The sequence below is a fragment of the Hemitrygon akajei genome, unplaced genomic scaffold (genome assembly GCF_048418815.1).
Source record: "Hemitrygon akajei unplaced genomic scaffold, sHemAka1.3 Scf000113, whole genome shotgun sequence".
Classification (NCBI taxonomy): Eukaryota; Metazoa; Chordata; class Chondrichthyes; order Myliobatiformes; family Dasyatidae; genus Hemitrygon; species Hemitrygon akajei.
Window position 1 is genome coordinate 1857742 of NW_027331999.1, and position 144179 is coordinate 2001920.

Here is a 144179-nt window from a genome sequence, read left to right on the forward strand (position 1 = left end):
ACAGCAGCTGATTTCCGGTTACGTTAGTATTTGTTTACTTTTGGGGGGGTTTGTTTTCAGTGTTTAATAAACGTGTTACTTGTTATAAAAACACTTGCCTAACTCATCTGTTCATTGTTGCCTGAATACGTAACACCTTGACTAGACTAATGACTGACATGACTGATTATTTATCACTACTGACTAATAAATAAGAACTATGAACTGCCACACTTGCGAAAATAAAAATAAAAAAAGAAAAAGAAGGTAAGTTGTTTGGTCATTGAATGGAATCCGGTTAAAACCTTCGGGTAGGCGTATTCAGTCCCTTTCAAGTGGGGAAGCTGCACATGGGAGCAAGAACTCCGACCTTACAGTGAAAAACTGGTTGACAGTGAAAATACTGCTTGACAAAACTGTTTGACTAGGAAACAGAAATCTGGGAGCTTTGAGCTGGAACAGCAAGAGCAATAACCTGGAGTCCTGAAAAAGGAAGGAAATCAAGTTTAGATAAAACAACATCAAAGCATCAGTAAAAAGTTGTACTCTCGCCTGTGAACAGCCTGCAGAGGGAATCAAACATGGCTGATCAAGCTATTGGGAAATCAGTTGAGCAATTCAACCTAGAGAGAATAACAGCAAAAAGATCGTTTTCTCGTCTGGCCAACAGTATTACCAGGACCTATGAAGACATGTCTGAAGAGGAGCTCAGAGTGAGTTTCAATAAACTCACAATAGAAGCCGAGAGAGTCATGGAAGCCAATGATGATGCGGAGGCCGGACTCACTGCAGAACGGGAGGTGGAGCTGAACACAGAGAAAGTAACTGTGTCAACTGAACAGCAAAAAGCCGAGCTGGCAAAGACGGCAAATGAGTGTGAGTTGAAACTAAAGGAAATCAGAAGGCTAATCCAGGAGACTCTTTGGACCAACTGGAATTCCACGCTGGAATTAAGGACATTAAGAGGGGATCTCATTGCAACATAGAAGATTATTAAGGGATTGGACAAGATAGAGGCAGGAAATATGTTCCAGATGCTGCGAGAGTCCAGTACCAGAGGGCATGGTTTGAGAATAAGGGGTAGGTCATTTAGGACAGAGTTAAGGAAAAACCTCGAGAGAGTTGTGGGGGTCTGGAATGCACTGCCTCGGAAGGCAGTGGAGGCCAATTCTCTGGATGCTTTCAAGAAGGAGCTAGATAGGTATCTTATGGATAGGGGAATCAAGGGATATGGGGACAAGGCAGGAACCGGGTATTGATAGTGGATGATCAGCCATGATCTCAAAATAGTGGTGCAGGCTCGAAGGGCCAAATGGTCTACTTCTGCACCTATTGTCTATAACTTTGGAAATGTTGAATTGCTCACAGTATTACAAGCAGCAGAGGATGAATGTGAAGACGACGCTGCTGTACAACCCGATGGCCACCAGGAGGCGTATGGCTTCATGCTTAACCACCTGCAAGGACTGGTAAAGACAGCGAAGGAGGTGCATGGTAGGTGGGAATGATGGATCCCGCCAGGGGATCAGAAGCACCTTCAGAGTCACCTAAAGGGGCTGGAACTCCACATCCCCAAGCTGGTTTCCAAGAAGGCCCACTTCATACAGGCAAGGAGAAAGGAGGATGCTGAAAGACTAACACCGACGGCGTTGGGCTTTTCCTCCAATTTTCCCACGCCAGCCATCAGACTGAAACCGACGTCCCTTCCCAAGTTTCGTAGCAGCAGACGTGATTTTCACAGGTGGAGAAAGGACTGGGAAGCACTCCAGAGGCAGGGAGAGCCGACCGGTTCAAGAGAGGTGAAAAAGGTTCAACTGCTGGACAGTCTTGACGACAAAGTCAGAAGAGACATTCGCCTCAAAACTTATAAAACTGCAGATGACATCTTCCGTGTTCTAGAAAACCGCTATGGAAATCGAACGTGCATTGCTAATGCAACAGTGGAAGAGTTACAGAAAATGCCAGCTGTCAGAAATCATCAGCCACGGAAAATAGTGGAATTAATTCAAACTGTGGAGAAGGCACTTCAAGACTTGAGTGACCTTGGAGACACGGGTGCGATCAAAAATCCGCTGGTGACGAGATCAATTGAAAGTAAACTTCCAGAACTCTCAAAAAGGAATGGCCGGTCTATGTCGCTGACAGGGGGAAATGCTGTGGCAGCAGATAATCGGATTGACAGTCTCTTGGGATTCCTCAAAGAGCAAGAGAACATAGATGAGCAGCTCGAGCAACTGAGGGATGAAGAGCCGAGTAGAAGAGAAACCAGGGCTGAGCCAAAACATGACAGAACCAAGTCTACCAAGTCGGGCGACGACCATGCAGGGTGTGTAGTCTGCGCTAGTTGGCGTTGGGGTTCTATGCCACTGTGTTGAATTGACTCATGTGGAGTTGGGAACGATGGCGACTGCTGAGTACATCTTGTTGGGAGTTGGAGCTAATCGATGTTGAACAAGAGTTACTATTATTGAAATTACTGCAGCGCAGAAAAGAGAGAAGCTTTTCCATTTCTTTGTGCAGTCCGTGACGTCCAAACTGATGTTTGTGGAAATTTATTTGCACGAATTTCGTGCCATTTGCACGTCTTTATAGTATACCAATGAAGAGTCGTACAAATGTACATATTTTCTGACTTCCTGACTTAACCTCTCCTCGATTTGGTCCATTTTCCAACATCGAAGCAACAGGGAATCCCTAGGACGAATGTGCTGCTACCAAGCTGACCGATCACAGTTCTCGCGGTCTGTGACGCACAGTTACATTTTCGTAAGGTGCGCATTAGGCTACGGCGTACGGTATGGCCTAGGGTGCCGCGTAAGGTATGCGGCTACGCGGAGCGTACGGCGTAGCTTCCATGGTGAAGCATAATTCAGGCTTCAGTGTGTGGGAAGGGATTCACTCGGACATCTCAACTGCAGAGACACCAGCGAGTTCACACTGGGGAGAGGCCGATCTCATGCTCAGACTTTGGGAAGAGATTCTCTCAGCGAAATCAACCTAATGTGCATGACTGAGTTCACACTGGGGAGAGACCGTTCACGTGCTGTGTATTTTGGAAGCGATTCACTCAGTAATCTAACCCTATGCAACTCTTTCTTCGGCTAACAGCTTAATACAGGGGGTGATATCCCCCCAGCCCGGCCAAACTTAAGAAATCTTGTTTGGGTGGATGCTGTGTGATGTGTCCCCTGTTACAATTCAGTACCTTGAAATAACAAACAGTACACAATATGTGATTAAATGACTGAGATGTATAATTCTTACTTTGACTATATGGTTAGTGAAGTAATCAAAAAGAAAGAAAAAGGGCCCACTCTCTCTTCTTCTCATCTCTCCCCGGCAAAAGACCACGGAAATCTCTCTTCCAGACTCACAAGAAAGAACATTTCTGTCATTGGATAGTCCCACACTCCAAAACCCTGTTATCTCTAGTCGTACCCTAAACATTGCTGCAACAGGGAAGCAAATAACTCAGCAGTGAAACATTGCCGAGAGTCCATTACATCAGCAGTGAAACCTTACAGCATGTTGCACTTACGAACACTACCGGGTTCAAACTGGGGAGAAAGTTTCAATGAGCTGGATGCTGGATATTTGTCCACCACTGTTGCTGAATGCAATTTCGAGAGTGACTGTCGGTGCTGAACTCTGCAGTTATTGCTGCTGCTCACCACACCCAAGTCTGCACCCTGGTCACTGGGCATGGGAGGAGTTCTTCTGCTGCATATTCACCTTTAATGGGACTAGCTCTGTGACAAATAAATCAGCTCTATTTTAATCACTGTCTCTGGTACTTAGTGAATTTATAACACACCTAGTGTACAGTAGAGTGTCAACTCAGGCCGGCTGGACCTGATTCTCTTCCACAACAGATCTTTCAAATCCTCACCTGTTGTTCACCTCTCGCTCTCCCTGTGGTGATGGGTTCCAAATTGCCATCAATCTGGGTGAAGAGGTTTCCCTTGAATTTCCTGCAGACTGAAGAAGTCGAGCTGACTGCAGTTCAGTCTGAGATGTTCTTCGCCCCTCAGATCTCTGGCTGAGGAAGAATGACATTGGGAGTTAACGTCCTTATTCAGGGCTCATTTGTCACCATCTCGTCTGCTCAGATTGTTGGGATGTCTCCCATGGAGGGTCATACTCATTCCACTTGTTCATGTTTTCTTCCAGAGTGGTGATTCATTTTTCTGAGCTGGCCTCTCATTTACGTTTTCTGTTCTGTATTTCTTATCACGATTGCATGTACACACATGGAGTGCTGAATCCTCTTCATTTTGGATGAAAATTTATATGAGGGGTGATTGATATATTCGTGGCCTCAGGTGGAAGGGGTCAATTTCGGAAAACCTAGCACATTTATTTTTCAACGTGGTCCCGTCCTACATTTACACACTTCGTCCAGCAGTGGCTTGCAAAGGTTTGGGCACCCCTGGTCAAAATTTCTGTTACTGTTGTTACGTATTCGGGCAACAATAATATAGATGAGTTAGGCAAGGGGTTTTATAACGAATAACACGTTTATTAAACACTGATAACAAACCCCCTTCAAATGTAAACAAACCCAAACAATGATCCGAGCTCAGCTGCTCAAACAGTCCTTAATAGCGTTGCAGTCCCAAACAGTCTTTAAAGCGGTATTGAAAAGAACTCAGTTCTTAAAAGTGATATGCCGAAAGAAAACAGCATTTTAAAACGACATGCCGACAGTTCAAAAGCTCACGGTACTTTTAAAAGGAGAGACTTTTTAAAACGATGTAGATTCTCTTCCACGTCGATGTCCTTCGATTCCCAGCGTCGAACTCCCACGTCGAATTTTATTAAATATAACAACTTAAAGTGACTGACCTTCCTTCCACAATATTCTCAATCTCCCGCTTTTCCAGCGGAGACTATCGTGAGAATAGTAAACGAAATCCTTCCGAATGAGGATCACACAAGGTCGAAGTCAATCCATCGTCGAAAATCGGTTCTTCTCGATGTCCATCTTCCAAACTTCACTCTCCATCAGCAAAGAAACCGTTGGCTCTGACCTTTTAAACTTTAGGCATTATATAAAACTTCATTTTTAACTAAACTGCGTCATCACATTAAATCACACAGTAACATGAAGTCATCTTGGCAAATCCTGCCACGAACTGCCCCACCTGACAGGGTGGGTCTCCCTTTTATACCATGTAGAAAAAACCTGTCACATGACCTCTACTGGCGGGAAAATGACATCACTCCACCATTACCTCATGTCCAGTATAACTTCAACCCCAGTCACGTGACAAGGGTACCACTGTCACGTGTCACGGGTACGTAACACTGTGAATAGCTCAGCGAGTAAAAGATGACCTGATTTCGAAAAGGCATAAAGTCAAAGATGACACATTTCTTTAATATTTTAAGCAAGATTACATTTTAATTTCCATCTTTTACAGTTTCAAAATAACAAAAAAGGAAAAGGGCCCGAAGCAAAAGTTTGGGCGCCCTGCATGGTCGGTACTTAGTAACAACCCATTTGGCAAGAAACACAGCTTGTAAACGCCTTTTGTAGCCAGCCAAGAGTCTTACAATTCTTGTTTGGGTAAATGTCTGGGTTCAGTCATAAACAGCAAAGTACTGATGTGGAAGTTACAAATCACTATATTACTGGAGTCAAAGAGAGCAGCAGCAATGTAACAGGCCCTTCGGCCCTTGCAGTCAATGTCGACCTGTTTTTGTTTTTACTGCCTAGTTCCAGCTACCTGCACAAGAGCCTCCATACACCTCCCATCCACATCCTCACCCAAATTCCTCTTCAGTGTCTAAATCAAACCCACATCCTCCACTTCCACTGGCAGCTCATTCCACACTCTCACCAACCTCTGAGTGAAGAATTCCCCTTCAGATTCCCCGAAAATAATTCACTTTCACTCTGAACGTATGTCCAATGTCAGGGTGAGAGGGAGGACGGGGCAGAGAGGGAAGACAGTAAGGGGAGGGGGTGGTCTAATGCAGAGAGGGAAACAGAGCAGAGAGATTATACTGAATATCTTTCAGAAAAAGTAATTGTTTGAATTTGCTGCAAACCTACTCTCCATACCCTGTACATTCTTAATCAAATTATTGATCTAGATGACAAGTAGCAATGCGTGATGTTCAAAGTAAATTTTATTATCAGAGTACATATATGTCACCACATACAACCCTGAGATTGTTTTTCCTACAGGAACACTTAGCAAATCTATAGAATAGTAACAGGATCAATGAAAGATCAAGTGGAGCATAGAATTCAACAAACTGTGCAAATGGAAATATCATTAAACATCAATGAATAATGAGAGCAATGGGGTGTAACCCTGGGGAACCTCAATAGGTCCGGGCCTCGAGTCCAATAAACAGCCTCCCGCCATCACTCTCTGCTTCCTACCATCAAGACAACTGTGCATCCAGTGAGCCAGCTCTCCCTGGATCCCGTGTGATCTGACTTTCCACAGCAACTTACCATGTGAACCTTATCAAAGGCCTCACTGATGCCCATATCGGCCCCGATCCTGGGACAGAGGTGTCACCGATCAGAGGGCATAGATTCAAGCAGAGGATGAAGAGGTTTAGAGGGATCTGAGGAAGAGACTTTTCACTCAGAGGGTAGCTGAAATCTGGAACACACTGCCCGAGGTGGTGGTGGAGGCAGGTCCCTTCACAACATTTACGAAGAGGATAAGCATTGAAACTGCCGATATACAGTCGGGTATGATCCAAGTGCTGATAAATGGGACCAGTGTAGACAGTGAGTGGATGGTCAGAACAGGTATGGCTGGCCAAAGGCCTGTTTCCGTGCTGTGTGATCCACCACTCCGGACATGCTAAATTAATGATGCTGGCACTGCAAGACATTGATTTCAAAACTCCACACCCCTCTCTAACCTGAAATAAACAAGACTGCACCCCTTTGTCACCACTGGGAATATCTGTTTCTGTCAAGGTAACATACAAATTGTTCACTTTTGCTAAACAACTGACAATTGGTGAAATTCCTGTGTCTTCTTCCATTAATGTTGCTGCCTTACAGCAAAACTAACCCTCTCACTGTGTCAGAATCAGTGATTAAATCAGACCCCAAACACTGTGCTTTCATCCCTGCACGTTATAACTGGAACCATCTCACTGAGTGTCTGACGGAGACATGGGATCACATCTCCCCTGCTTCTGACATTTCAAATACCCTCAGAATGGTTTTCTGATTCAGTCTGAAGGTTATGGTACATTCAGCTCGTCGTCAGACCTGACAAACCATGTCTTCCCGCAGCTGGTTCCACCTGTTGGTGTGTCCTCTTTCCTCCACCTCCAGGGAAGCTGCATCTCCACACAAACTCCTCACTTGAGACGACTGTCTGTACCCGTGACACAGGAAATCACATCACTGTCACTCTCCTGATACCGTGTCTGACCTGCTCACCCCCGGGTATCCTCCCTCAACAAGCTTCTCCCTCAGTCACTATCTGTGAGATTATATAAAAATACAATAACTGTAAAACGATCTATCAGACAGCTCCTGTACCCCTCCATCCCGGACGATGGTTTGCTGATTAAAACTCTCTCTCCTCAGCCCCTTCCCTATTCCCTTTCCCTTTGCAAACTCCAGATATGCCAGCTGATCCGAACCCACTGTGAGGACATTTATATCTCACAGGAGGATGTAGAAACCCGTGTTGTTCTCCGATACAGAGGTCACTGACACCCCACCGCCATCCCAATCTGCACCAACAGCCCATGACGCTGACAGCTCTTCCAGACACTGGGGCTTTGTAACAAACACCATGTTAACAGCAAGATTAAACAGCAATTCATTTGAAGAGAGAATTGCTGTTTCCTGAAAGGACACGCGAGCATCCGATACAACGGAGCAGATCCTCCCCCGTTTACAACTTTATTTGACCCGGGTCACGGAACGTCCGATCATCCAACTTTCTCACAACAGCAACCCCACCCACACCTCCCCCCCCCCCCGACTACGGTTCCACACCTTCCTTCCCTTCACCCCACACCCAGAGTCCACCCATAACCTCTACCCACACACACAGATAGATCCTCTTCACCCCAAACCCCTCCCAGCCTGGGAACCACAACTAACTGATCCCACAGCCCGGGCTCGGGCGCAAAGCTAAAACCGGGGCTGCGGGACCGGAGAGCCCGGAGCCTCCAGCCGTCCGGCAGAGCTCGTTCCCGGCACTTTTCATAGAAACATAGAAAACCTACAGCACGATACAGGCCCTTCGGCCCACAAAGTTGTGCTTCCACGGCAGCCGGCCCCTGATTTCCACCAAACCCGTGATCAGACCCTTCTTCACGGACGCCTGAACAGAATAATAGCTACGGTCGCCGCTGCGCCTGCGTTTAGCAGGAGATTCTGGGCTGCACCAGCCGTGGCCGGAGGTCCCTACAGAGGGACCAGTGACCGGAGGCGGGAGGGACAACGGAGAGGTAAATCACAAACACCACAAAGTCTGCAGATGCTGGAAATCCAAAGCAACACAAACAAAACGCTGGCGGAACTCAGCAGGCCGGGCAGCATCTATCAGAGAGAAAAATCACACTCCCACCCCACCTCCCGCATAAAACTATGCAATCAGAGGTTTATGATCATTTTCAACATCAAAAGATTGCCCTGACACAAACTGATGAAATGCCTCACAAGGAAACAGAATGCTGAGCAATTCTTTTTAAATCTGGGCATAACGTGTTTCTGGATCAGATAATGAACGAGCTGCATGTGCCACTTGTAGCCATTCCTTATCATGTTATGATCATTTTCAACATCAATAGATTCCCCAGAGGGAATCGGAATGAAACTGTTTGGACACCAGGAAGTCCCGCTCGGAGCGGATAGTTCAAAGGTTAATTTATTATCAAAGCAGGTATCCGTAAACAATTCTTGAGCTTTTTTTCTTCTCCAGAAAACCAGGAAACAAAGAAAGAGCATGAAAGTTGTTCAGAGAACAAAATCAAACTCCCACCTCAACCCCCGCATCAAAAAGATGGCATCCCGATCATCAAACCCCCAAAACCCACCCCTCCCGCACAAAAGGGAATAATATCATCGACCGCCCCCGCCCCCCCCAGAAAAAACACTCCTACCCCGCACAACTGCGGAGGAGCCGGTGTCACCAGTGTAGAGGCGGCCGCATCGGGAGCAGCGGACACAACGGGCGACCCCAGAAGATTCACAGGTGAAGTGTTGCCTCACCTGGAAGGATGTTTGGACAACGGAGAGAGTTCGGCAGTCCGCCCCTTTCACTGTGACACCCCGAACTCCACATCAAATCCGTCCAAACGAATCTGGGCGAACTTTAATGACCAATAAATATAATTCCTCTCAGCGATCAGCTGTCTGAGTGATTCCCAAACTGTCAGGGTGTTGAGTTTACCAGGAGACAAAGACAGCAGTGACGAGAGGTTTTCTGTTGACTAATACTCTGTGTGTGGACCCCGCTGGCAATTCTGGTGTTGTGACCCGAATCGAGACAAACACCACGCTGCCCACTCCACCAACAACACGGCACAGCCGGACACATAACGGGGGACTTTACATCCCACAACACTGGATTCAGTGATGAAACCCGTGATTAATGTTGTCCCACCGAAAAATCCATTAAGGTGCTTTTAAATACGAGCTCTCCCCCACAGGTGACGTCACACAGCTCCCCCCCCCACTCGCCTGACGTCACACATGGGCTCCCCACACCGGGATCTGCCCTGACGGGCGTGGTGTGTTACGTCACCCACGTGCTGCTGTGCTCGAGCTTTATCGGTTTAACGGCTGGGCTAATAATTAAGTGTTTATAAACATAGACTGATTTAACTGAAACCCGCACATTTCCAGTGTGGGTCTGAATTGTGTGTCGGGATGGGATGGGATGGGAATCGAAATTATAACCCTGAGAACTCTGTGACCTGGGGCTGGAGGGAAAGGGATCGGGGAAGATATGGAGGGAAAAACTAAATACGTGTCTGGTGTAAATATGGAAATAATATAGGGAAATAATGAAATAATTTGGGAAATGCGGCGGTGGGTCGGGCAATATGTGAAGGGGGAGGAACAGTCACCGAGTCACGTGATCCTGTTCTACCTCAGATCGTCAGCATTTTCCGAGGCTCCGCCCACCGCCCGTGACGCAATAAGCACATTGCGCATGCTCACATTCCCGGGAAAGGCAGTGTTGTTTTTTCGTTCTTTGTGAAGGCGGGACGGCTGTGAGATCGGGATCGGGAGGGGGTTCTCGCCCCCTTGGACAGGGAGCCGGAGGCGGTTTATTCTCTGCGGGGCAACACCAACAATTTCCCTTCGGTGAGTATTGAAGCCGGTCCCGAGCGGGGAGGTCTGACGTTGGGTAGTGAGTTAACTTTCCCGAACTCAAACAAGAGAAAATCTGCAGATGTTGGAAATGCGAGCAACGCGCACAAAATGCTGGAGGAACTCAGCAGTCCGGGCAGCATCTAGGGGAAGAATACAGTCGACATTACCGGCCGAAACCCTTCGGCAGGACTGGAGAATAAAAGGTGGGGGTGGGGAAGGGAGAGAGAAACACAAGGTGTTCAGTGAAACCTGAAGGGGGAGGGGATGAACTTTCCCGAACTGGCGGCCTCGCCTCGCTTCCTTCACAGAATCTGCCGGGGTCGGTCCGGGTTGTGAGACCTTCACACCGAACCATCTGAGATGAGCCGCCGCTCAGCCCTTGTTGTTCTGATCCTATTAGCAGGATGACGTAAACATGTTTCTATATTGTTACTGACGGAAAATTGTACAATTTGTGTTCCGTGTGTTATCTGAATGTACTTGCCTGTGATGCTGCCACAAGTCAGTGTTTCTCTGTCCCTGTACCTTCCCGTACTTGTGCACTTGGCAATAAATTCAACAGGACCTGAGAAATCTCAATGAAATTTGATTAGTGATGATCATCTTGGCAGCTCGGTAGGTCGAATGTATGAGACAGTACACTGTTAAATGCAAAACCCTGAACAGTGTTGATGATCAGAGGGATCTTAGACTCCAAGTTCATCGCTCCCTGAAAGAGACTGTACAGATTGATCGGGTGGTTAAGAAGGCAAATGGCGTGGTTGTCTTTATTAGTTGAAGCATTGAGTTCAAAAGTCGGGAAGTTGTGTTGCAGCTTTGTAAAACTTGTTAGCCCACATCTGGAGTGTTTCATACAGTTCTGGTCTCCCCCATTCTCGGAAAGATGTCGGGGCTTTGGAGATGGTGCAGAAGAAGTTTACCAGGACACTGCCTGGATTAGAGGGCATGAGCTATAACGGGAGGTTGGACAAACGTGTTGTTTTCTCTGGGGTGAGACTGGATAGATGTTTATAAGATTACCAGAGGATTAGAAGCAGTGTCTCAGAAGACAGCGTCCATTGTTCAGGAACTCCGGCACCCAGGGCTGCCCTTTTCTCAATGTTACCATCAGATAGCGAGGTACAGAAGCGTGAAGGCACACACTCAGTGATTCAGAAACAGTTTCTTCCCCTCTGCCATCTGATTTCCAAATGGACATTGAACCCTTGAACACGACCTATGCCTCTCATAATCTTATACACCTCTATCAGGTCACCTCTTATCCTCCGTCACTCCAAGGAGAAAAGGCCGAGTTCACTTCACCTTTTCTCATGAGGCATGCTCCCCAATCCAGGCAACATCCTTGTAAACCTCCTCTGCACTCTTTCTAAGGTTTCCACATTCTTCCTGTAGTGAGGTGACCAGAATTGAGCACAGTGGAGTGTGACCAGGGTCCTGTATAGCTGCAACATTACCTCTCAGCTTCTAAACGCATTCCCACGATTAATAAAGGTCAATGCACCATACGTTGTCTTAACCATAGAGTCAACCTGCGTAGCAGCTTTGAGTGTCCTATGGACTTGGGCCCCAAGATCTCGCTGATCCTCCACACTGCCATGAGTCTTATCATTAATGCTATATTCTGCCATCATGTTTGACCAAACAAAATGAACAACTTCAAACTTATCCGGGTTGAACTCCAATTGCGACCTCTCAGCCCAGTTTTGCATCCTTTCGGTGTCCCGCTGTAACCTCTAACACCCTCCACACTATCCACAACACCCCCAAGCTTTGTGTCATCAGCAAATTTACTAACACATCCCTTCACTTCCTCATCCAGGTCATTTTATAAAAATCACGACGAGCAATGGTCCCAGATATATGTATACTGTAATTGATTTAGTTATTTATTTTTATTATTTTATTTTTTTCTTCTATATTATGTATTGCATTGAACTGCTGCTGCAATGTTAACAAATTTCATGACGCACGCCAGTGATAATAAACCTGAATCTGAGTGGACAGATGATATATCTTTTCTGGTGGTTGAAATGTCTAATACATTTAAGGTGAGAGGAGATGTAAGTGGCAAGGTTGTCTCTTTCCACAGAGTGGTGGGTAGCTAGACTCTCTGCCTGGGGTGGGAGATCCCACCAGTCACGTGATCCCGTTTGCCCCTCCCATTTAACCGCCGATGTAACAATCCCTTCGCTCATGCTCACAGACTCCGGCTGGGCGGTGTTTTCCTTTCCGCTCAGTGCTGAAGTGGATTGTCTGTGGGATCGGGGAAGGTGTCCTCGCCTCCTGGGTGGGGGAGCCAGGGGTCGGATCACAGTCTGTGGGCCAAAGATATCGCTTTCCCATCGGTGAGTATTGAGACCGATCCCGAGCGGGGAGATCTGATGTTGGCCGTGAGCCCCAAACTGAGGACCAATTACTCATTTATTTTCTGATTATTTGGGCTGGTCAGAAATGTGTCGACTTCACTTAATCTGCATTGAACGATCCAGAACTGGAGCCCAGGCTGTCTATTTCTGCAGAGTTGAAATGGGTGACCCACGGACAGGTCACATAAGGCTTTTTCCTGCAGAACTCTCCCGCCCTCCGGTTTGTGATGCAGGATCACATGTTGTGTTGGGGAAATCTGATGTTGGCCACTGAGTCCCGTTAACTTCCCCCAACTCGCCTCGTTTCCTGAGGCTCCTCACATTTGTCCTGGAGCTTTCTGGCTGTTGTGTCTTCTCCTGGACTAGGGTGGGTGAGAAAGGAGAACGTCCCATGTTGTGGGGATCTTTGATTTAAATGCCTGCTTTACCAAGGGACTGGGAAGTCTAGGGGGGAGAATGGTTTCTGTGATGTGCTGATCTGGATCCAAAGGTCTCTGCAGTTCCTCACAGTCATGGGCAGAGTAGTTACCATAAAAAGCATGAAGTGTCCGGATGGAAAGCTTGTTGATAAAAATACGGTGAGGATCAAAGTATATCTGGCAAAGTTCTTACTGTTTGTTCTAACTTTGTCATTTTAGAATCCTTTATACAGTAGTATGTACCATTAATTCAGTATCTGCATATTGCTGGAGAACCATCAGTGATTGTCCTTGATCTCTTCTCCCATCTGGTTCCATCTGCTCATTCCCTGCCCATCTTGTTGAACCTCTGTCCAGTCTCTCTCCCCCCAGCTTCAGTGATATGCATCAACTATCTGGGTCAACCTTGGTCCACTCTGTATCTCACCTTTTCAGTGATATATATCAGCAATCCTTCTAACCATTGTCTTCATTGTGAACTATTCTTGTACACCTTCGACCTCACTGAGTTATTTCCAAAATCACTTTTTGTTATCTGGAATGGCAGAGGGTCATGAGGTCCCAGTTCTGTTGTGCATTGGTGTGGAGGTGCTAGTTTTTGAACTGTGATGGGCTGACATACTTCATCGTGTTACAGTCAGCAAAGAGTACTGAGAGAGTTGGTGCTTGGACTCTAGTCCTGTGATGGCTTTGACTTCGTTTAGTGCTTCTACAGAAGGGGCTGGATGGTCATCCTTCTGCAATGAAGCAGAAATTTCGAGCAGCTGCACATTGGTGGTGGGGAAATCCCGGACTGCACTACCCAGTGTGAGATTCAGGGATGATGTGTAAAACTCTCAGGGTCAGTGAGTAGCAGATTCAGCGGTGTGACTCTGAGGTTTGTTCCTGGGATAGCACAGTTTTTGATCCAGGTAAAATGGACCCGGGATCGAGCTGCTTGGGCTTATGAGGTGTTAAGTGTGTACTTCTGATGTAGGATCAGATGTTTGTTTCTGGAGTTCCTTTGGAAGCATTGACTACTAATCTGAGGAGTGGCTATGAGTAAATGGGCTTTTCTGTGTTTACAGCAGTAAAAATAAACCTGCAAGTTTGGTGTTCAAACTGTGTTTAGAAATCCCCCCTCTCACTGTCACCTGTTAGCCACTCGGTGCAAGTCAAGCAGAATCTCAAGTTGCGGGAGATCTGCACTAAAAACTGAAAATGTTTGAAGTCATTCTGACAAAACGTTATTAACCTGAATTGTAATGTTTGTTCCTCTCCCCACAGCTGTTCCTTACCTGCCGAGCATTTCTGGTAATTGCAGCTTCTTTTTATTACATTCACCCTGGACTGGTTATAATTTCCTGAAACGGACCTGATTTAACCTGGGAATGGAAATGGCTCATTCTGTGCTGCTTTCTCCCGGATTGGGGTGGGTGAGGAAGGAGAATGTCTCGGGTTGTGGGCATCTTTGATTTCACTGCCTGCTTTACCGAGGGACTGGGAAGTCCAGGGGGAGAATGGTTTCTGTGATGTGCTGTTCTGGATCCAAACGTCTCTGCCGTTCCTCGCAGTCACGGGCGGAGCAGTTACCGTGCAAAGCGTGAAGTGTCTGGATGGGAAACTTTCTGTGGTGCGTTTATATAAAAATTGGTGAGGGTCGAAGTATATATGGCAAAGTTCTTATTGTTTTTTCTAACTTTGTCATTTTAGAATCTCTTATGCAGTGGTGTGTACTATTAATTCAGTGTCAGTGTGTTGCTGGAGGACCATCAGTGATTGTCCTTGATCCCTTCTCCCATCTGGTTCCACGTGCTCATCCCTGCCCATCTTGTTCAACCTCGGTCCAGTCTCTTAACCATCACCCCCCGCCCCGCTTCAGTGAGGTACATCAACCATCTGGGTCAACCTCGGTCCACCCTGTATCCCACACCTCAATGTTATACATCAGCAATCTTTCCTCCAACACTTGTCTTCATTGTGAAGTGTTCTTTTGAACCTCACTGAGTCATTTCCAGAATCGGTTATTGTTAGCTGGAATGCCAGAGTAACATCAGGTACCAGTTTTGTTGCGTATTGGTGTGGAAGTGCCAGTTTATGAACAGTGACGGGCTGACACACTGCAGCATTTTACTGGCAGCAAAGAGTTCTGGGAGAGTCGGTGCTTGGGCTATAATTCTGTATTCGGCATTCCAGGCATATGGAACTATTGTTGCTTTGGCTTTAACATTGGTTAGTGCTTCTACAGATGGGGCTGGATAGTCGTCCTTCTACAGCGAAGCAGAAAGTTCGAGCAGCTGGACATGTTGTGGGGAAATCCTGGATTGCACTACCCAGTGTGAGATGCGGGGTCGGTGTGTGAGACTCTCAGGGTCAGTGAGTGGCAGATTCAGCTATGTGACTCTGTGAGGTTGGGTCCTGGAGCATTCCAGCTTTTCATCCAAGTAAAATGGACTCGGGGATCGAGCTGCTTGGGCTTATGAGGTGTTGAGCGAGTATCTCTGTTGTAGGATCAGATTTTTGTTTCTGGAGTTCCTTTGGTAGCAAAGACTGCTAACTGAGGGGAGGATGGGTTACCATACCATCCTCACAGGGAGAGGCTGTGAGTAAATGGGCTGTTCCGTGTTTACAACAGTAGAAATAGACCAGTGACTTTGGTGTTCAAACTGTGTTTAGAAATCCCCCCTCACTGTCACCTGTCTGTCACTCGGTGGAAATCAGTCAGAATCTCAAGTTGCTGGAGATCTGCACTGAAAACTGAAATTTTTTTAAGTCATTCAGACGAAACGTTCTTCATCTGAATTGTAAAGTTTGTTCCCCTCCTTGCAGCTGTTCCTTACCTGCTGAGTGTTTCTAGTAATTCCAGTTTCCTTTCATTACATTCACCATGGACTGGTTAAAATTTCCTGAAATTGACCTGATCTAACCTGGAAATGGAAATGGCTCATTGTGTTATAGCAGAACAGTAAAGAAAGCACAACTTTCCCTGTAAATTATCCTGGTACCAATTTGTCTGTTATTCCTGGAAATGTGTTAAGTACAGTTGTTGCTAACAACGTTCACATGAATAATCTCAGGAGTGATCAGCTTTATGTGTGAGGAGCATTTGATGGTTCTGGACCTGTGGTCAATGGAGTTCAGAGGGACGGTGGGGGTGGTGGAGGGATGTATGGTTAAGTAAAACTACGGAATGCTGAAAAGCTGGGTTACAGTGGACATGGAGAGGATGTTTCCATTAGACAGAGAGTCTGTGATATGAGAGCACAATCTCAGAATAAAGATGCTTCCCTTTAAAACTGAGAAAAACGTTTTGTCCAAAAGATGTCTGATCTGTGGAATTTATTGCTGAAGAGGTTGGTTGAGGCTGCCATTTGGGTATATTTATGACAGAGATTAATATATTCCAAATTGCTAAGTAGCTGCAGGGTTACAGGAGGAAGGCAGGAATATTGTGTTGGAATAAAAATCAACCATGGTTGAATGGTGGGGCAGACCAGATGGATTGAATCATCTAATTACGTTCCTGACTGAATGATGGCTCCTTATCCCATATCATTTTGTGACGTGTGAGGGACAATAAAAGATTGTTTACTGAGATCATTATATCTGCATTCAACTTTTAACTTTCAGTGAGTTTTGTTCTTAGTAACATTAAGCAGAAATGTTTGGTTCTCCTTTTTATTGTTAATGTGCTTTATTATCTCTCTGGTTAAAGTTAGACCTGCGGTGAGAGGTCTATTGGAAGAAATACCCCAACTGGAAGCAAACCACAGCTGAAGACAGGGGAACAGCAACAAGTGAACCAGCCCGAGGACTGAGAGCATCAACTAGAGAGAATGCTTCTGACTCAGAGTTTCCATTGATTCAGTCAGGAGAAAGTTTGGTGAGTCTCATTTAGTCAAACATTGAAGTCATGGTTGAGCATGGTGCGATGAATGTGCTGAGCTGTGTATATCACATTACAAGAAGCATCGTAGGAAAGCCAGATGAGCTCAGGACAGGGAATTATGATATTGTAGCCATTATAGGGGCTTGTTTACACCCAACAGTCTGAGGGATTTAGAGAAACACATTTGTAGAGAGATTGCAGACCATGCCAAGAAACAAAAGTTGATTCAGTAAGTGATTTTAACTTTCCATATGCAGGCAGTCCCCAGGTTACATATGAGTTCTGATCCTGAGTCTGTCTTTAAGACAGATTTGTACGTATGTAGGAACAAGTACATCTGGTATTATTTAGCGTCAGTTAGTCAAACGTTTGTCTTAGTATATAGTATGTATTTTACTTTTCTATGTATATAAAACTATGTATGTATTCCAATAATTAAACTATTGTGTTGCTTAGTAATAATTGTAGCTTTCATCAGGGCAGGGACTTTCACATGCTCTATTATTCTCACTTTATCGATTATCATTTAAAATTGTTACGATAGTTGACCGACTGTAGCCTAATGCTTTTCCAATGACAGATGGCATTTCACCTCTTTCCAAACGCTTTATTATTCACACTTAATTTTCAAATGCGATCACTTCCTGTCAATGGAACAGAAACACTGCAGGTGGTGGGTGCCGACCTGCGCCAGCTCCCGAGGTCCACTGGGTCCTAAGAACTGCAGCACTAAATTCCCCAGGTCCTGAACTGCACCACACTGAGACAGGTTAAATGGGACTGGGGGTTGTGCTGGGTTTGGGTATTTGATCTTCCACAATATTCTGTGTGGGAATTTAAACTGGAGGTGGCAGTGTTTTTTTTACGAGGTCGAGTTGCAAGCTCGACAGCAACCCTGTATGGAGGGTACGGGAGTCACTGGATCGACATCAACCCGGCACGGGAGCAGTCTGTCACTAAAACAAACTCGGGAACCTCCGTTCTCTAGCCCGGTGCTGAGCTGACTGCGCCACCAGCTGACAGGAATGGCGGGAGGGGGGTGTGAGGTCAGGGTAAATCTTACTAAGAAAAATTTAAGCCCAATACAAAGTTAAACACTCAACACAGTGTCAATGGCAACGACTTAAAATGGCAGACTGCGTTCTCCTTCCTCGGTTCGTAAGTACAAGTTGTCCGTAAGTCGGACGTTCGTAACTCAGGGACTACCTGCTTTGACTGGGACTCGAATAGTGTAAAAGGGGTAGATGGGGTAGAGTTTCTCAAATGTGCCCTTAATCAGTATGTAACATTCCTGACATAGAAGTGTGCAATAAGCTGTTAGGAAATGATTGGGGCTGGTGACAGAAATTAGTGATCATAATGCCATGAAATTCAAAATAAAGATGGAAAAAGAGAGGTCTGGACCACTGGTTGAGATTCTAAATTGGAGAAAGGTCAATTTTGATGGTATCAGGAAGGATCTGACAAGTGTGGTTTGGGACAGGCTGTTTCCTGGCAAAGGAGTACTTGGTAAGTGGGAGGCCTTGAAAAGTGAAATTTTGAGGTTGTAGAGTTTGTATGTCCCTAACAACGTAAAAGTTGAAACGTAACCAGTGCAGAAACCTTGACTTTCAGGAAATATTGAGGCCCCGGATATTTTGTTCCTCTAAATGCCTCAGCTGCCAAGACTCATTAATGACTACAATATCATAATTCCATGTCCTGCATTCATCTGAGTTATTTTTAGTTGTCTTCTGTTAGGTTCTAAAAGCTTCAAAATAGTGCTTGCTCTTTTGTTTCCCCTCTCTTTGGCTTTTATGTTGTCTTTGGCTTCTCATTTCAGCCACGGTTGTGTCCTCCTGCCTTTCCAATGCTTCCACTTTTTTGGGATGCATCGATCACTCAGCGTCCGAATTGCTCCCAGAAAGTCCAGCCATTACTGCTCCATTGTCACTCCTACCTTTTCCCTTCCAAACAAGTTTGGCCAGCTTCTCTGACATAGAAACATGGAGAAGTTCAGTACAGAAAGAGGCTATTTGGCCCATCTAGTCAATGCTGAAAAAACCCCATTTAAGCTGTGCAACTACCTGCACCAAGACCATCACCCTCCATACCCCTACCATCCAGGCTCCCATCCAAACTTCTCTTAATTAGTGAAACTGAGCTCATATTCACCACTTGTGCTGACATCTCATTCCACACTCTCACAACCATTTCAGTAAAGAGCTTTTCCAAATGTTCCCATTAAATTTTCTCCTTCTCCACTTACCCATGACCTCTGGTTGTCATCGCACCCATCCTCAGTGGAAAATCCTCCTTCCCTTTACCCTATCCTTACCCTCATAATGTTGTATACTTCTGACAAATACTCAAAGCAATGTACAATTTCATTCTTTATGTTTAGAGCATTTTTAGGTGTATAAGATGATGAAGGGTATTGATCGTGTGGATAGACAGAGGTTTATTCCCAGGGCTGAAATGTCTAACACGAGGGGACATAGTTTTAAGGTGCTTGGAAATAGATACTGAGGGGATGTCAGAGGTAAGTATTTTACACAGAGAGTGGTGGGTGCGTGCAATACACTGCCGGCTATTTGTGTGAGAGTGTTTCAGTTACTGTGGGGCCAGGGACCCATGCAGCTCAGTGGGAACAGGGAATAATACCAATGGAGAGAGTCAAACTGAGCTAGGTCACAGATTGGAGATGGCAGAGATGACCCATTCTTATAGAGATAGGAAGAGCATCAGAGAGTTTGATGGTCATTCCAGATACCAGCACTGTGCCCAGTTAGAAGGTGATTTCTCTCTCCAAATTGCGTTGAACTTCACTGTAACAGTGTGATGTCAGAACACACCTTGACAACTCAAGTGATCTCAGCTGAAATATTGTTCTAAACCAATTGATGGATTTTGTAAATCTTTTTACAGTTTAAAAATGACAAGGAATTCGTCTACGGGAATGTCTAACACAACACACACGTTTTGCTGTCTCTTTTGATATTTAAGAAGTGGAGCAAGGGATTCATTAGATTATCCTTCCTGCTCAGACTGTGGGGAGGGATTCACTCGTTCATTTCAACTGAAGGTACATCAGCAAGTTCACACTGGGACAAGGCCATTCACCTGTTCTGTTTGTGAGAAGGGATTCAGTCGTCTTCCCACCTGTGACACACTAGTCAGATCACACTGGGCAGAAGCTGGTTATCTGCTGAATTTGTGGGGAAAGCTTCATTTTGTCATCTAACCTAATGGCTCACCAGCGAGTTCACACCGGGGAGCGGCCATTCACCTGCTCAGACTGTGGGAAGAGATTCACTCGGTCATCCCAACTGAAGGTACATCAGAGAGTTCACACTGGAGACAGACCATTCACTTGCTCAGACTGTGGGAAGGGATTCACTCAGTCATCCGACCTACTCACACACCAGTCAGTTCACACTGGCGAAAGGCCATTCAGCTGCTCAGACTGTGGGAAGGGATTCACTCAGTCATCCGCCCTAATGGCACACCGACGAGTTCACACCGGGGAGCGGCCGTTCACCTGCTCGAACTGTGGGAAGAGATTCACTCGGTCATCCCAACTGAAGGTACATCAGCGAGTTCACACCGGGGAGAGGCCATTCACCTGCTCAGACTGTGGGAAGGGATTCACTCGGTCATCTAACCTAATGGCACACCAGCGAATTCACACCGGGGAGCGGCCGTTCACCTGCTCAGACTGTGGGAAGGGATTCACTTGCTCACCCCAACTGAAGGTACATCAGCGAGTTCACACCGGGGAGAGGCCATTCACCTGTTCAGACTGTGGGAAGAGATTCACTTGGTCATCCCAAATGAAGGTACATCAGCGAATTCACACTGGAGAGAGGCCGTTCATCTGCTCAGACTGTGGGAAGGGATTCATTTGCTCTTCCCAGCTGAAGGTACACCAGTCAGTTCACACTGGGGAGAGGCTGTACACTTGCTCAGTCTGTGGGAAGGGATTCACCCGGTCATCTCAGTTACTGAGACACCAGTCAGTTCACACTGGTGAGTGGCTGTTCACCTGCTTGGACTGTGGGAAGGGATTCACTGAATCATCTCAACTGAAGGTACATCAGAGAGTTCACACTGTGGAGAGGCCATTCACCTGCTCAGACTGTGGGAAGGGATTCACTCGGTCATCCGACCTACTGGCACACCAACGAGTTCACACCGGGGAGCGGCCATTCATCTGCTCAGACTGTGGGAAGGGATTCACTCGGTCATCCGACCTACTGGCACACCAGCGAAGTCATACCGGGGAGCGGCCATTCACCTGCTCAGACTGTGGGAAGGGATTCACTCGGTCATCTAAACTGAAGGTACATCAGCGAGTTCACACTGGGTAGAGGCTGATCACCTGCTCAGACTTCGGGAAAAGATTTTCTCAGCCAAATCAACCAAGTGTGCATCATTGAGTTCTTACCGGGGAGTGTCCGTTCACCTGCTGTGAATGTGGTAAGCAATTCACTCAGTAATCAGACACAGACATACTTTATTGTTCCCGAGGGAAATTGGGTTTTGTTACAGTCGCACCAACCAAGAATAGGAAATATAGCAATATGAAACCATAAATAATTAAATAATACTAAGTAAGTTATGCTGTTACGTACCCCGTAACTGGGTTAACAGACCAGCAGAAATGGAAGGATACGTTGGAGTCTGGTGGTATTTTAACTAAAGGTGTTTTTTTAGTAAAATAAGCAAAACAGTATCAATAATGCAAATATACATATAAAACAGGTTAGCAATAATAAACACAGAAGTGTAGGAATAATAATCAATAATAATAAACAAGCTCTATGAATGTCTAGGGGTAAATGACTAGTCATAAGAGAATATAAAGTTCAGTTCGTCCATACTGAGGTACCGTTGCTGTGCTGCAATTGTTGGAGAGGGAGAGAGGGAGTGAGAGAGAGCGAGCATGAGATTGAGCAGCTGCAGCAGGCAAACCTTCTGTTGTCTTCTTGTGCCATTGTACCATTGTGGTCATTCGGTTATGACCCCTCCGTTCTCAGCTGGACTGTTCTTCTGTTGAGGACTCGTCACTCTGGCATGAGTGGACACACACACAAGTCCCCACCGGCCCTGCTGTAACACTGTGAGCTTTTGTGACCGATCTCCTGATTCGGTCCTCTAAGCCCCCACCTTCCTGTGGGTGCACAACACTCGGTCAGTGTCCACTGGTGTGTCTGAGGAGTGTCTCCCCAGACTCGTCTTTTGTCCCCACTGACGGGGTATCAGCCATCCATCAACTCAATGTGTCTAGGTCCATCAAACTAGGCCACTCCTGCTGTCTCCTCAGGAATGTTAACGAGGAAAGAAGTGTCCCTGCAGCAAAAGGTTTTGTTTCCCTTTCCATCAGTGAAGAAGCCATAATACATAAATCAGTCGTCTCTCTCTCTCTAATCTGTAGCAGATGTCTCTACCTCTGTTCTTCATCTCTCTCTCTCTCTCATTAGCAGCATAGTCCTCAGGGGGGAAGGGTCAGCTCTGGACCCCATTTCCATCTGGTCTGTTCAGCACACATAACACCCCCACCCTTCAAAAAATTTTCACCAGGGTGAAGATTAACTAGTAAAGCACAGTACAGAGTCTAATCTAATACGGAAGTGGTCTTTAACTACAAGGATAACACAGGTATATTTTCAAATTAACACCTGGATAAACAATCAGCAATTACATTGTCATTTCCCTTTACATTTCGTATTTTAATATCAAACTCTTGAACAACAGACTCCAACTTAATAACCGTCTATTTTTATTCTTCATTTTTGTCAAAAATACTAAGGGGTTGTGATCAGTATAAACTATCACTGGTTTCTGTGCTGGACAAATGTAGACCTCAAAATGCTGTAATGCCAGGGTAAGTGACAGTAATTCTTTTTCTACAGTGGAGTTAATTCTTAGCTTATGTGTATATCACAAAGAGTGAACCAATACATGTGTGATTATAATGTAGTACATTACAGAAGTTTGTGCAAATAGTAATCTCTATTTTACTTCTAAACTTAACTTTCAGTCAACCTACTATGATATCATCTTTAACTTTCACAAGCTTCGTCCAGAAAAACAAAGCTTATCACCAATGTTTTCTAAACTGAGCCCATTTTCTGAACTTCCACACCACTCATTAATTTTAAGCAGGTCATTAATTTTATCTTCAGGATCTTTAATTTGATTAGTTTCCTTAATGACACTAGCAGATGGTCTCTCTGAGCCAAAACAACACTTGAAGTTCTGCCTCTCCAAATCACATACTTGTGCAACATCACCAAGTTGTTTATCCTTAAATTTCAAAACAAACACCTTGTTAACAAACCACTGTTTAGTTAACAGTCCCTTCCCTTTGCATAACAGTCCTGGAACCAAACCTGACTTTACATTTACTTTATTCAAAAGTCCAGTAACACTTTTTCCCTCAGTATCTTCAATAACATCCATCTCACCAGCTTTTATCTCATCACTAACTTTTAACACAAGTGACTGAGAATCCTCACTTTCTACTGGTGCCAAGTTTAACCCTTTCTTCACTGAACCAAGTCCATCTGACCCAAAAGGATTGCATTGCTTTTTAACCAAATCAGATACCTCAGACCTTTCCTGAGTCTCCACACAAGGTTCAGTACCCTGTGAATCCACAGGTACCTTCACAACCCGAACACAGGCAAATGGGACATCTGCCTCTTCTAGGCTTTCAATACCAGTCCCAGTTTCAAATTCCAAGTTCCCCTGATCCTCCCAGTTACTCTCTCGGCATCTGGAGTAAACTCAACCTTGCGGGTTAAAACAACCTCGTCTGCTAACCCAGCAGACTCCCTCAAGGTAGCGGCATCCTTTACATCTCGGAAAGCCTTTGCATTATCGGGAACACACTTAAATTCTTCAACTACAACCAGCTCTGTCAAGCCGGACAGATCATCCGTGTCCAACCCTGGACCTTCGAACTGCCACATCTGTTCCTCATCTTGGCTCTGTGCCTCCATAAATTCCTTCCTCACTCCAAAATGTCCACCCAGGGGTATCTTACGGGCCAATTTCAAAATTCTGTTCCTTGACAACACTAACTCGGCTTTGTTTCCCTTACTTCCCTTAGCCCCACTATTCTCCATTTTGCCATCCCCCAACCTCTCCTGGTACAAGGCTGATAAAAACGTCTCTGCTAAATCAAGGTTGGACTCAGCTAAATCAGCAGTTTTCTTAACAGCTTTCCTCGACATCCTTCTGGTGACTGCACTTGCAGGATTAAATTCAGAAACTATGGGCGGGTCCTCAGTCCTGGCAGGCTTACTCGTGAGCTGAACTGCAGAGAACACCCCCCTCCCCACTCCGGCCAGGTCATTCCCGAGTAAGACATCTACATCGGGTATCGGGAGTGCAGACCGTATCCCTATCGTGACTGGTCCAGATATCAGGTCACTTTTCAGAAATACTTCATGTAACGGTATGGCCTCAGTTCCTTTTCCAATCCCCTCTATCACGTTCTCGTCACCAGTATCTGTCTCACTACTGAATTCCAATGCTCTGCTTAGGATTAAGGACTAAAAAGCCCCAGTGTCTCTCCAGATTCTTACTGGCACTGGGGGTGACCCCTCCCTCACAGATACCAACCCAGTTGAAGAGAATTTCTACATCCCTCCTGAGCTCTGTTTAGCTCCTCCTCTTATAACGGCATTTCAACCGGCTTAACACAGCCCGTCGGCGCGGCCGCCTTTCCTTTCCCCGTCTCCTTCTTCGGAGCAAAGCACTTAGATGCTATGTGGCCAGATTTCCCACTTTTATAACACACAAAACTAGGAGACCTCCTGCCAGACTGCTTTTCCTTCTTGTCTTTTCCGGTAGACCCCGGCTTAGTCTCAGACTTACCCAGTAGGCTTTCTCTACCATCCCTACTCCTCCTGTGGTAGCAGTTATTTGGGGAAAATTTCATTTTATGGGTTAAGGCGTATTCATCTGCTAGCTTGGCAGATTCTGATATGGACTTATTCTTCTTCTCGTTCAGGTATGTCCGGACATTATCCGGAACACAACCTTTTATTTCTTCGATCAGGATCAACTTTCGTAGGTGGTAGAAATCCTTCTCAACCCCTTCTGCAGCGCACCAGCGGTCAAAGTACACACACTTCTCGTAGGCAAACTCTGTGAACGTCTGGTTCCACTGCTTCCTTAAGTCCCTGAACTTTTGTCTATACGCTTTGGGTACCAGCTCATAGGCCTGAAGGATAGCCAGTTTTGCTTCCTCATAATCCTCTGCAGCCTCCACAGACAACGCAGCATATGCTCCTTAAGCCTTCCCTTTAAGTACACTTTGTAACAACACCACCCACTTATCTCTAGGCCACTTCTGGTTCGCGGCCACTTTTTCCCTTCAGGAAAGTGTTCCAACAACTCTGCCTTGAATATCTGCATCGTGACATAATGTTCAGCTATCTTACGTTGTATCTCTGCCATCGTCATCCCTTTCTTAACCTCCTTGAATTCCAAGGACTCCACCATTTCCCACAACTCAGACTTTTTAGCCTTCTTTAAACCCACAGGGTCCGGATTTAACAGAAACTCATCAACATCCATTTCTGCTGCCTGTATTTCTGGTTTCTCACACAACCAGATCAGATAAGGGAAATCTATCACTTTAGCTAAAGGTGTTTATTAGTAAAATAAGCAAAACAGTATCAATCATGCAAATACATATATAAAACAGGTTAGCAATAATAAACATAGAAGTGTAGGAATAATAATCAATAATAAGAAACAAGCTCTATCAATGTCTAGGGGTAAGTGGAAACCAGTCCAGGACCAGCCTATTGGCTCAGGGTGTCTGACACTCCGAGGGAGGAGTTGTAAAGTTTGATGGCCACAGGCAGGAATGACTTCCTATGACGCTCAGTGTTACATCTCGGTGGAATGAGTCTAACCAGTACTTTATGGAGTGGATGGGAGACATTGTCCAAGATGGCATGCAACCTGGACAGCATCCTCTTTTCAGACACCACCATCAGAGAGTCCAGTTCCACCCCTACAACATCACTGGCCTTACAAATGAGTTTGTTGTTTCTGTTGGTGTCTGCTACCCTCAGCCTGCTGCCCCAGCACACAACAGCAAACATGATAGCACTGGCCACCACATCCTCAGCATCATCCGGCAGATATTAAAGGACCTCAGTCTCCTCAGGAAATAGAGACAGCTCTGACCCTTCTTGTAGACAGCCTCAGTGTCCTTTAATCTAACCTTATGTAACTCTCGCTTTGGCTCTCAGTTTAATATAGGGGGTGATAGACCCGCAGCCCAGCCAAACTTAAGAGATCTTGTTTGGGGGGGTGCTGTGTGTTGTGTCCCCTGTAACAAATCAGTACCCTGAAATACAAAACAGTACACAATATGTAATTAAGTGATTGAGCTTTATAATTCTTACTTTGACTATAGGGTTAGTAAAGAAAACAAAAAAAAAGAAAAAGGGCCCACTCTCTCCATTCACATCTTCTCATCTCTCCCCTGCAAAAGAGCACAAAATCTCTCTTCCAAACTCACAAGAAAGAACATTTCTCTCATTGGATAGCCCCACACTCCAAAACCCTGTCATCTCTAGTTGTAACCTAAACATTGTTATACTTGTGACAGAATACCGGCTTCACACTGGGGAGAAAGTATCAATGAGCTGCATGCTGGATATTTGTCCATCACCATTGCTGAATGCAATTTTGAGAGTGACTGTCGGTGCTGAACTCTGCAACTATTGCTGCTGCTCACCACACCCAGTTCTGCACCCTGGTCACTGGGCATGGGAGTAGTTTCTTCTGCTGCACATTCACCTTTAATGGGACTGGAGTTTAATATTCTGGATCTGAGACAAATAAATCAGTTCTATTTTAAACTCTGTCTTGGTGAATTTACAACACACCTAGTGTACAGTAGAGAGTCAACTCAGGCCAGCTGGACCCAGTGATTCTGTTCCACAACAGTCCTTTTAAATCCTCCCATTTTCCTCCTCACTCTCTCCTTGTGGTGATGGGTTTCAAACAGTCACCACTCTGTGGGTGAAGAGGTTTCCCTTTAATTTTCTACTGACTGAAGAAGTCGAGCTGACTGAAGTTCTGTCTGAGATGTTCTTCACCCCTCTAATCTCTGGATGAGGAAGAATGACATCGGGAGTTAAACTCCTTAATCACGACTCATTTCCACATTATAGGTCACTTTCCCTGCTTCTAAAGTGTTGTTAGAGAATGCCACTGTTCTCTAAAGACTGAAAGCAGAATGGGAAATGATTAGTTGAATTTTCAATGAAGCAGGGTCAGAAACCAGAGGCAGGTCTGCACAGGGCAGAGATTGGGGCTCTGGACGATGGTCGAGGTAAGAACGTATGATGAGGAGAAGGGAATCAGCAGCGGGGCGTGGCAACAAATGACAGAGTAGCAACATTTGGAAGCTGATTGATGGAGAAAATAATTTGGTTGACTGATGACACAAACAACACCTGGGGTGCGGTGCTCCACTGGTCGAGGAACACGCGTGTGTTGAGAATGGTTTTATCTGTTGGGGGAGTTGTTCCTGTTTGTTTATCCTGTAATATTATATCTGGATGGTTTTTATGGATTGTACTATCTGAAATAATGTATTGATTATCATCTAAATTGTAAGATTTTGACTCTAAAACTGTATCGGGCTTGAATTTATGGTACCTTTATGAAGTGATGGAGGGCATTCATGAGTTTGTATTTTAAAGCAAGATTTTGGTGAATGATATTTGCCATTTGTTTGTACCTTTGTAAGTAATGTGATTGAGTTACTGCTGCAGGATCCTGGAACGTGTTGGATTGTGTCTGGTTTCTCTGGCATTTTCTGCACTAACTGCCTCGTTTGTTAATATTTCATGTATTTTTGATGTTTCCCCCCTTTTGTCAAACATCTTGTCCTGTATTTCTGCAGGGAACCCCTTTGTTTTTTGGGGAGAGGTCTCCAACTCTCAGTCATGTGCTCAAGGCTTCCTTGTTCCCATCGAGTCTGCTCAGATCGTTGGGATGTCTCGCATGGAGGGTCATACTCATTCCACTGGTTAATGTTTTCTTCCAGAGTGATGATTTATTATTCTGAGTTGGCCTCTCATGTACGTGTTCTGGTCTGTATTTCTTATCACGATTGCAAATACACACATGGAGTGCTGAATCCTCTTCATTTTTGATGAAAATATATACTTAAAAGTTTTATCTGACTGTTTTTTCTTGTTTTTTTTATTGAAGTTCATCATCAAACATTTCCAGAAGATGTATTTCAGACATTGTAGATATATATCATATAATCATATATGCCACAAATCTCCGCATGGAATTTATCTGAGGTATACACTTATAGAAAAGAGTTAAAGAAAAAACAAGCAAAAGGAAAAAAAAACTATGTACATGTAGGGAGTGATCTTTTTTTTTTTTACAACATATTCATTGATTTGTGAGAATAAAATCAGGCCTATGAGGCATTACGTAGTTAAACCATTTTTCCCAGTGTGAATCAATTTGTTCCAGATTATGATTATCTTCTCCATTTTGTAAATGTCCATTGTAATTTCCATCCATGCATTTAAACTTGGGCTCTCCTGTGATAACCATTTCCCAGTAACAGTCTTGTTACCAGCCGCCAACAATATATTCATTAAATATTTATCTTTTTTCAACCATTCTTGAGGTATATATCCAAAATATATGGTCTTACTCCCCAAGGGTATTTCACATTTAAAGATGGCATGTCAGGCATTGTGTATCCCCCTCCAATAGTCTTTGATAACAGGGCAGTCACAAAAAATATAATAATGATTTGCATTTCTATTTCCAGTTTCTCCAGCAAACAGCGAGATTACTATCATAATGGGATTTCTGGGAGGGTGTAATGAAATATCTTTTCAAGTTTTTCCATCCAAACTCCTTCCATTTCTAAGAACTGGTACACTTCCATTGATACCTCCATATTATTGTCCATTCTTCCTCAGATATAATTATCCCTCCTTGCTTCTCCCATTTTGTTTTAATGTATGAAGTCAAATATGTTTTAAGATTTGACAAACCCTTATGCATGCTTGAAATAATTCTACTACCGTTATCTGAATTATATGCTTTTCTAACTAGCTCTATCATGCATGTACTTGCCTTGGTTACAATTTTAAGCATCCTATTTACATACTGTCGCATCTATAAGTACTGATAAAAATCTTGTTTTTCTAAATGTTTCTCTTTCAGCATTTCAAAGCTGAACAGTGTTCCTTCTTTCATTATGTTGCAAAGAACTGTTATTCCTTTAGCTGTCCAGTCCTTAAATCTAGCGTCCAATTTATTTGGTGTAAAATCCGAGTCATATGCACACCATTGAAGAATTGCAGTATCTCCCTCGAGATTATATTCTTTTATAGTAGTTTGCCATATTTTAAGAGTCAATTTCACCCATGGATTATCAATAGTATTTATGTACCTTTGCAAGTTATTATCCGCCAAAATTGCTTGCATGGGGATGGGAAGTACCCGCTCCTCAATGTTTTTCTATTGAGCGTCATATGATGGGTTGCACCAACATACCACAGCTCTCAGCTGTGCTGCAAAATAATAACCTCGAAGAGAAGTTAGGCCGCATCCACCCTTTTCCTTTGCTAATTGCAAAGTTTTGAGATGAATTCTAGGCCTTTTACCTTGCCAAATATACCTTGATAACATCTTGTTCCAATCATTGAATTGATTTTGATTAATCTCTATTGGTAGGGGCTGAAAGAGCTATAACAGTCTGGGCAGTATATTAATTATAATAGACTCAATCCTTGAACTGAAACTAAAAGAAAGGAATCAGGTTCCATCTTGCTATATATTCCTTAATTTTTTTTTATATATAAAGGCTAATAATTACATTCTGATAATGTTACCTAATCTTTTGGCATAATGATGCCCAAATATTTGAAAGACTCTGTTTGCCATGCTGAGGGATATCTACTTTCAATTTCTCTTGGTGGGCTATAGTAATATGAAAGTAATTGGGTTTTATCTATGTTGATCTTGTATTCTGGTAATTGACCATATTGTTCAAAGGATTGCATCAATCAGGTAAAGAGTATGTTGGTTGCCCTAGATAGATCAAAATGTCATCCGCGTAACATGCCAATTTATGCTCTGTCCCTTTAATAGTAATTCCCCATTTTGTCTGATGTATTGAGCTAATGGTTCCAGATATAATGCGAAGAGTAGTGGTGACCATGCACAACCCTGTCTTGTGCCCCTTCCTAGGGTAAGACTATTTGATAAATATCCATTGATTTTAATCCTAGCAGTAGGGTTGTCATATAGTGCCTGTATAGTTTTAATAATTGTTATGGAAACCAAATCTATGTAAAACTCTGTAAAGAAAATTCCAATTAACCGAATCAAATGCCTTTTCAGCGTCCACGCTTATCACTATTGCTTTGATTTTATTTTTTTGTATATATGATCCATAATGTGAAGTATCCTTCGTATATTGTGCAAACACGAGGAAATCTGCAGATGCTGGAAATTCAAACAACACACACACAATGCTGGTGGAACACAGCAGGCCAGGCAGCATCTATAGGGAGAAGCACTGTCGACGTCTCAGGCCGAGACCCTTCGTCAGAACTAACAGGAAGGAAAGATACTAAGAGATTTGAAAGTAGGAGGGGGAGGGGGAAATGCGAAATGATAGGAGAGGACCGGAGCGGGTGGAGTGAAGCTGAAAGCTGGAAAGGTGATTGGCAAAAGTGATACAGAGCTGGAGAAGGGAAAGGATCATGGGACAGGAGGCCCACGGAGGAAGAAAGGGGGAGGGGAGCACCAGAGGGAGATGAAGAACAGGCAGAGTGATGGGCAACTAAATATGTCAGGGTTGGGGTAAGAAGGGGAGGAGGGGCATTAATGAGAGAAGTCAACGTTCATGCCTTTCTTTCTCCCTTATCAGTATTGCTTTGATTTTATTTTTTTTGTATATGAATTTGTATAAGTTCCCTCTCTTCAGCAAGAGTCATTCCTTTGCCGCCCAGCTGGCAATTTCTGCAGCCGCAACCCCCGCATTTTGGCTCGCATGCTGTGCCAATACTATCCCACTTCTGATTTCCATGCTCCATTTCCATAGCAGTTTTCCAGAACACAGAAGATGTCATCTGCAGTTTTATAAGTTTTGAGGCAAAGGTCTCTTCTGACTTTGTCGTCAAGACTGTCCAGCAGTCGAACCTTTTTCACCTCTCTTGAACCGGTCGGCTCTCCCTGCCTCTGGAGTGCTTCCCAGTCCTTTCTCCACCTGTGAAAATCACGTCTGCTGCCAGGAAACTTGGGAAGGGCCGTCGGTTTCAGTCTGATGGCTGGCGTGGGAAAATTGGAGGAAAAGCCCAACGCCGTCGGTGTTAGTCTTTCAGCATCCTCCTCTCTCCTTGCCTGTATGAAGTGGGCCTTCTTGGAAACCAACTTGGGGACGTCGAGTTCGAGCCCCTTTAGGTGACTCTGAAGGTGCTTCGGATCCCCTGGCGGGATCCATCGTTCCCACCTCCTTCGCTGTCTTTACCAGTCCTTGCAGGTGGTTAAGCATGAAGCCATACGCCTCCTGGTGGCCATCGGGTTGTACAGCAGCGATGTCTTCACATTCATCCTCTGCTGCTTGTAGTACTGTGAGCAACTCAACATTTCCAGAGTTGGTCCAAAGAGTCTCCTGGATCAGCCTTCTGATTTCCTTTAGTTTCAACTCACACTCATTTGCCGTCTTTGCCAGCTCGGCTTTTTGCTGTTCAGTTGACACAGCTACTTTCTCTGTGTTCAGCTACGCCTCCCGTTCTGCAGTGAGTCCGGCCTCCGCATCATCATTGGCTTCCATGACTCTCTCGGCTTCCATTGTGAGTTTATTGAAACTCACTCTGAGCTCCTCTTCAGACGTGTCTTCATAGGTCCTGGTAATGCTGTTGGCCAGACGAGAAAACAATCTTTTTGTTGTCATTCTCTCCAGCTTGAGTTGCTCAACTGATTTCCCAATAGCTTGATCAGCCATGTTTGATTCCCTCTGCAGGCTGTTCACAGGTGAAAGTACAACTTTTTAGTGATGCTTCGATGTTGTTTTATCTGAACTTGATTTCCTTCCTTCTTCAGGACTCCAGGTTATTGCTCTTGCTGTTCCAGCTCAAAGCTCCCAGATTTCTGTTTCCGGGTCAGTTTTGTCAAGCAGTATTTTCACTGTCAACCAGTTTTTCACTGTCAATTCGGAGTTCTTGCTCCCATGTGCAGCTTCCCCACTTGAAAGGGACTGAATACGCCTACCCGAAGGTTTTAACGATTCCACTCAATGACCAAACAACTTTCCTTCTTTTTCCTTTTTTATTTTTATTTTTGCAAGTGTGGCAGTTGGTAATTATTAGTCTGTAGTCATAAATAATCAGCGGTAAGTCAGTCATTAGTCTAGTCAAGGATAGTCATAAGGCATTAGTCAGAAGGCAGTGGCAGTAGCATTAGCATTAGGATCAGGTGAAAAACTGGCTGCCTCTCGGACTTCGGAGACGATTTCGGACCTGCACTTCCGTTTCTCTACTGGACCGTTATGGTTCCAAACTGGGTGAACTCTCTCGAACGTTTGCGAGCTCTTCTTAAGCCTCGCGCCGTTTTCAAAAAGTGCCTGCATGCGATGATCCCGATGGCGGAGTTAACCCAAACGCAGTGACAGCTGTGCTCCTTTCCCTGAAACAGTCTCAACAATTATTTAAAGTTCGGCATCTCACCGCGGGTTGTGACGCTGCTCCTGGCTGGCGATGTGACGCTGCTCTCGGACTGTCACTGTGACGCTGCGGGTTCTGCCCAAATGTTCTGGGCAGAAACCACCCTCAGGCAGTAGGTTCCGTCCTCTCTGCCAGTGAACTCTTGCTCTTCCTTAATACCTTCCTGAAACTCAAGTTTGACTTGACAATCATGCACAGTTGGTGGAGATAGCCGAGAGAATCTCTGCCCAAAGACTGAGCAGGTGATCGGCCTCTACCCAGTGTGAACTCGTTGGTGTGCCAGGAGTTTGGACGACTGAGTGAATCCTTTGCCACATTCTGAGCAGGTGAACGGCCTCTCCCCAGTGTGAACTCGCTGGTGATTCCGTAGGGTGGATAACTGTGTGAATCCCTTTCCACAGTCTGAGCAGGTGAATGGCCTCTCCCCAGTGTGAACTAATCTGTGTGCCAATAGGGTGGATGACCGTGTGAATCTCTTCCCACAGACTGAGCAGGTGAACGGCCTCTCCCCAGTGTGAACTCGCTGGTGACTGTGTAGGGCGGATGAATCACTGAATCCCCTCCCACATTCTGAGCAGGTGAATGGCTTCTCCCCAGTGTGAATTCGTTGGTGACTGTGTAGGCTGGATAACTGTGTGAATCCCTTTCCACAGACTGAGCAGGTGAATGGCTTCTCCCCAGTGTGAACTCGTTGGTGACTGCGTAGGGCGGATGAATCACTGAATCCCTTCCCACAGTCTGAACAGATGAATGGCCTCTCCCCAGTGTGAATTCGTTGGTGACTGTGTAGGCTGGATAACTGAGTGAATCCCTTCCCACAGTTCGAGCAGGTGAACGGCCTCTCCCCAGTGTGAACTCGCTGGTGATTTTGTAGATCAGATAATTGAGTGAATCCCTTCCCACAGTTCGAGCAGGTGAATGGTTTCTCCCCAGTGTGAACTCGCAGATGTCTCTGTAGGCTGGATGAATTACTGAATCCCTTGCCACAGTCTGAGCAGGTGAACGGCCTCTCCCCAGTGTGAACATGTTGGTGACTCTGTAGGTTGGATGACTGAGTGAATCCCTTCCCACATTCTGAGCAGGTGAACGGCCACACCCCAGTGTGAACTCGCTGATGTATCTTCAGTTCAGATGACCGAGTGAATCCCTCCGCACAGTCTGAGCAGGTGAACGGCCTCTCCCCAGTGTGAACTCGCTGATGTACCTTCAGTTCAGATGACCGAGTGAATCTTTTCCCACAGTCTGAGCAGGTGAACGGCTTCTCCCCAGTGTGAACTCGCTGGTGACTCTGTAGGTTGTATAACTGAGTAAATCTCTTCCCACAATCTGAGCAGGTGAATGGCCTCTCCCCAGTGTGAACTGACTGGTGTGCTTGTAGGTGGGATGACTGAGTAAATCCCATCCCACAGTCTGAGCAGGTGAATGGCCTCTCTCCAGTGTGAACTCGCTGATGTACCTTCAGTGCAGATAACTGACTGAACCCCTTCCCACAGTCTGAGCAGTTGAATGGCCTCTCTCCAGTGTGAACACGTTGGTGTGTCCGTAGGTCAGATGACTGAGTGAATCCCTTCCCACAGTCTGAGCAGGTGAATGGCCTCTCTCCAGTGTGAACACGTTGGTGAACCAGTAGATGAGATGACTGAGTGAATCCCTTCCCACAGTCTGAGCAGGTGAATGGCTTCTCCCCATTGTGAACTGACTGGTGTCTCAGTAGGTGAGATGACCGAGTGAATCCCTTCCCACAGTCCGAGCAGGTGAATGGGCGCTCCTCGGTGTGAACTCGCTGGTGAGCCATTAGATCAGATGACCGAGTGAATGCTTCCCCACAAATACAGCAGACGACCAGCCTCTGCCCAGTTTGAACTGACTGGTGTGTCCACAGGTGGGAAGACTGACTGAATCCCTTCCCACACACAGTACAGGTGAATGGCCTTGCCCAGTGTGAACTTGCTGATGTACCTTCAGTTGAGATGACCGAGTGAATCCATTCCCACTGTCTGAGCAGGAAGGATGGTTGATTGAATCCCTTGCTCCTTAAATATCTAGACTGAGACAGCACAACTGGTGTGTTGTGTTTGAATTCCCATAGACAAATTCCTTGGCGATTAACCTGTAAAAAGATTTAAAAATCTATCAGTGGGTGAAGGACAACATTTGAGATGAGATCACTTGAGTTGCCAAGGTGTGATCCGACATCACACTGTTACAATGAAGTTCAACGCAAGTTGGAGAGGGAAATCACCTTCTAACTGGGCACAGTGCTGGTATCTGGAACGACCCTCAAACTCTCTGATGTTCTATAAGAATGGGGCACTTATGCCATCTCCAATCTGTGACTTGGCTCTGTTTGACTCTGTCCATTTGAATTAGTCCCTCTTCCCACTGAGCTGAAAGGGTGTCTGGCCCCACGGTAACTAGATCCTCACACGTAAATAGCCTTTGTTGATGTGCAGCTGGGGTTTTCCTTTATGTAATGTTAATTTAAAGTGCCACAGTTTCAATGCCATGTCAATATCTCCTGACCTGGCTGGTGGCGTAGTGGCATCAGTGCCAGACTTCGGGACGAAAGGTCCTGAGTTCGAATCCAGCCAGCTCCCCAGCACGCTTTCCATCCGTGCTGGGTTACGAGCTGGTGATCTCTTTGGAAACTCACCCGGCAGAAGTTTCCCCTCATGTTCCCCTGAACGTTTCACCTTTCACCCTTAACCCATGGCCTCTGGTTATAGTCACACCCCATCTCAGTGGTAAAAGCCAGCTTGCTTTTACCCTATCTCTAACCCCCATAATTGTAGTATACCTCCTTCAAATCTCCCCTCAATCTTCCACATTCCAAGTAATAAAGTCCTGGCCTGTTCAATCTCTCCTTATAACCCAAGTCCTCCAGACCTGGCAACATCATTGTGAATTTTCTCCTAACGCTTTCAAAGTCTTTACATCTTTCCTGTAGGTTGGTGACCAAAACTGCACTCAATACTCCAGATTAGGCCTCACCAATGTCTTGTACAAAGTCAACATAACATAGCATTCAGTACTTCGGTTTATGAAGGCGAATGTGCCAAAATCTTTCTTTCCGTCCCTATCAAACTGTGACACCAGTTTCAGTGAAATATAGACCTGTATTCCCAGATCCCATTCTTCAACAACACTCCTCCATGTCCGACCAGTCACTGTGTAAGACCCACCCTGGTAGGTCTCACCAACATGCAACACCTCGCACTTGTCTGCATTGAATTCCATTTTCCATTTCTCAAGCCATATTTCCACCTGGTCCCATTCGCACAGCAAGCCATGATAGTCGTCTCGCAGTCCGCTGAATCTCCAGACTCGGTTTCATCCACAAGTTTGCTGATCCAGTTAACCACACTATTATCCAGATTACTGATATAGATGACAAACAACAACAGATCCAGCACTGATCCCTGTGGCAACCACTAGTCACAGGTTCCAGTCAGAGAGGCAACCATCTGCTACCACATTCTGGCTTCTCCCAAAGACAGTGTCTCATCCGATTTACTGTCTAATCTTGAATGCTGAGTGACTGAACCTTCTTGACCAGCTTCCCATATGAGACTTTGTCAAGTGCCTTGCTAAAGTCCATGTAGACAACATCCACTGCCTTGTCTTCATCCACTTCCCTGATAACTTCCTCAAGAGACTCTGTGAGACTGGTTAGACATGACCTACCATGCACAAAGCCATGCTGTCTATCCTTAATCAGTCCACATCTATCCAATTACTTATATATCTGGTTCCTGCACATATGTTCTAATAACTTTCCCACTACTGATGTCAAGCTCACTAACGTAACATTTTCTCGTTTCTCCTTAGAGCCCTTCTCGAACAGTGGAACAACATTGGCTGTCCGCCAATCCTCCAATACCTCACCTGTCACTAAGGATTATTTCAATATCTCTGCTTGGACCCCGACAATTTCTGCACTTGTCTTCCGCAGTGTCCTGCGGAACAACTTGTCAGGCCCTGGGGATTTATCCACGCTAATTTGCCTTAAGACAGCCAACAGCTCCACCCCTGTAATCTGTCCAGAGTCTCTGAAGTTGATGCTGCTTTGCCTCACCTCTATAGACTCTGTGTCCATCTCCTGAGTAAATGCGGATGCAACACTACTATTTAAAACCTCCCCCATCTATTTTGTCTCCCGTATAGATTACCATCCTGATCGTCCAGAGTGGGCATGTTTGTGTTCTGACCTTCTCCATGTTTCTGTGACAGAGAAGCTGGCCAAACTTGACTGGAAGGGGAATCTGGTAGGAGTGACGACAGAGCAGCAATGGCTGGAGTTTCTGGGAGCAATTCGGGAGCTGAGTGATAGACACATCCCAAAGAAGTGGAAGCATTGGAAAGGCAGGAGGACACAACTGTGAAATGAGAAGCCAAAGCCAACACAAAAGCCAAAGGGAGGGCAAATAATAGAGCAAAAAACATTGGGAAGCTTTTAGAAACCAACAGAAGACAACTAAAGAAAGTCAGATGAGCTCAGGGTGTGGGAGTATGATATTGTAGTCATTAATGCATCTTGGTAGCACCCAACAGCCTGAGGAATTTAGAGGAACAAAATATCTGGGGCCTCGATATCGCTTGAAAACAGACGTTCCCTGCACCAGTTACCTTTCAACTTTTATTTTGGCAGGCACGTACAAACTCTACACCCTCAAAATTTCACTTCTGAAGAACCCCCACTCACCAAGTACTCCTTTGCCATAAAACATCCTGTTCCAATCTGCACTTGTCAAATCCTTGCAAATACCATAAAAATTGATCTTTCTCCAATTTAGAATCTCAAGAGAGGTCCAGGCCTCTGTTTTTCGGTACTTACTTGGAATCTCATGGCATTATGATCACTAGACACGAAGTGTTCCCATACACTAATTTCTGTCACCAGCCCTGGATCGTTTCCCAACAGCTTATTGCACACTTCTACGCCGGATGTTTTACGTACTGATTAAGGCTCATTTGACAAACTCTACCCCATCTAGTCCTTTTACAGTATGGGAGTCCCAGTCAATATATGGAAAGTTAAAATCACTTACTATATCAACTTTTGTTTCTTGGTATAGTCTGTGAACTCTCTACAAATTTGTTCCTCTAAATCCCTCAGAATGTTGGGTGCAACCAATTCCCAGTAATGCCTACGATATCATAATTCCATGCCCTGGGCTCATCTAGTTTTCCTATGATGCTTCTTGCATCGTGATTTCCACAGCTCAACACATTCATCGCACCATTCTCAAGCATTTAATTGCTGACTCTATCTGAGGTCTGAACAACATCTGTCTGGTGTCAAGAAAACAACCTCTCCCTCAAAGTCAGAAAAACCTCTGACGCTGATTTTGTGGTGGGGATGCAGGAAAGGTTTTCTTCTGATGACTCTTCCATGAAGGTCATATTTGTGCAGGTGTCGCTACACAGTAGAACAGTGCACCACCACTCCAGAGGCTGCTAAATCTTCCTGAATGTTTTTTTTTACAGTCAAACGGGGGTTTCGATTTGCCTTTCCAGCAATCCTACGAGCAGTTCTCTCGGAAAGTTTCCTTGGTCTTCCAGACATCAACTTAACCTCCGTCGTTCCTGTTAACTGCCATTTCTTAATTACATTGCAAACTGAGGAAACGTTGCTATCTTCTTATAGCCTTCTGCTGCTTTGAGGGCGTCATTTATTTTAACTTTCAGAGTGCTAGGCAGCTGCTTAGAGGAGCCCATGGCTGCTGATTGTTGGGACAAGGTTTGAGGAGTCAGGGTATTTATAAAGCTTTGCGATTTGCATAACCTGGCCTGTCCTAACGATGACTGTGAACAAGCCATTGTCCCAACAAGCTAATTCAGGTCTAAGACTTTTTTTCATTCTAAAATTGTACAAAACAGAAATAATACACTAAACTCCTGATGAAGGGTTTCGGCCCGAAACGTTGTCACTACCTCCTCCCATAGATGCTGTCTGGCCTGCTGAGTTCTGCCAGCATTTTGTGTTTTTAATAATACACTAATCTTGCTTAAAATGTTGAAAAGAATGTTTTGTCTTTAATTTTATTACTTTTGGAGACCAGTTCACCTTCTACTCACTTAACTATTCACAGTAACAGGAAGTTTGACCAGTGGTGCCCAGCCGTTTGCATACCACTGTATGGGATGGGGTGGAGAGCGCGGGGTGTGACGGGAGAGAGGGGGAGGAGTGGGACTGACAGGGAGCGAAGAGGGAGAACGCGTGGGGTGGGTGGTAGATTTAGAGGGTGAGAAAGAGGGGAAGACAATGTGGGATACGGGAGCCAGCAGGGAGAGTGTTTGAGAGAGGGGGAAGGGTGGGATGTAGGGAGAGAGATAGAGAGGTTGAGAGCTGGAAATGGGGGAGGTTACAGAGTGGCGGAGGTGAGTGAGTGAGAGAGACAAGTTTGTGAGAGAGGAGGAGATGGAGAGGGGAAGACAGAGGGTGACAGAGATTGAGAGTGAGGTGGCAGGTGATAGGGGTAGGGATAGGGATTGTGGGATGGGAGAGAGAATGGAAGAGTAAGAGAAACAGATGGATAGAGGGGAGAGTGTGTGAGAGAAATGAAGAGAGGTATGAGAGAGTGAGGAGGAAGAGAGACGAGAGAGGAGTACGATTTGTTACTAGAGGAGTAGAGAGAGTGGCAAAGAAGGAGAGCGCGAGGAAAGATAGATAGATAGGTAGATAGATAGATAGACAGATAGATAGATAGATAGATACTTTATTCATCCCCATGGGGAAATTCAACTTTTTTTTCCAATGTCCCATACACTTGTTGTAGCAAAACTAATTACATACAATACTTAACTCAGTAAAAAAAAATATGATATGCATCTAAACCACTATCTCAAAAAGCATTAATAATAGCTTTTAAAAAGTTCTTAAGTCCTGGCGGTTGAATTGTAAAGCCTAATGGCATTGGGGAGTATTGACCTCTTCATCCTGTCTGAGGAGCATTGCATCGATAGTAACCTGTCGCTGAAACTGCTTCTCTGTCTCTGGATGGTGCTATGTAGAGGATGTTCAGAGTTTTCCATAATTGACCGTAGCCTACTCAGCGCCCTTCGCTCAGCTACCGATGTTAAACTCTCCAGTACTTTGCCCACGACAGAGCCCGCCTTCCTTACCAGCTTATTAAGACGTGAGGCGTCCCTCTTCTTAATGCTTCCTCCCCAACACGCCACCACAAAGAAGAGGGCGCTCTCCACAACTGACCTATAGAACATCTTCAGCATCTCACTACAGACATTGAATGACGCCAACCTTCTAAGGAAGTACAGTTGACTCTGTGCCTTCCTGCACAAGGCATCTGTGTTGGCAGTCCAGTCTAGCTTCTCGTCTAACTGTACTCCCAGATACATGTAGGTCTTAACCTGCTCCACACATTCTCCATTAATGATCACTGGCTCCATATGAGGCCTAGATCTCCTAAAGTCCACCACCATCTCCTTGGTCTTGGTGATATTGAGACGCAGGTAGTTTGAGTTGCACCATATCACAAAGTCCTGTATCAGTTTCCTATACTCCTCCTCCTGTCCATTCCTGACACACCCCACTATGGCCGTGTCATCAGCGAACTTCTGCACAAGGCAGGACTCCAAGTTATATTGGAAGTCTGATGTGTTGGTTCAGAGGTTGGCATTGAGCTTTGGAGAATGCATGAAGAATTTCACGTTACAGAGAAGCACTTCAGAAAGGTCCTTCAACATGCTGAACACAGGCATTCGGGACTGCCTCATTTTCCTTTTTCTTCTTCAGGACAGAACAATTAGCCATCATATGACCAGCTTTCTTACAATAGTAACAAGTGAGACCAGAATATTTCTCCTTCAACTGCTTCCCTTCATCCTTACTCTTGTCACTAGTCCCAGCTTTAATTTCTGGTTTACCCTGGTGATCCCTGGCACTCTTTTGGAAGCTCTTATTCTGGGTAAACTTAACCTTGGGAGTCAGAGCAAACTCATCTGCTAATCTAGCAGACTCCTGCAAAGTGGCAGCATCCTTTACATCTAAATACGTCTTTATGTCGTCCAGAGCAGACCTTTTGAATTCTTCAATTAAAACTAACTCTTTCAAGCTATTAAAATCATCATATATTTATCATCATCATATATGTGCACCAGCGATCAAAACACACAGATCTCTCATAAGCAAATTACATATGTCCGGTTCACAGATTTCCTCAAATTTCTGAACTTTTGCCTGTATGATTCTGGGACCAACTTGTAAGCTTTGAGCACAGCCTGTTTCACTATGACATAATCATCTGCTTCATCAACTGTCAAAGCAGAATAGGCTTGCTAAGCCTCCCCCTTAATCACACTTTGTAAGAGAATAGGCCAACCCTCTTTTGGCCACTTTAAATTCTAAGCAACCTTCTCAAAATGCTGGAAGTATTTATCAACCTCTGTCTCATCAAACGGAGGTACCAATTTAATTTCCTGACTGGCCTCAAACTTATCACCAGAGTCTAACGCTAGACTCCTGAACTGCAACCACTCTATCTTTTCCAGCTCAAATAGCCTCTGTCTTTCTGCTTCCTCCCTCTGTTTTTCTGCCTCCTCTCTGATTTTCTGCCTCTATAGCCTCAAACTGCCTCTGCCTTTCCGCAGCCTCCATCTTTAATTTTTCTCACTCGTACTGGAGCTCAAGCTCACTAGGTTTACTTTCAGGAAACACCTCCAACTCCTCCACTTTAAACACACCCTCAGATATATAATGTTCAGCTGTTATCCTCTGCAACTGTGCCCTCCTCATTGTCAATTTCAACATAGCAAGTTTTAACCTTCTAGCAAGACTCAACAACTCAATCCGTCTGGCATCCTCTAATGCCTCAGAGGTTGCCGCTTCCAAACAATCAGCATCCGCTGCTGATTTTCCACACACAAATAAATCAAAAGGGACTTCCCCAATGAAATCGATAATTAATGACTACGCCCCCATAGCTGTTCATATCCCGGATGCAGGCCCCAATTTTGTTATGAATCGTAAAACTTTAGAAACAAATCAGCACCAATAGACTACACCTGGAACAACACACACAAAATGCTGGTGGAACACAGCAGGCCAGGCAGCATCTATAAGGAGAAGCACTGTCGACTTTTCAGGCCGAGACCCTTCGTCAGGACTGCCTGAGACTGCCTGATGAGGGGTCTCGGCCTGAAACATTGACAGTGCTTCTCCTTATAGATGCTGCCTGGCTTGCTGTGTTCCACCAGCATTATGTGTGTGTTTGAATTTCCAGCATCTGCACATTTCCTCGTGGAGTCTACACCTGGAGTCTGCTATTGATGTTAAAACTATCTTTATTAGAATCTACTTGTAATATAGTAACTTAAGCAAGATAAACAAAAGTTAACAGTGTTATGTGTATATATGTGTGTAAATATAAATCCAAAACTATTGAGCTCGGGGGAAACAACGTCTGGAGTCTTGAGATGGTAAATTATGAAAGTTCAGTTCAACCACAGAATAGGTGATGAGAGAGATATTTGTAATCCAGGGTAAATGTCAAGGAAAGGCAATTATGTCAAATTCCACATGTTCCATGGTGGTAAAACAAGAGAACAGTCACTGTAGATTTTATCTGTCATCCTTCCAAATCCACATACTAATTATCACCCAAAGTGAATTGTCACAAGGCGTATTGTCTTCAAATAAATTACCACACCACACCCAGGCAAGGGTTAACACATCAGTGGTCTTCATAGGATACCCCAAATCAGATCCACTCCTATCGATTAAACGAGGTGACAACCACACATTCGATGTACGCTGAATCGATAATTAACCCACACTTGTGGGCATAGGAAAATTCCAAACAGTGACCCTTGGCACCTATTTCCCTTGTTTCGATCCTTCCATTTTTCCTCATTCATCTCCGTCTGACTCTGAGTGTCTGTGTCCTCAGTTAAAACTAAACAAGCTGGGAGTGATGTAAACAAGCTGCAAGTCAGACTGATTCACCTTCTTAATCTCTCTCTCTCTCTCTTAAAATGACAGTCCACAGCAAACAAAACCTAGGGATTCATAACAGCTGACTGGTGTGCCAGTAGTTGGGATGACTGAGTGAATCCTTTCCCACATTCTCAGCAGGTAAATGGCTCCTCTCCAGTGTGAACTCGCTGATGTCTCTGTAGTGTGGAAGACCGAGTGAATCTCTTCCCACATTCTGAGCAGGTGAATGGCCTCTCTCCAGTGTGAACTCGCTGGTGTTGCAGAAGGTGGGATGACAGAGTGAACCGTTTCCCACATTCTGTGCAATTGAACAACTTCTCACCGGAGTGAACATGCTCATGTCTCAGTAGGGTGGAAGACTGAGTAAATCCCTTCCCACATTCTGAGCAGGTGAAAGGCCTCTCCCCATTGTGAACTCGCTGATGTCTCTGTAGCTGGGATGACTGAGTAAATCTCTTCCCACATTCTGAACAGGTGAATGGCTTCTCCCCAGTGTGAACTCGCTGGTGTTTCTGTAGGGTGGATGGATCAGTGAATCCGTTCCCACAGACTGTGCAGGTGAACGGCGTCTCCCCATTGTGAATTCGCTAATGACTCTGTAGTTGGGATGACTGAGTAAATTTCTTCCCACATTCTGAACAGGTGAATGGCTTCTCCCCAGTGTGAACTCGCTGGTGTTTCTGTAGGGTGGATGGATCAGTGAATCTCTTCCCACAGAATGAGCAGGTGAACGGCTTCTCCCCAGTGTGAACTCGCTGATGACTCAGTAGTTGGCATGACTCAGTGAATCTCTTCCCACATTCTGAGCAGATGAAAGGCTTCTCCCCAGTGTGAGCTCGCTGGTGTCTCTGTAGGGTGGATGAATGAGCGAATCTCTCCCCACAGATTGAGCAGGTGAACGGCCTCTCCCCAGTGTGAATTCGCTGATGACTCTGTAGTTGGGATGACTGAGTAAATCTCTTCCCACATTCTGAACAGGTGAACGGCTTCTCCCCAGTGTGAACTCGCTGATGACTCTGTAGTTGGGATGACTCAGTGAATCCCTTCCCACAGACTGAGCAGGTGAATGGCTTCTCCCCAGTGTGAACTCGCTGATGTCTCTGTAGGGTGGATAACCGAGTGAATCCCTTCCCACAGTCTGAGCAGATGAATGGCCTCTCCCCAGTGTGAACTCGCAGATGACACTGTACTTGGGATAACTGAGTAAATCCCTTCCCACATTCTGAACAGCTGAACGGCTTCTCCCCAGTGTGAACTCGCTGATGACTCTGTAGGGTGGATGAATCAGTAAATCCTTTCCCACATTCTGAGCAGGTGAACGGCTTTTCCCCAGTGTGAACTCGCTGATGTCTCAGTAATTGGGATGACTGAGTGAATCCTTTCCCACATTCTGAGCAGGTGAACGGCTTCTCCCCAGTGTGAAGTCGCTGATGTCTCAGTAGGCTGGATAAGTCACTGAATCCTTTCCCACATTCTGAGCAGGTGAACGGCTTCTCCCCAGTGTGAACTCGCTGATGTACCAGTAGGTTGGATGACTGAGTGAATCCCTTCCCACAGACTGAGCAGGTGAACGGCCTCTCCCCAGTGTGAACTCGCTGGTGATTCTGTAGTTGGGATAAATGAGTGAATCTCTTCCCACAGACTGAACAGGTGAATGGCTTCTCCCCAGTGTGAACTCGCTGGTGAGCCATTAGGTCAAATGACTGAGTGAATCCTTTCTCAGAAATTAAACAGATGACCAGCCTCTGCCCGGTGTGATGTGAACTGACTGGTGTGTCCACAGGTGGGAAGACCGACTGAACCCCTTCTCACACACAGAACAGATGAATGGCCTTGCCCAGTGTGAACTTGCTGATGTACCTTCAATTGTGATAACCGAGTGAATCCATTCCCACTGTCTGAGCAGGTGAACAGCCTTTCTCCTGTGTAAAATGACAGGCTTGCTATTTGGTCAAATGACCAATTAAATCCCTCTCCACAGTCTGAGTAGGAAGGATGGTCGATTGAATCTCTTGCTCCGCTTCTTAAATATCCAGACAGAGACAGCAAAACTGGTGTGCCGTGTTTGAGATTCCCGGCGACAAAATCCTTCTCATTTTTATCCTGTGAAAAGATTTACAAAATCCATCAATGGGTTTAGGACAACATTTCAGATGAGATTACTTGAGTTGCCAAGGTTTGATCTGGTATCACACTGTTACAGTGAGGTTCAACGAAAGTTGGACAGAGAAAGCATCTCCTGACTGGGCAGAGTGCTGGTATCTGGAATGACCAACAATTCTCTGATGCTCTTCCTGTCTCTATAAGAATGGGGCATTTCTGCCGTCTCCGATTTGTGACCTGGCTCAGTTTGACTCTCTCCATTGGTATTATTCCCTGTTCCTGCTGAGCTGCAAGGGTGCCTGGCCCCATAGTAACTGAAACAGTCTCACGCAAATTGTCTTTGTGGATGTGCATCTAGGATTTTCTTTTATGTATTATTAACTGAAAGTGCTACAGTTTTAACACCATATAAAAAAATTCCTGCTGAGATGAATGGTTGGTCCGCACAGCTGCTAAAAGGGGTTAGAGTGAATTTTTGTAATATTTCAGGTTCTTGTAGAAAAGTACAACACAGAAACAGGTCCTTTGGGTCATCTAGTCTTGTGCTGAACTATTTAAACTGCCACTCCCACACCCCTACCATCCAGGTACCTACACGAGCCTCTTAAATGTTGAAATCGAACTCGCATGCACCACTCGGGATGGCTGCTCATTCCAAACCTAGATGACCATCTGTGTGAAGAAGTTTCCCCTCATGTTCCCCTTAACATTTCACCTTTCACCCTTAACCCCTAGCCACTGGTTGAAGTCCCACCCCCATCTCAGTGGAGAACGCCAGCTTGCATTTACACTATCTATGCCCCTCTACCACAATCAAATCTCACCTCAATCTTCTACATTCCAATTAATAAAGTCCTGACCTGTTCAATCTTTCCTTATAACCCAAGTCCTCCAAACTTGGCAACATCCTTGTGAATTTTCTCTGAAATCTCTGAATCTCTTTTAAATCATTCCTGTAGGTAGGTGACCAAAACATCACACAATACTCCAAATTAGGCCTCTTTTACAAGTCAACATAATATCCATCTATTGTCAGTATTTGGTTCATGAAAGCCAATGGGCTAAAATCTTTTTATCCTTCACAATCTAACTGTGATACCACTTTCAGTGAATTAAGGACTTGTATTCCCAGGTCCCTTTCTTCTAAAACACTCCTCCGTGCCCGACCAGTCACTGTGAAAGACCTCCCTTGGTAGGTCATACCAAAGTGCAACAACTCACACTTGTCTGCATTAAATTCCAATTTCCATTTCTCAAACCATTTTTCCCAGGGGGTCCAGATTGCACTGCAAGCCATGATAGTCTTCCTCGCTGTCCACTACACCGCCAGTCTTGGTGGTCATGAATCTGCTAATCCAGTTAACCACACTATCATCCAGATTACTGATACAGATGACAAACCACAACAGATCCAGAACTGATCCCCGTGGCACACCACTAGACACAGGCCTCCAGTCAGAGAGGCAACCATCTGCTACCACACTCTGGCTTCTCCCAAAGACAGTGTCTCATCCAATTTACTGTCTCATCTTTAATGCTGAGTAACTGAAACTTCTTGACCAACCTCCCATATGACTTTGTCAAGTGCCTTGCTAAAGTCCATGTAGACAACATCCACTGCCTTGCCTTCATCCACTTCCCTGATAACTTCCTCGAGAGACTCTATAAGATTGGTTAGACATGGCCTATCATGCACAAAGCCATGCTGTCTATCTTTAATCAGTCCACATCTATCCAAATACTTATATTTCCGGTTCCTGCATATACGTTCCAGTAACTTTCCCACTATTCACTACTAGTCACCACTCCGTGGGTTTGGAGATTTCCCTTGAATGTCATAGAATCATAGAAATCTATAGCACGTTACAGACCCTTTGGCCCACAGTGCTGTGCCGACTTTTAACATACTCTAGAAACTGCCTGGAGTTTCCCTAGCGCATAGCCCTCTATTTTTCTGAGCTCCATGTAACTATCTAAGAGAGTGTTAAAGTTCCCTGTTGTATCCGCCTCAACAACCGCTGCTGGCAGTGCATGCGACACATCCAACACTCTCTGTGTAAAAAACCTACCCCCTGACATCCCCTCGGCATATATTTCGAAGCACCTTAAAACTATGCCCCCTGCTGTTAGCCATTTTAACGCTGGGAAAAAATCCTCTGGCTATCCACACGCTCAATGCCCCTCATCATCTTATACACCTAAAAAAGGCTCTAAGCATAAACAAGGAAATTGTACATTGCTTTGAGGATTTGTTAGAAGTAAACAAAATTATCAGGGTATAGATAGGGTAAATGCAAGCAGCTTTTCCCACTGAGGTTGGGTGGGACGACAACCAGAGGTCATGGGTAAGTGGGGAAGGTGAAAATTTAATGGGAACATTTGGAAAAGTTCTTTGCTGAAATGGTCGTGAGAGTGCAGAATGAGATGTCAGCACTAGTGGTGAATATGAGCTCGATTTCACCATTAAGAGAAGTTTGACAGGTACCTGGATGGTACGGGTATGGAGGGTGATGATCCCGGTGCAGGTAGTTGCATTAGAGAGCTTAAATGATTTTGTGGCATTGACTAAATGGGCCAAACAGCCTGTTTCTCCACTGAACTTCTCCATGTTTCTGTGACAGAGAAGCTGGCCAAACGTGTTTGGAAGGGAAAAGGGAGGACTGACAACGGAGCAGCAATGGCTGGAGTTTCTGGGAGCAATTCGAGAGCTGAGTGATCGATACATCCCAAAGATGTGGAAGCATTGGAAAGGCAGCAGGGCACAACCGTGGGTTAAATGAGAATCCAAAACCAACATAAAAACAGAGAGGGCAAACAAAAGAGCAAAAGACCATTAGGAAGCTTTTAGAATCCAACAGAAGACAACTAAAGGAAAGTCAGATGAGTTCGGGAGTGGAATTATGAAATGGTTGTCATTAATGAGTTTTGGTTGCACCCAACAGTCCCAGGGCCTCAATATCTCTTGAAAACCAAGATTCCCTGCACTAGTTACCATTCAACTTTTATTTTGTCAGACACATACAAACTCTACACTCTTAAAATTTCACTTCTGAAGAACTCCCACTTACCAAGTACTCCTTTGTTAAAAAACATCCTGTCCCAATTAACGCTTGTCAAATCCTTGCAAATATCATAAAAATTGGACTTTCTCCAATTTAGAATCTCAAGAGAGGTCCAGGCCTCTGTTTCTCTGTATTTACTTGGAATCTCATGATCAGTAGATACAAAGTGTTCCCATACACTAATTTCTGTCACTAGCCCTAGATCACTTCCCAATAGCTTATTGCACACTTCTACATCGGGAATTTTACGTACTGATTAAGGTAGATTTGATAAGCTCTACCCCATCTAGTCCTTTTACAGCCTAGGAGTCCAGTCAATAAATGGAAAGTTAAAATCACTCACTTTATCAACCTTTGTTTCTTGGCATAGTCCGCAATCTCCCTACAGATTTGTTCCTTGAAATCCCTCAGACTGTTGGGCTAAGGACAAGTCCAAGTAATGGCTACAATATCATAACTTCATGCCCTGAGGTCTGAACGACATCTGTTTGGTGTCAAAAAAACAACCTTGCCCTCAATGTCACTGAAAGAAAGGAGCTGGCTGTAGACTACAGGAGAAATGGAGACAGGCTGACCCAGGATCTGGGGTTGAGAGGGTGAACAGCTTTAAGTTCCCTGGCATACACAACACCGAGGATCTCACCTGGTCTGTACATACTGGCTGTGTGGTGAAAAAGGCACAAAAGTGCCACTTTCACTGCAGGCGGTTCAGGAAGTTTGGGATGGGGCCCCAAATACTAACAACTTTCTACAGGGGCACAATTGAGAGCATCCTGACTGGCTGCATCACTGTCTGGTATGGGTGCTGTACTTCACTCAGTCACAGGACTCTGCAGAGAGTGGTGCGGACAGCCCAGCACAAATGTAGATGTGAACTTCTCACTATTCAGGACATTGACAAAAACAGGTGTGTAAAAAGGGCCACTGTGTAAAAAGGATCATTGGGGACCAGAGTCACCCCAACCACAAACTGTTCCAGCTGCTACCATCTGGGAAACGGTACCACAGCCTGAAAGCCCGGATGAACAGGCCCAGGGACAGCTTCTTCCACCAGGCCCTCTGATAGATTAATTTATGCTGATACAATTGTACTTTTATTTATCCTGACTGTCCTGTTGTACATACTATTTATTATAAACTATTATAAATTTCACATTGCACATTTAGACAGAGACGTAACATAAAGATTTCTACAACTCGTGTATATGAAGGATGTATGTAATAAAGTCAATTCAATTCAATTCACCCTCTCCACTATCTGTTCTGTCACTCTGGCTCCAATCCTTCCTGCAACTTTAGTTTAACCACCCACCCCACAGGGAAGCACTAGCAAGCCTTGCCACTCGGATATTAGTCCCTTTCTAGTTCTGTTCCCCTAACTAACAAATCCCCCATCTCCCCTTTGACTTTCCTCTGCCAGGTAATCCCTCCCAACAGTTTGTAAAGTGTCCACCTGTTGTTGTATGAGATGGCAACAGGAGTACCCTGCGGTGGCTATTTAACTTCATTCTCCTTCCTGACTCTCACCCAGTTTCCTGTGTCCTGCACCTTGGGTGTAACCCACCATGTCATATCTATCACCCCCTCCAACTCTCGGATGATGCGGAATTCATCCATTTCCAGCTCCAACTCCTTAAAGTGCAGCTGGATATACAACTTCTACGTGAGGGCGTCAGGGACACTGGAGGTCTCCCCGCCTTCCCACCAGTGTCCCCTCTAATTTGTAATGACCAGTGTGTGCAAAAATCTTGTGCTGTACAATTTTTACCCAGTGAGAACAACATGTGCAAACTGAATTTTATATAGAGAGGTATTCATTTCAACAGCGAGCAAATCACTGTCAGTAAGAACTTTGATCTCCTCTAGATTTGATCGAGTTCATCTGCACTCTCACACAACCTACATAACAGGTCTGCAATGGTTAATGACGGATTTACTTGCCACAGCTTTTGCAAACCACCTACTGTGATTTTCTTGCTAAATGATGCTTTAAAAATTCAGATTTCCAAATATCAACTCACTTCTTCCAATTTGAAAATTTCCCACCAACTCTTGCATCACCACAATACACCGAGGTAAAAGTACTATACTTAAATATTCCCCCTGAACCCTCCCCCAGGTGACTGACAGTGTTGAACTCAGTGAATGCAATGCCACTGAATATGAAGGGAAGGGCAGTAGTGTGTCTCACTGGAGTCTGGCACATTTGTGATGTGAAAGCTACTTGTTGTCCAGGGCAAAGGTGTTTGATATCATTATGTACCCGGAGAGAATGGGACAAAACATGTTCTCACCGGTAGAAAAGTCCAGACCAAGAGGAGGTAGAACAAGCAACGCACACAAAATGCTGGAGGAACTCAGCAGGCCGGGCAGCATCTATGGAAAAGAGTACTAATGCTGAATTCCTCCAGCAATCTGTGTGTGTTGCTTGGGTTTCCAGCATCTGCAGATTTCCTCTTTGTGACTGGAGGTAGAACAAAGATGATTTTCTCAACTGGTGATGAAAAAGATTTTAGAGCCATAGAATAGAACACTACAGCACAGTACAGGCCCTTCAGCCCTCCATGTTGTGCCGACCCATATAAACCTTAAAAAAAGTACTAAACCCACACTACCCCATAACGCTCCATTTTTCTTTCATCCATGTGCCTGTCCAAGAGGCTGTTAAATACCCCTAATGTTTTAGCCTCCACCACCACCCCTGGCAAGTCATTCCAGGCACTCACAACCCTCTGTGTAAAAAAAAAACTTACCCCTGATGTCTCCACTAAACTTCCCTCCCTTAATTTTATACATATGCCCTCTGGTGTTTGCTATTGGTGCCTTGGGAAACAGGTACTGACTATCCACCCTGTCTATGCCTCTCATAATCTTTTAGACCAGTGACCTTTCAGATTATTTCACGTTTCATAAAGATTGAAACAGAATAGGCTGAAACACACCGTTCAAAAGTGCTGGCATTCAATCCACGGTGCATTGACTCATAACATTTTTTGGGTGTATGTTTGTCAGAAACACATGCAACAGATTTCCCATCAGAAGTGCAGGTAAATTCTGGACCTGATTTCAAATGAACCGCTGAGCGCTCTAAAAAAAAGCTGCTGCAGAGGCCGATTTCTCCCTTGTGCTTTTATTTTTAGTGTGAACTATGTAACATTGATGGTGATTAATGATCATTACTTTCAGGCGACAGCCCTCCAATCATGTGACTAACCACAGTAAAACTTAGTTAACTTGCCATGATTGGGTCTTGGGTGTCGGACTAGCAGATTTTCTGTATTATTAGATGTTCTCATATTAATACATCATACCTCACTTCCAAATCACTGTTTTTAGACATCACATTATAGAATGATGTGTTCCACATAACCTGCAATTTTAAAAGAAGCACAGAAAATAAGGTCAAAGTAAGTTTCAAAGGCATCTGGGAAACAGAAACGTGCAAGTTTAAAGGGAGCAGAGATACCTGACTGACCTGCATGAGGTGTTGAGCTACCTAAAATCCATTCTTGAACATATAATGTAGATTTAAAGCAATAATTGGATTTAAATTATTTTATTAAATTAACATTATCTTGGATCTCTTAACTGTAATTCACATTTAATGTAGGATTAACCTTTCTGCATTTGGATAACTACAATTTTTGTTCTTTTCTTTCGAAAAATGCAGTCACATCATAATACTATTCAAACTTCAGACCAAAAGTCTTCTTTTTCCCCCCTTTTATTTCTTCCCAGGAAAAAAATACTATAAACTTTTTGCTATTTAAAATTAGTAACATGTATCAATTCTTGCTGTTGTTTAAAATTAAATTGCTTAACTCCCTGAAGCAAACTTGTAAGTTCACTAGCTAATAAAGAATTGAACAAAGAGGATTGTATATCTTACGCACAAAGCAGCATAATATCAATGCTCCTACATCAGAAATTGGGAGACGAATATACACATCCCAAGCTTATTAGGTATTTGGACTCAATTTTTCCCACAGATGGCTAACTGCGAATCTTGGCTGGTTCATCAGGCACAGAACGGAATAGATCTGAAGGGAGGTGGGGTGGTTTGTGTATTTGCGGCAGTGCTGGGAGGAAAAATCAGCATGAATGATGAATGTCTTTAATGTCCATCTCACTACAGACATTGAATGACGCCAACCTTCTTAGGAAGTACAGTCGACTCTGTGCCTTCCTGCACAAGGCATCTGTGTTGGCAGTCCAGTCTAGCTTCTCGTCTAACTGTACTCCCAGATACTTGTAGGTCTTAACCTGCTCCACACATTCTCCATTAATGATCACTGGCTCCATATGAGGCCTAGATCTCCTAAAGTCCACCACCATCTCCTTGGTCTTGGTGATATTGAGACGCAGGTAGTTTGAGTTGCACCATATCACAAAGTCCTGTATCAGTTTCCTATACTCCTCCTCCTGTCCATTCCTGACACACCCCACTATGGCCGTGTCATCAGCGAACTTCTGCACATGGCAGGACTCACAATTATGGATAACTCTGAACATCCTCTACATAGCACCATCCAGAGACAGAGAAGCAGTTTCAGCGACAGGTTACTATCGATGCAATGCTCCTCAGACAGGATGAAGAGGTCAATACTCCCCAATGCCATTAGGCTTTACAATTCTACCGCCAGGACTTAAGAACTTTTTAAAAGCTATTATTAATGCTTTTTGAGATAGTGATTTAGATGAATATCATATTTTTTTACTGAGTTAAGTATTGTATGTAATTAGTTTTGCTACAACAAGTGTATGGGACATTGGAAAAAAAGTTGAATTTCCCCATGGGGATGAATAAAGTATCTATCTATCTATCTATCTATCTAAAATGCTCTACAAATGTTTCACACTTATTTGACCTTGAGCTTTTTTTTAAAACCATTATTACACTTTAGTCAGGATTACTTAGAATTTCAACATCTATTTTCCAGCGAAAATAATAAGTGGGAAGGGGTATAATTTAAAGATCCTATATATTCAGTTTAATCCACCCCATTCTAATGAAATGTTTATTCAGTTATTCATGCTATTGACAAGGCTCTGAATAAAGCAAATGAGGACCAATAGGTGTGGTCCATTCTTACAACCAGTTCAATGGCATAATTTTAAACTCACTTCTCCATGTCTTCACATTTAGGAGCAGAATCACAAGAAGAGGTGGCAAATGACCAGGTGGTAAAAGCTCTCATTTCCTTTCCAATTCTATTTGAAAGTACTGTCTTAGTCTTCGCCAGTACTGTCCTGTGGATATCCAGTAAGTGTGCTCTGGAAGTCCAACCCAAAGTAGAATCCTTGCTAATCTACAATGCTAGTACTGTACCTCACCATACTTTATGTCAGGTAATTTAGCCAAGATTCCTGTTTTCTAATCACAGGAAAGACTAAGTGCTAATTTAAAACAAAGGCTAAGATTTAAACTTTCATCTTATGGTGATGATCATCTAATGTTATACTGCTTTTCCCTATATATATATATATAAAAATAAAAGGGGTGATAGATAAGTTTGTGGCCTAAGGTAGAAGGAGTCAATTTTAGAAAATCTAGCACATCTATTTTTCAACATAGTCCCCTCGTACATTTACACACTTAGTCCAGCGGTCGTGGAACATACGTATCTTGGACCTCCAGAAAGTGTCCACAGATGGGTTTTGTTCCCTTTCTCCCAGTTCCTAATCCTTGTATTTGGATAGCTGGAGCTCAGCTCTGTCTGAGAGATCCATCAGTTCCCATTCCCTCATCAGCCGGAAGCTCCCCGGGGCCCGTGTACGGATCGTGGGGCTGAGAGAGAGGGAAGAGAGCAGGACTGTCCCGGGATTGCGGGTCACGGTGTCCGAAATTCAGAAGAGTTATCCCGAAGTCGGTGTTTAAGATAAAAACACGGAGAAGCGATCTTACCTGCATGCGACATTTTCCAGGCCTTGTGTACTGCGCGCATGCGTGCTACTTGGGGACGTCATCAGCCTGACGCCTGCGCAGTTCTTCAGTGCTTCAGCGACTAACAAAAATTATTCGCGCAGTGCCTTATGGGTAATGACAGTGCCATTAAACATTTCTTGAAACACTGGTTCAATGTCCATATCTCATTTTTTTTCGGGTGTATAGAAAAAATCTGCAGCTGTTTTAACGCAGGAAGCGGCTCACATAAACAATATACTCAATATCAACGTGTATCTAATGCCAAAGTAAAATGCAGATATAAAACACAGGAGATTCTGCAGTTGCTGGGAATACACACAATGCTGGAGGAGCTGTGCAGTTCAGGCAGCAACTAAGCAGCGGAGTACACAGTCTAGACATGCTGAAGAGGCTCGGTCTAAACGTTGTCTATTTATTCCTCTCCACAATTGCTGCCTGATCTTTTGATTTCCACCAGTATTTTGCAGAAACTAACCATCTTTTTTTTTTAGGTCAACTAGTTTCCAAATTGTTCTGATCTTCCTTTTGTAGCCATATCCTGCTGGTCTGTTTCTTCCTCCTCGTAAACTCTAGACCCATTCTCTCTCTGGAGCCCCAAAGCCTGACTCAGGCTGGCAACTCTTTGGTTTCTGACTCTGCACCATCGAAGTTTCACTCGCTAGTCTGCTGTCAGACTTTAGAGGTGCATTGTGTTGCGAGATCGCAGATTCGTTTACTGTGAGTGTCGCTTTAAGTGCCTGAAGGAGGCGGGGCTGTGACGTCACACACGCGCTGCAGCGGAGACAGAGAGACAGAGGAGAGGGGAGGGGAGACAGGGAGGAGAGGGAGGGGGGAGAGAGGGAGAGAGGGAGAGGGAGAAGATGAGAGGGAGAGTGAGAGAGACTTCAGCTTGTCACTGCTATGCCCTAAAGATTGGGTTGATCATCGGCACTCAGTCCACAACGGATGTGTGACTGTCACTTCGTATAATCCATATGTGTGGATTTGCTGGAATATCCTGTGGTATCACTTTTGTTGGCCCTTACCCGAAATCGGGGTGTTCTATGGTAACCACTTGAAGACGATATTCCTGTAACTGTCACCTGGTGATATTTCTAAGCGGATTTCGGAACTAATCGACGGATAAGATCTTCGGCGACTGTTATTTCGTTTACCCAGCGTGGAATGTGTGTGGAATTCTTCGTAATTGCCTTCTCTCTACATGTTCGTGTGGATTTACAAATCTCCCCTCTCACTCACTTATTCCGTGGATTACTGAACATTTCCACTTTACCATCTGAAGACTTTAAACATTGTTTCCCAAGCTTGATAGTTTGGGAGCTGTGTATACGCATAATACTGTTAAATTCTGTTTATTTTGTTTAATCTTTTATATTTGTAGCAGATACTAATGAAGAGAGTGGTTTTAACATCGAAACCAGACTCCATTAGTGATCTGTTGCTGCTGGTACGTAACAATTGCAACAACCCAGCTGTCTGAGGCACAGTCCTTTAAAATTGGTGAAAATGACCCAAAACGTTGAAAAGAGCGGGGAAGAAGGAGTTTAACCAACTTCGTCCAGAGCCCTGAAGAATATCAAAAGCACAGTGAGCTCATCGTCTTATTCAGCCCGGGGAAAACCATGCAGGGAATTCATGCAGGTGTATAAGATGATGAGAGGCATTGGTCGTGTGGATAGTCAGAGGCTTTTTCCCAGGGCTGAAACGGCGAACACGAGGGGGAATAGGTTTAAGCTGCTTGGAAGTAGGTACAGAGGAGATGTCAGAGCTAAGATTTTTAAGCAAAGAGTGGTGTGTGTGTGGAATGCACTGCCAGCGACAGTGGTAGAGGCGGATACAATAGGGTCTTTTAACAGACTCTTAGATAGGTACATGGAGCTTAGGAAAATAGGTGGCTATGCGGTAGGGTAATTCTAAGCAGTTTCTAGAGTAAGTTACATGGTCGGCACAACATTGTGGGCCAAAGCGTCTGTAATGTGTTGTAGATTTCTATGATTCTATGAAATTTAAGAGAAATCTCCTATCCCACGGAATGGAGACTAGTTGCAACCTGTCATCTCAGGGAGGGTGAGAGGGGAACGGCAGGGATAGATTTTCATAAACTGATATGGAACAGAAATATGGGCAGGGACCAGATGGGCCTAGTGGCCTCCCTAGTTTGCATCGTGAGTGTGGTAGAGACAGTAAGTACCTGAGACACGGGATTTGATACAGAACTGATTTATCTTTCACAGATCCACAATATTAAACACCAGTCTAGTTTAAGGCTAACATCAGCAGAACAGACTCCTCCAATGCTCAGTGACCAGGGTTCAGTCCTGGGGGCGATGAGCAGCCACAAGAACTGCAGAATCTGACAGTAACAGTCCCTCATGAACCTGCAGCTGCCTTCAGTCACCGTGATGGTTAAACATTTAACACGGAGCTGATTTGAACTTCCTCCCTGATGTGAAGTTGCTGGTGTTGCAGCAGCTGGGATGATTGAGTAAAACTCTTTGCTCACTCCGGACAGAAATGTGGCCTCTATTTATTGTGAACTCACCGGAGCATCACAAAGTGGGTTCACTGAATGAGTCTCTTCGCACACACGGAGCAGGTGAACGGCCACTTCCCAGTGTGAAGCTGTTGTGTTTGTGATTCCCATACACAAATCCTTTGACTTTCCTACACTGCTAAACGTTTACAAAGCAAGTCAGTGGGTGAAGGACATTTCAACTGAAATAATTTTAGTCTCCATGGTGCCTTCTGATTAAAACACTGTCACATCTCAAAACAATTTAGAGGAACAAGATTTCATCTTCTAACTGGCCACAGTTCCGGCATCAGGCACAATATCAAACTCTCTGCTTCCCTCTCTGTATCAAAATGGATCATTCCTCCCCTTCATCAGTCTGTGACTTGGCTCAGTTTGTCTGTCTCCTTCGCATTCTGAGCATGCGCCACACACCTGCTGAGATCACATTTTATTTACACGGCTGTGACTGGAGACGTTCTGATTATTATGTCCCTCCCGGCATTTGACGGTGGTAAACTCAGAGTCAACAATGGTATTGAAGCTCAGGAGTAGGTGATTAGGCTTTTTCGTTGGAGATCGATAAACTGCCGGTAGTGTGTGTCTGGATGAGTGGGTCGTTTTCAGACTGGAAGGAGGTAGCGTTTGGAGTACCCCAGAGATCAGTCCCTGACAACAGTTGTTCACAGTTTAATGTCCTGGCGGAGGCAGCGAGATGTGAGATGCCCCAGTCTGCTGGTGACGCAGAAAGAGTGGAGTTGGGGGAGGGGAGGCTATTCACATGCAAGTTCGTAGCTTTGCAATCAGTACATAGTGCACTGTGGGGCTGCAGTGACGGGTTCCAATCTGCTAATTAGATTTGCTGACGACATTACATTGATCCGCTGGATCCCAAATAATTACGAGGCCTCATGACACAATATTGATCATGACACAATGTATTTTATATACTGTTAATGACATAAAACATATTTATAGATTGTTACTGACAGAGAATCGTACAATTTGTGTTCCGTGTGTTATCTGAATGTACTTGCCTGTGATGCTGCCACAAGTCAGTGTTTCTCTGTACCTGTACCTTCCCATACTTGTGCACTTGGCAATAAATTCAACAGGACCTGAGAAATCTCAGTGAGATTTGATTAGTGATGATCATCTTGGCTGCTCGGTAGGTCGAATGTATGAGACAGTACACTGTTAAATGCAAAACCCTGAACAGTGTTGATGATCAGAGGGATCTTAGACTCCCTGAAAAAGACTGCACAGACTGATCGGGTAGTTAAGAAGGCAAATGACATGGTTGTCTTTATTAGTTGAAGCATTGAGTTCAAAAGTCGGGAAGTTATGTTGCAGCTGTTCCGAGCCTGCGGTCGTACTGTGACTGTCTCTTTAAGAGCGCCGGCGTGATGAGGCGGGACTATGACGTCAGTCACAGGCTGACAGCGCTAACTGTGGACTGAACCATAAGTGAGAGAGAACGATCTGCAGACAGGCAGTCGGCCAGTCTAAGAGAGAGAGAGAGAGAGAGAGAGAGAGAGAGAGAGAGAGAGAGAGAGAGAGAGAGAGAGAGAGAGAGAGACTGGAAAAGCTGATTGCTTCAGTTAGTCGCAGCTGAGGCTTGGAAATCTCCTATGCCCACAAGAGTGGGTTGATCATCAGTACACAGAACCACAACGAACGTGTGTGGCTGTCACTTCGTATAATCCATAGGAGTGGAATTTGGAATATCTTGTATTAACCCTTGCCTGGGTATGTTGTGTGGTAACCCCTGGAAGACGGTATTCCTGTGACAGGTCACTTTCGCTGATAACTCGTCTGTGGACGGATTCGACGGATAAGAACTTCGTCGACGGTTATTTTGAAGTAACGGCCTTTTCTCTACGTTTCACCCTGGATTACAAATATCTCTCTACCGTCATTTATTCCGTGGATTACTGAACTTTCCTACTTTACCATCTCAAGACTCTAAACTTTGTTCCCTCAGGCTCGATAGTCTGGGAATTACATTTACACATATATACACTTAATACTGTTAACTTTATTTCGTTAAGTTACTATATTATAAGTAGATACTAATAAACAGAGTGTTTTTACCATCAAAACCAGACTCCAGTGTGAACTCTATTGCTGCTGGTTCGTTTCTAAAACGCTTCAGTTCGTAACACGGTTTTATAAAACTAGTTAGACCACATCTGGAGTGTTTCATACAGTTCTGGTCGCCCCCATTCTGGGAAGGATGCCGGGGCTTTGGAGAGGGCGCAGAAGAGGTTTACCAGGATACTGCCTGGATTAGAGAGCACGAGCTATAACGAGAGGCTGGACAACATTCCAGTTCATTTCAGAAATGACAACAGTTCAGTTTCCTTCTGTGGCTCCAGAGCAGAAGCTCAGCCTGTCTAATATTTCCGCACAGTTAAAATGGGGAATTTGTTTACTATCATCACGTACTGAACTTCCAATGAAAATCTTGCCTGACGTACCATCCACACAGATCGATACATTACAACAGTACATTGAGCTGATATACGACAGAACAATCACTGTAACAAAGCATTATGGCTGCAGAGAAAGTGCAGTGCAGATAGACATATGGTGCAGGTTCACGTCGAGTTACATTGTGAGGCCGAGTCCATTTTATCATTCATTTGGCTTCTAACCACAGACAGGAAGCCGCCCTTGAGCTTGTCATTACTAATAACTGCAGGTCTTCTTTTTTTCTCTCACTTTCTCGTGGAACTAGACAGGGATGTCCATTAAGCCCTTTATTATTTAATCTTGTATTGGAGACTTTTGCTATAACACTACGTGAAGCTAAAAATATTCATGGCATCTCTATGAATGGAACCATACATAAGATTTCTCTTTAAGCAGATGATCTTTTGGTTTTTATTTCAAATCTTGAGCAATCAATTCCTAATCTTTTGGAAACACTTAAAGATTTCGGTAAATTTTCTGGATATAAACTTAACTTGAGTAACACTGAATTGTTTCCATTAAATGTCCCTGTTAGTATATATAATGATATTCCTTTTAGAATAGTTAATATATTTAGATATTTAGGTATTATTATTTAGGTATTATTATTTTCCAAAATATACCTATCTTTTTAACTAAAACAAATTTCGATCAAATTGACTCTCTTATTTCTTCCTTTATTTGGAACAATAAGAGACCAAGAATTAATAAGTATCATTTACAAAATTCTAAAAAAAGATGGTGGACTTGAACTTCCTAATTTAAGACTGTATTATTGGGCTGTGAATATTAGACAATTATATATTTGGTTATATTGGCTTGATAAGAACCAAAAATCATTATGGGTTGATTTGGAATTAAAAGCTGTTAAACAATTTTATTTAACTTTAGTTTTAGGAGCTCCATTACCTTTACAGCTCTCTAAAATTCCAAATTTAAATCTTTACCCGGTTATTAAACTATCCCTACGGATTTGGGTTCAGTTTCGTAATTATTTTTTAAAATTTTAAACAATTTACGTTGTATAGTTTTTATATCGAAACTTTCCATTTAAGCCTTCAAGAACTGACCCCATTTTTCCCCTATGGAAAAATAAAGGGATCCATTCTTTTACAGATTTATTTTGTAATGGTCGATTGATGACCTTTGAAGAGTTAATTAACAAATTTCCTCTCGCTCGCACACATTTTTTGCAATATGTTCAGGTGAAACATTTTTTACAACAATGTTTACCTAAGTTTCCATATTTACAAGAATCTGATTTGTTGGATACCATTTTGAAATTGAATCCCTTAGTGAAAGGTTCCGTTAGCAGAATTTATAATTTATTTTTGTTACAAAAAGGGAACCTATCACTAAAGATTAAACAAGATTGGGAGAGAGAACTTAATATGACCCTTGTTAATGAAGATTAGCTTCGAGTTTTGAAAAACGTAAATTCTTCTTCTGTATGTGCCAACCATTGTTTTTTCAATTTAAAACTGTTCACCGTTATTATTTTGCAAAGGAGAGACTATCTAAAATATTTCCTACTACAGACAAATGCTGTGATAATGTGAAACTGAAGTAGCTACTTTGTCACATATGTTCTGGTCATATTCTTCATTAAAATTATTTTGACAATCTTTATTTTCTACAATTTCTAAAGCTCTGAAAATTAATTTACAACCTAATAGATTGACTGTTCTATTTGGAATACCTCCACATCATATTCAGGGTGTTTCATCTTCAGATCAACATGTAATTGCATTTGTTACACTACTGACAAGAAGGGCTATTTTATTAAAATGGAAAGATATTTCTTCCACTACATTAATTGAATGGTTTTCTCAAGGAATGTTATGTCTCAGTTTGGAAAAAATAGTAGAACTTTTGATACTCGATTCGATTTTGAGAGAAGATGGGGTTCTTTAGCCAAATATTATCATTTAATTTGAATTATGCTATATGATTTCCGTCCAATTTTATTTTTTTATAAATATGAAATGACGGTTGATGATTCTTTTTTTAAAAAATTTAGATGATGGTCAAACGTATTGCTCCGGAGGGTTCATTCCTAATGGATTTTTCCCCTTTTTTTGTGGTTACTGGGCTTTTTTCCGAGGGAGATGGGGGTACTTTTTTCCCTTATTTTTCGATATATATATTTTCCATTTTTATATTTTACGATCAGTTCTTTTAGCTTTATTAATTGAATACATATTAATCTATTGACACTTTGTATCATTTTATAGCTGTAGAAGATTATGTGTCAATAAAGAAATTCTAAAAATGGAAAATGAAACTGGCAAAACAATCACTAGACATATGGTGCAGGGTCACGTCGAGTTACATTGTGAGGCCGAGTCCATTTTATCATTCATTTGACTTATAACCACAGACAGGAAACCGTCCTTGAGCCGGATGGTTCGCGCTTTAAGGCTTTTGTATCTCTTCCCCGATGGGGGAGCGGGTTTGCAGGAAGAATGTCCAGGTTGTGAGGATCTTTGAGTACATGGCCTGCTTTTCCGAGGCAGGGGAATTGTAGGAAGAGTCCATGGAGTGGAGGCTTGTTTCTCTGATGTTCTCTGCTCTCCAAAGTTCTCTGCAGTTCCTTGCAGTCATGGGCAGAGCAGTAGCCATACGAAGGAGTGAAGTATCGACAAGAAGCTCAGAGACCTCGGCCTTCACCCTGCCTTGTGCAGCTGGATCCTGGACTTCCTGTCCGATCGCCGGCAGGTGGTAAGAGTGGGCTCCCTCACCTCTGTCTTTCTGACCCTCAGCACACATACCTCACAGGGTTGTCTCCTTGGCCCCCGCCTTTACTCTCGAAGCACCCATGACTTGTGTCGCCACCCACAGTTCCAATCTGTTAAGTAAATTTGCTGACGACACTACACTGACTGGCGTAATCTCAAATAATAACGAGGCAGCCTACAGAGAAGAAGTCATCACCCCGACACAGTGGTGTCAAGAAAACAACCTCTCCCTCATTGTGACAAAAACACAGGAGCTGGTTGTGGATTTCAGGAGGAATGGAGACAGGGACCAAAATCATCATTTCCAAGTCTGTTATTGATACAAAATGCACATTATAATATTGATCATGACACAATGTATTTTAGATACTGTTAATGACATAAAACATGTTTATAGATTGTTACTGACAGAGAATCGTACAATTTATGTTCCGTGTGTTATCTGAATGTACTTGCCTGTGATGCTGCCACAAGTCAGTGTTTCTCTGTTCCTGTACCTTCCCGTACTTGTGCACTTGGCAATAAATTCAACAGGCCCTGAGAAATCTCAGTGAGATTTGATTAGTGATGATTATCTTGGCAGCTCGGTAGGTCGAATGCATGAGACAGTACACTGTTAAATGCAAAACCCTGAACAGTGTTGATGATCAGAGGGATCTTAGACTCCATCATCGCTCCCTGAAAGAGACTGCACAGATTGATTAGGTGGTTAAGAAGGCAAGTGGCATGGTTGTCTTTATTAGTTGAAGCATTGAGTTCTAAAGTCGAGAAGTTATGTTGCGGCTGTTACGAGCCTGCGGTCGTACTGTGACTGTTTCTTTAAGAGCGCCGGCGTGAGGAGGCGGGGCTATGACGTCAGTCACAGGCTGACAGCGCTGACTGTGGACTGAAACATAAGAGAGACAGAGAGCAGACAGGCAGTCGGCCAATCTAAAGAGAGAGAGAGACTGGAAAAGCTGATCGCTTCAGTTAGTCACAGCTGAGGCTTGGAACTCTCCTCTGCCCAACTCTCCACAGGAGTGGGTTGATCATCGGTGCACGGAACCACAACGAATGTTTGTGGCTGTTACTTCGTATAAACCATAGGAGTGGATTTTGGAATATCTTGTGTTAACCCTTGCCTGGGTACGTTGTGTGGCAACCCCTGGAAGACGGTATTCCTGTGACAGGTCACTTTCGCTGATAACTCGTATGTGGACGGATTCAACGGATAAGAACTTCGTCGACGGTTATTTTGAAGTAACGGCCTTTTCTCTACGTTTCACCCTGGATTACAAATATCTCTTTCCCATCATTTATTCCGTGGATTACTGAACTTTCCTACTTTACCATCTCAAGACTCTGAGCTTTGTTCCCTCACGTTCGATAGTCTAGGAATTATATTTACACATATATACACTTAACACTGGTAACTTCCCTTTATTTCATTAAGTTACTACATCATAAGTAGAAACTAATAAAGAGAATGGCTTCAACATCAAAACCAGACTCCAGTGTGAACTCTATTGCTGCTGGTTCGTTTCTAAAACGTCACACTTCGTAACAACAATTTTATAAAACTAGTTAGACCACATCTGGAGTGTTTCATACTGTTCTGGTCGCCCCCATCCTCGGAAGGATATCAGGATATCGGAGAGGGCGCAGAAGAGGTTTACCAGGGCACTGCTTGGATTAGAGGGCATGAGCTATAACGAGAGGCTGGACAAACTTGTGTTGTTTTCTCCAGAGCGGCGCAGGCTGGGGTGAGACTGGATGGACGTTTGTAAGATAACGAGAGGAATAGATAGAGTGGACAGACGATATATTTTTCCTGGGGGTTGAAATGACTAATACATTTAAGGTGAGTGGAGATGTGAGCGGCAAGTTTATTTCTGTCCACAGAGTAGTGGGTAGCTGGTTCTCAGTCTGGGGGGGGGGGGGGGGGAGAGAGAGAGAGAGAGAGAGAGAGAGAGAGAGAGAGAGAGAGAGAGAGAGAGAGAGAGAGAGAGAGAGAGAGAGAGAGAGAGAGAGAGAGAGAGAGAGAGAGAGAGAGAGAGAGAGAGAGAGAGAGAGAGAGACCAAAGCCGTCACGTCATTCCTTTGCCCCTCCCATTTAACCGTAGATGGGCAGCATCTGTGCATCTGTTTCCGAGGCCCCGCCCTCCGGACACTGAAACGATCGCTTCGCGCATGCCCAGCTTCTCCGGGCGGACGGTGTTTTCTTCTCCGCTCATTGCTGAAGTGGGTCGTCTGTGTGATCGGGGAAGGCTTTTCGTCTCCACGGTCAGCATCCCTGTCTGCTGAGCGAAGATATCACTTTCCCATCGGTGAGTATTGAGACCGATCCCGAGCGGGGAGATCCAATGTTGGCCGTGAGCCCCGAACTGAGGGCCAGTTACTCATTTATTTTCCAGTTATCTGGGCTCGTCAGAAATGTGTCCCCTTCACATAATCTGCATTGAACGATCCAAACCAGGAGTACAGGGTGTCTATTTCCTCAGAATTGAAATGGAAGTCCCGCCAACAGGTCACGTGAGGCTGTGTATCGCAGATTCACCCCGCCCTCCGCTTTGTGACGCAAGATCACGTGGTGTGTTTTTGGCCACTTAGTCAGATTAACATTCCCAATTCGGCTCGCTTCCTGAGGCTCCTCGCATTTGTCCTGGAGCGTTATGGCTGTTGTCTTCTCCCGGACTGGGGTGGGTGAGAAAGGAGAACGTCCCAGGTTGTGGGGATCTTTGATTTCACTGACTGCTTTACCGAGGGACTGGGAAGTCTAGGGGGGAGAATGGTTTCTGTGATGTGCTGATCTGGATCCAAAGGTCTCTGCCGTTCCTCGCAGTCACGGGCGGAGCAGTTACCATGCAAAGCGTGAAGTGTCCGGATGGGAAACTTTCTATGGTGTGTTGATAAAAATTTGGTGATGGTCAAAGTATATCTGGCAAAGTTCTTGTTGTTTCTTCTAACTCTGTCATTTTCGAATCTTTTATACAGTAGTATGTATCATTAATTCAGTAGCTGTGGTGTGTTCTGACATCTCCTTACCGGCTTTTCCATGTTTACAACAGTAGGACTAGACCCGTGAGTCTGGCGTTCAAACTGGGTTTCGAAATTCCCCCACCCCTCACTGTCACTCGGTGGAAATCAGGCAGAATCTCAAGTTGCTGGAGATCTGCACTAAAAACTAAATGTTTGAAGTCATTCTGACGAAACGTCATTAACCTGAATTGTAAAGTTTGTTCCCCTCCCCGCAGCTGTTCCTTACCTGCTGAGTGTTTCTGGTAATTCCACTTTCTTTTTATTACATTTAACCTGGAAATGGAAATGACTCGATCTGTGATAGTACATCAGTAAAGGAAGCACAATTTTTCCCTGTCAATTATCCTGGTACCAGTTTGTCTGTTATTGCTGGAAATGTGTTCAGTGCAGTTGTTGCTAACGAGGTTCACATGAATAATCTCAGGAGTGATCGGCTTTATGTATGAGGAGCATTTGATTGTTTTGGACTTGTGCTCAATGGAGTTCAGAGGGACGGTGGGGGTAGTGGGGGGATGTATGGTTAAGTGAACCTACCAAATGTTGAAAAGCCTAAATACAGTCTCTATTTATGACAGAGATTAATATACTGATGATTGCTGAGTAGCTTCAGGGTTACAGGAGGAAGGCAGGAATATGGTGTTGGAATGAAAATCAGCCCTGGTTGAATGGTGGAGCAGATCAGATGAATCAAATCACCTAATTCTGTTCCTTATGTCTTACCATGACTGAATGATGGCTCCTTCTTATCCCATATTCTTTTGTGTCATGTGAGGGACAATAAAAGATTGTTCACTGAGATCATTATATCTGCCTTCAACGTTTAAATTTCAGTGAGTTTTGTTCTTAGTAACATTAAGCTTTTTATTGTTAATGTGCTTCATTATCTTTCATGTTAAAGTTAGACCTGCAGTGAGAGATTTATTGGAAGAAAACCCACGACTGAAGATGAGGGAACAGCAATAAGTGAAGCAGCCTGAGGATTGAGAGCATCAACTGGAGAGGACCCATCTGACTCGGAGATTCCAGTGATTCAGTCGGGAGAAAGTTTGGTGAGTCTCATTTACTCAAACACTGGTCCTTTAGACATTACATATCTATACAAAGGAAGGTAGGAAATAGTTGGAGTGAGACTGAATGTGCCCTGAAGAACCAGTTATGCCTCTGTCAGACCCAGTTGCAATCACTCCAGGTCTGGTAATGTGCTTCCAGCAGCCCAGCCCTTTAAAACCACTCCCATTCTGTGGAAGTCGAATCCGGAGAGAGTCTCTCAGAGACTGTATAAGTACAAACTCTTTATACCAAGTATCTGGGGCTTACTCAGTTAGTCACTCAAACAGGAACAGTCAATGACTGTTCCCGCCCAATCCACTGACTAACAATTCCGCTTCACCACAGATATATCCGTCCAGATACTCCCCACACAAGACAGGCTGGAACCAAAGTTATTTACTACATGACAGGGTGGAGCCCCTAAAGACAAATTACAAAATAGTCATAATGGCTTACACACACAGAACAGACTGAAGCTGTCCTATCTCTACACATGAGTGCACAAGGAGATAAGCATTCTGAAACCCTAGCTAGCTACCCTCAAGAAGAAATATGGCTCAGCATGGCTTAGTACATCTGTTGTTCATCAGCAGTTTCTTTCAGAAAAACAGGCTGCTATTTTTTAATGAAGTATTAAACCATACTTCATCATTCCCTGCTTTTTGATCATTACATGAGCAACAAAACAGTAATTTTTTTACAGAGAAAGCAACCGAGTACAGCTTTGACTTCTCAGTGGGTAAAAACGGCATACAACAGTAACTATAACAATGATATGTACAAATATTAGGCCATAATGCAATATTGTGCCTCACATATTACCAAACAGGCCTTCGAAGATCACCATTTCGACCCTTCGGTGAACCCGGGTAAATCCTGCCCTACTCTCTAGATGCTGTCAGTCTCCTTTGCAGTGTGCTCGGAGAGGAATGTAATGTTATTCGACTCATCAGGGATATAGGTGCAGCATTCTGTATCAATAATAGCACCGGTTCCCCCTTTCTCAGCTGGGATAAAATCTAAAGCCGTACGATTCTGTACGACTGTTTGCCAGATTGCATTCATTTCAGTGGATATTTCTGTTACTTGGGCCTGTGTTTCTGTCAGGGCCCCTGCAGTATTGTGGCCAGCTCCTCAAGTGCTTGTAGCCAAATTGATTATCTCTCATGAATTCCTGGTTACTCCATAGGAGAGAAAAACTATCATCAAAGATCGCTCAGTCTCAGTTATTCCTCTCCGCTGCTGGGCACCTGCAAGTATGGCCACGATGCATGTTTCCCAGTGTAGGAAGTTCCGTTTGGTGGGGGCCTGAGATACATCTGTCAAAACACTGTGTCTGTCAGGGCCCCTAGTTCTACCCATTTGGCATAAGTGTGACAGAGACAGAAAGATTGTAACTGGATGCTGGGGTGAGCCCTCTCAAAGACATAAACACAAACACCACTGTTACGCACTCGTAACGGTTTAAATGAACCAGCAGCAATAGACCACACCTGGAGTCTGGCTTTGATGTTAAAAGCACTGTCTTTATTAGTATCTATATCTACTTGTATAACAACTTAAGCAAAATAATCTAAAGTTAAAGGTGTTATGAATACACATATGTGTAAATATAACTCCCAAACCACTGAGCTCAGGGAATAACAAGCTCAAAGTCTTGAGATGGTGAAGCATGAAAGTTCAGTTCAGCCATGGAATAAATGACGAGAGAGAGATATTTGTAATCCAAGGTGAATGTCGAGAGAAGGCAATTATGTTGAATTCCACAAATTCCTTGGTGGTAAAACGGGATAACAGTCGCCGTAGGTCTTATCCATCGTTGTTCTAAATCCACATACAAATTATCACCAGAAGCAGCTTATCAGAGGAGTACTGTCTTCAGAAGGATCTGCCACCCAAGCAAGGGTTAATACACAGGTAGATTCTGCAAGGTACTCCCAATCCAGATCCAACACAAAGTATTACCGACAGTGATTTCCACAGAATATCCCTTCTCACAAGTGGTTACCACATAACACACCCAAATCTGGCTAAGGGTTAACAAAAGTGGTATTCCCATATGGATTATACGAATTATCACCAACAGTGATTGGTCACAGGGGTAGCTCTTCAAGTGAATTACCACCCCCAGGCAAGGGTTAGCACAAGATTCACTCCAGTGGATCAAACAAAGTGACAATCACACATTCGGTATACAATGGATCAATAATCAACCCACCCTTGTGGGCATAGGAGAGTCCAAACAGTGACCTTTGGCCACTAGGTCCTTTGTTTCGAACTTTCCATCTTCTTTCTTTCTCTCTGGCTGACTGTGTGTCCTTGCTTAAACAAAACAAACTTTGAGCTATGTGAACACAAGCTGCCAGCAAGTGTAAACACGCTCCATGGTCAAATAGTTCCAGCCCCCTCTCTCTCTTGTAAGATTCAAACAGGAGCCGAGAAAGCTGGCGGCTGACATTACTCAGGCAATATCTCTCAAAATGACAGTCCACGGCAAGAAACCGAGAGGTTCATCACTCTCTACTATCAACCAATACAATTTCCTTTAGTCCGAGAGAGTCCTTCTACTCAGTAACACGTTTGTAGTCTGTTCGATGTATCCACCGAGATTGCCCTTTCAGTTTCACCGCTGTCGGAGTGGTCAGTAACACTTGATATGGTCCTCTCCACCGAGGTCTGAGTTTCCCTCGATCCCAGTTCCTGATCAGAATAAATTCCCAGGTTCTATGGTGGGATAGTCACTCCTCTCTGCGGGGTAGTTCTCTTCCTTGTAAGCCTGTCATACCTATGAATGTAACGCTTGGAAAATTTTGGTTAGTTGGCATATTTATTTCCCCATCTCTTCCAATATCTAATTTTGCTGGTAGGCTTTCTGGGAGCAATGGTGCACAAGGTCTTGGTCCCCAGGATATTCTCATGGGCCATCCATAAATGTTTTAAACTGGTGACAACCCCGCTTTCCCCTATGGGGTAACCTTCGTGGAATAGGTCTAACGGTAGGACCTTCAACCAAGTGAGTCCAGTCTCCGCTGCTGGTCTGGCCAGTTTACTCTTCAGAGTGCCATTGGCTCTTTCCACTCTGCAAGCGGCCCGTGGGTGGTGTACACAGTGGAATTGTTGCTGGATAGCTAGTTCGTTACATACCCCTTCGTTTACTTTCACCACAAAGTGTGGGCCATTGTCAGAGCTCAGCATCTCTGGCAGGCCGTACCTGGGAATTATATCCCATAACAATACCTTCACAACAGTCATAGCGGTATTAATGGTAGTTGGAATAACTTCAATCCATCTACTAAACACATCTATAATAACTAAGCAGTATCTATAGCAATGTACTCTAGGCAATTCAATAAAATCAACTTGTAGACACAGAAAAGGGTCCACCTGTCAAGGGAGTCGTACCCGGTGTGCAGGGTACAGGTTACCAACCATTCCCTCCTTTCCCAGGTGTGTACAATTATGTATATTGTTATGCCGTTGGCCCCCTCCTTTGTGAAAATCGCAAGAACTCTAGTTAAGGGGGGGTCAACTGACCCAAGAGAGAGAGACGTGCGGAAGACCACGTTCTCCCAAGAAGCAGAATAAAGGTGACTTTGACTATTGTCTCATGGAGACCACGTGAAAAGCCCTCGGGCAAAGTGGGCTGGTTGAGAGAGAGATCGCATTACCTGCAACTTGATTGACACCTGCGATCCCGTGAAGAAGTATAAAGGCGGGTCTGAGGGAAGGACCCTCAGACGCACCCAGGAGACACGAGATCGATTCCCGTGGGAGCGGGACGCCATTTTGAAGGAAGCCACGTGCGCTAGATTCCGAATTTGAATCTGTGGCTAAAACCAACGAAAGACTGCTTTTAAATAACAACGGGGAAGTCTGCTCCCCTGATTCCAAGGATTTGCTCTGCCAAGACGACGGGCAAGTGTGCATCTTTTCTAAATTATAAAGGAAAAAGCCTGCAATCTTCTGAGTGACTCTTTAGACTTCCGTTGGACTCAGTATTACCCCCTAGACAACTGTAGAGCTTATTTCTGATTGATTATGGTTACACCGGTGTTTTAGATTGAGTTTTGACGATCTGAATGTTTTGTATTAACCATACGTTTGTGCCCTTGTTGAATAAAACGTTTGAAAATAGTAGCATCCGACTCAGCTGATCCATCTATCTTTGCTGGTAAGTTACCTGGTTACGGGGTTTACGTAACAATATAATCGACCAATATTCGTAAAAACTGTGTAGGAACACAAACCTGTCCCGCTGGGGTGATCCAAAAACCTAGGTCAGGGTCTTTCTGGCACCCCATTTGGGACCACAGTTTGTGCTCCTCCTCAGAGGTGTCCCCCTGAAAATTACGTACCTCCCACATGTCCAGCAAACCCGTTCTGCTTTAGTCATGGAGGGTTGCTTGATGGGAACCCGAGGAGGCTACGACTACTGAGGATTGAGCCGCACTTTTCACTGTCTGATCTGTTAGAGCATTGTGTTTAGTGACACAGTCGGACATGCGTATGTGGGCAGCACATTTCATAATAGCCAAAACTCGAGGTAGCTGTAGAGTGGTGAGTAAGTTGTTTACAAAGGTGGCATTACTAATGGGGTGGCCAGAGGAAGTCAGGAATCCCCACGTTCCCAGAGAGCCCCGTAGTCATGTACAATTCCAAATGCATAATGGGAGTCTGTGTAAACGTTCCCACTTCAGTCTGTTTCTGGGATACAGGCACGAGTCAGAGCAAACAGCTCAGCCTTCTGGGCAGAGACAGCTGCTTCAAAAGAAGCTTGCTGAACAATTTCACTGTCTGTCACTATCGCATTGTTTCCCTGCTGCATCCACAAAAGAGCTTCCATCCTCATAAAATTGCTTCGGGCTAGAGGGGGATATTGCAGAATGGATGGGAGAGTCTGTCCTTCCTTCACGGTGATCCGGACAGGGGGACAGTTGGTGCGACCGACTTCATGGCCTGAATTTGCTCAGAGATGGGGTACAGCATCTTGGGATTGGTCAATATTAAAAGTGTGTCTCACCAAATGTCCCGCCTTCACCTCAAACTCCTTCCAGTATCGGAGTTGGACCGCAGCCAAGGCTTGCCAGTCTCCCTCGGTGCTGGAGGCTTGTTTCAGCAAGGTGTAGGCAATGAACTCCGGGCTCTTTGGCTTGAGCCCAGGGCAAACACTAACAGTGGTACGGGGAACCACCAGTTCTGTCTGTCGCCGAAGGAAATCCGGAAATTCGGCCAGTAATGCACTGCCCACTTTTCCTTTAACCTCTGCAATCACCATGACTGGGAACTTCTGTCCCTCGAGGGGTGCATAATATTGACTTTCCTCAGCTGAGCACCCCGTAATGTCACAGCAGAGAGTCACGTGGGGGTCGACCACTGGCAGAAGGGGTTCAAACGCAGTGGAGTCCAGAGTAAGTGCCCACCACTGGGAGGTCGGAAATTGGGAAAGCTATCAGTTGTTCACCTGTCACAGGGTGACACCATTGCCTGTTCAGAGAATCTCGACTTCCAACAGACAGAGCAAGTCTCTCCCTGCTGGATTACACCCCCTACTGCGGGGTGCTGACTGTAAATGAAACCTCACGCTGGTTCCCGTGGAATTCCACCTCCAGTGGCTGGTTATGTGAATACGTACGTTCCGTGCCTTCGAACCCAGACAGAGTGAATGTTGCGTCTGATAACTGCAATCCCTTTTCCAATACTATTTCCCAATTGAGAGTGGTTATAGTTGCCCCCATATCAATCATAAACGGAACTGGAATAGCAGCAACTGTCAATATTACATTGGGCTCTTCCTGAGGGGTGGTACTCACGGTAGGAAGCATCCTTGCTTGTCAATTTCTAAACGGGTTGTTGTCCCCACCTGTCCCTTGGTAGGTTGTTGTTCCCATTTCTGATCCGCAGATATAGCCCGCTCGCATCCTTCTTCCCACTGAACATATTCACCTTTAATATTCTTTTCATATCTTTTATTATTATTATTATTATTCAAAAATAGCACAAGTGCATCGAAGTAACAACACTTACAATGCCTCATAAAAGAGGAAATTATCTTGAGGATTAAAAATTTTGTGAATGAAAAAAAAAGAAAAGTGAGGGGAAAAAAGAAGAAACCCATTGGAGGTACAACCCCAGAGCCATGCATCATACAAAAAGCTTCTAAAAATAAACATCAAACTGCCAAAAAGAAAGAAAAGATATATAAAAAAATTTACATTTAGATCTTGGAGGAAATCTATCAGTTAACTGAAATGATAATAACGAGCAGATGAGCCCCATCTCTTAAAATCAAATAAAGGTACAAAGGTTCGACTTCTAATTTTCTCCAAGACACAGCATCACCTGAGAGAGCCATTGTGACAAAGTAGGAGCTGATATATCCTTCCATTTCAACAAGATGGCCCTCCTAGCTTTCAATGTAACAAACATGTTGGTCAGACACAGAAATACCATGGATATTTTGAGGGATTATTCCAAAAAGCATAGTCAATTTATTAGGTTGTAAATTGATTCTGAGTGCTTTAGAAATTGTCGAAAAGATTGAATTCCAAAGCTGTTTTAATATAGAACATGACCAGAACACATGTGTTAGTGTGGCTATCTCATTTTTACATCTATCACAATACTTGTCAACATTGGGAAATATTTTCGAAAGTCTCTCCTTCATCAAATGGTAATTATGTACAATTTTAAATTGAATCAGTGAATGACTAGCACAGATCGAAGAAGAGTTAACAAGCTTCAGAATCCGTGTCCAATCCTCCCATATAAAAGAGAAATTGAGTTCCTTCTCCCAATCCTGTTTAATCTTAAGTAAAGGACGCTTATCCCTTTGTAATAATAAATTATAAATGCTTCCAATAGAACCTTTCAACGAGGAGTTCATATTCATAATAGTATCTAACAAATCAGCCTCCAATATGTAAGGAAAATTACTTAAATATTTTTGTAAAAAATGTCTAACTTGCAGATATGGTAAAAAATGTGAATATAAGAGAGAATACTTATTGACAAATTGTTCAAAAGACATTAGTCTGCCTTCTTTAAATAAATCCAAAAAAGAATTAATACCTTTATTTTTCCAAAGTAAAAAAAATTGGAACACTCCAAGAAGGTTTAAAAAAGTAATTATGATAAATTATACTACAAAGTTTAACTTTTTTAAGATTAAAAAAATTGCGGAACTGGATCCAAATTTGTAAAGAGTGCTTAACCACAGGATATAGGTTTAAATTAGCAACTTTACCTAATTGTATAGGTAGAGTAACTCCTAATAACAAAGTTAAATAAAACTGTTTCACAGCTCTCAGTTCCTGGTCTACCCAGATTGGCTGTTCATTCCTATTAACCCAATATAACCAGAAGGACATACGCCCAATAATACATTCATAGATTAGGCAAAGTGAGACCACCATCCTTTTTCAACTTTTGCAAATGACATTTACCAATTCTTGGTCTTTTATTATCCCAAATAAAAGATAGAATAATAGAATCAATCTGATCAAAAAACTTCTTAGTAAACAATAACAGGAATATTTTGAAATAAATATAAAAATTTTGTTGGGCGGAAGCAGACATTTTGCTTGCTTCTTCTGGAATAATCCCCAAAATTGCTGTAAGTGGATTAGGTTGAACATCCACATCTATAACTTTAGATAATATTCCAAACACATACCTCCAAAAATTGTTTAAACTTACACATGACCAAAACATATGAGTTAGAGTAGCCACTTCTGCATTACATCTGTCACAAATAGGGCTTATATTAGAAAAAATATGCACCAATTTATCTTTGGACATATGGGCCCTGTGTACTATCTTAAACTGAATTTAGATATGGCGTGTGCAGATAGGTGAATTATTGACTAAATAATAAATTTTACTCCACTGATTATCTGAAAGTGAATGTTGAAGTTGTACTTCCCAGGTGCGTTGAACCCTATCATTAGGCGACATGCGAGCATTCATTAACTGTTTATAAAGGGTTGCTATTAATTGTTTTTGAAAAGGTTTAAACTGAAAAATAGCATAAGCCCAATTTAAAGAGCAGGCCGAGGGGTAAATTGGTAAAAAAAATCACGTAAAAAATTCCCAACCTGTAAATATCTGAAAAATGTGTATTAGAGATATCATATTTGTCCATTAACTGTGAAAAAGACATTAAACAGTCTTGTAAAAACAAATCTAAAAAAGTCCACTAAAGGAGGAAAATTGGCTTTATAAAGATCCTGATATTTTTTAGTAATTATTATGCCTAAATATCTAAAAGAATCCATAACTTTAAAATGAATATTATCATATATAGAGACAGATTCATTTAAAGGAAGTAATTCACTTTTACTAAAATTTATTTTATATCCTGAAAGGTCTCCAAATTTGTCATATAATTTTAGCAAAGCAGGAATAGATTATTCAGGCTTGGATATATATACCAATAAATCATCAGTGTAAAGAGAGATCTTGTGCATGGTCTCATTCACAAAAATCCCATGAATATTTTCGGCTTCACAAAGAGCAATAGCAAGGGGCTCTAATCTTAAGTTACATAACAAAGGACTTAATGGACAACCTTGGCTTGTCCCCTGTGATAGCTGGAAAAAGGAGACCTACAGTTATTAGTGACAACAGAAGCAATAGGAGCGTTCTATATCATTTTAATCCAATTATTAAAATTAATACCAAAACCAAATTTTTCTAAAGTATTAAATAAATATTTCCATTCGATTCAATCAAATGCTTTTTCAGCATCCAACGATATAAGGCATTGTGGAGTTTTAGAAGAAGGTGAATATATAATGGTAAATAATCTCCGAACATTTGAGAAAGAATAATGACCCTTTATAAAGCCTGTTTGATCTTTAAAAATGATTTTTCCCAAAATACTCTCCAGCAGATTGGCCATTATTTTTAAGTGAATCTTAGCATCAACATTCAATAATGAAATAGGTCTGTATGAGGCACAATCAGAAGGATCTTTATCCTTTTTGAGAATTAAAGAAATAGAAGCTTCATAAAAAGTAGAGGGTAAATCACTTTTCACAAAAGATTCTTTAAACATCTCCAACATATATGGAGAAAGCAATTTTCCAAATTTTTTATAAAATTCTACAGGATAACCGGCAAGTCCGGGGGCCTTACCAGATTGCATTGAGAAAATAGCTTTATGAATTTTGGATTCAGTAATTTAGGCATCCAGAGTTTTTTGATCCTCAACAGAAATTTTAGGAAAAACAATCGTTCGTAAAAAAAAACAACAACAGTCATTTCAGAAGAGTCCACTGGACATTGAGATTTATAAAGTTCAGTATAAAAGTCTTGAAAAATCTTATTAATTTCTTCATAATCCCGAGCCAGGGTACCATCTTTTCTATGAATTTTCAAAATTTGCATCTTGGCTCCAGCTGATTTTAATTGAGATGCAAGTAGTTTATTATTTTTATCTCCAAACATATAAAATTGGGTCTTTATCTTAAGTAGATAACCTTCAATTGAATGAGTTAATAATAGGTTATATTATGATTGAAGTTCCACCCCTTTTTAAAATGTCAATATTAGGGGAAGTCACATAGATATTATCTAAATCTTTAATTTGTTTTGAAATTTTATCTAATTTTGCTTTAGTCTGTTTTTTAAGTTTAGTTGAATAAGAAATAATCTGACCACATAAAAATGCTTTGAATGTATCCAATATAATTATTTTAGACATACCTCCTATATCATTAAAAAGTAAAAAATTATTTTATCTGGCTTTCGATAAAACTAATAAAGTCAGAGCTTTGCAATAAAGTCTGAGACATGTGCCATGGTGGACGGCCAAAAATGTCATCGTCAAATTAAAAGGACAAACTCAAAGGCGCATGATCAGGTATAGCAATAGCGTCATATTCACAGTTTTTAACATTAGGCAAAAGACAGGGATCAACTATAATATAATCAATCCTCGAATATATTTTATAAACATGGAAAAAAAAGAATATTCTCTGTTATCAGGGTGTAAATGCCTCCATAATTCGATCAACCCAAAATTGGTCAAAAAAGAGTTAATAACTGGCGCAAAATGATTTGGAAGTCGTTGATTAGTTGAGCTCTTACCAATCATAGGATTTAAGCAACAGTTAAAATCCCCACCCATTAACAACATATACTCATTTAAATCTGGCAGTAAAGCAATTTTTTTTTAAAAAAAAGCAGGATCATCTAAATTAGGACCATACAAATTAACCAGAACAACCTTTCTATTACAAATCACTCCTTTAACAATTAAAAATCTACCATTAGAATCTGACTCAATATCCTCTTGAGTAAATATATTAGATTTAATAAAGATAGACACACCCTTAGTTTTGCTCTGAGAAGTAGCATGGAGTTGTTTTCCATTCCACCATCCAAAAAAATCTATTTTGATCTCCTGCCTTGATATGCGTCTCCTGAGCAAAAATTATATCAGGTTGGAATCGATTAATAATTTGAAGTCTTTTTTGTTTAATAGGATAATTCCAATCACGTATATTCCAAATTATTACATTAATCCATTTAACTGCCATACTATAATTTTATTCTAATTTACTTTATACATGCGCAGAACACATACCAATACGGGATTATCAAAGATGGCACTGATGAAGAATAAAGTCATATAGAAAACACGCATGCTCCGGACACCAACCAATGGGAAAAAACTCCTAACTCTAAACCCACCCACCCTCCCAAAAGCCTGAAAAAAAGGCAAGTGAACTAAGATCGATGCGAAGACATGGGCCACTCTGTTGGTCTCGTCTCTGCCTCCCCCCAGCCACTACATAAAATAAATAAAATGACCTTGCAAGAAAGACAGTGAAGTCTCAACAAAGGAGAGTGTTTACATTCTATCATGTGTTAAACAGAAAAAGAAGCAAAATAATATAATCTCTTAGAGAGAAAAACCAGCCCCATCTTAAGTTTAGCTTTAAATCCCTAAGAAAACTTTAAAATCAGTTATAGGGCACTATAATAAAAGATTTAAAAAAGTTAATAGTATACTTAACTGAACTAAATTGATGGAAATATTAATTAGTAAAATCATAGTAACTTAACCCTCGAAAATAAATATATAAAAAGAAACCCTGTTGGTAGAAAAAACAACTACCAGTTAGTAATTTAAGAAACAACAAAAAAAAACAAATATTAGATAAAAGGAATAAATCTTTTTATCCTCTTTTCTCAGTCAAATATGTAATTAACCATCTAAACAGTCAAACTTGATCCGTAAAATGATGAGCAGGTTTTCTTTTCTTCTTTTATTAATTTGTCAATGAAATATCCAAATAGCCTTCATATATCTTCTTTTCGTAGTGTGAGTAATATACAGATAATCAAACAGATTTTCAGACAGTTCATTCGGTAGTAACATCAGTGGCGGTGACAGGTATAGCCTGGTCAAAATCCAGCTCGACTTTTGGGTCAAAGAAAGTACATGGGGAAGAATTAGGAGGAAAAACTTTCATTCTTGTCGGGTAACTCAAAGAGGGAAATCATTTCTTATCATATGCTTGTTTCATTACCAAAGCAAATCTTGCTCTTTGTTCCATTACTTCTTTTGGATAATCTTCATAAAAACAGAGCTCAGACTCATTGAATCTGAAAACTCTGTTTTCTTGTCTGTCGCATTATTTGATCTTTAATTTTAAAGTGATGAAAACAAGCCAAAATAAATCTTGGTCTGGTTGAGTCTTTAAATTTCGAAGTGGACAGCCTGTGTGCTCTTTCAATAGCAGGTAGCTGTGATGAAATAGTCAGAAATAGATCATGAAAGAGCTTACCAAAGTAAACAATTAAGTCTCCATTTTCAGCTCCTTACTGTATGTTGTTTCTGCGAGACTTAGTTTCCAAATCAATAATCTTATTAACGATATTTTTCCAAACAGGTTGTAGTTTCAGACAGTTTTTGCTTAGTTGACTTCAATTCCTCTTCATGATTAGTAACTTGAGTTTCCATATCTTTAAGTTTTCCCAGAAATGTTCATTTCATTATATTCTTTTCCAGTTGATCTTTAATTGCCTTATTCTGATCTTGAATTGATTTCAGTGTCCGAACGATATCTTCAGGCCATGATGGCATTTCATCAGATCTTTCCTTCGGCGTCTTTCCTTTTTCATTACCTTTGTCAGTAGGTTCATGCAGATTCTTCCCACTTCTTGTAGACATAGACATATCACTCCCCTTCAAGAATCAGCAATTAAAAATTTGAAATTCAAAATTTAAGTTGTGAGTGGGAGAGAAAACTAAGAGCAGCACAGAATTAGTGCTACTCCATCGACAGACAGAGGCAGTCTCCATTCACCTGTAATATTAGTTCCCTTCGGGGTTGACTGGCATTCGAAAGCCCTGTTCTAATGATACGTCAAAGTTTGTTGCATTCGATTTTGGTCATTGTCAGGCCAATCCATATTATTTGTTAATGATGTTGGCTAACTTAGTTGGTAAGCATTGGAGCAGCAGGGCATTAAATTGGGGGGACAGATTCCCATCATTAAAGGCTTGGTCTCCTGCGAAAGTGCTGTAGCAGGCCACAAAACTCATACAGGGTCGATATGCCAGACACGGGTTCGGGATCCCGTGTTTCCCTATCAGTTCTAACTTTAGTCACACATTCCTGCCCTTCTCTCCTATGTAGACCGGCCTTGGTTTGCTTACGTTGTTTTTCCTGCTGTCATTTTCGGCGCCCATCCATCCATTCACGCTCTGTTTTTAATGTCTCCCAACCTTTGGTGTTCCTTCTGCAGTACTTACCTCTATCCTAGTGGTCGCCAACCTGTCGATTGCGATTGACTAGTCTACCTTTGAGACTTTCCCAGTAGATCCCAAAAAAAAAGAAAAATAAATACGCAAATACTGTTGAGAGATTGTTTCCGGATTGTGGGGTTTTAGTTCCCTTCTTTCTTCATGCGTGTAACTACACAGTGTCCCCAACCACTGGGCCACGAGGAAACAACATGAGTCAGCTGCACCTTTCCTCATTCCCTGTCAGCCCACTGTTGAACTTGAGTGCACGCGAGGTCATCAGTCGCCTAACCGCAGTGACACCCTCATGCCAGAGATCACCAGTTGGCCTCGGGCGGCCGGTGGGAAGTGCCGTCACTACTGGCCTGGAGTGCTGCCTCTAAACCGGTTTAGCACACTGAATGTTCGTGGGGAATCCGGTGCTAAAATATTCGCAGACGACCTAATTCGGGCTCAGCGTTTCATAGGTATCAGAGCAGCTACCGTGCTGTGATCTACTGAAACAAACTTTTGTCGGCTGATAGATCCTACAAGAGGGGGCGGGCTCGTGCCCTGTCACACTCCTTGCTCGGTTGGTCACTCTCTCCGGACTGTGACCGCCGCGGCCCCGGCACAGGGACCTCCGGCCCTGAGATTGTCCTGTCACCCGACCCACGACCACAGAAACCAAGCCAAGGCATCTGGCGGCGGGCGGGCAGGAGGCTGTCCAATGAGGCAATGAAGCCCTCAAAACTGCTTCGGTACCCCGAGTCCAAGCACCCTGCACTTCAACGCAAACGTGTTGAGTTTTTTTCAGCGGAGAAAACGTGAGCAGCGCGGGACAGAAGCTAAGTGCCGAGAGCCACAAAAACTAAATTACGGAATAGACTGGACATAAGGAACCTGCTTCGAGTATCACTGTATTCCCATCGTGTTTAACACCCCCACCCACCCCATCCCCCATCGGCTGGTCCACAAGAATATTGTCAATATTAAACCGGTCTGCCGTGCAAAAAAAGGGCGGGTGCCCCAGTGTTTATACATTATTTGTACTTCCAGGTTGTGGGGTTTTACTTCCGGTCTTTTCTGCCCTGGTGCGCATGCGTGTAACTAATTGATCTGGGTCGATCTTGCATTTTACTAAGGCCAAGGTAGGGGATCTTGGGCTTAAAATGGTTGGTGACCACTACTCTATCCCTTTATCACATGCATTATTCCTCCAACTTGCTGATAATATACTGTTCCACTTTAAAGGTATGTCACATCCGGAAATTTTTCCAGTTAGCCGAGGATTTCCTTCCACGCCGCTGTGTGGTGTTGGGAAATCATGTACAAGGCAAGTTACAGCAGTAGTTTGCCATTGCCTTCTGCTGGGTGAGTTGTTTTGTTCACCAGCTCTAACCCAGCACAGATGAAAGTGTGCAAGGGAGTCAGCTGGATTCGAACTCGGGACCTCTCGCCTCGAAGTCCAACGCTGAAGCCACTATGCCACCAGTGGCATAAACGGCAAAGTTCCGCTTTACATCTGCCTTTCCCTTCCATTCCCTTTTCAACAATTTCCACTTCTTTCCTCAGTTCTTTTTCCAAATCAAATTTACTGCTTGTTCTCATGAGGTAATAACCCAGGCTCCTGCACCCTCTCCCATCCGTGGCCACATTTTGTTCCCCAATTTCTTATTCAGCACTGCACTCAACATTCACAAATATTTTTCCTTGTCTGGAGAACTCTCACACAAATTGTGTCGGGCTGCTGCTGGCCCACTTGTATCAATCGACTGCAATTGACCGATGGTCTCTAAGTAATTTATTGGGCTCAAAGCCTCCTGCTCAATTAACAATGAGATAAATTTACCCGGCTGGCACCTCCTGCTTAAATGATGAATTTACCTGGCATGTCTGCCTCCTGGCCACTTAGTAAAATTTTGCCTACCTTATACAAATCTCCCAACAAATACTTTCCCGATCCTGTCAAGGTATGTGATCAGCCTTGTGTGAGGCACCGTATGTCCAAAGGAACTAACGGTGAGTGACAAATTTAAAATACCCATTGGGCTTCCGTTCGGTCTCCGCAGTCCCCAGAGTGGTCCAGCTGCTTACTCAGCCCGTCTGCTTGGCACTCCCTATATTGGGACCCTGTTCGTGATGCCAAATGTTAAAGTTGAATCTGAATAAAACTCAGGAAACCAGCTCCTTATCGACACCATGGTTTATTGTGCATTCAAATGCCTGCAGGAGTTTGAGTCCCAGTTGTCAAAGGGAAGGCACGTAAGCACTGCCACCTTCTGACAATCGAATGACTTAGGTTACAGCCGTATATTTATACATAGTACATCCCATACATTAATATTGCAAGTTGTTATTTGAACTGGCACGCCCACTAAGTGTGTTGGTGCAAAACTTAATTACTTAGATAACAGAGTTTGCTAAATGGTTTTAATTATAGATGGATGTACTGTCCAGTCCTTATCAGTTATTCCCTTTGCAAGGCCCTGACTTAATTACAAACAGATGTTCATTCCTGTCCTTATCAGTGAGTCCTCCTCCCTTTACTCAAACGAGGATACAATGTATAATATTATCAGCTCTCAATGTGTCTCTCTGCAAGCCACAGAGAACTGGTAATGAGTCTGACTTAGCTAAACGCTGAAGACTGAGTTCACTTCAGTTCAAAATTCCTATTCACTCCCAATTATTCTTTTAGCCAGAGGTTACACAGGTTCAAAATGAATTTTTTTATATACCCTCAATTCGTCAGGAGGGTTCAGGGGAAATATTTATGCCCAATATAGAAACTGGTGTTACCTGTGTGTATTCTGGCAATGCAAGAGGTGCTGGAGAATTTGTAAGTGGGAAGAAGTGGAGTAATATTTGCAAATCTGACTTTTTAAAGCATAGTTTAGCAAGCAAACCACATATGGACAATATGCAAAAGCTTTGTTCAGAAAATCCTTCATTACCCATTACAGGCCTGCTACATAGGTTGTGTGAGAGTGCAGATGAACTCGATCAAACCCAGGGGAGATCAAAGTACTTATCAACAGTGATTTGCTAGCCGTGAAAACGATTACCTCTCTGTATAAAATTCACTGTGCACATGTCACTGAGTTTAAAAAAAAATGCACAGTACATGATTTATGTGCACACTGGTCATTACAGATTACAGGGGACATTGGTGGGAAGGTGGTAAGACCTCCAGTGTCCCTGATGCCCTCACCTACAAGATGTGCACCCTGCACGTTAAGGAGTTGGAACCTGAAATGGATGAATTCCGGATCATCCGGGAGTTGGAGGGGGTGATAGATATGACATGAAGAGAGGTGAGTTGCACACAAGGTGCCGGACACAGGAAACTGGGAGAGAGTCAGGAAGGGGAATGAGGTTAAATAGCCATTGCAGAGTACTCTAGTGCCCATCAAACACAACAAAAGGTAGACCACTTTAGAAACTGGTGGTGAAGGGGATTACCTGACAGAGAAAAGTCAAAGGGGTGATAGGTGATTCATTAGTTAGGGGAACAGAACAAGAGGGGACTGATATCCAAGTGGTAAGGCATGCTAGTGCTAGTGTGGGTGGAGCGGGTGATGTGGTTAAAATAAACTGCAAGGGGAATGGGAGCCAGAATGACCAAACAGATAATGGAGAGGGTGAATTGAATTGAATTGACTTTATTAGATGCATACTTCATAAACATGAGGAGTAGAAATCTTTATGTTATGTCTCCATCTAAATGTGCAATGTGTAATTTATGGTAATTTATAATAGATAGTTTGTACATAGGACAGTCAATATAACATCGAAATGCAATTGTATCAGCATGAATTAATCAGTCTGATGGCCTGGTGGAAGATGATGTCCCGGAGCCTGTTGCTCCTTTTGTTGTGGTACCATTTCCTGGATGGTAGCAGCAGGAACAGTTTGTGGTTGTGGTGAATTTGGTCCCTGATATCCTTTGGGCCCTTTTTATACACCTGTCTGTGTAAATGTACTGAATAGTGGAAAGTTCACCACTACGGATGTGCTGGGCTGTCCACAACACTCTCTGCAGTTTCCTGCAATTAAGGGAAGTACAGTTCCCATACCAGGCAGTGATGCAGCCAGTCAGGATGCTCTCAATTGTGTCCCTGTAGAAAGTCCTCAGGATTTTGGTCCCCATCCCCAACTTTTTCAACTATCTGAGGTGACAGAGGTACTGCTGTGCTCTTTTCACAACACAGCCGGTATGTACAGACAATGTAAGGTGCTTTGTGATGTTTATGCCGAAGAACTTAAAGCTGTTCACCTTCTTAACCCCAGATCCATTGATGTCAATATGGGCTATCCTGTCTCCGTTCCTCCTGTTGTCCACAATCAGCTCCTTTGTTTTTGTGACAATGATGGAGGGTTTGTTTCCTTGACACCAGTCAGATGTTCAGATCATAGATAGATTCAGCAGTTAGATGGTTGAGCCTGGTGCAATGAATGTGCGGAGCTGTGTATATCACAATGCAAGAAGCATCGTAGGAAAGCCAGATGAGCTCAGGACAGGGAATTATGATATTGTAACCAATATTGGGACTTGGTTGCAGCCAACAGTCTGAGGGATTTAGAGGAACAAATTTGTAGAGAGATTGCAGTCCATGCCAATAAACAAAAAGGTTGATTCAGTAAGTGATTTTAACTTTCCATATATTGACTGGGACTCCTAAACTGTAAAGGACTAGATGAGGTAGAGTTTGTCACATGTGCCCATAATCGGTACGTAGAATTCCCGACGTAGAAGTGTGCAATAAGCTGTTAGGCAATGATCAGGGCTGGTGACAGAAATTAGTGATCATAATGCCATGAGATTCAAAGTAAATATGGAAAAAGAGAGGTCTGGACCACGGGTTGAGATTCTAAATTGGAGAAAGGTCAATTTTTAAGGTATCAGAAAGGTTCTGACAAGTGTGGTTTGGGACAGGCTGTTTCCAGGCAAAGGAGTACCTGTAAGTGGGAGGCCTTCAGATGTGAATTTTTGAGGATGCAGAGTTTGTATGTGCCTGCCAAAATGAAAGTTGAAAGGTAACTGGTCCAGGAAACCTTGCTTTTGAAGAGAAATTGAAGCCTCGTATATTTTGTTCCTCTAAATGCCTCAGACGTTGGGTGCTACCGAGACCCATTAATGACTACAAATCATGATTCCACGCACTGAGCTCAGCTGACTTTTTTTGTTGTCTTCTTTTGGCTTCTCAAAGCTTCTGAATAGATTTTGTTCTTTTGTTTGCCCTCTCTTTGACATTTACGTTGGCTTTGGCTTCTCATTTTAGCCACAGTGTGTCCTCCTGTCTTTCTAATGCTTCCACTTCTGTGGAATCACTCAGCTCCCGAATTGCTCCAGAAACTCCAGCCACTGCTGCTCAATTGTCACTCCTACCCTTTCCCTTCCAAACAAGTTTGGCCAGCTTCTCTGCCATAGAAACATGTTCAGTAAAGAAGTTCAGTAAAGAAACAGGCTATTTGTCCCATCTAGTCAATGCCAAAAAAGCATTTAAACGCAGTGCGATCTGGACCAGCTGGCAAAATGGTTTGAGAAATGGAAAAAGGAATTTAATGCAGACAAGTGTGAGTTGTTGCAATTTGGTCTGACCTGCCAAGGGAGGTCTTTCACAGTGACTGGTCGGGCATGGAGGAGTGTTGTAGAAGAAAGGGTCCTGGGAATACAAATCCTTAATTCACTGAAAGTGGTATCACAGTTAGATAGTGATGGAAAAAAAAGATTTTAGCCCATTGGCTTTCATGAACAAAAATACTGACAACAATAGATGGATGTTATGTTGACTTGTAGAAGACATTGGTGAGGCCTAATTTGGAGTACTGAGTGCAGTTTTGGTCACCAACCTACAGGAAAGATGTAAGGGCTTTGAAAGAGTTCAGAGAAAATTCACAAGGATGTTGCCAGGTCTGGAGGACTTGGGTTATAAGGAAAGATTGAACAGGTCAGGACTTTATTCCTTGGACTGTAGGAGATTGAGGGGAGATTTGATTGTGATAGAGGGGCATAGATAGTGTAAATGCAAGCTGGCTTTTACCACTGAGATGGGGTGGGAGTACAACCAGAGGCCATGAGTTAAGGGTGAAAGGTGAAATGTTAAGGGGAACATGAGGGGAAACTTATTCACACAGACAGTCATCCGGGTGTGGAATGAGCACCCAGCACAAGTGGTGTATGCAAGCTCGATTTCAACATTTCAGAGGTTCATGTAGGTACCTGCATGGTAGGGGTATGGGAGTGGGCAGATTAAATAGTTCAGCACAGACTAGATGGCCCAAAGGGCATGTTTCTGTGTTGTAATTTTCTACAAGAATGTGAAATATTACAAAAATTCACTCTTGTCTTTTTAACGGCTGTGCGGACCAACCATTCACCTCAACAGGAATTTTTTATATGGCATTAAAACTGTGGCACTTTAAATTAATAATACATTAAAGAAAATTCCAGATGCACATCAAGAAAGACTAATTGCGTGAGATTGTTTTTGTTACTGTGGGGCCAGGCACCCATGCAGCTCAGCAGGAACAGGGAATAATACCAATGCAGAGAGTCCAACTCAGCCAAGATACAAATTGGAGATGGCAGAAATGCCCCATTCTTATAGAAACAGGAACAGCATCAGGGAATTGATGGTCATTCCAGATACCAGCACTCTGCCCAGTCAGGAGATGATTTCTCTGTCCAACTTGGGTAGAACCTCACTGTCACAGTGTGATACCAGATCAAACCTTGGTAACTCAAGTAATCTCATCTGAAATGTTGTCCTACACCCATTGATGGATTTTGTAAATCTTTTTACAGGTCAAAAAACAAGAAGGAATTTGTCTCCAGGAAGTTCAAACACGGCACACCAGTTTGGTTGTCTCTGTCCAGATATTTAAGAAGTGGAGCAAGGGATTCAATCAACCATCCTTCCTGCTCAGACTGTGGGGAGGGATTCACTCGGTCATTTGACCAACTGGCAACCTGTCATTTTACACAGGAGAAAGGCTGTTCACCTGCTAAAACAGTGGGAATGGATTCACTCGGTTATCACAATTGAAGGTACATCAGCAAGTTCACACTGGGCAAGGCCATTCATCTGTTCTGGGTGTGAGAAAGGATTCAGTCATTCTTCCCACTTGTGGACCCAACAGTCAGTTCACTCTGGGCAAAGGCTGGTGATCTGCTGAATATCTGGGAAAGGATTCACTCAGTCATCTGACCTAATGGCTCACCAGCGGGTTCACACTGCGGAGAGGCTGTTCACCAGCTCAGTCTGTGGGAAGGGATTCCCTCGGTCATCCACCTTACTGGTACATCAGCGAGTTCACACTGGGGAGAAGCCGTTCACCTGCTCAGAATGTGGGAAGGGATTCAGACAGATATCCCATCTACTGAGTCATCAGCGAGTTCACACTGGGGAGAAGCCATTCACCTGCTCAGAATGTGGGAAGAGATTCACTGAGTCATCCACCTTACGGAGTCATCAGCGAGTTCACACTGGGGAGAAGCCGTTCACCTGCTCAGAATGTGGGAAGGGATTCAGACAGATATCCCATCTACTGAGTCATCAGCGAGTTCACACTGGGGAGAAGCCATTCACCTGCTCAGAATGTGGGAAGAGATTCGCTCACTCATCCAACCTACATAGTCATCAGCGAGTTCACACTGGAGAGAGGCCATTCACCTGCTCAGAGTGTGGGAAGGGATTCACTCGGTCATCTCTACTACTGGCACACCAGCAAGTTCACACTGGGGAGTGGCCTTTCACCTGCTCAGAATGTGGGAAAGGATTCACTGAGTCATACACCTTACTGGTACATCAGCGAGTTCACACTGGGGAGAAGCCGTTCACCTGCTCAGAATGTGGGAAGAGATTCACTCAGTCATCCAATCTACAGAGACATCAGCGAGTTCACATTGGGAAGAAGCCGTTCACCTGCTCAGAATGTGGGAAGACATTCGCTCACTCATCCAACCTACATAGTCATCAGCGAGTTCACACTGGGGAGAAGCCGTTCACCTGCTCAGTCTGTGGGAAGAGATTCACTCGGTTAGCTAACCTACAGAGACATCAGCAAGTTCACACTGGGGAGAAGCCGTTCACCTGATCACTCTGTGGGAAAGGATTCACTCAGTCATCCCAAATACTGGAACACAAGTCAGTTCATGGTGGGGAGTGGCCATTGTTATGAATCCCTAGGTTTCGTTTGATATGGACTGTCATTTTAAGAGAGATTAAGAAGGTGAATCAGTATGACTTGCAGCTTCTTTACATCGTTCGCAGCTTGTTTAGTTTTAAGTGAGGACACAGACACTCAGAGTCAGACGGAGACGGATGAAAAATGGAAGGATTGAAACCAGGGAACTAGTGGCCAAAGTTCGCTGTTTAGAACTGGGAACACTGTTTAGAACTTTCCTTTGCCCACAAGGGTGGGTTAATTATCCATTCACCATACATCGAATGTGTGGTTGTCACCTCATTTAACCCATAGGAGTGGATCTGATTTGGGATATCCTGTGGAGACCACTTATGTGTTAACCCTTGCCTGGGTGTGATGTGGTCATTCATTTGTAGATGATACCCCTCATGACAAGTCACTTTCGGTGATAATTCGTATGTAGATTTGTAAAGATGACAGATAAAATCTACAGCTACTGTTCTCTCATTTTAACACTGTGTAACCTGTAGAACAGACAGACAGACAAACGTACTTTATTGATCCTGAGGGAAATTGAGTTTTGTTACAGCCGCACCAACCAAGAATAGTGTAGAAATATAGCAATATCAAACCATCAATAATTAAATAATAATAAGTTAATCTTTGCAAGTGGAAATAAGTCCAGGACCAGCCTATTGGCTCAGAGTGTCTGACACTCCGAGGGAAGATTTGAAAAGTTTGATGGCCACAGGCAGGAATGACTTCCTATGACGCTCAGTGTTACATCTCGGTGGAATGAGTCTCTGGCTGAATGTACTCCTGTGCCTAACCAGTACATTATGAAGTGGATGGGAGTCATTGTCCAAGATGGCATGCAACTTGGACAGCATCCTCTTTTCAGACACCACTGTCAGAGAGTCCAGTTCCACCCCCACAACATCACTGGCCTTACGAATGAGTTTGTTGTTTCTGTTGGTGTCTGCTACCCTCAGCCTGCTGCCCCAGCACACAACAGTAAACATGATAGCACTGGCCACCACATCCTCAGCATCGTCCGGCAGATGTTAAAGGACCTCAGTCTCCTCAGGAAATAGAGACGGCACTGACTCTTCTGGTAGACAACCTCAGTGTCCTTTAATCTAACCTTATGTAACTCTTGCTTTGGCTCTCAGCTTAATATAGGGGGTGATAGACCCGCAGCCCGGCCAAACTTAAGAAATCTTGTCTGGGTGGGTGCTGTGTGTTGTGTCCCCTGTAACAAATCAGTACCCTGAAATACAAAACAGTACACAATATGTGATTAAATGATTGAGCTTTATAATTCTTACTTTGAGTATAGGGTTAGTAAAGAAAACAAAAAAAAGAAAAAGCGCCCACTCTCTCCATTCACGTCTTCTCATCTCTCCCCAGCAAAAGAGCACAAAATCTCTCTTCTAAACTCACAAGAAAGAACATTTCTCTCATTGGATAGCCCCGCACTCCAAATCCCTGTCATCTCTAGTCGTAACCTAAACATTGTTATACTTGTGACATACTACCGGGTTCACACTGGGGAGAAAGTTTCAATAAGCTGCATGCTGGATATTTGTCCATCACCGTTGCTGAATGCAATTTCGAGAGTGACTGTCGGTGCTGAACTCTGCAATTATTGCTGCTGCTCACCACACCCAGTTCTGCACCCTGGTCACTGGGCATGGGAGGAGTTTCTTCTGCTGCAAATTCACCTTTGATGGGACTGGAGTTTAATATTCTGGATCTGAGAGAAATAAATCAGTTCATTTTAAACTCTGTCTTGGTGAATTTACAACACACCTAGTGTACAGTAGAGAGTCAACTCAGGCCAGCTGGACCCAGTGATTCTGTTCCACAACAGTCCTTTTAAATCCTCCCTTTTTCCCCCTCTCACTCTCCCTGTGGTGATGGGTTCTAAACAGTCACCACACTGTGGGTGAAGAGGTTTCCCTTTAATTTTCTACTGACTGAAGAAGTCGAGCTGACTGCAGTTCTGTCTGAGATGTTCTTCACCCCTCTAATCTCTGGATGCGGAAGAATGACATTGGGAGTTAAACTCCTTAATCACAGCTCATTTCCACATTATGGGTCACTTTCCCTGCTTCTAAAGGGTTGTTAGAAAACATCACTGTTCTCTAAAGACTGAAAGCAGAATGGGAAACGATTAGTTGAATGTTCAATGAAGCAGGGTCAGAAACCAGAGGCAAGTCTGCACAGGGCAGAGATTGGGGCTCTGGACGATGGTCGGGGTAAGAACGTATGATGAGGAGAAGGGAATCAGCAGCAGGATGTGGCAACGAATGACAGAGTAGCAACATTTGGAAGCTGATTGACAGAGAAAATAATTTGGTTGTCTGACTGATGACACAAGCAACACCTGGGGTGAGGTGCTCCACTGGTTGAAGAACACTTGTGTGTTGGGAATGGTTTTATCTGTTGGGGGAGTTGTTCCTGTTTGTTTATCCTATAATATTATATCCGGATGGTTTTTATGGATTGTACTATCTGAAATAATTTATTGATTATCATCTAATTTGCAAGATTTTGACACTAAAACTGTATCGGGCTTGTATTTATGGTACCTTTATGAAGTGATGGAAGGCATTCATGAGTTTGTATTTTAAAGCAAGATTTTGGTGAATGATATTTGCCATTTGTTTGTACCTTTCTAAGTAATCAGATTGAGTTAATCTGCAGGATCCTGGAATGTGTTGGATTGTGTCTGATTTCTCTGGCATTTTCTGCACTAACTTCCTCGTTTGTTAATATTTCATGTACTTTTGATGTTTTACCCCTTTTGTCAAACATCTTGTCCTGTATTTCTGCAAGAAACCCCTTTGTTTTTTGGGAAGAGGTCTCCAACTCTCAGTCAGGTGCTCAAGGCTTCCTTGTCACCATCTAGTCTACTCAGATTGTTGGGATGTCTCCCATGGAGGGTCATACTCATTTCACTGGTTAATGTTTTCTTCCAGAGTCATGATTTATTGTTCTGAGTTGGCCTCTCATTTAAGTTTTCTGGTCTGTATTTCTTATCACGATTGCAAATACACACATGGAGTGCTGAATTCTGTTCATTTTTGATGAAAAAATATTCTTAAAAGTATTATCTGACTGTTTTTTCTTGTTTTTTTTTATTGAAGTTCATCATCAAACATTTCCAGAAGATGTATTTCAGACATTGTAGATATATATCATATAATTATATGTGCCACAAATCTCTGCATCGAATTTATCTGAGGTATACACTTATAGAAAAGAGTAAAAGAAAAAACAAGCAAAAGGAAAAAATAACGTTTTTTTTACAACAAATTCATTGATTTGTGAGAATAAAATCAGGCCTATGAGGCATTACATAGTTAAACTATTTTTCCCAGTATGAATCAAATTGTTCCAGATTATGATTATCTTCTCCAATTTGTAAATGTCCATTGTAATTTCCATCCATGCATTTAAAGTTGGGCTCTCCTGTGATAACCATTTCCTAGTAACAGTCTTTTTACAAGCCGCCAATGATATATTCATTAAATATTTATCTTTTTTCAACCATTCTTGAGGTATATATCCAAAATATATGGTCTTACTCCCCAAGGGTATTTCACATTTAAAGATGCCATTGTGTATCCCCCTACAATAGTCTTTGATAACAGGGCAGTCATAAAAAATATAATAATGATTTGCATTTCGATTTCCACAGTTTCTCCAGCAAACAGGGAGGTTACTATCATAATGGAATTTCTGAGAGGGTGTAATAAAATATCTTATCAAGTTTTTCCATCCGAACTCCCTCCATTTCTGAGAACTGGTACACTTCAATTGATACCTCCATATTATTGTCCATTCTTCCTCAGATATAATTATCCCTCCTTGCTTCTCCCATTTTGTTTTAATGTATGAAGTCAAATATGTTTTAAGATTTGACAAACCCTTATACATGCTTGAAATAATTCTACTACCATTATCTGAATTATATGCTTTACTAAATAGCTCTATCATGCATGTACTTGCCTTGGTTACAATTTTAAGCATCCTATTAACATACTGTCGCATCTATAAATACTGATAACAATCTTGTTTTTCTAAATGTTTCTCTTTCAACATTTCAAAGCTGAACAGTGTTCCTTCTTTCATTATGTTGCAAAGAACTGTTATTCCTTTAGCTGTCCAGTCCTTAAATCTAGCATCCAATTTATTTCGTGTAAAATCCGAGTCATATGCACAGCATTGAAAAATTGCAGTATCTCCCTCTAGATTATATTCTTTTATAGTAGTTTGCCATATTTTAAGAGTCAATTTCACCCATGGATTATCAATAGTATTTATGTACCTTTGCAAGTTATTATCAGCCAAAATTGCTTGTATGGGGATGGGAAGTACCCGCTCCTCAATGTTTTTCCATTGAGCATCATATGATGCGTTGCTCCAGCACATCACAGCTCTCAACTGTGCTGCAAAATAATAACCTCTAAGAGAAGTTAGGCCGCATCCACCCTTTTCCTTTGCTAATTGCAAAGTTTTGAGATGAACTCTAGGCCTTTTACCTTGCCAAATATACCTTGATAACATCTTGTTCCATTCATTGAATTGATTTTGATTAATCTCTATTGGTAGGGGCTGAAAGAGCTATAACAGTCTGGGCAGTATATTCATTATAATACACTCAATCCTTGAACTGAAACTAAAAGAAAGGAATCAGGTTCCATCTTGCTATATATTCCTTAATGTTTTTTTTTATATAAAGGCTGATAATTACATTCTGATAATGTTGCCTAATCTTTTGGCATAATGATGCCCAAATATTTGAAAGACTCGGTTTGCCATGCCCAGGGATATCTACTTTCAATTTCTCTTGGTGGGCTATAGTATTATGAAAGTAATTGGGTTTTATCTATGTTGATCTTGTATCCTGATAATTGACCATATTGTTCAAAGGATTGCATCAATCAGGTAAAGAGTATGTTGGTTGCCCTAGATAAATCAAAATGTCATCCACGTAACAAGCCAATTTATGCTCTGTCCCTTTACTAGTAATTCCCCATTTTGTCTGATGTATTGAGCTAATGGTTCCAGATATAATGCGAAGAGTAGTGCTAACCATGCACAACCCTGTCTTGTGCCCCTTTCTAGGGTAAGACTATTTGATAAATATCCATTGATTTTAATCCTAGCGGTAGGGTTGTCATATAGTGCCTGTATAGTTTTAATAATTGTTATGGAAACCAAATCTATGTAAAACTGTAAAGAAAATTCCAATTAACCGAATCAAATGCCTTTTCAGCGTACACGCTTATCACTATTGCTTTGATTTTATTTTTTTGTATATATGATCCATAATGTGAAGTATCCTTCGTATATTGTACAAACACGAGGAAATCTGCAGATGCTGGAAATTCAAACAACACACACACACAATGCTTGTGGAACACAGCAGGCCAGGCAGCATCGATAGGGAGAAGCACTGTCGATGTCTCAGGCCGAGACCCTTCGTCAGGAATAACAGAAAGGAAAGATACTAAGAGATTTGAAAGTAGGAGGGGGAGGGGGAAATGCGAAATGATAGGAGGGGGCGGAGTGAAGCTGAAAGCTGGAAAGGTGATTGGCAAAAGTGATACAGAGCTGGAGAAGGGAAAGGATCATGGGTCAGGAGGCCTAGGGAGGAAGAAAGGGGGAGGGGAGCACCAGAGGGAGATGGAGAACAGGCAGAGTGATGGGCAACTAAGTATGTCAGGGATGGGGTAAGAAGGGGAGGAGGAGCATTAACGGAAGTTAGAGAAGTCAATGTTCATGCCTTTCTTTCTCCCTTATCACTATTGCTTTGATTTTATATGAATTTGTATACAAGTTTGCTCTCTTCAGCAAGAGTCATTCCTTTGCCGCCCGGCTGGCAGTTTCCGCAGCCGCAATCCCCGCATTTTGGCTCGCGTGCTGCGCCGATACTATCCCACTTCCGATTTCCACGCTCGATTTCCACAGCAGTTTTCTAGAACACGGAAGATGTCATCTGCAGTTTTATAAGTTTTGAGGCGAAGGTCTCTTCTGACTTTGTTGTCCAGACTGTCCAGCAGTTGAACCTTTTTCACCTCTCTTGAACCGGTCGGCTCTCCCTGCCTCTGGAGTGCTTCCCAGTCCTTTCTCCACCTGTGAAAATCACGTCTGCTGCCAGGAAACTTGGGAAGGGCCGTCGGTTTCAGTCTGATGGCTGGCGTGGGAAAATTGGAGGAAAAGCCCAACGCTGTCGGTGTTAGTCGTTCAGCATCCTCCATTCTCCTTGCCTGTATGAAGTGGGCCTTCTTGGAAACCAACGGGGTCGTGGAGTTCGAGCCCCTTCAGGTGACTCTGAAGGACCTTCCGATCCCCTGCCGGGATCCATCGTTCCCACCAACCATACACCTCCTTCACTGTCTTTACCAGTCCTTGCAGGTGGTTAAGCATGAAGCCATACGCCTCCTGGTGGCCATCGGGTTGTACAGCAGCGACATCATCACATTCATCCTCTGCTGCTTGTGGTACTGTGAGCAACTCAACATTTCCAAAGTTGGTCCAAAGAGTCTCCTGGATCAGCATTCTGATTTCCTTTAGTTTCAACTCTCACTCATTTGCCGTCTTTGCCAGGTCAGCTTTTTGCTGTTCAGTTGACACAGCTACTTTCTCTGAGTTCAGCTCCGCCTCCCGTTCTGCAGTGAGTCTGGCCTCCGCATCATCATTGGCTTCCATGACTCTCTCTGCTTCCATTGTGAGTTTATGGAAACTCACTCTGAGCTCCTCTTCAGACATGTCTTCATAGGTCCTGGTAATGCTGTTGGCCAGACGAGAAAACAATCTTTTTGCTGTCATTCTCTCTAGCTTGAGTTGCTCAACTGATTTCCCAATAGCTTGATCAGCCATGTTTGATTCCCTCTGCAGGCTGTTCACAGGTGAAAGTACAACTTTTTAGTGATGCTTTGATGTTGTTTTATCTGAACTTGATTTCCTTCCTTCTTCAGGACTCCAGGTTATTGCTCTTGCTGTTCCAGCTCAAAGCTCCCAGATTTCTGTTTCCTGGTCAAACAGTTTCCGAGTCAAACAGTTTTGTCAAGCAGTATTTTCACTGCTCCCTTTGAACATGTGCAGCCTCCCCACTTGAAAGGGACTGAATTCGCCTACCCGAAGGTTTTAACGATTCCACTCAATGACCAAACAACTTTCCTTCTTTTTCCTTTTTTATTTTTATTTTCGCAAGTGTGGCAGTTCATAGTTCTTATTTATTAGTCAGTAGTGATAAATAATCAGTCATGTCAGTCATTAGTCTAGTCAATGTTAGTCATAAGGCAGTGGCAGTAGCATTAGCATTAGCATTAGGTGAAAAACTGGCTGCCTCTCGGACTTCGGAGACGATTTCAGACCTGCACCTCCGTTTCTCTACTGGACCATTATGGTTCCAAACTGGGTGAACCCTCTCAAAGTATCGCAAGCTCTTCCTAAGCCTCGCGTCGTTTTCAAGAAGTGCCTGTGTGCGATGATCCCGGTGGCAGAGTTAACCCAAACGCAGTGACAGCAGTGCTCCTTTCCCTGAAACAGTCTCAACAATTATTTAAAGTTCGGCATCTTACCGCGGGTTGTGACACTGCTCTCAGACTGCCACTGTGACGCTGCGGGTTCCGCCCAAATGTTCTGGGCAGAAACCACCCTCAGGCAGTAGGTTCCGTCCTCTCTGCCTTAATACCTTCCTGAAACTCAAGTTTGACTTGACAATGATGCACATTTGGTGGAGATGGCCGAGAGAATCTCTTCCCAAAGACTGAGCAGGTGATCGGCCTCTACCCAGTGTGAACTCGCTGGTGATTCTGTAGGGTGGATAACTGTGTGAATCCCTTTCCACAGTCAGAGCAGGTGAATGGCCTCTCCCCAGTGTGAACTCGCTGGTGATTTTGTAGATCAGATAATTGAGTGAATCCCTTCCCACAGTTCGAGCAGGTGAATGGCTTCTCCCCAGTGTGAATTCGTTGGTGACTGCGTAGGGCGGATGAATCACTGAATCCCTTCCCACATTCTGAGCAGGTGAATGGCTTCTCCCCAGTGTGAATTCGTTGGTGACTGTGTAGGGTGGATAACTGAGTGAATCCCTTCCCACAGTTTGAGCAGGTGAACGGCCTCTCCCCAGTGTGAACTCGCTGGTGATTTTGTAGATCAGATAATTGAGTGAATCCCTTCCCACAGTTCGAGCAGGTGAATGGCTTCTCCCCAGTGTGAACTCGCAGATGTCTCTGCAGGTGGGATGAAGTACTGAATCCCTTGCCACATTCTGAGCAGGTAAATGGCCTCTCCCCAGTGTGAACTCGCTGGTGACTCTGTAGGTCGGATGACTGAGTGAATCCCTTCCCACATTCTGAGCAGGTGAACGGCTTCTCCCCAGTGTGAACTCGCTGATGTGCCTTCAGTTCAGATGACCGAGTAAATCCCTTCCCACAGTCTGAGCAGGTGAATGGCCTCTCCCCAGTGTGAACTCGCTGGTGACTCTGTAGGTTGGATAACTGAGTAAATCTCTTCCCACAATCTGAGCAGGTGAATGGCCTCTTCCCAGTGTGAACTGACTGGTGTCTCAGTAGGTGAGATGACTGAGTAAATCCCATCCCACAGTCTGAGCAGGTGAATGGCCTCTCTCCAGTGTGAACTCGCTGATGTACCTTCAGTGCTGATAACTGACTGAATCCCTTCCCACAGTCTGAGCAGGTGAACGGCCTCTCTCCAGTGTGAACTCGCTGGTGTACCAGTAGGTGAGATGACTGAGTGAATCCCTTCCCACAGTCTGAGCAGGTGAACGGCCTCTCTCCAGTGTGAACTCGCTGGTGTACCAGTAGGTAAGATGACCGAGTAAATCCCTTCCCACAGTCCGAGCAGGTGAACGGCCGCTCCTCGGTGTGAACTCGCTGGTGAGCCATTAGATCAGATGACCGACTGAATGCTTCCCCACAAATTCAGCAGATGACCAGCCTCTGCCCAGTGTGAACTGACTGGTGTGTCCACAGGTGGGATGACCGACTGAATCCCTTCCCACACACAGAACAGATGAATGGCCTTGCCCAGTGTGAACTTGCTGATGTACCTTCAATTGTGATAACTGAGTGAATCCATTCCCACTGTCTGAGCAGGTGAACGGTCTCTCCCCTGTGTAAAATGACGGACGTGCCAGTTGGTCGGATGACCGAATGAATCCCTCCCCACAGTCTGAGCAGGAAGGATGGTTGATTGAATCCCTTGCTCCTCAAATATCTAGACAGAGACAGCACAACTGGTGTGTTGCGTTTGAATTCCCATAGACAAATTCCTTGTCGATTTTAACCTGTAGAAAGATTTAAAAATCCATCAGTGGGTGAAGGACAACATTTGAGATGAGATCACTTGAGTTGCCAAGGTGTGATCCGACATCACACTGTTACAATGAAGTTCAACAAAAGTTGGAGAGCAAAATCAGCTTCTAACTGGGCACAGTGCTGGTATCTGGAACGACCCTCAAACCCTCTGATGTTCTGTAAGAATGGGGCACTTATGCCATTTCCAGTCTGTGACTTGGCTCTGTTTGACTCTATCCATTTGAATTATTCCCTCTCCCACTGAGCTGAAAGGGTGTCTGGCCTCATGGTAACTAAACCCTCTCACACAAATAGCCTTTGTTGACGTGTAGCTGGGGTTTTCCTTTATGTAATGTTCATTTAAAGTGCCACAGTTTCAATGCCATGTCAATATCTCCTGACCTGGCTGGTGGCATAGTGGCATCAGTGCCAGACTTCGGGACGAAAGGTCCTGAGTTCGAATCCAGCCGGCTCCCCTGCACGCTTTCCATCCGTGCTGGGTTACGAGCTGGTGATCTCTTTGGAAACTCACCCGGCAGAAGTTTCCCCTCATGTTCCCCTTAACATTTCAGCTTTCACCCTTAACCCATGGCCCCTGGTTGTAGTCCCACCCCATCTCAGTGGTAAAAGCCAGCTTGCATTTAACCTATCTATAAACCTCATAATTGTAGTATACCTCCATCAAATCTCCCTTCAATCCTCCACATTCCAAGGAATAAAGTCCGGACCTGTTCAATCTCTCCTTATAACCCAAGTCCTCCAGACCTGGCAACATCCTTGTGAATTTTCTCTGAACTCTTTCAAAGTCTTTACATCTTTCCTGTAGGTTGGTGACCAAAACTGCACACAATACTCCAAATCAGGCCTCACCAATGTCTTGTACAAAGTCAACATAACATACCATTCAGTACTTTGGTTTATGAAGGACTACGTGCCAAAATCTTTCTTTCCATCCCTATCAAACTGTGACACCACTTTCAGTGAAATATAGACCTGTATTCCCAGATCCCATTCTTCAACAACACTCCTCCATGTCCGACCAGTCACTGTGTAAGACCCACCCTGGTAGGTCTCACCAACATGCAACACCTCGCACTTGTCTGCATTGAATTCCATTTTCCATTTCTCAAGCCATATTTCCACCTGGTCCAGTTCGCACTGCAAGCCATGATAGTCTTCTCGCAGTCCGCTGAATCCCCAGTCTTGGTTTCATCCACAAATTTGCTGATCATTAACCATTTTATCATCCAGATTACTGATATAGATGACAAATAACAACAGATCCAGCACTGATCCCTGTGGCAACCACTAGTCACAGGCCTCCAGTCAGAGAGGCAACCATCTGCTACCACACTCTGGCTTCTCCCAAACACAGTGTCTCATCCAATTTACTGTCTCATCTTGAATGCTGAATGACTGAGCCTTCTTGACATCAGCTGCCTTGCCTTCATCCACTTTCCTGATTCCTTCCTCGAGAGACTCTATAAGACTGGTTAGACATGACCTACCATACACAAAGCCATGCTCTCTATCCTTAATCAGTCCACATTGATCCAAATACTTATATATCCGGTTGCTGCACATATGTTCTAATAACTTTCCCACCACTGATGTCAAGCTCACTAACGTAACATTTTCTCATTTCTCCTTAGAGCCCCTCTCGAACAGTGGAACAACACTGGCTGTCCTCCAATCCTCCAGTACCTCACCTGTCACTAAGGATTATTTCAATATCTCTGCTTGGACCCCGACAATTTTTGCACTTGTCTTCCGCAGGGTCCTAGGGAACAACTTGTCAGGCCCTGGGGATTAATCCACGCTAATTTGCCTTAAGACAGTAAACACCTCCACCTCTGTAATTTGTCCAGGGTCCCTGAAGTTGATGCTGCCTTGCCTCACCTCTATCGACTCTGTGTCCATCTCCTGAGAAAATACGGATGCAAAACTACTATTTAAAACCTCCCCCATCTATTTTGTCTCCCGTATAGATTACCATTCTGATCGTCCAGAGTGGGCAAGTTTCAGTTCTGACCTTCTCCATGTTTCTGTGACAGAGAAGCTGGCCAAACCTGACTGGAAGGGGAATCTGGTAGGAGTGACGACAGAGCAGCAATGGCTGGAGTTTCTGGGAGCAACTCGGGAGCTGAGTGATAGACACATCCCAAAGAAGTGGAAGAAATGGAAAGGTAGGAGGACACAACCATGGCTGAAATGAGAAGCCAAACCCAACATAAAAGCCAAACAGAGGACAAATAATAGAGCAAAAACTATTGGGAAGCTTTTAGAAACCAACAGAAGACAACTAAAGAAAGTCAGATGAGCTCAGGGTGTGGAAATATGATATTGTAGTCATTAATGTGTCTTGGTAGCACCCAACAGCCTGAGGAATTTAGAGGAACAAAATTTCTGGGGCCTCGATATCTCTTGAAAACAAAGGTTCCCTGCACCAGTTACCTTTCAACTTTTATTTTGGTAGGCAGGTACAACCTCTACACCCTCAGAATTTCACTTCTGAAGAACTCCCTCTCACCAAGTACTCCTTTCCAGAAAACAGCCTGTCCCAATCCACACTTGTCAAATCCTTGAAAATACCATAAAAATTTATCTTTCTCCAATTTAGAATCTCAAGAGAGGTCCAGGCCTCTGTTTTTCCATATTTTCTTGGAATCTCATGGCATTATGATCACTATACACAAGGTGTTCCCATACACTAATTTCTGTCACCAGCCCTGGATCGTTTCCCAACAGCTTATTGCACACTTCTATACCGGATGTTTTACGTACTGATTAAGGCTCATTTGACAAATTCTACCCCATCTAGTCCTTTTACAGTATGGGAGTCCCAGTCAATATATGGAAAGTTAAAATCACTTACTATCTCAACTATTGTTTCTTGGTGTAGTCTGTGAACTCTCTACAAATTTGTTCCTCTGAATTCCTCAGACTGTTGGGTGCAACCAATTCCCAGTAATGCCTACGATATCACAATTCCATGCCCTGGGCTCATCTGGCTTTCCTACGATGCTTCTTGCATCGTGATTTCCACAGCTCAACACATTCATCGCACCATGCTCAAGCATTTGATTGCTGACTCTGACTGAGGTCTGAACAACATCTGTCTGGTGTCGAGAAAACAACCTCTCCCTCAATGTCAGAAAAACCTCTGACTCTGAATTTTGTGGTGGGGATGCAGGAAAGGTTTTCTTCTGATGACTCTTACATGAAGGTCATGTTTGTGCAGGTGTTGCTGCACAGTAGAACAGTGCGCCACCACTCGAGAGGCTGCTAAATCTTCCTGAAGGTCTTTTTACAGTCAAATGGGGGTTTTGGTTTGCCTTTCCAGCAATCCTACGATCAGTTCTCATGGAAAGTTTTCTTGGCCTTCCAGACATCAACTTGACCTCCACCGTTCCTGTTAACTGCCATTTCTTAATTACATTACGAACTGAGGAACCGGCTACCTGAAAACGCTTTGCTATCTTCTTATAGCCTTCTCCTGCTTTGTGGGCATCCATTACTTTAACTTTCAGAGTGCTAGACAGCTGCTTAGAGGAGCCCATGGCTGCTGATTGTTGGGACAAGGTTTGTGGAGTCAGGGTATTTATAAAGCTTTGCGATTTGCATAACCTGGCCTGTCCTAACGATGACTGTGAACAAGCCATTGACCTAACAAGCTAATTCAGGTCTGAGACCGTGGTAAAATTTAACTCAGAGCTCAAATCTCTTGGGGTGCCCAGACTTTTCCATGGTGCTCCTTTCCTTTTTTCCCCCACTCTAAAATTGTACAAAACAGAAATAATACACTAAACTCCTCATGAAGGGTTTCGGCCCGAAACGTTGTCACTACCTCCTCCCATAGATGCTGTCTGGCCTGCTGTGTTCTGCCAGCATTTTGTGTTTTTAATAACACACTAATCTTGCTTAAAATGTTGAAAAGAATGTTTTGTCTTTAATTTTATGACTTTTGGAGACCAGTTCACCTTCTACTCACTTAACTATTCACAGTAACAGGAAGTTTGACCAGTGGTGCCTAACCATTTGCATACCACTGTATGGGATGGGGTGGAGAGTGCGGGGTGTGACGGGAGAGAGCGGGAGGAGGAGGAGGAGGACTGACAGGGAGCAAAGAGGGAAAATGCGTGGGGTGAGTGGTAGATTTAGAGGGTGAGAAAGAGGGGAAGACAATGTGCGATACGGGAGCCAGCAGGGAGAGTGTTTGAGAGAGAGGGGGGAGGGTGGGATGTAGGGAGAGAGATAGAGAGGTTGAGAGCTGGAAATGGAGGCGGTTACAGAGTGGCGGAGGTGAGAGAGTGAGAGAGACAGGTTTGATTGAGGAGTGTGAGAGAGGAAGAGATGGAGAGGAGAAGACAGAGGGTGACAGAGATTGAGAGTGAGGTGGCGGGTGATGGGGTAGGGATAGGGATTGTAGGATGAGAGAGAGAATGGAAGAGTAAGAGAAACAGATGGATAGAGGGGAGAGTGTGTGAGAGAAATGAAGAGAGGTATGAGAGAGTGAGGAGATGAAGAGAGACGAGAGAGGAGTACGATTTGTTACTAGAGGAGTAGAGAGAGTGGCAAAAAAGGAGAGAGCAAGGAAAAGGGTGAAAGAGAGTGGGAGACTGGTCAAGTAGCAGTGTAACTGAGAGGGACAGAGAAGAGGGAAGGGGGAGGGAGAGAGGCGGTGAGGAAGCAAGAAAGGCAAGGAGATGGTGTGTATGATTAGAATTGTTAGACTAACTATTTATTCAGTCCCCAGTTGCAGGGTCATTAATCACGTCTGTTCACAAGTCACCGAACAAATCCACCATGGGATTACGGTTCCATGCTGGGAATTATGAGTGTGAGGGCAGCTTGCTGTTCTCGGTGTCGGATGTGGGAGGTCCCGGAGTCTCCTAGCCTCCCGGATGTTCACATCTGCGCCAGGTGCGCCAAGCTGCAGTTCCTAAGGGACTGTGCCAGGGAACTGGAGCTGCAGCTTGATGACCTTCGTCTGGTCAGGGAGAGTGAGGAGATGATGGAGAGGAGTTACAGACAGGTGGTCACACCGGGGCCATGGGAGGCTGACAGGTGGGTCATGATTAGGAGGGGGAAGGGGAAGAGTCAGGTACTAGAGAGTACCCCTGTGGCTGTACCCCTTGACAATAAGTACTCCTGTTTGAGTACTGTTGGGGGGGGAACAGCCTACCTGGGGGAAACAACAGCGCCTGTGCCTCCGGCACAGAGTCCGGCCCTGTAACTCAGAAGTGTAGGGAAAGGAAGAGGAAGGCAGTAGCAATAGGGGACTCAATAGTTAGGGAGTCAGATAGGCGATTCTGTGTATGCAGTCAGGAGACCCGGATGGTAGTTTGCCTCCCTGGTGCCAGGGTCCGGGATGTTTCTGATCACGTCCATGATATCCTGAAGTGGGAGGGTGAGGAGCCAGAGGTATATAGGTACCAATGACATAGGTAGGAAAAGGGAAGAGGTCCTGAAAGGAGAATATAGGGAGTTAGGAAGGGAGTTGAGAAGAAGGCCCGCAAAGGTAGTAATCTCGGGATTACTGCCTGTGCCACGTGACAGTGACAGTAGTAATGGAATGAAGTGTAGGATAAATGCGTGGCTGAGGGATTGGAGCAGGGGGCAGGGATTCAAGTTTCTGGATCATTGGGACCTCTTTTGGGGCAGGTGTAATCTGTACAAAAAGGACGGGTTGCTCTTGAAACCGAGGTGGACCAATATCCTGGCGGGGAGATCTGTGAAGGCTACTGGGGAGACTTCAAACTAGAATGAATGGGGGGGGGGGGGGAATCAAATTGAAGAGACTAGGAGAGAGGAGGTTAGTTCAGAAATAGAGAAAGCTTGTAGACAGTGTGAGGAAATCTAGGAATAATGGTGCATATTTCCCTGAAGGTGAAATCTCCTGTGGTGGTGAAGAAAGCTTTTGGTATGCTGACCTTTATAAATCAGAGCATTGAGGATAGGAGTTGGGATGTAACGTTAAAATTGTACAAGACATCGGTGAGGCCAGATTTGGAGTATTGTACACAGCTCTGGTCACCAAATTATACAAAAGATGTCAACAGAGTACAGAGAAGATTTACTAGAATGTTACTTGGGTTTCAGCACCTAAGTTACAGGGAAAGGTTGAACAAGTTAGGTCTTTATTCTTTGGAGCATAGAAGGTTGAGTGGGGGCTTGATAGAGGTATTTAAAATTATGTAGGGATTGATAAAGTTGATGTGGATAGGCTTTTTCCTCTGAGTGTAGGGGAGATTCAAACAAGAGGACATGAGTTGAGAGTTAAGGGGCAAAAGTTTAGGGGTAACACGAGGGGTAACTCCTTACTCAGAGAATGGTAACTGTGTGGAACGAGCTTCCAGTGGAAGTGGTAGAGGCAGGTTCGATTTTGTCATTTTTAAAGAATTGGATAGGTATATGGACAGGAAAGGAATGGAGAGTTATGGGCTGAGTGCAGGTAAGTGGGACTCGGTGAGAGTAAGCATTCGGCACGGACTAGAAGGGCCGAGATGGCCTGTTTCCATGCTGTAATTGTTCTATGGTTTTACCGCGTACGATTCTGGTCTCCATATCCGACAGCGGGGAGTTTTAACACATATGGGGACCAACTGCAACTTGCCATACAATATCAACCCCAGCTGATGCGGGTGTTTCTCCTGTTCAGTTGGCAGTGAGAAAGGGGTTAATCTCGGGTTTTTGAAAATCGAGGACCGGTTGCAGTGGGAAAGGGCCGGGCCCGAGCCGGACAGCTGGAGGCTCCGGGCTCTCCAGTCTTGCATCCCTGGTTTTAGTTTTGCACTGAGTCGAGATTGTGGGATCAGTTTGTTGTGGTTCCCCAAGCTGGGAGGGTGGATGTGGGTGAAGGGGGCCTGTCTATGTGTCGGTGTGGGGTGAATGGTCAGAACGGTGTGGGGCCACTGGCGGGACGGAGGGTGGTTGGGGATCTGTGGGTGATCAGAAGTAACATGACCTGGGTGGGTGGGCAAGGGGTAAATTACATTGTCAACGAGGGTGGATGTGGTCCACTGGATCAGACAGTTCAGCTCGTGTGTCCTTTCAGGAGACCACAATTCTCTCTTCATCTTAATCACTGACTAATCTTCCTGTTAACATTGAGTTTGTTACAGAGCCCCAGGGTCTGGGAATGGCTGGGTGGTAGGAGGCAGAGGGTGATGGTGAGAGGCTGTTTCTTGGACTCAAGTCCCGTGCTTAGTGACGTTCCCTGGGGTTATGCCCATTGCTACTTGTCATCGATGTCAATAATTTGGTTGAGAAAGTACAGGGTATGGGTAGAGAGTTTGCAGCAAGTTCAAACAAATACTGTTTTTGAAAGACAGTCAGCATAAACACTCCCCTCTCCTTCCGTCTCCCCACTCAGAACTGACCAAAAGCTACATCAGAGGATGCAAGATCTTGAACTGAGTAACCACTGTGAGGGAATGGGAGTGATTTCAAAGGGCTGGGCTGCTGGCAGCACATTACCAGACCTGGAGTGATTGCAACTGGGTCTGACAGAGGCATAACTGGTACGTCTGGGCACATTCAGTCTCACTCCAACTATTTCCTACCTTCCTTTGTGCAGGTATGTAATGTCTAAAGGACCACTGTTTAAGTAAATGAGACTCACCAAACTTTCTCCTGACTGAATCAATGGAATCTCCGAGTCAGATGGGTTCTCTCCAGTCGGTGCTCTCAGTCCTCGGGCTGGTTCACTTGTTGCTGTTCCTTCGTCTTCAGTCGTGGTTTGCCTCCAGTTGGGGTTTTTCTTCAAATAAATCTCTCACCACAGGTCTAACTTTAACCAGAGAGACAATGAAGCACATTAATAATGAAAAGGAGAACTAAACATTTCTGCGTAATGTTACTAAGAACAAAACGCACTGAAATTTAAACACTGAAGGCAGATTTAATGATCTCAGTGAACAATCTTTTATTGTCCCTCACATCTCATAGAATGGTATGGGATAGGAAGGAGTCATCATTTAGTCATGGTAAGACATAAGACACAGGAACAGAATTAGGTGATTCGATACATCTGGTCTGCCCACCATTCAACCATGGCTGATTTTTATTCCAACACCATATTCCTGTCTTCCTCCTGTAACCCTGAATCTACTTAGCAATCATGAATATATTAATCTGTCATAAATAATGCCAAATGGCAGCCTCAACCATTTTTCTCATCTGAGTTTTAAGGGGAAGCATCTTTATTCTGAGACCGTGCTGTCAGATCACAGACTCTCTGTCTAATGGAAACATCCTCTCCATGTCCACTGTATCCAGGCTTTTCAGCATTCGGTAGGTTTACTTAACCATACATCCCTCCACCACCCCCACCGCCCCTCTGAACTCCATTGAGCACAGGTCCAGAACCACCAAATGCTCCTCATACATGACGCCGACCATTCCTGTGATTATTCATGTAAGCCTTGTAAGCAACAACTGCACTGTACACATTTCCAGGAATAACAGTCAAATCGGTTCCAGGATAATTTACAGGGAAAAGTTGTGCTTTCTATACTGTTCTACTATCACATGTGCTGGCGCGTGGCTGAGTGGTTAAGGTGTTGGTCTAGTGATCTGAAGGTTGCTAGTTCGAGCCTTGGCAGAGGCTGCGTGTGTGTCCTTGAGCGATGACACCAGTGCCAAGCTGTATGGGTCCTAATGCCCTTCCCTTGGGCAACATCAGTGGTGTGGAGAGGGGAGACTTGCAGAGACTCTAACGGAGGCCTACAAACTATCACAGCCATTTTCATTTCCAGGTTAAAACAGGTCCATTTCATGAAATATAAACCAAGAAATAAAAAGAAACTGGAATTACCAGAAACACTCAGCAGGTAAGGAACAGCTTACAATACAATTCAATTAATAACATTTCATCAGAATGACTTCAAACATTTTCAGTTTTTAGTGCAGATCTCCAGCACAGCTGCCTGATTTTCACTGTGTGACAGTGAGGGGGGGGGGGGGGTGGATTTCCAAACACAGTTTGAACACCAAACTCACGGTCTATTTCTACTGTTGTAAACACGGAACAGCCCATTTACTCACAGCCTCTCCCTGTGAGGATGGAATGGGAACTCATCCTCTCCTCAGATTGGGAGTCATTGCTTCCAAAGGAACTCCAGAAACAAACATCTGATCCCAAACCAGAAATACTCGATCAACACCTCACAAGCCCAAACAGCTCAATCCCGGGTCCACTTTACCTGGATCAAAAACTATGATATCCCAGGACCAAACCTCACAGACTCACACAGCTGAATCTGCCACTCACCGACCCTAAGAGTCTCACACATTGACCCTAAGAGTCTCTACACATCTCACACTGGGTAGTGCAATCCGGGATTTCACCACAACCAATGTCCAGCTGCTCAAAATTTCTGCTTCATTGCAGGACGAGCATCCAGCCCCATCTGTAGAAGCTCAAACCAAAGTCAAAGCCAGAACACCAGCAGTTCCATTTGCCTGGAATGCCGATCACAGGATTAGAGTCCAAGCACCAACTCTCCCAGTACCCTTTGCTGCCAGTAAAATGCTGCAGTGTGTCAGCCCGTCACTGTTCATAAACTAGCACCTCCACACCAATGCACAACAGAACTGGGACCTGATGACCTTCCGGCATTCCAGCTAACAATAACCGATTCTGGAAATGACTCAGCGAGGCCAAAGGTGCAAAAGAACACTTCACAATGAAGACAAGGGTTAGAAGAAAGTTTGCTGATATATAACATTGAGGAGGTGGGGTACAAGGTGGACTGAGGATGACCCAGATGGTTGATGTATATCACTGAAGCGGGGTTGGGGGGTGTGAGGAGACTGGACAGAGGTTGAACAAGATGAGCAGATGGACCCAGGTGGGAGAAGGGATCAAGGACAATCACTGATGGTCCTCCAGCAACACATAGGTACTGAATGAATAGTACATACTACTGTACAAAAAAATCTAAAATGACAGAATTAGCAAAAATAACAAGAACTTTGCCAGATATACTTTGACCCTCACCAAATTTTTATCAACACACCATAGAAAGTTTCCCATCCAGACACTTCATGCTTTGCATGGTAACTACTCTGACGTGACTGCGAGGAACTGGTAAGACCTTTAGATCCAGATCAGCACATCACAGAAACCACTCTCCCCCCTAGACTTCCCAGTCCCTCGGTAAAGCAGGCAGTGAAATCAAAGATCCCCACAACCTGGGTCATTATCCTTTCTCACCCACCCCAGTCTGGGAGAAGACACAACAGCCATAAAGCTCCAGGACAAATGTGAGGAGCCTCAGGAAACGAGGTGAGTTGGGGGAAGTTAATGGGACTCAGTGGCCAACATCAGATTTCCCAACACAACATGGAGGATGCGTGACCACCCATCTGGAGATTGTGAACATGCACAAAGAGATCGTTATATCTGCAGAAAATGGGAGGGGCAAATGAGATCACGTGACTGGTGGGGTCTAACACCCCAGGCATATTCTCCAGCTTCCCAGCACTCTGTGGAAATAAACAAACTTGCCGCTCACATCTCCTCTCACCTTAAATGTATCAGACATTTCAACCCCCAGGAAAAGTACATCGTCTGTCCACTCTATCTATTCCTCTCATAATCTTACAAACATCCATCCAGTCTCACCCCAGCCTGCGCCGCTCTGGAGAAAACAACACAAGTTTGTCCAGCCTCTTGTTATAGCTCATGCCCTCTAATCCAGGCAGTGTCCTGGTAAACCTCTTCTGCGCCCTGTCCAAAGCCCCAACATCCTTCCGAGAATGGGGGCGACCAGAACTGTATGAAACACTCCAGATGTGGGCTAACAAGTTTTTCAAAGCTGCAACACAACTTCATGAGTTTTGAACTCAGTGCTTCAACTAATAAAGACAACCGTGCCATTTGCCTTCTTAACCACCCGATCAATCTGTGCAGTCTCTTTCAGGAACTGATGAACTTGGAGTCTAAGATCCCTCTGATCATCAACACTGCTCAGGGTTTTGCATTTAACACTGTACTGTCTCATACATTCAGGGGTGCAGTGCTACCAGAGCTCACCGGAGAGCCGCTCCGACACCTCTGTAAAAAAGTCAAAATAAACAAGCGGGGAATTTAACAGCGGCCGCATATTAAATAGAGGGAATTTTACGGAAGCGGGGGTTGGGAAGAGGGGGTGTTGGCTGGAGGGGAAAATACCACTAATAACATTAGGATATTTGATCGTTTTTGGTGAAATCCTGGAGCTGTGACTGTTTTTAATTTAGGTATTTGTGATATTCCTTCTCGCTCGACCCGTTGTCCTTGGAAGCTGGGAAATACCTGCACAGAAGTGCGAGCATTTCTCCGCTCTTTCCAATGGGTACCATTGGATTCCAGGAAAGAGCTATATTAAGCAAGGAATGAACACAGAAACCCAAGTTTAAAAGTCAAAAATAATGAAAGAAAAATTCACTGCTCGCTCATCTTCATCCTGATTTTGATGAAATACACAAGCTAATCATCCAAAATCCTCTTCTACACCTGGATAAATTTAGTTTTGCTTTACAAGCCAAATGGAAAAAAAAGACATTTCTCGGCTTTAAGCTGGTTTTACGTCATTTCAACTATCATTAATAGCGGATCAACCCCTTGGCCTCGCTCCACCAACTGTAGCTGATGGGAAAGAGGCTCTTTTTCTCTTTGTGTTGATGGGAAGAAGAATAATTTAGTGAGGCAATGAATGAGACAAAACACATTTCCAAACCTCCCAAATGGTTGCTCTCCTCCCCTGTTAACATTTATCACTTCCAAAATTCAATATTTTCTATTCATATAGATGCAATAATAATAAAGATTCAAGCTTCTTTAACTTTTTATATATTTAAAGACTAAACAGGGTCTGTATAGTTCTAACCATGTAACACCCATCATGTGAGGATATTGTGAGTATCGACACTCACAGGTACACTTCCTGTCCAACCATTTCTGCGAGAGAAACGGTACAAGGCAGAGTTGCCAACCTACCACTTTTGAGACTAATATTCAGCAATATTCCTGGCTTTAGCAATAGTTCATCAGACGTTCTTTTTTCATACTCGATTACTTGGTTCCAATTTAGGGGCTAAAAGTGTAAAAAATGAATTGCTTTATTTCTGTTATTTTTATACCTCTGAGGAACACTGCTAAGCGCTGCGGGTCCTGCCGTCTGCTCTGACTCAGTCGTATTAGTGAGGCTACATCTGTAGTGGTCCATGGATTATTCGCTAATCCTAAAGTAAATTTTTCTCACATACAACCCTTTGACTTCTAAGCAAACAAAGTTATTTTACTTGCTTGATAATTATATTCTATGATAATCAGCTAAGTGCAACCATGCAATACTTTGTCATATTATTAAATTAAGTATTATATGTTTAATTGTACCAGTTATACACTGAAATGTAGCGATAGCCTATAATCTTGTTAATATCTTAGCTATCACTATATTTCTGTGGAGCTCTAGAATTCATATATTTCTTTCATCTTGGTTTACTGCTTGACGTTACAAGAAGCCCTATATCTGTCACACCCAATTTGTGTACCTGCTCATTACACGAATGGGGCAAGGAAGTTGTTCAGTACATGAAAGGAGCAGGTACACAAATTGGGTGTCACAAACTAGGGGTGATTGATAAGTTCCTGGCCTAAGGTGGAAGGATTCAATTTTACAAAACCTAGCAATCTTCAATTATCTGAAACAGAAATACCACAAAAGTTATTAGTTTCAAACTTTCTGCATAATCACTCAAAGAGTTGAACTACACGTGCAGGTACCGAGAGCTGTATAACTTCAGGCCGCGAACTTATCAATCAACCAACCTCCCCCCCCGTACAGCTCCGACAGCTAAAAAATTGCCACTGCACCCCTGCTCCAGCCGTCCGGTAGAGCTCGGACCCGGCTCTTTCCCAATGCAACCGGCCCACATTTACACAACACCGGGATCATTCCCTACTCACCCCTGCTCGAATCAGAGAACCGCCAAACAGCTGCAGTCGGCACCGCGCATGCGTTCACAGGCGTTTCTCCGCAGCGCCACCGGTGGCCGGAGGTCTGCTAATTGTTGCCGACGGCCGGCGATCCGCACAGCGCCACCAGTGGCCGGAGATCCGCACAGCGCCACCAGTGACCGGAGGCCGGAGGGACAACGGAGAGGAAAATCACAAACACGACAAAGTCTGCAGATCCTGGAAATCCAAAGCAACACAAACAAAATGCTGGCCGAACACAGCAGGCCGGGTAGCAACGGGAATGGAAACCGGAATGAAAATGTTTGGACACCGGGAAGTCCCGCTCGGAGCGGATAGTTCAAAGGTTAGTTTATTATTAAAGCAGATATCCATAAACAACTGTGTTTTTTTTCTTCTCCAGAGAACCACGAAACAAAGAAAGAGAATGAAAGTCGTTCACAGAGAAAAATCAAACCTACCCCACCCCCCGGATCAAGAAGTACGGGATCCCAATCTTCAAACCCCAAAAACCACACCTCCCGCACAAAAGGGAACAATAATATCGACACCCGATAAAAACACCCCTACCCCGCACAACCGCGGAGGAGCCGGTATCACCAGTGTGGAGGCTGCCGCATCGGGAGCAGCGGACACAACGGGCGACCCCGGAAGATTCACAGGTGAAGTGTCGCCTCACCTGGAAGGATGTTTGGACAACGGAGAGAGTTCGGCCGTCCACTGTGAAACCCCCGAACTCCGCATCAAATCCGTCCAAACGAATCTGGGTGAACTTTAATGACCAATAATATAATTCCTCTCAGCGCTCAGCTGTCTGAGTGATTCCCTGACTCTGAGAGGAAGGGGTATCTATGGTCCACACTGTCAGGGTGTTGAGTTTACCAGGAGACAAAGACTGCGGGGACGAGAGGTTTTCTGTTGACTAATACACTGTGTGTGGACCCTGCTGGCAATTCTGGTGTTGTGACCCGAATCGAGACAAACACCACGCTGCCCACTCCACCAACAACACGGCACAGCCGGACACATAACAGGGGACTTTACATCCCACAACACTGGATTCAGTGATGAAACCCGTGATTAATGTTGTTGTCCCACTGAAAAGTCCATTAAGGTGCTTTTAAATGCCAGCGCTCTCCCACAGGTGACGTCAGACACAGCTCCTCCCCCCACGCGCGACTGACGTCACACATGGGCTCCCGACACCGGGTTCTGCCCTCACGTGCGCGGTGTCTTACGTCACCCACGCGCTGCTGTGCTCGAGCTTTATCGGTTTAACGGCTGGGCTAATAATCACGTGACCAGCCCCTCCCCCACCGCTGTCAACAGAGGATTCAGGAGCTGCGCTATTCCCATTGGTGCGAAGCGATGTCAATCACTGGTTACAACCAGTCGCGGAGGCGGACAGGCCGAGTGGGCGTTACCCCGCTGAGCTCGTCTCCCGCTCGAGCGCCGACCGCCTCCTCAGAGCGGAGAAAACCTCAAAGTAAATGCCCGCTTTCTGATTTATTTCCATTTCCCTCCGAGGGAAGTTGGGGCGTTTGTGAAGCGTCTCCTGCGGCCGGAGTCTGATGTATCGCTGAGAGGTAGGAGGAGACCGCTCGGCCCGTCGGTTTGATGCCGGTTCCCCGGGGAGGGAGGGAGAGGGGGGATTTTATTGAAAGGATGAAGATGGTGAGAGAGGGGGCGGACAGGATGTTTGTCCCGGTGGGGACAGGAGGGGCTCATCTGTGGAAATGTCTGAGCCCACGGTGGTGGCGAGCAGAGGGATTCACCACATTGGGGGCAAACACCGGCAGACTGTTGCCCTGCAAGCGGGGCCAGTGGTCCGGGCAAAGTGACAATTATTTGTGCTTTGTTGAGATTGTACCTGGAATATGGTGTAAAATCCCGCTCCCCATACTAACACGGGTTATACAGACCAAAGAACAAACTGTCGGAGGAACTCAGTGGGTCGGGCAGCATCTGTGGAGGGAAATGGACCGTCAACATTTCGGGCCGAGACCCTCCCTCTGGACTGAGAGTGGACGGGAAATAGTCAGAGAAAAGAGGTGAGGGGTGGGGATGGGGCAAAAGCTGGGGAGTGAGAGGTGGATCCAGGTGGGGGTGGGGGGAGGTGGAAATAGTGACAGGGGTGGGAGGTGAGTGGTTGGGGCAAATCGGGGCTGCAGAAGATGGAAATTAATTCCATAGAGGATGAAGAAAGAGGTTAGAGAGTATTTGTTATAGAGAGTGCGATGAAGATTCACCTGACTGATCCCTGGAGTGGTGGGGTCATCATATGAAGAAAGATCAAATGGGATAACCCTTTCATTCGGAGAATCGAGGACTGAGAGGTGAACACATTGAGATTCACAACATCATTACCGGCTGGACCAGGGATCCCAGTCTCTGAAAAAGGGCGTGGACTGTCCGGGACTGAGATGAGGGGAAATGTCTCCACTCCGAGGGTGATGAATATCTGTAAATCCCCTCCACAGAGGGCGGTGAAGACTCAGTGATCGTCCTCACATAAAACAGAGGCCAGCAGATGTGTGGAGACCGAAGGGATCGAGGAAATGAGGATCGGGCAGAAACATGTGGCTGAGATGGGAGAACAGCCGCCATCTTGCTGATGGTTAGAGGGGCTGAATGGCCTCCTGCTGTTTCTCACTTGATGTTTCAGTGTTCCTGTCCAGCAAGGCTCCGGAGGAATGTGAATAGAAATTAGTGTTTATAAACACAGAACTGATTTAAATGAAATGTGAATATTTCCTGATTGGGTCTGAATTATGTTTTGGACTGGGATGGGAATCGAGCCCGTGACTCTGTGACCTGAGGGTGGAGGAAAAGGGATTGGGGTAGATATGGTGTGGAAAAGTAGACATGTATCTGGTGTAAATATGGAATAATGTGGGGAATGCGGCGGATGGGTCGGGCAGCGTGTGAGGGGAGAGGAGCAGAGTCATCGGTTCAGGTGGGAGACTCTCCACCCGTCACCTGATCCCGTTTCCCGTTCACGTTTTTCCGCAGATCTGCAGCATCTGCGGGTCACTGCTCTACGTGTACGTGTAGCTTCACCTTTCCCCGTTCAGACAAGGCAGTGAGATCCGGATCGGTCACGTCCTCTCGTTGTGGGTGGACAATGTTTTTTTTCTGCAATATCTTCTGCATGTTTCATTCCACTGTTTCAACGTGCTGAAGTGTTGCCAATGTTTCTGGGTGTATGACCCATTTATGTGAGAATTTAGCCATTTGTATTTCTCTGAGCTTCTCATAAATGTGTAAAGTTTAGTTCAGCTTCACTTCAGAATTACCAAAGCAACAACCCAGTCAAATAGTTCCACACAATTAAAATGGGGAATTTATTATCATCATGTACTGAGCTACAGTGAAAATCCTGCCTGACGTACCATCCACACAGATCAACACATTACAACAGTACATTGAGCTGATATACGACAGAACAATCACTGTAACAAAGCATTATGGCTGCAGAGAAAGCGCAGTGCAGATAGACATATGGTGCATGGTCACGTCGAGTTACATTGTGAGGTCGAATCCATTTTATCATTCATTTGGCTTATAACTGCAGGCAGGAAGACATCCTTCAGCCTGGTAGAACGCGCTTTAAGGCTTTTGTATCTCTCCGCCAATGTTGGAGCGGGTTTGCAGCAAGAATGTCCAGATTGTGAGGTTCTTTGAGTACATGACCTGCTTTTCCGAGGGAGGGGAAGTGTAGGAAGAGTCCATGGAGGGGAGGCCTGTTTCTCTGATGTTCTCTGATCTCCAAAGTTCTCTGCAGTTCCTTGCAGTCATGGGCAGAGCAGTAGCCATACGAAGGCGTGAAGTATCGACAAGGAGTTCAGAGACCTCGGCCTTCACCCTGCCTTGTGTAGCTGGATCCTGGACTTCCTGTCAGATCGCCGGCAGGTGGTAACAGTGGGCTCCATCTCCTCTGTCTCTCTGACTCTCAGCACACATACCCCACAGGGTTGTCTCTTTGGCCCCCTCCTTTACTCTCTGTGCACCCATGACTTGTGTTGCCACCCACAGCTCCAATCTGCTATTTAAATTTGCTGACAGCACTACATTGATTGGCCTAATTTGAAATACTGATAACAATCAATCAAATGCCTTCTGACAAGGCTCGATCCAAACAAACTTTTCACCCTTCTTCAGGAGATTGGTCAGAGGAAGAGTGATATCAGCAAAGTTCTTACAGAACTTACGATAATATCCATCCATTCCCAGAAACCTTCTAAGAGCCTTCTTAGCAGTCAGAATAGGAACTTGAGAAACTGCCTGGACTTTTGCCCGAACAGGAGCCAACTTCCTTTGACCTACAACATAGCCAAGACAGGTCACACTGGCATGGCCAAATTCACTCTTAGCCAAGTTAACTGTAAGGTTGTCCAATGAAAGCCTGTCAAATAGCTTTTCTACTGCAGAGCTATGCTCTTCCCAAGTGCCACTCCCTGTAACTAAGTCATCAATATCGGTATCTGTGTGTTCTAACCCTCGAATTACAAAATCAATCATTCTCTGGGATGTTCCTGGAGCATTTTTCCTTCCAAAAGGCAAAACATTGTATTCATACAACCCAGATGGTGTCACAAATGCAGAAATTTCTCTACCTCTGTCCGTCAATGGAAAACACCAATACCCTTTCAACAGATCAATCTTTGTAAGAAATTAGCTTTTCCAGCCTTATCGATGCAATCATCCACCCTAGGTATAGCATAGGCATCTGTATTTGTTACTGCATTTACCTTTCTATAATCAGTGCAAAATCTAACACTACAATCAGGTTTGGGCACAATAATGCAGGGTGACTCCAATCTCATTTTGAAGGCCTAATAATACCATTCTCCAGCATATACTCAATTCCCTGGTCAGCCAATTTACACTTTTCTACGTTCATGCGAAGTGGGTGTTGTTTAATCAGTTTGGCTGGACCAACATCTACATCATGTACCACGACCGTGGTTTGCTTGGGAACATCGGGAAATAAATCTTTAAACTTCAGAATTAATTCCTTCAGCTGTTGTTGTTGCTTTGGCTGCAGATGAGACAACTTGTTAGCAATGTTTTTTTGAACAACCAAGTTCATTCGCCTAACTGGGACTATGTTTGGCTCGTGAAAAGTCTCAGACGAGTCAATTGTTTCATTCTCAGGGTTGCCAGTTTCATTTGTTTTGACAACAACACACACAGATGGTACCTGCTTGTCAAAAAAGGCTTTATCATATTTATGTGTACCACCTGTGTTAGTTCAAGTCAGTTGGGTGTTTTAATAACATAATTCACATCATTAATTTGGGAGATTATTTCATACGGTCTATTGAATTTCGCCTGAAGTGGATTCGTCAACATAAGGCAAGCACCTTATCTCACACCCGGTATTTTCTTTCGCGAGCACTGTTATCAAACCACAACTTCATTTTGTTTTGAGAAATCTTTAAGTTTTGTCTCGCTAGACTACAGGCTTGGTGTAGTTTATTTTTGAACTTCAAAACATAGTCTAACGAGTTAACAGCAATCCACTGTTCCTTTAAACAAGGTCAAAGGTCACTCTGCGACCAAATACAAGTTCAAATGGAGTAAAGCCCAGTGATTCCTGTACTGACTCTCTTTCTGTGGACTAAAGCAAATGTATTCCTTCATTCCAGTCTTTTCCATTTTCAACACAATATGTCTTAATCATTGTTTTGAGGGTAGAATGAAATCTTTCTAAAGCCCCTTGTGATTCTGTATGGTATGCAGATGATGCAATTTGTTTTGCTCCCAGTTCAGAAATTACCTGCTGGAATAATCCAGATGTAAAATTACATCCTTGATCAGACTGGATTTCTTAAGGCAAATCGAATAAAGTGAAAATCTTGGTAGATAGATAGATAGATAGATACTTTATTCATCCCCATGGGGAAATTCAACCTTTTTTCCAATGTCCCATACACTTGTTGTAGCAAAAACTAATTACATACAATACTTAACTCAGTAATAATATGATATGCATCTAAATCACTAACTCAAAAAGCATTAATAATAGCTTTTTAAAAAGTTCTTAAGTCCTGGCAGTTGAATTGTAAAGCCTAATGGTATTGGGGAGTATTGACCTCTTCATCCTGTCTGAGGAGCATTGCATCGCTGAAACTGCTTCTCTGTCTCTGGATGGTGCTATGTAGAGGATGTTCAGGGTTTTCCATAATTGACCGTAGACTACTCAGTGCCCTTCGCTCAGCTACCGATGTTAAACTCTCCAGTACTTTGCCCACGACAGAGCCCGCCTTCCTTACCAGCTTATTAAGACGTGAGGCATCCCTCTTCTTAATGCTTCCTCCCCAACACGCCACCACAAAGAAGAGGGCGCTCTCAACAACTGACCTATAGAACATCTTCAGCATCTCACTGCAGACATTGAATGATGCCAAGCTTCTAAGGAAGTACAGTCGACTCTGTGCCTTCCTGCACAAGGCATCTGTGTTGGCAGTCCAGTCTAGCTTCTCGTCTAACTGTACTCCCAGATACTTGTAGAGCCTTCGCCACAGTTTTAGCTTTAATATTTCTGAGAGGTATTGCCTCTGGGAATCTGGATGCAGTACACATAATAGTTAGCAGATACTGATGGCCAGCTTTAGTCTTTGGCAATGGGCCAACACAATCCACTATAACTTTGGAAAAGGGTTCACCGAATGCAGGTACAGGCCACTGGGGTGAGCTCATTAGGTTTACCCACAACTTGACAAGTGCCTTTTGGAAACTCTTATTCAGGGTAAACATAACTTTATGAGTTAAAGCAAACTGATCTGCTAATCCAGCAGATTCCTGCATAGTGGCAGCATCATTTCCATCTAAATACGTCTTTATGTCATCAGGGATACACCTTCTGAATTCTTCAATTAAAACCAACTATTTCAAGCTGTTAAAATCATCATTTACATGTTCAGATGTGCACCAGTGGTCAAAACACACAAATTTCTCATAAGCAAATTCCGTATGTCTGCTTCATAGATTTCTTCAAATGTCTAAACTTTTGCCTGTCTGCTTCTGGGACCAACTCGTAAGCTTTGAGCAAAGCCTGCTTCACGAGGTCATAATGTGTGGTGCGTGACCATGTGGTTAAGGTGTTGAACTAACGATCTGAAAGTCATGAGTTCGAGCCTCAGCCGAGGCAGCGTGTGTGTCCTTGAGCAAAGCACTGAACCACACACTGCTCCTGCACATTTATAGCCCAGTGGCGATGATTGGGGCAGCATAGATAAATAAATAATAAGCTGCTTCAGCAACTGTCAAAGCAGAATAGGCTTGCTAAGCCTTCCCCTTAATTACACTTTGTAAGAGAATTTTCTTTCTGCTTTTCTGCCTCTCCAGCCTGAAACTGCGTCTGCCTTTCCGGAGCCTCCATCTTTAATTTTTCTAACTTGTACTGGAGCTCAAGCTTACGAGGTTTACTTTCAGGAAACAACTCCAACTCCTCCACTTTAAACACACCCTTAGATACATAATGTTCAGCCATTATCCTCTGCATCTGTGCCCTCCTCATTGTCAATTTCACCTTAGCAAGTATTAACGTTTTAGCAATACTCAACAACTCAATCCTTCTGGAGTACTTTAATGCCTGAAAGGTTCACACTTCCAGATATCTATCAACATCCATTGCTGCTCGTTTTCCACACACAAATAAATCAAAAGGGATTTCCCCAATGAAATCGATAATAAATCAATCCTTAAATTTGTTCATATCCCAGACGCAGGCCCCATTTTGTTACAAACCATAATGCTTCAGAAACGAACCAGCAGCAACAGACTACGCCCAGTGGCCACACATTTTAATTCCACATCCAATTCCCATTCTGATATGTCTATCCATGGCCTCCTCTACTGACAAAATTAATCCAAACTCAGGTTGGAGGAACACACCTTATATACCGGCTGGGTAGCCTCCAACCTGATGGGATGAAAATTGACTTATCTAACTTCTGTTAATGCCCCCTTCCCCTTCTTACCCCATCACTGACATATTTAATTGGTTGCCTGTTTTCCATGGTGCTCTCCCCCACCTTTCTTTCTCCCGAGGCCTCCTGTCCGATGATCCTTTCCCATCTCCAGCTCTGTATCACTTTCGCCAATCACCTTTCCAGCTCTTAGCTTCATCCCACCCCATCCAGTCTTCTCCTATCATTTTGCATTTCACCCTTCCCCCCACTACTTTCAAATCTCTTAGTATCTTTCCTTTCAGTTAGTCCTGACGAAGGGTCTCAGCCTGAAACGTCGACAGTTCTTCTCCTTATAGATGCTGCCTGGCCTGCTGTGTTCTACCAGCATTTGTGTGTGTTGTTTGAATTTCCAGCATCTGCAGATTTCCTCGTGAGTGTTATGTGTATAAATGTGTATCAATATAACTCCCAAACTATTGAGCTCGGGGGAAACAAGGCTTGGAGTCTTGAGATGGTAAAGTATGAAAGTTCAGTTCAACCACAGAATAGGTGATGAGAGATAATTGTAATCCAGGGTAAATGTTGAGAGGTTCCATGGTGGTAAAACGAGACAACAGTCGCTGTAGATTTTATCTGTCATCCTTCCAAATCCACATACTAATTATTACCCGAAGTGACTTGTCATAAGGGGTATCATCTTAAAATGAATTACCACACCACAGCCAGGCAAGGGTTAACACATAAGTGGCCTCCGCAGGATACCCCAAATCAGATCCACTCCTATGGGTCAAATGAGGTGACAACCACACATTCGATGTACGGTGAATCGATAATTAGATCACCCTTGTGGGCAAAGGAAAGTACAAAACAGTGACCCTTGGCCACTAGTTCCCTAGTTTCAAAGCTTCCATTTTTCCTCCTTTGTCTCCGTCTGACTCTGAGTGTCTGTGTCCTCGGTTAAAACTAAACAAGCTGCACGCGATGTAAACAAGCTGCAAGTCAGACTGATTTGCCTTCTTAATCTCTCTCTCTCTCTCTCTTAAAATGACAGTCCACAGCAAACAAAACCCAGGGATTCATAACAATGGCCACTCCCCATTGTGAGCGGACAGGTGTGCCAGCAGGTGGGATGACTGAGAGAATCCTTTCCCACCTTCTCAGCAGGTGAACGGCCTCTCTCTAGTGTGAACTCGCTGATGTCTCTGTAGGGTGAATGACTGAGTGAATCTCTTCCCACAGACAGAGCAGGTGAACGGCTTCTTCCCAGTGTGAACTCGCAGATGACTCTGGAGGTTGGATGACTGAGTGAATCCCTTCCCACAGACTGAGCAGGTGAACAGTTTCTTCCCAGTGTGAACTCGCTGATGACTCTGTAGGGTGGATGACTGAGTGAATCCTTTCCCACAGACTGAGCAGGTGAATGGCTTCTCCCCAGTGTGAACTCGCTGATGTACCAGTAGGGTAGATGACAGAGTGAATCCTTTTCCACATTCTGAGCAGGTAAACGGCCTCTCCCCAGTGTGAACTCGCTGATGACTCTGTAGTTGGGATGACTGAGTTAATCCCTTCCCACAAACTGAGCAGGTGAATGGCTTCTCCCCAGTGTGAACTCGCTGATGTCTCTGTAGGGTGGAAGATTCAGTGTATCTCTTCCCACATTCTGAGCAGGTGAACAGCTTCTCCCCAGTGTGAACTCGCTGATGTCTCTGTAGGTGGGATGAATCAGTGAATCTCTTTCCACAGACTGAGCAGGAGAATGGCTTCTCCCCAGTGTGAACTCACTGATGTACCAGTAGGCGGGATGACAGTGTGAATCCCTTCCCACAGACTGAGCAGGTGAATGGCTTCTCCCCAGTGTGAACTTGCTGATGTACCAGTAGGTGGGATGACAGTGTGAATCCCTTCCCACAGACTGAGCAGGTGAATGGCTTCTCCCCAGTGTGAACTCGCTGATGTACCAGTAGGGTAGATGACTAAGTGAATCCTTTCCGACAGACTGAGCAGGTGAATGGCTTCTCCCCAGTGTGAACTCACTGATGTACCAGTAGGCGGGATGACAGTGTGAATCCCTTCCCACAGACTGAGCAGGTGAATGGCTTCTCCCCAGTGTGAACTTGCTGATGTACCAGTAGGTGGGATGACAGTGTGAATCCCTTCCCACATTCTGAGCAGGTGAATGGCTTCTCCCCAGTGTGAACTCGCTGATGTACCAGTAGGGTAGATGACTAAGTGAATCCTTTCCGACAGACTGAGCAGGTGAATGGCTTCTCCCCAGTGTGAACTCGTTGGTGAGCCATTAGGTCAGATGACTGAGTGAATCCTTTCCCAGAAATTCAGCAGATGACGAGCCTCTGCCCGGTGTGGTGTGAACTGATTGGTGTGTCCACAGGTGGGAAAACCGACTGAAGCCCTTCTCACACACAGAACAGGTGAATGGCCTTGCCCAGTGTGAACTTGCTGATGCACCTTCAATTGTGATAACCGAGTGAATCCATTCCCACTGTTTGAGCAGGTGAAAGGCCTTTCTCCTGTGTAAATTACAGGCATGCCAGTTGGTCAAATGAGCGAGTGAATCCCTCCCCACTGTCTGAGCACGAAAGGTGGTCAATTGGATCCCTTGTTCCACTTCTTAAATATCTAGACAGAGACAACAAAACTGCTGTGCCGTGTTTGAGCTTCCTGGAGACGAATTCCTTCTCATTTTTAACCTGTAAAAAGATTTACAAAATCCATCAATGGGTGTAGGACAACATTTCAGATGAGATTACTTGAGTTACCAAGGTTTGATCTGGTATCACACGGTTACAGTGAGGTTCAACGAAAGTTGGACAGAGAAATCATCTCCTGACTGGGCAGAGTGCTGGTATCTGGAATGACCATCAATTCTCTGATGCTCTTCCTGTCTCTATAAGAATGGGGCATTTCTGTCATCTCCAATCTGTGCCTTGGCTCAGTCTGACTCTCTCCATTGGTATTATTCCCTGTTCCTGCTGAGCTGCATGGGTGCCTGGCCACACAGTAAGTGAAACACTCTCACGCAAATATCTTTTGTTGACGTGCAGCTGGGATCTTCTTTTATGTATTATTAACTTAAAGTGCCACAGTTTTAACGCCATATAAAAAATTCCTGCTGAAATGACTGGTTGGTTCACACAGCTGTCAAAAAGGGTTAGAGTGAATAGAGTGAACCTGTATTATTTCAGGTTCTTGTTGCAATCATAGAAAATTTCAACACAGAAACAGGCCCTTTGGGCCATCTAGTTTGTGCTGAACTATTTAAACAGCCCACTCCCACACCTCTACCATCCAGGTAACAAAACAAACCTCTTAAATGTTGAAATCGAGCTCGCATGCACCACTTGTGCTGGCTGCTCATTCCACACCTGGATGGCCGTCTGTGTGAAGAGGTTTCCCCTCATGTTCTGTTAACATTTCATCTTTCACCCTTAACCCATGGCCTCTGGTTGTCATCCCACCCAATCCTCGTGGAAAAAGCCAGCTTGCATTAACACTATCTGTGCCTCTCTATCACAATCAAATCTCCCCTCAATCTTCTACATTCCAAGGAATAAAGTCCTGATTTGTCCAATCTTTCCTTCTAACCCAGACCTCCAGACCTGGCAAAATCCTTGTGAATTTTCTCTGAACTCTCTGAACCTCTTTTACATCTTACCTATAGGTTGCTGACCAAAACTGCACAGAATTCTCCAAATTAGGCCTCACCAATGTCTTCTACAAGTCAACATAACATCCATCTATTGTCAGTATATGGTTCATGAAGGCCAATGAACTAAAATCTTTCCTTCCATCTCTGTCTAACTGTGATACCACTTTCAGTGAATTAAGGACTTGTATTCCCAGGTCCCTTTCTTCTATAACACTCCTCCGTGCCCGACCAGTCACTGTGAAAGACCTCCCTTGGTAGGTCATACCAAAGTGCAACAACTACTTGTCTGCATTAAATTCCATTTTCCATTTCTCAAACCATTTTCCCAGCGGGTCCAGATCGCACTGCAAGCCATGATAGTCTTCCTCACTGTCCACTACACCACCAGTCTTGGTGTCTTCTACAAATTTGCAGATCCAGTTAACCACACTATCATCCAGATTACTGATATAGATGACAAACAACAACAGATCCAGCACTGATCTCTGTGGCAACCACTAGTCACAGGCTTCCAGTCAGAGAGGCAACCACCTGCTACCACACTCTGGCTTCTCCCAAAGACAGTGTCTCATCCAATTTACTATCTCATCTTGAATGCTGAGTGACTGAACCTTCTTGACTGACCTCCCATATGAGACTTTGTCAAGTGCCTTGCTAAAGTCCATGTAGACAACATCCACTGCCTTGCCTTCATCCACTTCCCTGATAACTTCCTCGAGAGACTCTATAAGATTGGCCAGAGCCATGCTGTCTATCCTTTATCAGCCCACACCTATCCAAATACTTACAGTATATACTTGGTTCCTGCACACACATTCCAATAACTATCCCAGTTCTGATGTCAAGCCCACCAACGTATAATTTCCTAGTTTATTTTTACAGCCTTTCTTGAACAGCAGAACAACATTATCTGTCCTCCAATCCTCCAGTACCTCACCTGTTACTAAGGATGATTTAAATATCTGTGCTAAGGCCCCAATAATTTCTGCACTTGTCTTCCGCAGGGTCCCAGTGAACAACTTGTCAGGCCCTGGGGATTTATCCACACTGATTTGCCTCAAGACAGCAAACCCCTCCACCTCTGTAATCTGTACAGGGTCCATGATGCTGATGCAGCTTTGCCTCACTTCTATAGACTCTGTGTTCATCTCTTGAGTAAATACGGATGCAAAAAAAATCTCCCCAAGTCTATGTTATCCCTTCATATGGATTACCATTCTGATCTTCCAGAGAATTAATTTTTCTCCCTTGCAATCTTTTTGCTCTTAACATATCTGCAGAATCCCTGAGGATTCTCCTTCGCCTTGTCTGCTGGGGCAACCTCGTGCCTTCTTTTATTTCTTTCATAAGTGTTCACTTGAATTTCCTGTATTGCATAAGTACCCCATTTGTTCCCATCTGCCTGTACCTGGTATGCACCTCCTTTTTATTGATCTGGGAGAGGAAAACCAAAGGGGTGATAGATCTGCATGCTGGGAGGTGGGGGTAAGGAGGGTTAAACTAAAGTTGCAGGGGGAATGGGAGCCTGAATGGTAGTGGAGAGTTTGTGGAGACAGATGTTGTTCAGGCCTCAGACAAAGTCAGGAATGAAAACGTTGAGCATGGTGCAGTGAATATGCTGAGCCCTGTACATTTCAATACAAGGAGCAGCATTGGAAAGGTGGATGTGTTCAGGGCATGGATCATCACCTGGAATCAACACCAGGATCTGGCAACTGTGGATTGGGACAGGCTGCTTTATGGCAAAGGTGTGCTTGGTAAATGGGAGGCCTTTAAAGCAAAATTTTGAAAGTAGCAAGCGGGTATGTCAGAATAAAAGGTAAAGATAGAAACTGTGGGGAAACTTGGATTGCAAGAGATATTGAGACCCTGGTAAAGCACAAAATGGAATTGCATAACAGGGATAGGCAGTCAGTTTCTTATGGAGTATCAGAAATGCAAGAGAACACATAAGAAATAAATTAGGATGGCTAAAAGATGGCATGAGATTGCTGTCACAGAAAAGGTGAAGGATAATCCTCAGGGATTCTAGTGATAGATTAAGAGCAAAAGGATTGCAAGGCACAAAGCTGGTCCTCTGGAAGACCGGAATGGCAATCCACGTGTGGAAACAAAGCAGATGGTGGAGATCTTAAATATTTTTCCATCTCTATTTACTCAGGAGATGGACAAAGGGTCTATGGGAGTGTTGAAAAGCGGCATTAACCATTTCAACCCTGGGGAAAAAAAATACACTCCTCTGGCCACTCACACGCTCAATACCCCTCATCATTTTATACACCAAAAAATGTCTCTAAATATAAACAAGGAAATTATACATTGCACAATCTACTTTCCACAATTCAGTACATTTACACGGACAGGTGTGTAAAAAGGGCCCAAAGAATATCAGGGACAAACAGGCCCAATTCATCACAACCACAAACTGTTCCTGCTGCTACCATCCAGGAAACGGTATCACAGCAAATGGAGCAACAGTCTCCGGGACATCATCTTCTACCAGGCCATCAGACTGATTAATTCAGGTTGATACAATTGTATTTCAATGTTAGATTGACTGTGCTATGTACAAACTATCTATTATAAATTACTATAAATTACACATTGCACATTTAGATGATGTAAGGTAAATATTTCTACTCCTCATGTTTATGAAGTATGTATCTAATAAAGTCAATTCAATTCACCCTCTCCACTATCTGTTCTGTCATTCTGGCTCCCATTCCCCCTACAACTTATTTTAACCACATCACCCCCTCCCCTGCTCACTACCACTAGCAAGCCTCACCACGAGGATAATCATCCCCTCTTGTTCTGTTCCTCTAACTAATGAATCCCCTATCAGCCTTTCGACTTTCCTCTGCCAGGTAATTCCCCCCAACAGTTTCTAAAGTGGTCCACCTGTTGTTGTGTGGGACGGCCACTAGAGTACTCTGTGATGCCTACATAACCTCATTCCCCTTCTTGATTCTCACCCAGTTTCCTGTGTCCTGCACCTTGGGAGTAACTCACCTCTCTTCATGTCATATCTATCACCCCCTCCAACTGCTGGATGATCTGGAATTCACCCATTTCAAGTTGCAGCTCATTGAAGTGCAGGGTTACAAGCTGCAGCTGGATGCACATCTTGTAGGTGAGGGCATCAGGGACACTGGAGGTCTCCCCTCCTTCCCTCCAATACCCCTCTAATTTGTAATAATCTCCCCTCTAATTTGTAATAACCAGTGTGCAGCTAAATCTTCTACTGTGCAATTTTTACCCAGTGACAAGATGTGCACAGTGAATTTTATATAGAGAGGTTTTCATTTTAACATCTAGCAAATCACTGTCAATAGGAACTTTGATCTCCTCTGGGTTTGATCCAGTTCATCTGCACTCTCACACAACCTATGTAGCAGGCCTGTAACAGAAATTGAGGATTTTCTCACCAAAGCTTTTTCACATTGTCCATATGTGGTTTGCTTGCTAAATTACGCTTTAAAAAGTCAGATTTCCAAATATCACTCCACTTCTTCCCACTTGCAAATTCTCCAGCAAATTTTGCATCACCCAAATGCAAACAGGCATCACTTGTTTCTGTATTCTACATAAATATTCCCCCTGAACCGTCCCCCAATGACTGACGGTGGTGAACTCAGTGAATGCAATGCCAATGTATATGAAGGGAAGGGCAGTAGTTTGTCTCACTGGAGTCTGCCACATTTGGGATGTGAAAGCTACTTGTTGCCCAGGGCAAAGGTGTTTGATATCATTACGTACCCAGAGAAAATGGGACAAAACATGTTCTCACCGGTAGAAAAGTCCAGAGCAAGAGGAGGTAGAGGAAGCAACACACACAAAATACTGGAGGAGCTCAGCAGGCCAGGCAGCATCTATGGAAAAGAGTACTAATGCCGATTTTCTGAACTGCTGATGTAAAAGATTTTCTTCCCTTTCTCCGAGTTCCTAATCCTTGCATTTAGACAGCTGGAGCTCAGCTCTGTCTGGGAGATCCTTCGGTTCCCATTCCCTCTGGGAACTGGGAGAACCACTACAGCGCATCTTCAACATGAGTCTAGATCAGAGAAGAGTACCCAGACAGTGGAAAACATCCTGTATTGTCCCGGTACCGAAGAAACCACAACCAAAGGAGTTGAATGACTTCAAACCTGTTGCCTTGACGTCGCACGTGATGAAGACCATGGAGCGGCTGATAATACAGAATCTGAGGCCACAAACCAGGCACGCCCGGGATCCGCTTCAGTTTGCGTATAAGGAGAAGGTGGGAGTGGAGGATGCTATCACGAATTTGCTGCACAAATCACTCTCTCACCTAGATGGGGTCAGTTGTGCTGTGAGGATTACATTCCTTGACTTCTCTAGTGCCTTTAACACCATCCAGCCCAAGATCTTAAAGCACAAACTAACGGAGATGGGAGTAGACTCTCACCTGGTGGATTGGATAGTGGACTACTTGACAGATAGACCTCAGTATGTGCGGTTGGGAGACTGTACGTCTGACACGGTGGTCAGCAGCACAGGAGCGCCGCAGGGAACCGTACTCTCTCCGGTCCTGTTCACCCTGTACACATCAGACTTCCAATATAAATTGGAGTCCTGCCATGTGCAGAAATTCGCTGATGACACGGCCATAGTGGGGTGTGTCAGGAATGGACAGGAGGAGGAGTATAGGAAACTGATACAGGACTTTGTGATATGGTGCAACTCAAACTACCTGCGTCTCAATATCACCAAGACCAAGGAGATGGTGGTGGACTTTAGGAGATCTAGGCCTCATATGGAGCCAGTGATCATTAATGGAGAATGTGTGGAGCAGGTTGACCTACAAGTATCTGGGAGTACAGTTAGACGAGAAGCTAGACTGGACTGCCAACACAGATGCCTTGTGCAGGAAGGCACAGAGTCGACTGTACTTCCTTAGAAGGTTGGCGTCATTCAATGTCTGCAGTGAGATGCTGAAGATGTTCTATAGGTCAGTTGTTGAGAGCGCCCTCTTCTTGGTGGTGGCGTGTTGGGGAGGAAGCATTAAGAAGAGGGACGTCTCACGTCTTAATAAGCTGGTAAGGAAGGCGGGCTCTGTCGTGGGCAAAGTACTGGAGAGTTTAACATCGGTAGCTGAGCGAAGGGCGCTGAGTAGGCTACGGTCAATTATGGAAAACCCTGAACATCCTCTACATAGCACCATCCAGAGACAGAGAAGCAGTTTCAGCGACAGGTTACTATCGATGCAATGCTCCTCAGACAGGATGAAGAGGTCAATACTCCCCAATGCCATTAGGCTTTACAATTCAACTGCCAGGACTTAAGAACTTTTTTTTAAAGCTATTATTAATGCTTTTTGAGTTAGTGATTTAGATGCATATCATATTATTACTGAGTTAAGTATTGTATGTAATTAGTTTTTGCTACAACAAGTGTATGGGACATTGGAAAAAATGTTGAATTTCCCCATGGGGATGAATAAAGTATCTATCTATCTATCTATCTATCTATCTATCTATCTATCTATCTATCTATCTATCTATCTATCTATCTATCTATCTATCTATCTATCTATCTTATTCGTCCTCCTGCTCTGAACCCCATCTCTCTCTGGAGCCCCTGACTCAGGCTGGCAACACTTCGGTTTCTGACTCTGCACCATCGAAGATTCACTCGCTAGTCTGCTGTCAGACTTTAGAGGTGCATTGTGTTACGAGACCGCAGGGCCGTTCACTGTGAGTGTCGCTTTAAGTGCCTGAGTGAGGCGGGGCTGTGACGTCAGACACAAGCTGCGGCAGCCTGAGGGAGCGGGAGAGGGAGACAAGCTGTTGGAACTTCAGCGTGTGACTGCTATAGATAGATAGATAGATAGATAGATAGTTACTTTATTCATCCCCATGGGGAAATTCAACATTTTTTCCAATGTCCCATACACTTGTTGTAGCAAAAACTCATTACATACAATACTTAACTCAGTAATAATATGATATGCATCTAAATCACTAACTCAAAAAGCATTAATAATAGCTTTTTAAAAAAAAAGTTCTTAAGTCCTGGCAGTTGAATTGTAAAGCCTAATGGCATTGGGGAGTATTGACCTCTTCATCCTGTCTGAGGAGCATTGCATCGACAGTAACCTGTCACTGAAACTGCTTCTCTGTCTCTGGATGGTGCTTTGTAGAGGATGTTCAGGGTTTTCCATAATTGACCGTAGCCTACTCAGCGCCCTTCGCTCAGCTACCGATGTTAAACTCTCCAGTACTTTGCCCACGACAGAGCCCGCCCTCCTTACCAGCTTATTAAGACGTGAGGCGTCCTTCTTCTTAATGCTTCCACCCCAACACGCCACCACAAAGAAGAGGGCGCTCTCAACAACTGACCTATAGAACATCTTCAGCATCTCACTGCAGACATTGAATGACGCCAACCTTCTAAGGAAGTACAGTCGACTCTGTGCCGTCCTGCACAAGGCATCTGTGTTGGCAGTCCAGTCTAGCTTCTGGGCTGCAACTCTTCCATGCCCAAAAGGTTGGGTTGATCTGATCATCGGCACGCAGTGCACAACGGATGTGTGACTGTCACTTCGGATAATCCATATGTGTGGATTTGCTGGAGTATCCTGTGGTATCACTTTTGTTGGCCTTTACCCGGAATCGGGGTGTTCTGTGGTAACCACTTGAAGACGATATTCCTGTCACCATCACCTGGTGATATTTCTAAGAGGATTTCGGAACTAATCGACGGATAAGATCTTCGGCGACAGTTATTTCGTTTACTCAGCGTGGAATGTGTGTAGATTTCTTCGTAATTGCCTTCTCTCTACATGTTCGTGTGGATTTACAAATCTCTCCTCTCTTTCACTTATTCCGTGGATTACTGAACTTTTCCACTTTACCATCTGAAGACTTTAAGCATTGTTTCTCAAGCTTGATAGTTTGGGAGCTATATATACGCATTACACTGTTAACTTCTGTTTATTTCCTTTAATCTTTTATATTTGGAGTAGATACTGTTACGTACCCCGTGACGGGTCAAAGAACCAGCAGAAATAGAAAACACCTTGGGGTCTGGTATTGCTATAAACTAATGCTATTTTTTTTTAGCTATTATTAATGATTCTTTGAGTTAGTGATTTAGATGCATATCATATTATTACTGAGTTAAGTATTGTATGTAATGAGTTTTTGCTACAACAAGTGTATGGGACATTGGAAAAAATGTTGAATTTCCCCATGGGGATGAATAAAGTATGTATCTATCTATCTATCTATCTATCTATTTATTAGTAACTACGCGATACAGCAATATAAATGCAGATATATCAAACAGGTTAACAATGATTATGTGTGTGTGTTACATGTAGTTGTTACATCTGGCTCTCTCTCGCTCTCTCTCTCTCTCTCTCTCTCTCTCTCTCTCTCAATACAACAACCATAACTACATCGGCACTCATAAATTGAACTGAACTTTATACTTTTCTATGACAATTCATTTACCCCTAGACATCAATAGAGCTTGTTTATTATTGCTTATTATTATTCCTACACTTTTAGGTTTATTACTGCTAACTTGTTTTATATGTATATTTGCATTATTGATATGGTCTTGCTTATTTTTATTAATAAACACCTTTAGTTTGGTACCACCATACTCCAACGGATTCTTCTTTCTCTGCTGTTTAAACACCCAGTTACAGGGTACGTAACAAATCTCCTATCACATAGAGTGGTGACTAGTTGCAAAATGTCATCTCAGGGAGAGCAAGAGGGGAAAGGCAGGGATATATTTTCATATACTGATATGGAACAGAAACATGGGCAGGGACAAGATGGGCCGAGTGGCCTCTCCAGTGAGACGCGGAATTTGATACAGAAGTGATTTATATATCACAGCTCCACAATATTAAACACCAGTCTAGTTTAAGGCTAACATCAGCAGAACAGACTCCTCCAATGCTCAGTGACCAGGGTTCAGTCCTGGGTGCGATGAGCAGCCGCAAGAACTGCAGAATCTGACAGTAACAGTCCCTCATGAACCTGCAGCTGCCTTCAGTCACCGTGATGGTTAAACATTTAACACGGAGCTGATTTGAACTTCCTCCCTGATGTGAAGTTGCTGGTGTTGCAGCAGCTGGTATGATTGAGTAAAACTCTTTGCTCACTCCGGACAGAAATGTGGCCTCTATTTATTGTGAACTCACCGGAGCCTCACAAGGTGGGTTAACTGAATGAGTCTCTTCGCACACACGGAGCAGGTGAACGGCCGCTTCCCAGAGCGAAGCTGTTGGTGCATCTGCGATGGCCGACTGAATCCCTTCCAAAATGAGAGCCAGTGAATGACATCTCACTGCTATCAACGCCATGGAAATGTATCAAGTCAGATCACGGACATGATCGTTCCCTCCTTGTAGCGGGTGGGGCGCTGTGTTCTCTAGCATCTGCAGCTCAAAACAAGTTGGAGGAACAAGACTTCATCTTCTAACTGGCCACAGTTCCGGCATCAGGCACAATATCAAACTCTCTGCTTCCCTCTCTGTATCAAAATGAATCATTCCTCCCCTTCATCAGCCTGTGACTTGGCTCAGTTTGTCTGTCTCCTTCGCATTCTGAGCATGCGCCACACACCTACTGAGATCACATTTTATTTACACGGCTGTGACTAGAGACTTTCTGATTATTATGTCCCTCCTGGCATTTGACGTTGGTAAACTCAGAGTCAGCAATGGTATTGAACATCGGGAGTAGGTCATTAGGCTTTTTCGTTGGAGATCGATAAACTGCCGGTAGTGTGTGTCTGGATGAGTGGGTCATTTTCAGACTGGAAGGAGGTAGCGTTTGGAGTACCCCAGAGATCAGTCCCTGACCACAGGCAGCGAAATGTGAGATGTCCCAGTCTGCTGGTGAGGCAGAAAGAGTGGAGTTGGGGGAGGGGAGGCTATTCACATGCAATTTCGTAGCTTTGCAATCAGTACATAGTGCACTGTGGGGCTGCAGTGGCGGGTTCCAATCTGCTAATTAGATTTGCTGACGGCACTACATTGATCCGCCGGATCCCAAATAATAACGAGGCAGCGTATAGAGAAGAAGTCATCACCCGACACAGTGGGGTCAAAAAAAAACAACCTCTCCCTCATTGTGACAAAAACAAAGGAGCTGGTTGTGGATTACAGGAGGAATGGAGACAGGGATTAAATTAAACATTTCCAAGTCTGTTATTGACACAAAATGCACATTTTGATATTGATCATGACACAATGTATTTAAATATCGTTAATGACATAAAACATATTTATAGATTGTTACTGACAGAGAATCGTATAATTTGTGTTCCGTGTGTTATCTGAATGTACTTGCCTGTGATGCTGCCACAAGTCAGTGTTTCTCTGTCCCTGTACCTTCCCGTACTTGTGCACTTGGCAATAAATTCAACAGGACCTGATAAATCTCAGTGAGATTTGATTAGTGATGATCATCTTGGCAGCTCGGTATGACGAATTATTGCGACAGTACACTGTTAAATGCAAAACCCTGAACAGTGTTGATGATCAGAGGGATCTTAGACTCCAAGGAGGCGGGACTATGACGTCAGTCACAGGCTGACAGCGCTCACTGTGGACTGAACCATGAGAGAGAGAGAGAGAGAGATCTGCAGACAGGCAGTCGGCCAGTCTAAAGAGAGAGAGAGAGACTGGAAAAGCTGATCGCTTCAGTTAGTCGCAGCTGAGGCTTGGAACTCTCCTGTGCCCACAAAAGTGGGTTGATCATCGGTACACGGAACCACAACGAACGTGTGTGGCTGTCACTTCGTATAATCCATAGGAGTGGATTTTGGAATATTTTGTGTTAACCCTTGCCTGGGTATGTTGTGTGGTAACCCCCCGGAAGACGGTATTCCTGTGACGGGTCACTTTCGCTGAGAACTCGTATGTAGACGGATTCAACGGATAAGAACTTCGTCGACGGTTATTTTGAAGTAACGGCCTTTTCTCTACGTTTCACCCTTGATTACAAATATCTCTCTCTCGTCATTTATTCCGTGGATTACTGAACTTTCCTAATTTACTATCTCAAGACTCTAAGCTTTGTTCCCTCAGTCTCGATAGTCTGGGAGTTATATTTACACAGATATACACTTAACACTGGTAACTTTCCTTAATTTCGTTGTTACTATATTATAAGTAGATACTAATAAAGAGAGTGGTTTTAACATCTAAACCAGACTCCAGTGTGAACGCTATTGCTGCTGGTTCGTTTCTAAAGCGTTTCAGTTCGTGACACAGTTTTATAAAACTAGTTAGACCACATCTGGAGTGTTTCATACAGTTCTGGTCGCCCACATTCTCGGAAGGATGTCGGAGCTTTGGACAGGGCGGGGAAGAGGTTTACCAGGACACTGCCTGGATTAGAGGGCAGGACTATAACGAGAGGCTGGACAAACTTGTATTGTTTTCTCCAGAGCGGCGCAGGCTGGGGTGAGACTGGATGGACGTTTATAAGATGAGGAGAGGAATAGATAGAGTGGACAGACGGTATATTTTTCCCGGGGGTTGAAATATCTAATACATTTAAGGTGAGAGGAGATGTGAGCGGCGTTTGCTTCTTTCCACAGAGTAGTGGGCAGCTGGAGTCACTGCTTGCGGTGGGAGACCAAATCGGTCACGTGATCCCGTCTCCTGTTCACGTTTTTCCGCAGATCTGCAGCATCTGCGGGTCACTGCTCTACGTGTACGTGTAGCTTCATCTTTCCCCGTTCAGACAAGGCAGTGAGATCCGGATCTGTCACGTCTTCTCGTTATGGTGGACAATATGTTTTTCCTGCAATATTTTCAGCATATTTCATTCCACTGTTTTTACCTGCTGAAGTGCAGCCGATGTTTCTGGGTGTCTGACACATTTATGTGAGAATTTTGCCTTTTCTATTTCTCTGAGCTTCTCATAAAAGTGTATAGTTTAGTTAAGCTTCACTCCACAATTTCTAAAGCAACAATCAGGTCTAATAGTCCACACAATTAAAATAGTTTATTACATTTTTAAAATTTTTATTTTTGTACAATTTATATAATTTAACTATTTAATATGTATATTCTTATTTTAAATCACAATTGTTAAAATCTATTGTTCTGAATTAGGTTCTACTGCTATCGCAAAGACAACGAATTTAATGACATATGCCGGTGCTATTAAACCTGATTCTGATATTGATATGGGAGACCCACCACCGGTCACCTGATCCCAGTTCCCGCAGATCGGAAAGCGAGATTGAAGCCTTTTCTATTTATGTGCATTCCACAGAAATGACAACAGTTCAGTTTCCTTCTGAGGTTCCAGAGCAGAAGCCGAGTCTGTCTAATATTTCCACACAATTAAAATGGGGAATTTGTTTATTCTTATCACGTGCTGAGATACAGTGAAAATCTTGCCTGATGTACCATCCACACAGATCGAAACATTACGACAGTACATTGAGCTGATATACGACCAAACAATAACTGTAACAAAGCATTATGGCTGCAGAGAAAGTGCAGTGCAGATAGACATATGGTGCAGGGTCACGTCGAGTTACATTGTGAGGTCGAGTCCATTCATTTGGCTTGTAACTGTAGACAGGAAGCCGCCCTTGAGCTTGTCATTACTAAGAACTGCCGGTCTTCTTTTTTTCTCACTTTCTCGTGGCACTAGACAGGGATGTCCATGAAGCCCGTTATTATTTAATCTTGTATTGGAGCCCTCAGCTATAACACTACGTGAAGCTAAAAATATTCTTGGTATCTCTGTGAATGGAACCATACATAAGATTTCTCTTTATGCAGATGGTCTTTTGCTTTTTATTTCAAATCTTGAGGAATCAATTCCTAATCTTTTGGAAGCACTTAAAGATTTTGGGTGAATTTTCAGGATATAAACTTAACTTGAATAAAAGTGAATTGTTTCCATTAAATGTCCATGTTAGTATATATAATGATATTCCTTTTAGAATTGTTAATACATTTAGATATTTAGGTATTGTAATTACTAAAAAATATAAAGATCTCTATAAAGCGAATGTCGTTCCTTTAATCGACTCCATGAAACAACTATTTTCTAGATGTAATCCACTTACTTTTTCTTTAATAGGTCGTATTCATGCTAACTGATGATTGTACCTAATTTTTTATATATTTTCTAAAATATACCTATCTTTTTCTTTCTTTTTACAATATTTTTATTCAGAAAAAAAGATTTACAGAGTGCAACACATAGATACATCTCAACATAACTTGTGTACATTCATATATTGCAATAAAATTGATCAAAATGTTATAGCATAACACATAAAGGTATACCACTCTGTAATCAAAAATTTAAAGATAGCTCATACATCATGAATGAAATTTTTTACATATGAAAAAGTCAACCCCCTACCAACTACCAAAGGAAAAAAGTTGATGGATGACAATGGATAATTAGAAAAAAAAGATATTCACTTAAGAGAAGATAAAAATATACACAAAATTCTGTGCACTGTTAAACTTTATAAATTGGACAAGTAATTTAGGAAAGGTCCCCAAATATCATAAAAAGATTGTTTCGAATTTAAGACTAAGCAGCGGATCTTTTCTAAATTTAAATACGACATAATATCACGTAGCCATTGACGATGTGCAGGAGGGGTAGACTCCTTCCATTTAAGCAAGATTGCTCTCCTTGCTAAAGGAGAGGGGAAAACGGAAATTCTTCTTCTATATGTGCCAACCATTGTTTAATTCAGTTTAAAATTGTTCACCCTTATTATTTAACAAAGGAGAGACTATCTAAAATATTTCCTAGTATAGACAAATGCTGTGATATATATAAAACTGAAGTAGCTACTTTGTCACATATGTTCTGGCATGTTCATCATTAAAATCGTTTTGGAAATCTTTATTTTCAACAAGTTCTAAAGCTCTGAAAATTAATTTACAACCTAATAGATTGACTGTTCCATTTGGAATAGTTCCACATCATATTCAGGGTATTTCATCTTCAGATCAACATGTAATTGCATTTGTTACACTACTGACAAGAAGGGCTATTTTATTAAAATGGAAAGATATTTCTTCCACTACATTAATTGAATGGTTTTCTCAAGGAATGTTATGTCTCAGTTTGGAAAAAAAATAGAAGTAGAACTTTTGATCCTCGATTCGATTTTGAGAGAAGATGGGGTTCTTTGCCAAATATTATCATTTAATTTGAATTATGCTATATGGTTTCCTTCCAATTTTATTTATTTTATAAATATGAAATGGCGGTTGATGATTCTATTTTTATATTTAGATGATGGTTAAACGTATTGTTCCGGGGGGTTGATTCCTAATGAGTTTTTTTCCCTTTTTTGTAGTTAGTGGGTTTCCCCCCTAGTTAGATGGGGTTCTTTTTTTCCTTCTTTTTCCTATATATATTTTCCATTTTTATATTTTACGATTAGTTTTTTCTTCAGCTTTATTAATTTTATACATATTAATCTATTGAAGTCTGGTTTCATTCTATAGCTGTAGAAGATTATGTACTAGTAAAAAAGATTCTAAAAATGAAAAATGAAAATGACGAAACAACAATGTAACAAAGCATTATAGCTGCAGAGATAGTGCAGTGCAGATAGACATATGGTGCAGGGTCACGTCGAGTTACATTGTGAGGTCGAGTCCATTTTATCATTCATTTGGCTTCTAACCACAGACAGGAAACCGTCCTTGAGCCGGGTGGTTCGCGCTTTAAGGCTTTTGTATCTCTTCCCCGATGGGGGAGCGGGTTTGCAGCGAGAATGTCCAGGTTGTGAGGGTCTTTGAGTACTTGGCCTGCTTTTCCGAGGGAGGGGAAGTGTAGGGTGAGTCCATGGAGGGGAGGCTTGTTTCTCTGATGTTCTCTGCTCTCCCAGGTTCTCTGCAGTTCCTTGCACTCATGGGCAGAGCAGTAGCCATACGAAGGCGTGAAGTATCGACAAAAAGCTCAGAGACCTCGGCCTTCACCCTGCCTTGTGTAGCTGGATCCTGGACTTCCTGTCATATAGCCGGCAGGTGCTAAGTGTGGGCTCGCTCATCTCTCTCTCTCTCTGTCTGACCCCCAGCACACATACCCCACAGGGTGGTCTTCTTGCCCCTTGCTTTCCTCTGTGCACCCATGACTTGTGTCGCCACCCACAGCTCCAATCTGCTAATTAAATTTGCAGACGACACTACACTGACTGGCCTAATCTCAAATAATAACGAGGCAGCCGCCAGAGAAGAAGTCATCACCCCGACACAGTGGTGTCAAGAAAACAACCTCTCCCTCATTGTGACAAAAACAAAGGAGCTGGTTGTGGATTACAGGAGGAATAGAGACAGGGACCAAATTCAACATTTCCAAGTCTGTTATTGACACAAAATGCACATTTTAATATTTGTCATGACACAATGTATTTTATATATCGTTAATGACTTAAAACATATTTACGGATTGTTACTGACAGAGAATCGTATAATTTGTGTTCCGTGTGTTATCTGAATGTACTTGCATGTGATGCTGCCACAAGTCAGTGTTTCTCTGTCCCTGTACCTTCCCGTACTTGTGCACTTGGCAATAAATTCAACAGGACCTGAGAAACCTCAGTGAGATTTGATTAGTGATGATCATCTTGGCAGCTCGGTAGGTCGAATGTATGAGACAGTACACTGTTAAATGCAAAACCTTGAACAGTGTCGATGATCAGAGGGATCTTAGACTCCCTGAGAGAGACTGCACAGATTGATCGGGTGGTTAAGAAGGCAAATTACATGGTTGTCTTTATTAGAATTTAGACTCCAAGGAGGCGGGACTATGACGTCAGTCACAGGCTGACAGCGCTCACTGTGGACTGAACCATAAGAGAGAGAGAGACTGGAAAAGCTGATCGCTTCAGTTAGTCGCAGCTGAGGCTTGGAACTCTCCTATGCCCACAAGAGTGGGTTGATCATCGGTACACGGACCCACAACGAACGTGTGTGGCTGACACTTCGTATAATCCATAGGAGTGCGTTTTGGAATATCTTGTATTAACCCTTGCCTGGGTATGTTGTGTGGCAACCCCCGGAAGACGGTATTCCTGTGACAGGTTACTTTCGCTGATAACTTGTATGTGGACGGATTCAACAGATAAGAACTTCCTCGGCGGTTATTTTGTTGTAACTGCCTTTTCTCTACGTTTCACCCTGGATCACAAATATCTCTCTCCCATCATTTATTCCGTGGATTACTGAACTTTCCTACTTTACCATCTCAAGACTCTAAGCTTTGTTCCCTCACGCTCGATAGTTTGGGAATTATATTTACACATATATACACCTAACACTGTCAACTTTCCTTTATTTCATTAAGTTACTATAAGTAGATACTAATAAAGAGAATGGTTTTAACAAGAAAACCAGACTCCACTGTGAACTCTATTGCTGCTGGTTCGTTTCGAAAACGTTACAGTTCGTAACACAGTTTTATAAAACTAGTTAGACCACATCTGGAGTGTTTCATGCAGTTCTGGTCGCCTACATTCTCGGAAGGATGTCGGGACTTTGGACAGGGCGGGGAAGTGGTTTATCAGGATACTGCCTGGATTAGAGGGCATGAGCTATAACGAGAGGCTGGACAAACTTGTGTTGTTTTCTCCAGAGCGGCGCAGGCTGGGGTGAGACTGGATGGACGTTTATAAGATGAGGAGAGGAATAGATGAGAGTGGACAGACGATATATTTTTCCTGGGGGCTGAAATGTCTAATACATTTAAGGTGAGAGGAGATGTGAGCGGCAAGTTTGCTTCTTTCCTCAGACTAATGAGTAGCTGGAGTCTCAGCCCGGGGGGGGGGGGGGGAAGGGGGGGGTCAATCAATCCTGACACGTGATCCCGTTTGCCCCTCCCATTTAACCGCGGATGGGCAGCATCTGCGCGTCTGTTTCCGAGGCCCCGCCTCCCGATGATGTAACAATCTCTTCGCGCATGTCCACAGTCTCCGGGTGGACGGTGTTTTCCTCTCCGCTCAGAGCTGAAGTGGGTCGGCTGTGTGTACGGGAAAGACTTTCGTCCTTCCGTCGGGATCACTGTCTGCGGGCCGAAGATATCACTTTCCCATCGGTGAGTATTGAGACCGATCCCGAGCGGGGAGATCCGATGTTGGCCGTGAGCCCCGAATTGAGGGCCAGGAATTCATTTGTTTCCAAACTATCTGGGCTCGTCAGAAATGTGTCGACTTCACTTAATCTGCTTTGAACGATCCAAACCAGGAGCCCAGGCTGTCTGTTTTCACAGAATTGAAATAGAAGTCCCGCCGTCAGGTCACGTGAGGCTGTGTGCCGCAGATTCGCCCCGCCCTCCGCTTTGTGACGCCAGATCACGTGGTGTGATTTTGGCCGCTGAGTCCCATTAACTTCCCCGAACTCGCCTCGTTTCCCGAGGCTTCTCGCATTTGTTCTGGAGCTTTATGGCTGTTGTGTCTTCTTCCGGAGTGGGGTGGGTGAGAAAGGAGAACGTCCCAGGTTGTGGGGATCTTTGATTTCACTGCCTGCTTTACCGACGGACTGGGAAGTCTAGGGGGAGAATGGTTCGAGCCTCAGCTCCCCGCAGTAGAGCTGAGCCATACATTACTCCTGCACGTTTATAGCCCAGCGACGGCGGTCGGTCCATTATAGACAAGACAAGATCTGTATCCTAGGATCTGTAATACAAATTTCCTGAAATGGTCCTGTTTTAACCTGGAAATGGAGTGATAGTATAACAGTAAAGGAAGCACAACTTTTCCCTGTAAATTATCCTGGAACCGATTTGTCTGTTATTCCTGGAAATGTGTCCGGTGCAGTTGTTGCTAATGAGGTTCACATGAATAATCTCAGGAATGATCGGATTCATATATGAGGAGAATTTGATGGTTCTGGACCTGTGCTCAATGGAGTTCAGAGGGACGGTGGGGGTGGTGGGGGGATGTATGGTTAAGTAAACCTACCGAATGCTGAAAAGCCTGGATACAGTGGACATGGAGAGGATGTTTTCATTAGACGGAGAGTCTGTGATCTGACAGCACGATCTCAAAATAAACTTGCTTCCCTTTAAAACTGAGATGAGAAAAAAAATTTGGCCAAAAGATGTCTGATATGTGGAATTTGTTGCTGCAGAATTTGTTTGAGGCTGCCATTTGGGTCTATTTGTGAAGATTGCTGAGTAGCTTCAGGGTTACAGGAGGAAGGCAGGAATATGGTGTTGGAATAAAAATCAGCCATGATTGAATGGTTGAGTGGTGGAGCAGACCAGATGGATTGAATCACCTAATTCTGTTCCTGTGTCTTGTGTCTTACCATGACTGAATGATGGCTCCTTCTTATCCAGTATTGTTTTGTGACATGTGAGGGACAATAAAAGATTGTTCACTGAGATCATTATATTTGCCAACGTTTAAATTTCAGTGAGTTTTGTTCCTAGTAACATTAAGCAGAAATGTTTGGTCCTCCTTTTCATTGTTAACGTGCTTCATTATCTTTCATGTTAACGTTAGACCTGCGGTGAGAGATTTATTGGAAGAAAAACCACGACTGAAGACAAGGGAACAGCAACAAGTGAACCAGCCCGAGGATTGAGAGCATCAACTGGAGAGAACCCATCTGACTTGGAGATTCCAGTGATTCAGTCGGGAGAAAGTTTGGTGAGTCTCATTTACTCATACACTGGTCCTTTGGACATTACATAGCTGCACAAAGGAAGGTAGGAAATAGTTGGGAGTGAGACTGAATGTGCCCAGAAGAACCAGTTATGCCAGTACCAGTCAGACACAGTTGTGAAGAAGCTCCCCCCCCCAATATTCCCTTTAAACTTTTCACCCTTAACCCATGTCCTCTGGTTTTTTTTCTCCCCTAGCCTCAGTGGATAATGCCTGCTTGCATTCACTCTATCTATACACATCATAATTTGATATATCTCTATCAAATCGCCCCTCATTCTCCTACGCTGCAGGGAATAAAGTCCTAACCTATTCAACCTTTCTCTGTAACTCAGTTTCTCAAGTCCCGGCAACATCCTTGTAAACCTTCTCTGCACTCTTTCAACCTTATTAATATTCTTCCTGTAATTCGGTGACCAAAACTGCACACAGTACTCCAAATTCCCCCTCACTAATGCAATATACAACCTCACCATTACATTCCAACTCTTATACTCAGTACTTTGATTTATAAAGGCCAATGTACCAAAAGCTCTCTTTACTACCCTATCTACATGTGATGCCACTTTTAGATAGATAGATAGATACTTTATTCATCCCCATGGGGAAATTCAACCTTTTTTCCAATGTCCCATACACTTGTTGTAGCAAAAACTAATTACATACAATACTTAACTCAGTAATAATATGATATGCATCTAAATCACTAACTCAAAAAGCATTAATAATAGCTTTAAAAAAAGTTCTTAAGTCCTGGCAGTTGAATTGTAAAGCCTAATGGCATTGGGGAGTATTGACCTCTTCATCCTGTCTGAGGAGCATTGCATCGATAGTAACCTGTCGCTGAAACTGCTTCTCTGTCTCTGGATGGTGCTATGTAGAGGATGTTCAGTGTTTTCCATAATTGACCGTAGCCTACTCAGCGCCCTTCGCTCAGCTACTGATGTTAAACTCTCCAGTACTTTGCCCACGACAGAGCCCGCCTTCCTTACCAGCTTATTAAGACGTGAGGCGTCCCTCTTCTTAATGCTTCCTCCCCAACACGCCACCACAAAGAAGAGGGCGCTCTCAACAACTGACCTATAGAACATCTTCAGCATCTCACTGCAGACATTGAATGACGCCAACCTTCTAAGGAAGTACAGTCGACTCTGTGCCTTCCTGCACAAGGCATCTGTGTTGGCAGTCCAGTCTAGCTTCTCGTCTAACTGTACTCCCAGATACTTGTAGGTCTTAACCTGCTCCACACAATCTCCATTAATGATCACTGGCTCCATATGAGGCCTAGATCTCCTAAAGTCCACCACCATCTCCTTGGTCTTGGTGATATTGAGACACAGGTAGTTTTAGGGAATTTTGTATCAGTATTCCTAGATCCCTCTGTTCTAGTGCCCTCCTCAGTACCCTGCCATTTACCTTGTACGTTCTACCTTGGTTTGACTTTCCAAAGTGCAATACCTCACACTTGTCTGTATTAAACTACATCTGCCATTTTTCCAGTTGGTTCAGATCCCTCTGCAAGCTTTGAAAACCTTCTTCACTGTGCACTACACCTCCAATCTTTGTATCATCAACAAATTTGCTGATCCAATTTACCAAATTATTATCCAGATCATTGATATAGATGACAAATAACAATGGACCCAGCATTGATCCCTGTGGTACACCACTAGTCACAGGCCTCCACTCAGAGTAGCAATCCTCCACTACCACTCTGTGACTTCTCCCATTCTCAATTCCCAGTCAAATTTACTACCTCACCATGTATACCTAGTGACTGAATCTTCCTAACTAACCTCCGATGCGGGACTTTGTCAAAAGCCTTACTGAAGTCCACGTAGACAACATCCACTGCCTTGCCTTCATCCACTTTCCTTGTAACCGCCTCGAAAATCTCTAATATATTTGTTAAACATTGCACAAAGCCATGTTGACTCTCCCTAATAAGTCCCTGTCTATCTAAATAATTGTCGATCCTATCTCTTAGTACTCCTTCCAATAATTTACCCATGACCGACATTGCCAGCCTATAATTTCCCGGATTACTTTTAGAGTCTGCTTTAAACAACAGAACAACATGAGCTATCCTCCAAATCTCTGGCACCTCACCCATAGATAACGACTTTTAAATATATCTGCCAGGGCCCCTGCAATTTCAACACTAGTCTCCTTCAAGGTCCGAGGGAATATCCTGTCAGGTCCTGGAGATTTATCTACTCACCTCAAGATAGCAAGCACCTCCTCCTCTTCTATCTGTATAGATTCCATGACCTCAATACTTGTTTGCCTTATTTCCATTGATTCCATGCCAGTTTCCTTAGTAAATTCAGACACAAAAAAACCATTTAACAACTCCCCAATTTATTTTGGTTCCATACATAGCCAACCGCTCTGATCTTCAAGAGGACCAATTTTATCCCATAACTATCCTTTTGCTATTAATATACCTGTGGAAGCTCTTCACCTTCACCTTGACTGCCAACGCTACCTCATGTCTTCTTTCAGCCCTCCTGATTTCTTCCTTACACCCTGTTCACCCTGTACACATCAGACTTCCAATATAACTCGGAGTCCTGCCATGTGCAGAAGTTCGCTGATGACACGGCCATAGTGGGGTGTGTAAGGAATGGACAGGAGGAGGAGTATAGGAAACTGATACAGGACTTTGTGATATGGTGCAACTCAAACTACCTGCGTCTCAATATCACCAAGACCAAGGAGATGGTGGTGGACTTTAGGAGATCTAGACCTCATATGGAGCCAGTGATCATTAATGGAGAATGTGTGGAGCAGGTTAAGACCTACAAGTATCTGGGAGTACAGTTAGATGAGAAGCTAGACTGGACTGCCAACACAGATGCCTTGTGCAGGAAGGCACAGAGTCGACTGTACTTCCTTAGAAGGTTGGCGTCATTCAATGTCTGCAGTGAGATGCTGAAGATGTTCTATAGGTCAGTTGTGGAGAGCGCCCTCTTCTTTGTGGTGGCGTGTTGGGGAGGAAGCATTAAGAAGAGGGACGCCTCACGTCTTAATAAGCTGGTAAGGAAGGCGGGCTCTGTCGTGGGCAAAGTACTGGAGAGTTTAACATCGGTGGCTGAGCGAAGGGCGCTGAGTAGGCTACGGTCAATTATGGAAAACCCTGAACATCCTCTACAAAGCACCATCCAGAGACAGAGAAGCAGTTTCAGCGACAGGTTACTATCGATGCATTGCTCCTCAGAAGAGGTCAATACTCCCCAATGCCATTAGGCTTTACAATTCAACTGCCAGGACTTAAGAACTTTTTTAAGCTATTATTAATGCTTTTTGAGTTAGTGATTTAGATGCATATCATATTCTTACTGAGTTAAGTATTGTATGTAATTAGTTTTTGCTACAACAAGTGTATGGGACATTGGAAAAAAGGTTGAATTTCCCCATGGGGATGAATAAAGTATCTATCTATCTATCTAAGTATTTGTTTGCACTTTTTATACTACTCAAGTACCTTCTTTGCTCCCTGTTTCTTACACATGCAATGCTCCTCAGACAGGATGAAGAGGTCAATACTCCCCAATGCCATTAGGCTTTACAATTCTATCTATCTACATCTCTCTCTTCTTTATCAGAGTTCAAATATCCATCGAGAACCAAGGTTCCTTATTCTTATTCACTTTGCCTTTAATCCTGAGACTTTGTTACCAGGGTGTCCTCATGGGCCGTCCAGAAATGATTTCAGCTGGTGACAGCCCTGTTTTCCCCTGTGGGGTAACCCTCATGTGGAATCGGGCTAATGGTCAGACCTTCAAGCAAGTGAGTCCAGTCTCCACTGTTAGCCTGGCCAGTTTACTCTTCAGAGTGCCATTGGCTCTTTCCACTCTGCCAACGGCCCGTGGGTGGTGTACACAGTGTAATTGTTGCTTGATAGCTAGTTTGTTACATACTCTTTCATTTACTTTCCATACACCATAAAGTGTGAGCCATTGTTGAACTCAGCATCTCTGGCAGGCCGTACCTGGGAATTATTTCCCTTAATAATACCATCACAACAGTCACAGCAGTATTAATGGTAGTTGGAATAGCTTCAATCCATCTACTAAACACATCTATAATAACTAAGCAGTATCTATAGCAATATACTCTAGGCAATTCAATAAAATCAACTTGTAGACACGAAAAAGATCCACCTGTCAAGGGAGTCATACCCGATGTGCAGGGTACAGGATACCAACCATTCCCTCCTTTCCCAGGTGTGTACAATTATGTATATAATCGGCCAATATTGGTAAAAACTGTGTAGGAACACAAACCTGTCCCGCTGGGTGATCCAAAATCCTAGGTCGGGGTCTTTCTGGCACCCCATCAGGGACCACAGTTTTCACTCCTCCTCAGAGGCGTCCCCCTGAGAAGAACAAAACTCGAGGTAGCTGTAGAGTGGTGAGTAAGTTGTTTACAATGGTGGCATTACTAATGGGGTGGCCAGAGGAAGTCAGGAATCCCCATGTTCCCAGAGAGCCCCGTAGTCATGTACAATTCCAAATGCATAACGGGAGTCTGTGTAAACGTTCCCACTTTAGTCTGTTGCTGGGATACAGGCACGAGTCAGAGCAAACAGCTCAGCCTTCTGGGCGGAGACAGCTGCTTCAAAAGATGCCTGTTCAATTACTTCACTGTCCATCACTATCGCATAGTCAGAATGTCGTTTTCCTGCTCGATCCACAAAAGAGTTTCCATCCTCATAAAACGTTGCCTCTTGCTAGAGGGGGTATTGCAGAATGGATGGGAGAGTCTGTCCTTCTTTCACTGTGATCCGGACAGGCTAGAGGGGGTATTGCGGAATGGATGGGAGAGTCTGTCCTTCCTTCACTGTGATCCGGACAGGAGGGCTGACTTCATGGACTGAAATTGCCCAAAGATGGGGTATCACATCTTGGGTTTGGTCACTATTAAAAGAATGTCTTGCCAGATGTCCTGTTTTCACCTCAGACTCCTTCCAGTATCGGTTGGCCCACGGCAAAGTTTTGCCAGTCTCCCTCTGTGCTGGAGGCCTGTTTCGACAGGGTGTTGGCAAGGAGCCCTAGGCTCTTTGGCTTGAACCCAGGGCAAACCCTGAAGGTGGTATGGGGAACCACCAATCCTGTCTGTCGCCAAAAGAAATCTGGACCTTCAGCAAGAAATGCAATGCCGTCTCTTACATTAACCTGTCCAATCACCGTGACTGGGAATTTCTGTCACTCGAGGGGTGCATAATATTAGCTTTCCTCAGTTGAGCACCATGTAGGGCCATAGCACAGAGTCACATGAGAGCTGGCCGCTGGCAGACGGGGTTCAAATGTACTGGAGTCCAGATAAAGTGCCCACCACTGGGTGGTCAGAAACTGAGGAAGCTATCAGTTGTTCGCAGTTCCAGCATGATATCCTTGTCCGTGCATAGAATCTCGACTTCCAACGGACAGAGCAAGTCTCTCCCTACGAGATTACACCCCCGTCTGGTGGTGACTGTAAATGAAACCTCACACTGGTTCCCCTGGAATTCCACCTGCAGTGGCTGGGTACGTGAATACATACGTTCCGTGCCTTCGAAACCAGACAGAGTGATTGTGGCATCTGATAGCTGGAATTCCTTTTCCGATACTATTTCCTGATCGAGAGTGGTTGTGGTTGCCCTCATATCAATCATAAATGGAACCGGATTTCCAGCAACTTGCAATATTACATTGGGCTCTTCCTGAGGGTTGGCACTCATGGTTGGAAGCATCTTCTCGTCAGTTTCTAAACGGGTTGTTGTCCCCACCTGTCCCTTGGTAGGTTTTTGTTCCCATTTCTGTTCCTCAGATATAGCCCGCTCGCGTCCTTCTTCCCGCTGAGCATATTCACCTTTAATATTAGTTCCCTTCGGGGTTGATGGGGATTCGAAAGTTGGGTCCTAATGATATGTCAAAGCTCGTCGCATTTGATTTCGGTCATTGTCAGGCCAATCCATATTATTTGTTTTAATCATGTTGGCTAACTTAGTTGGTAAGCATTGGAGCAGTAGGGCATTGAACTGGGGGGACAGATTCCCATCATTAGACAGATAGATAGATACTTTATTCATCCCCATGGGGAAATTCAACATTTTTTCCAATGTCCCATACACTTGTTGTAGCAAAAACTAATTACATACAATACTTAACTCAGTAATAATATGATATGCATCTAAATCACTAACTCAAAAAGCATTAATAATAGCTTTAAAAAA

The 144179-nt window shown here is 43.9% G+C and overlaps 3 protein-coding genes across 3 annotated transcripts; 1 reads left to right on the plus strand and 2 right to left on the minus strand.

The window, feature by feature from the left end:
- Window positions 1-17584: 17584 nt before the first annotated feature.
- LOC140723428 (uncharacterized) lies at window positions 17585-109330 on the plus strand. The gene is made up of 5 exons (XM_073037995.1): window positions 17585-17655; window positions 20159-21411; window positions 97806-97937; window positions 103127-103330; window positions 109122-109330. Exons 1-2 carry the CDS (start codon window positions 17585-17587, stop codon window positions 21300-21302), a joined length of 1215 nt encoding a protein of 404 aa, XP_072894096.1. The 3' UTR covers window positions 21303-21411; window positions 97806-97937; window positions 103127-103330; window positions 109122-109330.
- On the minus strand, window positions 32175-44739 carry LOC140723430 (uncharacterized). The gene is given in 3 exon segments (XM_073037996.1): window positions 32175-34379; window positions 40207-40211; window positions 42724-44739. Coding segments are annotated over 3 exon segments (3054 nt in total). The 5' UTR covers window positions 44331-44739; the 3' UTR covers window positions 32175-32937.
- Window positions 91757-103851, minus strand: LOC140723435 (uncharacterized). Its single transcript, XM_073038001.1, has 2 exons — window positions 103376-103851; window positions 91757-95741 (listed from the first exon to the last, which is right to left on the minus strand). Exon 2 carries the CDS (start codon window positions 95338-95340, stop codon window positions 94219-94221), a length of 1122 nt encoding a protein of 373 aa, XP_072894102.1. The 5' UTR covers window positions 95341-95741; window positions 103376-103851; the 3' UTR covers window positions 91757-94218.
- Window positions 109331-144179: the final 34849 nt, after the last annotated feature.

What these genes read in the sequence shown, in the direction of transcription:
- LOC140723428 (XM_073037995.1), top strand. Translation starts at nt 17,585, where the DNA reads ATGCGATCACTTCCTGTCAATGGAACAGAAACACTGCAGGTGGTGGGT. An exon ending in GACCTGCGCCAGCTCCCGAG is followed by an intron (nt 17,656 to 20,158) that starts GTCCACTGGGTC and finishes TTGTGGGGAAAG; the next exon opens with CTTCATTTTGTCATCTAACC.
- LOC140723435 (XM_073038001.1), bottom strand. Translation starts at nt 95,340, where the DNA reads ATGGCTCACCAGCGAGTTCACACCGAGGAGCGGCCGTTCACCTGCTCG.